This window comes from Myxine glutinosa, chromosome 7, assembly GCF_964187855.1.
Source record: "Myxine glutinosa chromosome 7, kmMyxGlut1.1, whole genome shotgun sequence".
In the NCBI taxonomy this organism is placed as follows: domain Eukaryota; kingdom Metazoa; phylum Chordata; class Myxini; order Myxiniformes; family Myxinidae; genus Myxine; species Myxine glutinosa.
The window spans coordinates 72,622,884-72,767,062 of NC_136267.1; the positions used below are offsets into that span (position 1 = coordinate 72,622,884).

A 144,179-nucleotide genomic window follows, 5' to 3' on the forward strand; every position below is an offset into this window, starting at 1 on the left:
CAGCAGTAAAAAGGGTCGAAAGGTATATTCCAACAGAATGTAATTAATAGACAAGAGGCAACTGACATTAAACAGTACGCAATTGATAGATACATAGTCACACAGCTTCATGGACCGTGTTTTTCGATTATATATCTATATATATTTATATCTATATATATATATCTATATATATATATACACACACACACACACACACACACACACACACACACACACACACACACACACACACACACACACACACACACACACACACACACACACACACATATATATATATATTTGAAGACGACGTTTTGGTCACAAATACACATACATACATACATACATACTGTTGTGGTTTTTAGAACCTTCACATGTAAATTTAGTAGTAAATTCCCTTATAAATAAACCCCTGTGTACATTTCCCCTTAATTGGCTGTTAATTGAAATAAGTGCACCTTAGTTAGTCCACATTGCAACACGTAGCAAACCATAGGACCTCTCTATAGTTATATCATTATTCTGTGTTGCAGGTAAGGCTGTGTTTCTAATAGTTGACTCTCCGTTGCATCAAATCAAATAAGATAAGATAGGATCCCTTGCGATATCCACATGGCCTCCTAAAAGCGCCAGTACGGCGGCGTTCGCCGCTACTGCTTTGGGTTGTTTTCAGCATCTGCAAAACTCCATTGCCCACGAGGTCATCTCGGAGAAGAAGGGCGTGGCCCCACCTCGTCATCAAAGGTGGAGCCAGGGAGCCCCCTAAAGACCAACCAGGAATCGGTGGGCATGGCTTGAGAGGGCGTGGACAAAAAGATCTAGCAGGTTCGTGAAGGTTCCATGGGGGTGGATATAAAACCCTGGGTGCAAGGCCCCCACCAGAGGACACATGAGGCAGAGACGCGCAGACGAGCAAGGAGAAGGTACGAGCGGATGAGCTTCAGAGGCACACGAGAAAGGAGCACTGGAGAGACGCATAAGGAGGCTGAAGACCGGGGTTTTCGTGACTGAACCAAGAACAAGTCCGTGCCCACGGGACACCAACGGCGTGCCGCGATTCACGGACTTCCCTGCCGCCCGTTCTGTGGACCGTCTGCCTTCTCATCCCTCCAGCCATTCCTGCCTGAGAACCCCCATTAGTGTACGTGAGTTTGTCCTGTTTGTCTTGTCCCTGGTTAATAAGTTAAGCCTGTTTAAGAATTGCGCTGTGTCTTCTGTAAATTACTTTCGTTTCTTTCTTCTCCTTTGGTTTCTTTGGTTGTGTAAATAGTTAATAATAAATACCTGTTCCTCCTTACTTTCGTTTCTTTCTCATCCGATCGCTTTAGTGATTTCCCGATTGAGTACCTGTGGCACGATTTTGGGCCGAACCGCTTCACAATCGGGTTTAGTCATGGTTTACGGCTCGCGCCGCAGTTCGCTTTGCTCGGCGCAATCCATCAATTACGCTGCGGCACGGGCGGCAGTATTTTCTCGCTGACAGCCGGTGGTAATACTTAGGTATTAAGACTAATTGGGCTTAGGACCCTACGTACCATCGGCCGGAAGTGATGTCATACTTCCAGGACCGGCGGAGACAGCCAGCTTAACAGGACAAGGGGATTAACCCCCCACCCCTTGCTAACGGGAGTGCCGTCCCCCGGATCCGTAACAATTGGTGTCTGGGAGTGGGATTTGGACCCGAACCAAATTTTTAAAACATCGAAAAATTTGGTCGAAATTACGAGCGGCCGAAATTTTATTTAACATTCCAAATTAAAGTCGCGCCATGGATGATCAAGGTGATCGGATGCCGGTGGGGGTAGAAGAAGAGGGTTTGGAGGTAACCCAGGACCCCAGGGAGGAATTGGAGGAGAGCGATGAGGATGTGGTAGACGAGGTTTCGGGCGCACAGGAGGGCGGCGCCTCACGCGAGGTTGCAGCAGCACCAAATGGCGCCGCGCATGTGACTGCAGCAGCCGCGCCCGCGGCGCCGATGAACTGGGACCTATTCATGGTGCAAATGCAGGCTTTCATAGTAAAAACGGAGGGAATGGAAAGCAGAATGATGGGAACAATGAGGGACAAAGCGAGGGGTACCAGTGACCAAATTGGGAAGTTAGACAGCAAATTGGAGCAATTAGACAATAAGTTTGAGGGGTTAGACAACAGGTTGGAAGGGCTAGAAGGTAAGTTGGGGGGCCAACTGGAGGACGTGGGTAATCAAATTGGGGAAATGAAGGATGGGTTAACGGGGTTGGAAAACAGAATGGCCGCCCAGGAGGACCAAATGGAAAGGGTGAAGACTGGGTTAGAGGGGTTAGAAAACAATATAGAAGGCAAATTGAGGGAAATAGGGGAGCAATCCACCCAGGAAATTAAACAAATGGGGGATCAGATAGAGGAGGTAAAAATCGGGTTAGAAACCAAATTGGACACCCACAAGGGGGATTTGGAGCATATGAGGGCGGCATCTACCAAAGAGATGGGAGAGATGGGAGAGATGGGGGAGGACATAAGGCGCGGAGTGAGCGAGGAGGTCGCGGGGGTACGCGAGGAGGTAAAGCGGGGTGAGGAGCGCATGGAGAAAGAGGTGAGGAACAGCACGGCTTGGTTACAGGGGGGAATAGAAGACCTGACGCGGGGAGTAGAGCAGCTGACAGTGGGACAAAACGAGTTGGGGGAGCAGGTGGAAAAGAACACGGCGGTGATAGGAGGGTTGAAAGCAACCCAGAAGGAAATAAAGTAAGAGCTTATAGCTACGAAGAAAGAATGTCAGATGGTACACGAGGGGTTGACAAAGAGGTTGGACGAGGTGACAGAGGCAATGGAGACAAAAGAACGGGAAGTCAGGACGCACATAGAAACGAGCAAGGTGGCCTTGGAGGAAGAAATTGAAGGGGCGCACCGGGAAATAAAAGAGGTGAAACAAAAATTAGAGGAAGTGGAGGAGGGGGTATGTGAAATTAAGAAGAGACCAATGGAGACTAAGAAGGAGATAAAGGAGGAGGTGATGGAATTGGTGCAAGGTCTGTGCTCACAGCGTGATGATGTGCTTACTGACCAAATAAAGTTTACAGGTGGTGGACGAGGAGCGGAAGAGAAGAGGTGCCGAGGTGAGTGGCGATATGCTCGGGAATATATATGGTGTGAGGGGAGATTCAGTGAGCTTGGGTGTTGGTCTCGACCCGGGCGTTCGTGAAAGGCCGTTGGTGAGGTGTGCGACTGGTGCAGAGTGGGTGGAAGGAGAATGTGTGCAAGGAGGTCCGACGATGGGGAATGCGCGGGGTATTGGTGAGCAAGGGTGTGCGGGTATGGAATGGGTAGCGGGTTGCGGAGGGGCGACCCAGGCATCGACACCGACAGGGGTAGTGTTCAGAGGGACGGGGGATGCACGAGAGCCCCCCGGGAATAGTGTACTGTGGGGGCCCGAATGGTTCGGCCCCGCGCTAACCCCACAAGGAGCGACGCACGGGGTCCGGCCCTCGGGCGCACACAAGGTCCCACTCGCGCCGTATGACGGCAAGAGTAATCTGAGGGCGTACCTGGCGCAGTTTGAATATGTATGTAGGGGCAACGGTTGGAATCCGGACGATGGTGACGTACACCTTGTGGGGGCACTGCGCGGCGCGGCAGCGGAGGTGCTGACGGCTTTACCACCGGATGCTCGCATTAGCTCTTTCACGAGCCTCGATTCAGTATACAAAAAAAAAAAAAAAAAAGAAGCCCTGCCAGCCCTCCGCGTGGCCTTAATTAATCGTTTCGGCATTGAACAACAAAGCAAGCTTGTTAAAGCTCAGCTTGCTCAGCGAAAACGCAAGCCCCAGGTGACCATCAGGGAACTTGCCCATGACATTCGCCGCGCAGTGGGAATCGCACACGTGGACATGGCAGCGAGTTCCAAGGAAAGCTTGGCGCTGGATCACTTTATCCAGGCTCTTCCGGATCTGGAGCTCCGACAACAGCTCGCCATGTGGCGCCCACAGACCATGAGCCAGGCGGCCGACGCTGCAGCCCGTTGGGAGGCAGCGAGGCCCCTGGCCCGGGGAGGCGAGCGCCACGCAATGGCGGTGTGTCAGGTAGGGCCCGTGACGGGTGGCGGCCCCCCGGGGGGCCCTGACCTGGAGAGCATGGTCCGGAGGCTGGTGGACCGGCGCCTGGCGGAATCTGGACCATGGCTGGCGGCCCCGGCGGTGGCACCCTGTGGGCCACGGCAGAGTACACCAATTCGGACATTGAGAGGGGGAAATTTGGAATACCGGAGGCAAGCACCTTACCAGGTGAGGTGCTATAATTGTGCTCGGCTGGGTCACCGTGCGTGGGAGTGTCGAGCTCCACGCCGGGACGCTCCCCGGCAGCCGATGCCCTCAACTCCGCCCCGTATAGATCGGCCTAGCCGACCTCAGAAACCCCCCCGCCAGAGCCCGGGAAACTAGAAGGTGCCGAGCATGCAGGGCAGTGTTCGGCAATAGGGGATGGAGAAGAGCCCTCATTGACGCGACAGGTCATTCATTGTGGCCAAATTGGAACAGGTAGCCTCACAATTCGATGCAAAATTGCCTGCGTGGGGGTAGACACCGTGGTGGACACAGGAGCCAGCGCCACGATCATCAGCCCTATGATCCTTAATTTGAGTGCAGACGGCTGGGATAAAATCCAGCGTCTGGAAAATCATCGTTTGCAGCTGGCTACCGGGGTAACGGCCCCGATCATAGGGCGTGGTTTTGTGACCCTCAAGTTGGGGTCGGTAAAGAGCGAGATAGAGGTTTGGGTAGCCGAGGTGTGCGACCCATGCTTAATAGGGTTGGATTTGTTGACTGCCAGCGGTTGTAAAATCGACTTGTGCCGGGGGATCCTGCAAGTGGCAGTAGAGGAGCTACCATTGGAGGGGGTGAGCACGGCTGAGAGGGTGGAGCTGGAGGCTCCTGAGGCCGTGACCATCCCTCCGGGGGCCGAGGCCGTAGTGCCGGCCCGATGGTTAGCTCGCCCAACATGGCAGGAGTCCTGCGGCCTGGTCGAACCGGTGGCAGCGCAATCCATACCTGGCTTAATCGTGGGCCGCACCCTTGTAAAAATGGACGGTCCGGTGGTGGCCGTCCGAGTAATTAATATTAGCACAGAACCACGCGCTATAGTATGGGGCACGAAGGTAGCTGGCTGCACCCCAGTTAGAGAAGTCGCGTTATTGAGGGGCGAGAACGTCCAGCCAAGCCGGCCCTAGGGGGAGCCCTCAATAAGTACTAGGAATTGGCCCGATCCCATTTGCGAGATGGTAAATCGAAGTAGCGTAGAGTTGGAAGGTAACCAGAGGTAGGCCTTGCACAAACTCATTGGATCCCATTTGGATCTCTTCTCCTTGTCCCCCGAGGATATTGGACGTACGGGCCTGGTGAAACATCAGATCCACACCGGTGAGGCCCGGCCTATTCGTCAGCCCGCCCGACGGCTCCCTTGGAGCAAGAGGGAGGAAGCTGACGAGCAGGTAGAAAAGATGCTTGATGCAGGTGTCATCGAGCCCTCGGGAAGTCCTTGGATGTCGCCCGTTGTGCTGGTTAAAAAGAAAGATGGGACCACGCGTTTCTGCGTGGACTATCGCCAGCTAAACAACGTGACACTCAAGGACTCATATCCCCTGCCAAGAATTGACGATACCCTCGATGCCGTTGCGGGCTCAAATTGGTTTTCGACTTTAGACCTCAAGAGTGGGTATTGGCAGGTGGAGATGGATAGGGCAGGGAAGGAGAAAACGGCATTTTCCACAGGTAAGGGGCTGTATCAGTTCACTGTGATGCCGTTTGGTTTGTGTAACGCCCCCGCCACCTTTGAGCGATTAATGGAACATGTACAAGGCGGCATGCCATGGCAATCATGCCTGGTATACCTGGATGACGTCCTAGTACATGCCAAGACATTCCCCCAGGCAATAGCTAATTTGGACCAGGTGTTTGGGTGCCTCAGACAGGCAGGGTTGAAGCTGAGTCCGAGTAAATGCACCTTGTTTGCAAGAGAGGTGGCCGATCTAGGTCACGTTATCGGTCGCGAGGGGGTAAAAACAGACCTAGGCAAAATTACAGCGGTAGAGGAGTGGCCCGCACCACGTACCATCAAGGAGGTGCGGGGATTTTTGGGACTCTGCTCCTACTACCGGCGTTTTGTGGCGAAATTTGCGGAGTTGGCCCGTCCCCTCCACCGGCTTACGGAGAAGGGGATGCAATTTAATTGGACAAGGGAGTGCCAAGAGGCCTTCCTAAAATTGAAGGGGTGTTTGACATCCGCACCCATTCTAGCTTACCCCACGAGTGACGGGACATTTACCCTGGACACGGATGCAAGCCAGGAAGGATTGGCGCAGTTTTGTCCCAGACACAGGAGGGCGTGGGGAGAGTGATTGCTTATTATAGTCGGGCCTTAAGTAGGCCCGAACGAAATTATTGCGTCACCCACAAGGAACTATTGGTGATGCTGGCTGCCATGAACCATTTCCACCCGTAACTGTACGGGCGGAAATTTTTGGTTCGAACTGACCATTCCTCCTTGCAATGGCTCCTTCGGTTCAAGGAACCGGAGGGCCAAATTGCAAGGTGGTTGGAAAAGTTGCAGCAGTACAATTTTAATGTGACCCATAGGGCCGGGAAGGCCCTATGGTAATGCGGACGCACTCTCTCGGCGTCCTTGTCTGGGAGAAATCTGCAAATTTTGTGCGAGACACGAGGAGAGGACCCAGTTGGGCGATTCTGCCCCGATCCTCGTCGTCCGGGCAACCCGGGTGAGGGGGCCAATTTTGCCACAAACCGCAGATGAAGAATTCGGAACTTTGGCGTGGAGCACGGCCCAGCAGGAGGATCCTGTCCTGGGACCGGTGTATGAATGGGTCAAATTGGGGCAAAGACCTAAGGGGGAAGAGGTCACCCCCCTCGGGGCACAAACGAAGACGTATTGGGCTCAGTGGCAAATCCAAGAATTGAAAAGTAACATCTTGTATCACAAGTGGGTGGAGGTTCCCTCTCAGAGAACTTCCTGGCTGGTGATAGTCCCTGACAAATTTAAGAACGTCATATTACAACAGTTGCATGGTACCCGCTCCGGCGGCCATTTGGGCAGGACAAAGACTACATCTCGGGCCCGCCGGAGGTTCTATTGGGTGAATATGGGGCGTGACATACAGGACTGGTGTCGGAGATGCGACACCTGTTCTGCCAAAAAGGGACCAGCACGGAGGACGAGGGCCCCCCTTCAATTTCACCAGGTGGGGGCCCCCCTTGAGTGGGTGGCTATGGATATTCTCGGACCGCTGCCCCGCACCCGCCAAGGTAATAAGTACATCCTCGTTGTAATGGACTATTTCACCAAGTGGCCGGAGGCCTACGCCCTCCCCAACCAAGAAGCCGGGGTGGTAGCGCAGGCCTTCGTGGAAGGATTTGTATGTCGGCATGGGATTCCACAGGAGCTGCACACTGATCAGGGACGAAATTTTGAAAGCCAATTGCTAAAAGATGTGTGCAGACTCCTGTCAATTCGGAAAACCAGGACAACGCCCTTGCGGCCACAATCTGACGGGATGGTGGAAAGATTCAACAGAACATCGATACAACAACTCATTGTTCACCACCACCCGTCAGGATGACTGGGACCAACATCTCCCATACTTGTTGATGGCCTACCGAACCAGCCAGCACGGGGCCACCGCATGCAGTCCAGCGCTGCTTATGTATGGGCGGGAGTTGCGGGCTCCCGCCGACTTGCTATGCGGTCCCGTGCCAGACACCACAGATATCCCGCCGAGGGAGGGTTACGCACGTCACCTGGAGGAAGGCATGGAGCGGGTCCATGCCTTCGCCTGCCGCCAGCTCCATCTGGCGGGGGCCAAGATGAAGCGTAGGTACGACCACCGGAGCCAGGGGAGCCAGTACGCTCCGGGGATGAAGATTTGGTTCATTAATCCCCGGAGGCTGAAGGGTAGGTGCCCAAAACTCACCTCCCCTGGCAAGGCCCGGGAGTCGTCCTGTCGCAAGTCTGTGACGTGGTCGTAAAGATCAAAATGGGGCCACGGGCCCTCCCTCGGATCGTCCATGCCGACCGTATAAAGACCTCGTGGATTGCCTCGGCTTTAGATGCCGAGGCAGGACCCAGTACCTCTTGCGAAGGGGGCTCGTAGTGTCAGAGGACTGGGGGGTGATAGTGGGAGATGCCCGATGTGGAGGAATGGCAACTCTGCCATCCCTCGCATCCCCGGGCACATGAGCTATAGTTTATGGGGTTTGGCAGTGTAAGCTCGCCGAGGGAGGGTTTGGATAATGGATTAGGGATCTAGAGAATTGACCACAGGTGCCATGAGAATTAAGTAGCGACATGTACCTGTAGAGGGGACGTAGAATAGATTAGGTGGATTATAACGACGAGGAAGCGCAATAGTATAAGGGGCGACGGGGAAACGCGAGTTTTAGAAGGGCACCAGGTAGATCAGATGATGCCGTGTGTGTGAGAATATTTGTGTTGAGCAAATGAGGCAATGCTCGTGAATGGTGCCGTGTGTGTGAAGGAGGTGATGGAGCAGCGTATTGTGAAAAGTGTGAGGCGATTGTGCATTGTATTGAATGAAGAAGCCTGGGAGGAAAGGAGGGTGCAAGAGCCACCAGGTGTGCGTGAGCACAGGTGTGCAAGTGAGTGAACAGGTGTATGGAGAATGGTTGAATGAAATAATTGGTCTGGAGTAAATGGAGTATGGAATGGATGGTGTGGAGTGAGTATGGTGGAAAACGTGGAGTGGAGTGGTTGGTGCGAAGGGAGTGGATGGGGAAGATGGACCCCCATCACGAATACCTGGGGAGGGTAGTTTAAGAGTTAGGTAGAGGGTATAGGTAAATTGTGGTGGATATTGGCATCTGTAGTGCCATATATGGCAATATGTGATTTAAATATGTTTAAACCGCAGCGGTGATCCCCCCCCCCCCCCCCCCCTCCAGGATTTCCATGTTTTAAACGTTTCCCAGTGTTTACCCTGGATAAGAATAGGTACGCCGTATCCCTGCGTGTCGTAGGAGGCGACTAAGAGGGTTGGCGTCAGGAAGGGCATCCGGCCATAAAAAACATTGCCTCAAAAAGAGAACCATGACAATTACAACTACATGTGGGCAGGGTACAGCCCGAAGTGGAGATCGGTTTCTGAGGTTTGGGACATGGAATGTAGGGACAATGACAGGGAGATCAGGAGAAGTGGTGGAAGTATTGGTCAGAAGAAGTGGACATATGTTGTGTGCAAGAGACGAGATGGAAGGGAAGTGGTGTGAGAATGGTGAAGGGTAGGCAGGGACAGAAATACAAGTTTGTGTGGCAAGGGTGCCTGGAGGGCGTGAATGGTGTTGGTGTCCTGTTTTCTGAGGAGTTGGTAGACAGTGTGGTGAGTGTGACTAGAGTGAGTGATAGGTTGATGATGGTGAAAATGATGATTGGAAAGCTCTTGGTGAACGTCATCTCGGGATATGCTCCGCAGGTTGGTCGGAGCGATGAAGAGAAGGACAAGTTCTGGTGTGCGATAGAGAAGCTGATGGAAAACGTGAAAGATGAGGAAGTTGTTGTGGTAGGAGGAGACCTAAATGGACATGTGGGAAGGAGAATGGATGGTTTTGACGGAGTTCATGGGGGTTACGGATATGGTGTGAGAAATGGAGAAGGTGAAAGGATTTTGGAGTTTGCTGATGGAGCTGATTTGTTGATTTGTAATACTCAGTTCCAGAAAGAGGATAATAAGCTTGTTACATACACGTCAGGTGGGTCGACGACAACCGTTGACTACCTGATGGTGCGTAGGCGAGATAGGGGGCACCTCCGAGACACAAAGGTAATCCCGGGGGAGGAGGCTGTTTCACAGCACCACTTGGTTGTCTGCGACGTAAGGGTGAAAGGTGCGAGGAGAGCTCGGCGGGTGAAGTACCAACCGAGAATGAAGGTGTGGAGGTTGAAAGAGGTGACAGTAAGGGAGGCATTAAAAGAGAGGCTGAGTAGGGTCGAGGATGATGTGGTTGAGCTTGAAAGTGGTTGGATGTCAATGAAAGCTAGTCTGTTGGGAGCCGTTGGTGAGGTATGTGGATGGACAAAAGGACCAGCGAGGCACTCGGAAACATGGTGGTGGGATGATGAAGTTGGAAAGAGGATTGACGAGAAGAGGAAGAAGTTCAAGGAGTGGCAGAAGGCGAAGGGTACGGGAGCAGAAACAGCAGAGCATGAAAGTTATAAGGCAGCCAGGAAGGCTGCAAAGAAAGAGGTAGCAAAGGCGCAGGAGGCATGTAGGAAAATGTTTGGAGAACGCTTGGATTCGGAAGAGGGTCAGAGAGCGGTATTCAGGATTGCAAAGCAGATAGCGAAAGAGAGGTGTGATGTGATGGGGGTGAGCTGCTTGAAGGATGAAGTGGGACAAATCGTTGTCGACCCAGATGGAATTAAAGGAAGATGGAAAAGATATATGGAAATGCTGTTGAATACAGAGAATGAATGGGATGGCAACATCGAGAGTAACCCAGTTTTAGGACCGGCAGAGAAGATAACTGAGAAGGAAGTTGAGGAAGCGATAAAAGCAATGAAGGGTAGAAAAGCGGGAGGGCCGACGGGAGTTGTGGGAGATATGTTGAAGGCAGCAGGAAGTTGGGGTGTGAAGAGAATGACAGAGATCTGTAATCTGGTGGTGAAAGAAGGCCACATTCCAGTGGATTGGGAACTGAGTACCCTCGTCCCTCTATACAAGGGGAAAGGTGACCCTCTGGAGTGTGGCTTGTACCGAGCGATAAAGTTATTGGAGCATGGAATGAAGGTATTGGAAAGGGTGTTGGAGAGGAGGATAAGGAAGAAAGTGAAGATCGACGAAATGCAGTTTGGATTTATGCCAGGAAGAGGAACGACAGACGCGCTTTTCATTGTGAGGCAGTTGCAGGAGAAGTACATGGAGAAGAGGAAGAAGTTGTTTCTTGGGTTTGTTGATCTGGAGAAAGCATTCGATCGGGTTCCACGCAAAGTATTGACATGGGCATTGAGGAAGTTAGGAGTGGAGGAATGGTTGATCAGAGTAGTGATGGCAATGTACAAAAGAGCGCGCACAGCTGTAAGGACGAAGGACGGGAACAGTGGTGAGTTTGAGGTGAAGGTGGGAGTGCATCAGGTGTCGGTACTAAGTCCACTACTATTTGTAGCTGTGATGGAGGTGCTGGCTCAGAACGTAAAGGAGGGTTTACCGTGGGAGTTGTTGTATGCAGATGATCTGGTGTTGATTGCGGAAAGTATGGATGGACTGAAGGAAAGGATGAACACGTGGAAGGAATGTATGGAGACAAAAGGTCTGAAGGTGAATATCGGAAAGACGAAGGTGATGGCAAGTGGTAAAGCATGTGGTGAGGTGGAAAGAACTGGGAAGTGGCCCTGTGCTGTGTGTAGGAAGGGTGTCGGAGTGAACTCCATTCAGTGTACAATGTGCGCTGAGTGGGTTCATCAAAAATGTAGTGGTCTGAGAGGGTCATTAACCAGTGTGGCAGCTACATTCAAATGTAAGGTGTGCACAGAGGGAGCTGCAGATGGAGGAAATGTTGAGTTGGATCTTGGAGACGGTGTGAAGCTGGAAGGTGTGAAAACATTTTGCTACCTCGGAGACATGCTGAATGGAGAAGGTGGATCAGACTCGGCAACGGTTGCTCGAGTGAGATGTGCATGGAAGAAGTTTCGGGAATTGAGTGGCGTGCTGATGATGAGGGGAGTGTCATTGAAGCTGAAGGGAAAGGTGTATGCTGCATGTGTGAGAAGTGTTATGATTTATGGGAGCGAGACATGGTGGGAGCGAGACATGGGTAATGAACGTAGAGCAGCAACGAAGGTTGGAAAGGGTGGAAATGCGAATGGTTCGACGGATGTGCGGAGTATCGTTGAGAGAGAGGAAGACAAATGATGAATTGCGAAAGATGATGGGAATAGAGCCTGCGATTGATGCTGTGAAGAGGAACAGGTTGAGATGGTTTGGTCATGTGTTGAGGAAGGATGAAAGTGGCTGGTTGAGAACAGTGATGGAAATGAATGTAGAAGGAAGTAGAAGACGGGGAAGACCGAGAAAGACTTGGCTAAAGATGGTGGAAGAAGAAATGCGGGCAAGGGGGTTAACAAGGAGAGATGCAGAAAATAGGGCAAAATGGAGAAGATTGTCATGGGGACCGCAAGGCTAACCCCCGCTCTAGCAGGGAAAATGGCCTTTAAAATGCATGTTGTGTTTGTTGTATTGGCATCTGTGGTGCGTGTGGTAGAATGGTGTTTGGATGGGTGCATTCGTGACGTGGAAATGGCTGGGCATGTGGCCTGTTAGTGTGTGTGGTTAAATGGACACCGCCACTGTGAGGATGTCGGCCAGGTGAGGCCGCAGGTGGGCTCTGGGAGCCGGTAGAGTTGTGGATGGGGCCCGAGGATCCGGAGGACGGACCGGGGAAGCCCAGTGCAAGAGAGGGCAACGAGGGGGTGAGTGCCAGGGAGGGCCTTCCCCCAGTTAGATAGGTTAGGTTAAGGAGCAGGTAAGCTAGGAGGCAACTGCAGTGGCGGAGGTGTGCAGGTGAGTAGACCTGCTGGGAGAGCCACACGACTCAGCCCAAAAATTGTGCGAAGGCACAGGGAGTTGAATCGGGGGAGTGAGACCCCAAATTGGAGAGCGCCACAGTATGTGCAATGGGAGTTTGGTTTTTAGAACCGCATAGTGTAAGACGGCCAATGGTTTGGCAGAGAAAGACCCCGGGTAGAGTAAAAGTGTTAAAGTCATTTAGAGGATAGTTAGGATTGAAATCTCCTCGCTCCATCTACATCCACTCACCTGAGGTGACGACAGTGCTCCATACCATGCCATGGGTTGTTTTGTTTTTCTGTTGCAAATGTTTTGGAAATGTGAGACGCATCATGACGTGGGTGAGACATTGTGCTGGTTGTTCCATCTCTTCCTCCTTATGAGGAATTGATGAGGAATTTGAATCGATGGCAAATTTGGTTTGAGGGATTGGTAACGAGTTGGGTATTAGGGGAGACATGGGGAGACGAGACGTCGTGACGAATTTGTGAATGTGTAAATTGTTGTGTAAATACAGGGTAAGGGGCGAGGGTAGAGGAGGTGACAGGGGGGGGTGACGTACGTTAGGGACGAGCTTTCTCCGCTCGATCTCCAGGCGCACCTCACCTCTGCATTGCCTTTATTGATGTGTACCCTTGCGCCCTTGCCCTCGCTGACTCTGCTTTGTCTTCCTCCCCCCCAGGGAGGGGAGGGGGGGAGGGGAGGAGAGGAGAGGGGGGGGGGGAAGTACCCGGCATTCCGTGTATAAACATGAGGGAGGGGGAGGGGAAAGGGGAGGGGGGAGGGGGGAGGGGGGAGGGGGGGCGGGAATGGAGGGGTGGGGGAGGGGGGAGGGGGGAGGGGGGCGGGAAGGGAGGGGTGGGGGAGGGGGAGGGGGAGGGGGGAGGGGGAGGGGAGGGGGAGGGCGCGCGAATCGTCGAATCAGCGCGCTGCTCTGCCACCGATTCAGATTCCGTGTATAATATTCCTCGCTGAAAAAAAATATGGATCTAAAGATGAAAGAAAAAAAAACCTATGTGGTGTGAATGGCAATGTTCCTCACTGAAATGTGAAAAAACGCAATCGCGCGGCAAGGAACATCACGTGATCGCTCTGAGCGATCGATTGCAACTCTGCGTCGTGTCGTGGGCGTGGCCAACGTGGCCTCATGCTCCCAGGTGATTGGCTAACTCGGGCTCGAGAGAGCCATAATGCGCTACGTTATGGCAAAAATTATGGATCTGAAGATGAAAGAAAAAAAAACCTATGTGGTGCGAATGACAATGTGCTCGCTGAAATGTGAAAAAACTGAATTACGTGCGAACGCATAACTGTGAGATTATGGCGGCAAAGTTGGAACATCACGTGATCGCTCTGAGCGAATCAGCGCGCTGCTCTGCCATTCCGGTCATAATATTCCTCGCTGAAATGCGCTGAGGTAAAAATATGGCAAAAAAATATTATGAAATAAATTTTTAGGTCAGCCATGTTCTTCCCAGGCTCAATGGCCATGTTTGTGCCAAATATCAAGTACGTGAGCCTCTCCGTTTAGGAGTCTATCGGTAACATTACACACACGCGCGCGCACACACCACACACACACACACACACACACACACACACACACACACACACACACACACACACACACACACACACACACACACACACACACACACACACACACACACACACACACACACACACACTGTTTTATATATATAGATTACACCTGCGTGTCACACTAAGTTAACGTTTTGTCGGCCCGAGCCATGCCGAGAAGATTGAGGGTGCTGTGTTGCGGTTTTTAGAACCTTCACATGTAAATTTAGTAGTAAATTCCCTTATAAATAAACCCCTGTGTACATTTCCCCTTAATTGACTGTTAATTGAAATAAGTGCACCTTAGATAGTCCACATTGCAACACGTAGTGAACCATATGACCTCTCTATAGTTATATCATTAATCTGTGTTCCAGGTAAGGCTGTGTTTCCAATAGTTGACTCTCCGTTGCATCAAATCAAATAAGATAGGATCCCTTGCGATATCCCCATGGCCTCCTAAAAGCGCCAGTACGGCGGCGTTCGCCGCTACTGCTTTGGGTTGTTTTCAGCGTCTGCAAAACTCCATTGCCCACGAGGTCATCTCGGAGAAGAAGGGCGTGGCCCGTCTCGTCATCAAAGGTGGAGCCAGGGAGCCGCCTAAAGACCAACCAGGAATTGGTGGGCATGGCTTAAGAGGGCGTGGACAAAAAGATCGAGCAGGTTCATGAAGGTTCCACGGGGGTGGATATAAAACCCTGGGCGCAAGGCCCCCACCAGAGGACACATGAGGCAGAGACGCGCAGACGAGCAAGGAGAAGGTACGAGCGGATGAGCTTCAGAGGCACACGAGAAAGGAGCACTGGAGAGACGCATAAGGAGGCTGACGACCGGGGTTTTCGCGACTGAACCAAGAACAAGTGCGTGCCCGCGGGACACCAACAGCGTGCCGCGATTCCTGGACCTCCCTGCCGCCCGTTCTGTGGACCATCTGCCTTCTCATCCCTCCAGCCATTCCTGCCTGAGAACCCCCATTAGTGTACGTGAGTTTGTCCTGTTTGTCTTGTCCCTGGGAATAAGTTAAGCCTGTTTAAGAATTGCGCTGTGTCTTCTGTAAATTACTTTCGTTTCTTTTCTTCTCCTTTGGTTTCTACGGTTGTGTAAATAGTTAATAATAAATACCTGTTCCTCCTTACTTTGGTTTCTTTCTCATCCGATCGCTTTAGTGATTTCCCGATTGAGTACCTGTGGCACGATTTTGGGCCGAACCGCTTCGCAATCGGGTTTAGTCATTGTTAACGGCTCGCGCCGCAGTTCGCTTCGCTCGGCGCAATCCATCATTACGCTGCGGCACTGGCGGGAGTATTTCCTCACTGACGGCCGATGGTAATACTTAGGTATTAAGACTAATTGGGCTTATGACCCTACGTACCATTGGCCGGAAGTGACGTCATACTTCCAGGACCGGCGGAGACGGCCAGCTTAACAGGACAAGGGGATTAACCCCCCCCCCCCTTGCTAACGGGAGTGCCGTCCCCCGGATCCGTAACAATACATACGCTCCATTATAATAAGATTGGTGCAAGACAGAATTCTCAATGAACATCACACCTGCAGCATCCTTGAACTTTACTCTAATAAAAATTCCAGACATTTCCACATTGCTAAGTTGTACATTGTGCTATATCGTATGAAATAAATCATAATGAAAAGACATATCAAAGTTAAACATTTGAAAATTAATGTTGTCTCATACTGTACTTCTTTTCACCCACAATATGGCGAAGATGTCTCATAAGACACAGTGATGCTACGTTTTCTGTATCGTTTTGGTGAATCTTGGAGAATGGCGTAAAGTCAAATCGCAAACTGCGGTGCATTATTGAAGGGACATGCATTGTGAAAATCACGTGCTTTATTCTTGTTCAGTTGGTTGGGTGAGAATAGAGGGGGTGTGGGGTGGAGGGAGGGGCACATCCTTGACTTTTATTCTTGTTCAGAGTGGGTTTGGTGGGAATAAAGGGGGAGTGGAGTGGGGGGACCCATCCTTGATTTTTATTCTTGTTCAGAGTGGGTTTCGTGGGAATAAAGGGGGTGTGGAGTGGGGGTTCACATCCTTGACTTTGTCTTGTTCAAAGTGGGTTGGGTGGGAATAAAGGGGGGTGTGGAGTGGGGGTTTACATCCTTGATTTTTATTCTTGTTCAGAGTGGGTTGGGTGGGAATAAAGGGGGCGTGGAGTGGGGGGCCCCATCCTTGACTTTTACCTCGGGCCCCATAATCACCAAGACCGCCCCTGAATGGAAGGGGATGCTTTTGACATGACCAAGTGGAGAGGGACAATCAGTCGGCAATCCCTATTAAAGTATAAGTAAAAGTATAATACGGCAAAAATTGTCGTTAAACGAGGAGTAGGTAGGAGATGGTACCTCAGGCATATTTACATTGCACTTGTCTTGTAACCTCATCTTATTTTAAATACCGGTAATGAAAACCCACAAGGGGCGCTGCTCATTCACCCCGCAAAGACACCTACGGCGGTCCCCTTGACCCCTACCTAAATGTCCCCCCCCCCCCCCCCCCCCCTGGTAAACTCAAGTCCAGCAAGCGAGCCGACGGTCTCCCAAGACACGTCAACGTGGAATTCAATAAGGATACAATTACAAGGCGGCACAGGTACAACGTCACAGCTTCATCAATACAATACGGAAACAACTCACCACAAACGATGATGAAGGTTTGCTTCACATCACAAACTCGGGGGGGGGGGGGCTCTTCCCCCTGCACTTTCAAAACAAATCCTCCAACCTAACTCGCTCTTTTCCTTACGTCGTTTGGCTTCTCAAAGATGATTTTCACTTCCTGACTTTCTTGAAATTTGCGATAGCAGGCCAAAAGCCTATTTCACATGTATTAACAAGGCCCAAATCTACTGAACATACGGAGGATAAAATCCAACCGTCTGGGAGATAATACAACTGCGAAAAACGGCCGAGACGTGAACAACAGACGTTCAACACAAAACACGTCAAACCACCCACACTCAGGGTCTCGTTTACTTACCGGTCCACAGACGACGCTTCACCCTCTGAAGGCCGCCAAAAATCTCACAAGAAGCACATATCAACACAAACCATCGAATACAATATCATTTCCTCTGACAAAAAACGATTTTTTGTTTAAAAATAAAAATAAAAATGACGTCATCCGACCTGGCTAAATCGCCTCAACCTGCTATGTTGATGTTCCGGTTCTACGTAGCGATCGCGTTGGGATTTTGAAGATCATGTTCACTTCTTTAAGTCAAGACGTTACTTTCAAACAATCTCTTTTGTTTAACTCTATTAGGTTGTTCTGTTTTTTTTAAAGGAATTATGAAGGGGTTAAAAAAAAAACGGCGTTTAGGCGGTGTATAAAAACCAGATACGTACAATAATGCAAAGCGGAAGCACAAATAATTTGTTGTGGGGATCATCAATCCATGCGTAGCGGATACACTTTGCCGACTGAGTTAAAACCAGCCTCGATTCAGAAAATTTATTTTGTAAATTTATGAAAGAAACTGGGCAAACAAACAATACAAAATCCCCAGTAATTGTTTGCTTCAGCTGAAGTGTTAAAGAAGTGGCGTATCTAGAGCCTAACGGCTCTGAAAATGGCATGAAAGGAAAAGAAGCATAGAAGAGGAAGAAGAAGTTCACGTTATGTATCACCCAAAGGAAGGAAAAAAAAAGAGTTCCTTCGGAAGTAACTTCAAAGGATGAGGATGCTGAGGACCATCAAAGCCTGCGTATTGGTTGCCAACCTATGGTTGGTTGTTCGTCCGCGCTCTATCCTTATTAAGCGGTGAAGTCGCTTCAATATTTGGCTACGTCCGTCAAATAAATGAAGAAGAACCTTTCTGCTAACCGTCTTTAATTCTAAAGGGAAATTTAACTACATTACGGCATTGCATCACCGGCAGGTACATCAAACCATTGCGCCACTGCATCAGCTCTAAAAAAAATAACAATTCTGAGTGGTAAGAACGTAAGATTGATGTAAGAAAAGCGAAAAGATGATGATGGAACGAACGAGGAAATCAAAGCTAGATCATCCTTTTCCATTCACGAAATGAGAGGGTAATGTCGTCCCTCAATGGCGCCAAACAACACGTCGTTGTACTTGCTCGTGATTAGGCCGATGGGATTGCCATAAAATTATATCGTTTGGAGTAATTTGTCCTCCGAAAGTAGGGATTAAATAGGTTTGCACAGTTGCTATCTCCAGACTCTACCGCTTTTGGCGGTAGTTTACCACTTTTTATACTTGAGCAGCTCATTGTCATGCTTATGTAATGAGCTTATGTAATTATGTCATGAGCAGCTTATGTAATAAGATTAATCCAAGTCTCAACTTAGGAGATGACAGGCTTTGACAGGCAAGTCTCAACATCATGCACATAACTCGGCCTCGTATCCCCAATCCGGCCTCCCGAGCCCCCTTCCCCGCTCACATGCCCCGCCCCTTTCTCCAGGCTCCTCCCTCAGCTCGTATATTCATAATATGACACTTGTATACCGATGTTATTGCCCAATAGCAGTGAAAAAATACCGCTTTCTCGTCGACGTTTTTGACAAATTTTCATGTTGTGACAAGGACTCTAACGGCTTTCAGGTGTAAATTCGTCAGGAAAACATGATTATTCCCCTTTAATTTGGCACAAGAGTTGTTACAGGTGTTAGCTTGTGTTTATAACACCGCCCAGTGTACTGTGCACATGTACTTCCGGAGTTACCTCCGGGCCGGGAGCGCCGGACGCGGAACATGGATTGCTTGAACTACTAACGGCTCCGTGTCCTTTTAATTTTATACGAGCGTCTGAAACAAGAGTGTCTAATTAGAATGTGCAAATAATTGAAGGTTAAAATTACAAAATTTCCCTACCATAAGAGAAAAAAATAGAGCAAGTGTACCTGTAGCTTATCTGGACCCTGGCCTAATGTAACCCAAATTTGGTAGTATTCTGAGCGGTAGGCCTGGAGAAAAAGATTGTTGAAGTAATTTACACGATTTTCAAAAGAATGGGCTAAGTCGGCCATTTTGACACACTTCTGGTCACGTGATCAGCATGTCCTCTGTAATTTAACATCCCTACCCTGGCGTAATGTTGTAAGCCAAATTTGGTAGCATTATGACTGGTGGGACTGGAGAAAGATTTTTGAAGGACTTTACTAAGTCCTGTGGCGGACACAATGCCAGCGGGTCATCATTCCGCGCACCAGTGGGTGACGCGAGCGACCGGACATGGAAGCAAAGCTCGGGCCACGCCCGGAGCAAAGGAGTCATGAGGTTCAGGGTTGAACTGTAATACATGCCCCGCCTTTCGGCCGACCGGCCACGCCCGAGGGCAAGGCGTGGCCTCAGGACATATACGGGGGCTCGAAAGTCGAGCCCACCCAGTGCTGACGTGCGAGCATTGAATAAAGTGTTTGGTTTTGTTCAACGCGTGGTGGCCTACCTTCTTGACAAACGAGTTGTGTGTGCATAGCACCACACTGGTGACCCCGACTGGTTCAGCCGTAGCTGACCCCTGAACGCGCCATGGCTACCAACGCTGTCGCCGTCAAATTCCCGGAGTTCTGGGAAGCACAGGCCGACGTTTGGTTTGTGCAGGCAGAGGCCCAATTCCAGCTCCGGGACATCACAGCGGACGACACCATGTACTTTCACGTGGTCGCCGCCCTCGGGCCCGGCACTGCCACCCGAGTCGTGTCCTTCCTTCGGCACCCGCCGGGCGCCCACAAGTACGCGTCGCTCAAACGACTTCTCCTCACCACGTTCGGGCTCACGGAGGCCGACCGCGCCGACCGCCTCCTTGACCTTCCCGCCCTCGGCGACACACGACCGTCCGTTCGGATGGACTATATGTTGTCCCTTCTTGGAGACAAACGCCCGGATTTCCTTTTCCGAGCGCTTTTCCTCCGCCAGCTACCTGCGCAGGTGCGGCTCGCGCTGGCCGGTTCGGCCATAACGGAACCCCGCGCCCTGGCCAGAGAGGCGGACAAATTTTTTGCAGCCTGCGACACGCGGCCGACATATAGCTCTGCCGTAATGGAATCCGGTGCGGAGGGTTCAGCGCCCCCTGATCCCCTCGTGGCCGCTGCTACACCCCGTCCACCACCGCTGTCACGACCGCCGCGGCAGCCACCACCGGGGCAAACCTTGTGCTATTATCATGCCAGGTTCGGCCGCAAGGCCAGGGCGTGCCGCCGCCGTGCTCTTTCGAAGGGTCGGGAAACGAGCAGGCCGCCGCTCACTTGCGGCCATGAGCATCGGCCATTCCGGCAGCCTCCTTTTCATCACAGACACCTCGTCTGGTCGTCGATTTCTGTGCGACACTGGAGCACAGGTAAGCGTCCTCCCTGCCTCCGCGTCCGACAAGCAAGCCGCGGGCCGGGGCCCCGCCTTGCTCGCCGCCAACGGAACTCCCATCCGCACATTCGGGAAGCGTTGTCTCTCACTGCGGTTCAGGGGACAGCGCTTCCAATGGTCTTTCGTCACCGCCAGCGTGCCAATGGCCCTGCTCGGTGCAGATTTCCTTTGTGCGCATGGGCTGTTGGTGGACGTTAAGCGCAGACGCCTCGTCCAGGCCGAAACCTTCAGCTCGCTCGCTTGCTCGCTGAGCGGCTCACCGAGCGGCTTACCAAGCGGCTTGCTGAGCGGTTCCGTCCCGGCGAGGTTGGTCTGTACGCTTCCGGCAGCGGACGAGTTTACCCGCCTCCTCGCCAGTTTCCCGGCACTCACGCGGCCCACCTTTTCAGCGGTGGCCGTCAAACAAGGGGTGGAACACCATATTCCCACCGTCGGACCACCGGTCTACGCCCGAGCGCGCCGCCTCGACCCAACGAAGCTCGCCATTGCGAAAGTGGAGTTCGCCACGCTGGAGCGGCTGGGCATCGTCCGGCACTCCAACAGCGCATGGGCCTCACCTCTGCACATTGTGCCCAAGCCCGGCGGCGGATGGCGGCCGTGCGGTGACTACCGCCGGCTCAATGATGCCACCACCCCCGACCGCTACCCGGTCCCGCACATTCAGGACTTTTCCGCCCGGTTGGTGAAAACGACCATTTTTTCCAAGGTGGACCTCATCCGGGGCTACCACCAGGTCCCCGTAAAGCCGGAAGACGTACCGAAGACGGCCGTTATAACACCTTTCGGCCTCTTCGAGTTCTTGCGGATGCCTATCGGGTTGAAAAATGCGGCCCAGGCGTTCCAGCGGTTCATGGACTGCGTCTTGCGCGACTTGTCCTTCGTCTACGTCTACCTGGACGACATCCTAGTCACGAGCGCGTCCCAGGAGGAGCACCTGCTCCATCTCCGCACGCTCTTCGAACGCCTGGGCCAGCATGGCCTGACAATCAACCCCACGAAGTGCCGGTTCGGCGTCACCGCCATCGACTTCCTGGGGCACCGCATCACCAGGCACGGGGCCATCCCTTTACCGGCTAGGGTGGAGGCGGTCAGGAGTTTCCCGCGCCCCCGCACGATCAAGGGGCTCCAGGAATTCCTGGGCATGGTGAATTTTTATCACCGCTTCGTGCCCCGTGTCGCCCAGCTCCTGCGCCCCCTGCACGAGGCCCTCCGGGGGAGGCCGGGTAAAGGTGATATCGCCTGGACGAAGCAGATGGACGCGGCGTTTGTGGGCGCGAAGCTGGCCTTGGCCAACGCCACCATGCTGGTGCACCCAGCGCCCGATGCACCAATCGCCCTCACCACCGACGCGTCGGACTATGCGGTTTGGCGCGGTGCACGAACAGTGGGTGAATGGTGCTTGGCAGCCGCTGGCGTTTTTTAGCCGGCAGCTCCGTCCGCACGAACGCCGGTACAGCACCTTCGACCGCGAGCTTCTCGGGCTCCACCTGGCGGTCCGACACTTCCGCCATCTTCTCGAGGGCCGCCCGTTCACGGCCTTCGTCGATCACAAGCTCCTTGTTTTCGCGATGGCCAAGGTCGCCGAGCCGTGGTCGGCCCGGCAGCAGCGTCACCTCTCTGCCGTGTCCGAATACACGACGGACATCCGACACGTCGAGGGTAAGGACAACCCGGTGGCGGATTGCCTTTCCCAGTCCGTCGCACACGCGGTCCACCTCGGGATCGACTATGCCCGGATGGCGGCGGACCAGACCGCCGACCCCGACATCCAGGCCTTTCGGACCGCCGTCACGGGCCTCCGCGTCACCGAGGTACCGTTCGACGTCGCGGGCACTGCCCTCTTGTGCGATGTCTCCCTCGGCCGGCCTCGTCCCATCGTGCCCGCTGGCTGGCAGCACCCGGTTTTTGACGCCATCCACGGCCTGTCCCACCCGGGCACGAAGGACTCCCAGAAGCTTGTCGCAGCAAAGTTCGTCTGGCATGGCCTCCGGAAGAACGTCCGCGACTGGGCCAGAACGTGCCTCGCATGCCAGCGCGCGAAGGTCCACCGCCACAACCAGGCCCCGTTGGCCCCGTTTACGGTGCCCGAACGTCGGTTCGACCATGTACACGTCGACTTGGTGGGACCTCTGCCCCCCTCGCGGGGTTTCACCCACCTCCTCACCATGGTGGACCACACCACCCGGTGGCCGGAGGCCGTGCCATTGGCGGTGACAGCTGCGGCTGACGTTGCGCAAGCTTTCATCGCCACTTGGGTTGCCCGGTTCGGCGCCCCCTCGGACATCTCGTCCAACCGCGGCCCCCAGTTCACCTCGGAGCTCTGGGGAGCGGTGGCGCAAGGCCTCGGCATCAAGCTGCACCGCACCACGGCCTACCACCCCCAGGCCAACGGCCTGTGCGAGCGCTTCCATCGCTCGATGAAGGCCGCGCTCCGGGCCAGCCTCCGCGACGGCAGCTGGGCCGACAGGCTCCCCTGGGTCCTACTGGGCCTCAGGACGGCGCCCAAGGACGACCTGCGCATGTCCTCGGCGGAGCTGGTCTTCGGACAACCGCTGCGGGTACCGGGCGAATTCATCCCCGACTCCACGGCACCTTGGTCCGCGACGCAACAGCGCTCCACCCTTCAGGAGACCGCCAGGAGATTCGCCCCGGTGCCGACGGCACACCACGGTTGCCCGTCCTCACACGTCGCCCCGGAGCTTCGCACGGCGGAGTACGTTTTTGTCCGGCACGACGCCCTCCGGGCACCGCTGCGGCCCCCGTATGACGGGCCCTTCCGCGTGCTGGAGACCGGGACAAGCCCTTCACCGTGGACATCGGCGCTACTCCAGATCGCATCTCCGTGGACCGCCTCAAGCCGGCCCACCTCGACCTGCCCCCTGCCCCCCCGCAAGCAGCTCTGCCTCCGCGTTGAGGCCGCCCCCCGGCGGGCAGACCCCCGGCACCCCCCACCCCCGCCGTTCCGCCACCCCCAGCCCTGCATGCATCGCCAGAGGGCATTTCGGCCGGGTCATCCGGCATCCCCGCAAGCTCACCCTTCAGGCGCGTGGGAATTCTGGGGGGGGGGGGGGCACGTGTGGCGGACACAATGCCAGCGGGTTATAATTTCGCGCACCAGTGGGTGACGCGAGCGACCGGACGTGGAAGCAAGGCTCGGGCCACGCCCGGAGCAAAGGAGTCATGAGGCTCAGGGTTGAACTGTAATACATGCCCCGCCTTTCGGCCGACCGGCCACGCCCGAGGGCAAGGCGTGGCCTCGGGACATATACGGGGGCTCGAAAGTCGAGCCCGCCCAGTGCTGACGTGCGAGCATTGAATAAAGTGTTTGGTTTTGTTCAACGTGTGGTGGCCTACCTTCTTGACAAACGAGTTGTGTGTGCATAGCACCACAGTCCGCCATTTTGACACACTTTTTGTCACGTGACCAGATAAGCTAAAAATGACACATATAGGTGGGGGCGGAATGACGTCACTTCTGTGGTCAGTTCAGGAATCTCCTTTAATCAAGTCGTTTATTAAAGACGATACCAAGCTCTCACAGAGCACACGGCCATCATGACGAGCCGCCATTAACCACTCCAGCCACGCCCCCTACGTCACTACGCAGTACGTAGTACCAATCACAACATCTCCCTTTCATTGAAATTATTATGTTTGTATGCAACAAAACACTACTAAACTAAATCAAAATAATAAACACAATCAGACACAACTTGAACCACACATAGATGGGATATGGGGTTACTGTTATAACTCTTAACCAAAATGTAATTACTGCTCAGTATGATTAGCTAAAACACAGAAAACACAGAATCATTCCAATCAACGCATTGTCTCTGCACCAATATTACAAGGGCTGATTTCTGGTGGTCATTATTCACTATCACGATATCTCAACGGTTTTCGAATCACACGGCCTGATCTGGTCGAGTACGGAGAGTTGTCCGGCCTTGTTGTCTCAGCACTCTCGTCATCATTGGAGCTGGAGCAGCCATTCGTTTCCATTGCTGAAGCGTCGTTGTTGAAATGTACGTGTCGAGCAGTTGGTAGACTTTGATGTGTTGGTTGGGTCGGTTCGTCCTTCCACTTGGCGCCACGATCGGGGGAATGAAGTTCACGCAAATGTGCCCTGGTTCTTCGAAGATGCGTCCCGTTAGGCGTCTGTACTATATACGAGCGGGGTTCATTACAACGGGCCACAACTTTCCCGGGGTACCATTGGTGTGTGTCCTTGTTCAGAATCCGAACCCGATGTCCAATAGCCAATTCAAGTAATTGCGGCCCAGCCGTTCTGTTGTATTGCTTCGCCATCTGGTCTCCACGTTCCTTCAATCGTTCCTGAATTTCCTGATGCCTTTGTTGTGCAGGAACCAACAGACGACTTGGTAGGTTGGTGCGTATGGACTGGTTGAACAGCATTTCGCTTGGACTTGAGAGATGGGAATCTACAGGCACCTCAGGTGTTGTAGTGCAATATCTATGTCACTCCCTGATCTAATACACTTTTTGATCATGTTCTTCACTGTTTTAACTTGTCTCTCAACCAATCCATTACTGCGTGGATACCTCAGCGATGTTGTCGTGTGTTTTACATTCCATTTGGTACACATATCACGGTACGGCTTACCCACATATTGAGGTCCATTGTCCGATATGATCTCCAGAGGTGGGCCGAACATACTGAAACACTCAGATGTGGCCTTGGCTACTGCACTGCTCGTCATGTATTCCATTCTCTTCACAACTGGGTACTTGGTGTAATAATCCGTCACCAAGAGGTAGGTCTGCCCGTGTAGCTCACATATATCACTGGCTACCTTTGTCCATGGTACCGCTGGTATCTCATGAGCTATCATAGCCTCACGCCTTTGTTCTGGTTGGTTCTCTTGACATGCCTTACATGTTCTGACAGCTCTCTCAATGTCCAGATATATACTTGGCCAGTAAACACATTCGCGTGCTAGACGTTTTGTCTTTTCGATCCCCATGTGCGCCTCATGGAGCTGGTCGAGGATATCCTTCCGTAGTTGCTCTGGAATTAGTACCTGTCGACCTTTGAAGAGAACACCGTCACAAATACCAATTTCATCATGGTATGGCCAGTACGGACGTAGGTCCACAGGCAGCTCTGTAATCCTAGCAGGCCACCCTCGATGTACAACCTGCTGCAATGCTCGAAAGGTTCTATCAGCCTTTCCACACTCTCCGAGTTGGTCCTGTTTCCTTGAGCTGAAATCAATGAGGTCAAAGCGATGATGATCATCCACATCATCAAGCTCAATACCATCTACACGTGTGTCCAACTGCAGTTCCTGATTGTTCTCTGGGTTCGGTAGCCTCGACAGCGTGTCTGATAGCATCATCTCACGGCCGGCCTTATACTCCAGATCAAAAGCGTAGCCTTGGATTTTCACAAGGAGGCGCTGAAGCCATGGAGGGGCGCTTGTAAGCGGTTTGCTGATGATCATGACCAATGGTTTGTGGTCTGTGTATACCTTGAAGCGTTTCCCAAACACATAAGTATGGAACTTCTGTATGCCAGCAACAAGGGCCAGGGTTTCTCGTTCAATGTTTGAATATGCAGACTGAGTGGGTGTCAGAGTACGTGACGCAAAAGCAACAGGCTTGTCATCCTGCAAAAGGCATGCACCCAGTCCCTTCTGTGACGCATCTACTTCCAAAACTGTCTCCTTGTCATGATGATAGTATGTTAGACAGGCGTCTGCATCAACACTCTGTTTCAGTTGCTCAAATGCAAACTGATGGTCTTCCTGCCACATGAATGGCACTCCATTCTTCAGTAAATCTCGGAGGGGTGCCACTTTATCCGCAAAGTGGGGAATATGTGGTGACAGATAGCTCATCAGTCCAATGAATCGGCTCAAGTCTTCCTTATCCTGCGGTGACGGCATCTTCCGGATGTTGCAGATCTTCCCAGGATCAGGTGAGATTCCTTGTTTGCTGTAGATCGAGCCGAAGAAGTTGATACGGTCAGTCTTGATGATACATTTCAAAGAGTTGAAAACCAGACCCTCTCTTCGTGCTACTTTCATCAGGTTCAGAAGATTACGATCATGCTCCTCTTCAGTTCGTCCTGATACTGCCACATCATCGGAGATACCAATACAGCCTGGTGCTTGCTCGAGTATGCGGTCCATGGCTTGCTGGAACAGATCCTGGCTGACACATAACCCAAAAGGCAATCTCTTGAAGCACCAGCGCCCAAAAGGTGTGCGGAATGTGGTCAAATCCTGGCTTTCCTCGTCCAGATGCACAGCCCAATAACCAGCCCGAGCATCTAATTTTGAGAATATTGTGGCGTCAGCAAATTCTGGGTTCAGCTCGTCTAATGTCGGTATTTTATGTGGACACCTCTTCAGCCAAGAGTTTAGGCGTTTCGGATCGAGACATACTCTTAAGCTCCCATCTTTCTTTACACTATTACAGATGGAAGAGCACCAATCCGTATGATAGTCCACTTTCCTGATGATACACCTGTTTTTCCATTTTCATTAGTTCCTCCTTCAACTTCCCTTTGATGTGAACACTACACTTCCTTGGTGCGTCAATCGATGCCTTTGCATCAGGCTTTAGATGAAGCCTCACTTTTCCTTTAAAATTCCCAATGCAGTCAAACCTGTCCGGGAACAGCCTTTTCAAATCATCCACGGAATTCACCTTGTAGGCCTGTTCCTCATGGCGCATTGGTTTCGGAATCCTTGATGCTGGAGGTGCAGCCTTCGGCAATGTCCTCCGTTGCCCAGCAATGCTGTTTATGGTGATGATGTTGAGCCGTTCACACGCTGGTAGTCCAAGTACTGCAGGTCCAGGTACTTCAATCACATATAACCTGTACTTGAACCAATCTGAGTCTTTATATCGACACAAAAGCTTGAGGATTCCATGACACAATCTCACTGCCATTGTAAACAGTGAGCTTGGTCCCACCAAGGGGAGTCAGTTTTGACATCCATTTGTTTCCATACATGTCCTTCACAATACGCGTTGGCAAAGTATTCCCTGACGCACCTAATATCCACTTTCAACTGCAGTTTGTATACACCTTTCATGTCAGGGCATACAATGTTCAACAATGTGTACACTTCATCCCTCGTCTCCTTCATACACAGTGCGGATACCCTGATCACGTGAAACGGCTTGGTGTGTTCATATGCCTCAGTGTCACTTTCGTAACTGTCTTCATCGCCTTCAGTACAATACCCCGACACTTCACCGAGGTCCCATTATTGTTACTTCCCCGAAGCATACCTCTCAACTTGCTTCTGCTGACTCGACGGCCTCTTCCACCCATTGCAGGACGGCGGCTCCACTCGTATCCATCAGCATATCTCGTGCTTCGTTTGGGATTTTCACAACAACGGGCCCAGTGTCCCAGTTCACCACAATACTTACAATAATCATTGTATGCTGGGCAGTTCCATGGTGGATGTGATAGTCCACACCTTTTGCACTTTTGTCGATGTGTCATGGCATTCACAGACGATGAAGGCCCTTCCATCTTCTGGATGGCCTGCTTTCCGATTAACATTGCTTCGTACTTGCGTCCCTCACTTAAAACCAGGTCCATGTCGTACCCGACCTCCTGGTCGAGCAGATGCTTTTGAAAATCATCATGTGGGGTGCTCGCAACAATCAACCCGATAATCCGTTCCGAGAGTTCTGCTTCGGATAAATTGCACAACCTTCTCTTCCGTCGGCATCGGTTGATGAAATCATCAATGGACTCTCCTTCTTGCTGCCGAAATCTCATAATTTCCAGCCGGTGAATCCGAAAGTTTACATGAATGTCCAACTGATCCTCGAATAATTTATATAATTTATCCGGATCCTTTTTATCATCCTCACTTAGAGTCGATGCATTGATCCGCCTCAGTCCTTCGTCTCCCACAGCAATCTGAATCTTGATGGCCTGCCTGGCTTTAGTATCGACGCCCTCGTCCGACAGCACCAAGTTCATTCGTTACTTGAATAACTTGAAGGTCTCCGCCAGGTCCGAGCTGGACCAGTCCATTGTCGGGAACTTCGCCATATTGAAAAAAACACGGAACGTGCCACCGTGGTAATCCGCAAAGAAAACAAGACCAAACGTCAAACTGCTTGTTGATCTTCACGATCCCGCGCTGCCACCATGTAGTAAGTTCAGGAATCTCCTTTAATCAAGTCGTTTATTAAAGACGATACCAAGCTCTCACAGAGCACATGGCCATCATGACGAGTCGCCATTGACCACTCCAGCCACACCCCCCTACGTCACTACGCAGTACGTAGTACCAATCACAACAACTTCCACTTAGTAACGGCGTCACGTGCCCTAGAGCGATGAAAACAATCACGCCGCGCGCTTGCAGTGTATGTGCTTTGTGTTTGCAGACTTGCGCAGGAAAGTGCTAGATTTTGTGTTGTTGCAACGGTTTAACTTATGACTTTCGTCACATACTACTGGCCACCTATATCAACATGTCTTACAACTATTTTGACAATCGTCCAAGCAAAGCTAAAGAGAGATACGAGACCAAATTATCGGCAATTGGCCTTGCAATTTGTCCGTACCCGTTACCGGCAAGTGCGTGGATCAACGACCCGACGGCCTGGCCGGATGTTCAGTTCGCGGATGTGTACATGTACCTCATGAGCACACCACGTATGAAAGTACATCCGGGTACTTTCACCCTCTGACACCTGACAACCGAACGGCCGATGAAAGCAAACACGCGTAGCAATGCGTGCGTACATGTTTATACATGCGCAATACACACAACAGTTACTTACTTATATTTTCAGTAGCTGTGATGTAATGAAAATACTAACTGAAGTTAAAAGTAATAGTTTATATTTAAACTTACCCAGCCATGCAAGTGCAGTGGGCAGCTTGCACTACTCCGTCACTGTTTGTGGCTAGCCATGGGTGATGTGAAGGGTCATTAGCCCACTGTGATGGACGTACATCAGCTTTCAAGATAATCAACCCTGTTGCAGACTTGACATGATGTACTGTCTGCACGAAGCCAGCAGTGAAGTACCGATGGGCCACCAGTGACTTAAAAGCCTATTGCTGTAAGCTATAAGTTGTTGCTGTATATAAGTTGTATCGCTGTTGCTATAAGCTGAGCCTCCTATTAGAGCCAAGGGTGTACTTACTTTTTCCACAGAAGGAAATGGCATCTCTGTTAATTTTTTGTTGAATAAATTATTGCAAAGTCAATTTTTCATTGTTTTTTGTTCAAATAGATCACCTTTATCTATAGATACTGTTTAAATGAAGATCAAATATTGATATGTCCACATATGTTAAAAAGATTTTAAAAAACATTTCATGGGGTGTACTTACTTTTTCCACATGCGAAATTTGCATTTACGTTTATTTAAATTATATAATGGACTACAAAATGTAAATGTTTCATGATATTTGTTATATTATATCACCTTTATCTATCAATATTGTTGAAACTAGGGCGTGCCCGCACGTACGTGCGTGCAAAAAAACATGCGTGCAAACAACAACAACAAAAAAAAACTTTGAAACCACGTGGCAGTAACGACCACAGAACCCCCCCCTCTATTTACATGAAATGGTTTGGTCCATTCGCAAAGCCAAAGCGAACGGCTTGCGAGTACGGTGACCATACCTTGGGAACCACTTGTCCGATTAATTTCAAACCTTGAAAAGGCACATCCTCGGGTCCCCAGCAATATACCTGGCAAGTTTCAAGTATATCGGACCGGTAGTTGTCGAGAAACAGCGGTCGCATACAGACAGACACACACACACACAGAGATTGCTGGAATTATATAGAGATGAAGATCAAATAGCTGTATGCTGAAATATGTTGAAAAAGTCAAAACTTTACATGGGGTGTACATACTTTTTCACGTGACTGGAGGGAAACTGTAGCTTAAGGTTGTTTATGTGTCTTCACACGAGGGGTGAAGTATTGCTAATTAGTTAGGGATTTAGGTTAGTGTTCCCCAGTATGTGATTTTCCCTCTGTAATTTTCCCTAACGTTTTACATTTATGGCCATTAAACAGCCGGCCATTAAACCCTTCGTTTAACGACAACCGCCAACAGAACCCGAGCAGAGCCGATCGGCAAGTAAGCCCTGCCGACATGAACACTTACGGCAAAAGGCCATGCCCCCAGAGTGGTACGATTGGCGTGGAAGAAAGAGCCAGCAGGCCATGCCCCTGAAGGTCATGATTGGCTGAGAGGACCATTGGGTGATTTGAAAAGAGCTTTTGCGACTGGTCGGTGTGATGTCAGAGAGAAGCTTGGAGAGCTGAGAGAGAGCTGGGAGAAGAAGCTCACCATTTTGTGCGCGCTGGGTGCTTTCAGTCTGTGTGCGAGCCTTTGGAGAGCAAGGAGCACTTGGCTGCGTTGGTGGCTGTGGAAGGAGGGTTTTGACTGCAGGGCTCTTGGGAGCTGAAGGCCACACTGTTCGGCCATTGTGACAAAGAGGTGGGGAAGCGAGAGGGCCGTCTTCATGACTCACCTCACGTTCATGGCGCCGTTGAGCGTGACGCCGACATCATCTTGTGCCGGCTTCCTGCCGGAGGGACATCGAGCTCTGAGCCTCGTCCTCAGCTGCCAACCTCACAGAGGACCTCGTGAGACCAGAGCTATGTGCTGGCACTGAAAATGAAGCATTTTATTTTTATTATCTGTCCCCTTGTCTGTTTTTGAGTCAGTCTGTGGAGGTACCTCAGATAGGAATTAGTTTACCTCAGCCTTAATTTTCATTTTTCAGTTTTTTTTTTTTTTTTTGTTTGCATACAGAATCGAGGCTCGTGAAAGAGCTAACATTTATTTCACAAACAAATCAAACAGACAAACAAAATATATAAAAAGAAGGAGCGGTAGACAAGATGGGGAGAGAAGGGGAAGCACACAAACACAACATTTGAAAGCAGGGACATCGGGAGATGTGTGGGAGGGAGAGGGCTTGGGGGGAGGAGGCGTGGGAAGGGGGGGGGGGGGGGTTGGAGAAGTATAAAACACAAGAACGCCAAGGACTTCCAGCACAGAAGTTGGTATTTCAAAAAAGTGGATTTGCGGTGAAATTAGCGGGGGTAGAAAAGATCAAGGTTTTGGTAGGGGGAAGATAAGAGATGGTGGTGAACAGCTGTTTTAAAGACCTGGAGGGAGGAGTGGGATTGAAGAGAGTGAGGGAGTTTGTTCCAGAGGCGGGAGAAAAGAGGAATGAAGGAGAGAAGGTGAGCAGAGAGTCTTGATTTTGGCAGTTTAACCATAAGAGGGTTGCAGGCAGATCTTGTGCGACCTGTAGGAATATTTGGGGGGACAGAGCCCAGAGAGAGCTGGGGGGGGGGGGGCAAGGCCGGAGAGGAGTCAGTAGAAGATGGAAAGACCACCAACCTGCCTGCAGTGAGTGAAAGGCCTTTGGAGTTAGCATCATTGCGGGAGATTCCAATGATTCTGAACGCTTTGGTTTCAACAGCGTGAAGACGAGCTCGGTGTGAGGCAGGAGCACCAGCCCAGAGGGGAGAGCAGTATTCCATTGAGCTGCGGATGAAAGCCTTGTATGTGGTGAGGAGCTCAGGTGTGCCAAGGAAGGACATCGCACGACGGAGGATGCCCAGTCGGCGACTGGCTTTGGAGGCCAGATTTGAAATGTGGTTTTCCCAGGAAAGATCATGGCAGATAGTGAGACCCAAAAGCTTGAGTGACAGAACTTCTTGGAGAGAATTATTCAGAAAGTGGATGGGAGGGTTGTCCAGTCGGTCTTTTCGGAGAGACATCGTAAGAGCGTGAGATTTGTCAGGATTGAAAGACATGTCCCACTTGTTTGCCAAGTCTGTGATTTTGTCCAGGTCTGCAGAGAGTGAGGAGGGTGCAGACTGCCGATCTGAGGGATGAGGAATGCAGCGACAGAGAGTAGAGTCATCAGCAAAGAGATAGAGAGGATTTTCAAGAGAGTCAGAGAGATCATTGTTGAAGACCAGAAAAAGCACAGGGCCCAGAACACTGCCTTGGGGAACTCCAGCCTGAACAGGAAGAGGAGATGAGAGAAACCCATACAGGGCCACACGTTGAATACGACTAGAGAGGAGGTCCGCCAGCCATGCGTGGAGATTTCCATGGATACCAAAGGAGGAGAGTTTGGTGAGCAGAGCGGGGTGCCAGACCGTATCGAAGGCACATGGTATATCAAGGGAGACAGCTCTAATTTTCTGTTTGGCATTGAGGACCTCCATTCATTGTTGAGAAAGCAGAAGCAGCATGTCCAGAGTAGAGTGACCAGGTCTGAAACCAAATTGATGATCAGAGATCAAGCCATTGGAGCAGAGGAAAGATTTCATATCTGAAGCAATGATGGATTCCATGACTTTGCTGATAATTGGGAGAAGGCTGATTGGTCTGTAGTTGCTCAGATCTGTTTTTGCACATTTTTTGTGCAAAGCGGTGATGTTGGCTGATTTCCAAGCAGATGGCAGATGACCTTGAGCAAAAGAGAGGGTGAAGAGAACAGAGAGAGGGAGTGAAAGAGCGGAAGAACAGGATTTTAGGACCCATGGGCTGATGCCGTCAGGTCAAGTTGCAGAATCAGAGTCGAGGGTTGACAGAAACTTTTCCTCCTTGTCAGGAGGAAAGGACACAGAGTCCAGGCGCAGCTGGGTCCGACTGGGTACGGTGGGTACAGAGAGGGATGGGTTTGGGACACAAGATTTAGAGGCAAACACAGCGTTGAGGCATTCAGCTTTTTCATGTGCGGAGTCAGTCGTGTAGCCATTTGAGGTGAGGGAGGGGATGGAGGGGGAACAAACACCAGAAACAGATTTGACCAGACGCCAACAGGATTTGGAAGAGGGCGACAGATAAGAGAGTTCGGTGTTGAGAACGGAGAGATATTGTTTCCTGGCTCTCCTGAGGGTGGACACACACTTGTTTCGGGCTTTGTGAAAGGAAATGAGATTTCCTTCCATTGGATTTGCTTTCCAGGAGACGAAGGCAAGTTGTTTCTGGGCAACAGCCTCACCACAAGATTCTGTGTACCATGGACGGGAGGAAGGGTATGACAACTTAAGACGAGATGGGATAAATCTGTGATGGTGATGGGGAAGAGAGAGCAATTTACATTGGAAGAATTCCCAGGATGAGTTGATATCAGAGGCGGTAGAGATGGGAGACCAGTCCAGATGATTGATGGCTGCTTGAAGACATTGCCAGTTGGCCTGAGTGAAATGCCAGACTCGTCGACGCTCAGGAGGCTCTCTGAGAATGGTCAGAGAGATGTCCACTTTAACAAGCACATGATCAGATGAGCCGATTGGAGCAGAAGAAGAGCAGCAGACATTTTCAGGGAAGTTAGTCATAACCAAGTCCAGAAGAGAAGATGCTCCATTGACTGAGATCCGGGTCGGGAAATTGACAGATTGTGTCAGTCCCAGTGAGTCGCAGAAGTCCTTTGCTGAGGAGCCATGGCTGGTGAGAGAGGTACCCATACCCAGCCAACTGGCATGGTGACAATTGAAATCACCACATATGAGGAAGAGAGAGTTGGGATGGGTAGATAGAAGTTGGTCCATATTATCAGCAGCGAGATGTCGATGGAGTCATCACTGTTTGGTGGATGGTACAACACACATATGAACAAAAGGTGGGAGCGAAGGGGAAGCCGTAGCCAAAGGTATTCCTGGGGGTGAGGTGGAGAGAGGGCAGTGCAGGGCGAGTGAGGAAGAGTTTTTTTTATAAAGATAGCAACCCCACCTCCAGGACGAGGCTCAGGTATATCATACCGGAGGAGGGAGTAATCTGAGAGAGATACCAAGGAATCAGAGACATCATGAAGGAGGAAAGTTTATGTTAAGCAGATCACGCCTGGTTTGTCAGAAGCAACCTGTATGGAGAGATCAGTCAAGTTTGAGCGAAGGCCCCGGATGTTTGAGGTCCATACCGTTAATGAAGAGGAAGCGGGAGCATCGGATACAGAACAGGGGGGGGGGGGGGGAGAGATAGGGTAAGATGTGGAAGAGGAGGAAGTGGTAGGGAGAGCTGTTGAACGTGTGTCAGAGATTTCAGAATAGCTTGGAGAAAGGGAAGAATGAGGCGGACAAAAGGTTTGATGGTGATTGGGTGAGGCACAGTGAGGTGTTATTTGAGGAGGGGGAACAGCGAGGCAGAAGGTTGGGGGAGATGAAGGTGAAAGTTGGAAGGGGGAAGAAGTGGGGAGGACGCTTTGAGGAGGGGTGAGAGGGGAGTCTGGGAGGGGAGGAGTGAGAGAGAGTCTCGGAGGGGAGGGGTGTGGGGGGGGGGTTTAGGAGGGAAGAGGCAAGGGGGGAGATTTGAAAGGGATGTGTGATGGGGAAGATTTGGAGGGGAGGGGCAAGGGGGAAGATTTGAAAAAGATGGGTGATGGGGTGATTTGGAGGGGAGGGGCAAGAGGGTAGATTTGGAGGCGAGCGGTGATGGGGAAGTTTTGGAGGGGAGGGGTGATGAGGAAGTTTTGGAGGGAAGGGGTGATGGGGAAGATTTGGAGGGGAGGGGCAAGGGGGAAGATTTGAAAGGGATGGGTGATGGGGAAGATTTGGAGGGGAGGGGCAAGGGGGAAGATTTGAAAGAGATAGGTGATGGGGAAGATTTGTAGGGGAGGGGCAAGGGGGTAGATTTGGAGGGGAGGGGTGATGGCGAAGTTTTGGAGGGGAGGGGTGATGGGGAAGATTTGGAGGGGAGGGGTGAGATTGGATTTTAGAAAGTGTACGATTAATGGGAAACGAACATTTTTTGCAAAATGAGTTTCTTGTGACCTTCAAGTCAAAATACGTTTGAGGACGCTGAAGGAGGGGTGGAGTGCAGGAGAGTTTCGGGAATGTAGAAAAGAGGAACTGTAAGAGATGGAATTTTTTTTTGGAATGAATAGATTTGGTGAGCAAGTCGAAAGCATCCTTTTATAGAAGAAGAAGAAAAAGGTGTTATAATATACGACAGAATACAGTTCTTCAGGGGAAAGTTTGAACATTTTTAAATTGAGCAGTGAAAACTATCTGGGGAAATGGAAAATGGAAATGGGGGTGAAACACGTGATCGAAGAATGAACGAACAAATAAGAACAACGAATAAACGAATAAGAACAACGAATAAGAATAGAGAAGGAAATATATATATATTTTTTTGAGTTGAGATTTTAAACAAGGAAGTATGGGGTGAAAGACTGGGACAAAAACAGAGAAAGAAAGTAATTGCAGCACAATCGACGGACCGCTGAGAAAAACAAAGCCTCAAGGTCGGACACGGTAGCCTACTAGGCCTCAAAATACGCGACACGAATTAACCGACGATTTTGTATGCATGTATGAAAAATTAACACCGAGAATCTTACTAAAGACACACTATAGGTACACACACCGAAAGATAGATACAGTTTCGACCAAAAACACAATTGTGAAAAATTACTTAACTTCGAAAGCGTGAGCGCATGGACAGCTTCGAAAAGACGTGACCTCGCCGACAAAGATCTCGCGAGATCCCAATCTATTTTTCCCAGTCTATTTTTATTAAATCATTATTCTTGAATTTTTTTTGTCGTGTTTACTTGTTTGTGGTTTCCAAATAAACCCGTGTGTTCTGTTCAGATAAATGCTTCGCATTCCTTCATTCGGCCCGTGACAAAAATACCGCCATTTTTCGGGCTGCCCCCTCAGGAGTAAAACTGTCTCGGCTATCCGTCATCCAGTGGTCTTTATCGCTGGTGACGAAACAATATAAATAGATGAACCACATGCCCAGGAGGCGGGTTTCTTCCAAGGGAAGTGTATTCAATCCAGAACCGTACTGCTTAAATTACTCCAAAGCGAGCACAGCACACAACAAACGTTCAAGCACCTCGAGGCCACCCTTCTGTCTTGTACTCGCACTCACAAATCAACCACCGGAAGTCCCTTGCAGAAGATCCGGGCATTCAAATAACTAATTATTGTGTTTACATATTATAACTAACTAATTATTGTGTTACAGCTGAATGGCGACGTGCTCTCGCGAGATTTCACACAATCCCGTTGGAGGCGAAAGGGCATACGGTAATTCACAAAACACGGACCAACACACATGGAGCTGGAACGGCATTACATTGCAAGTACGCTGTCATGATAGTTGCAAGGAGAAATTCATGGTCCTCTAAATACGGGACCTCCTCCTTCACAAAGAGCAGGAGAGTTATTGCAGGCACCTTAGCCAAATTCCTGTCCTGACTGACTGCTGGAAAGGCAATGGCAAACCACCCAGCATAACCTGTGCCAATAAATTGCTTCAGCAGCACCAACGCTCTGTAAACTATAATGGCACTCAGTAGCGAGCATACCTCTGCCTAGTTGGCCATATCACTCAATGGTGAAGAATCACTTAAAAAATTAAATAATTCTCATATCCGAATCCATATTCAGATCTTCACCAAAATCGAATCGATTCTTCCTTGTCACACACACAACCTGTCCACCAATTTCCTCCAAATCCATCCATAACCTTTTGAGATATCCTGCAATGTATCGTTTTTGGTCCTATCTCCCAATGGAGAATCACTTAAGAATTAAATAATTTTCATATCCGAATCCATATTCAGATCTTCACCAAAATAGAATCGAATCGTCCTTGTCAGACACCCAACCGGTCCACCAAGTTTAGTCCAAATCCATCCATAACTTTTTGAGATATCCTGCAATGTATCGTTTTTGGTTCTATCTCCCAATGGTAAAGAATCACTTTCGAAATTCTAGTAGCCGGATCCGAATCCGGATCTTTACCAAAATCTAATCATTTCGTCCTTGTCACATACGCTACATCTCTGCCAAATTTCGTCCGAATACGTCCACAACTTTTTGAGATATTTTGTTCACAAACGAACAGACAGAGAGAGACAGACAGACACTGGAGAGACAGACACTGGAGAGACAGACAGACAGACAGACAGAGAGAGAGAGAGAGAGAGAGAGCGAGACAGACAGACAGACAGACAGACAGGGTGAAAACATAACCTCCATCCGCCTTTGGTGGCGAAGGTAATAATATGCCATATGGTACAGATCGATATAGGTGTACAGTCATTGGTGAATACGGTACCGACGACCACCACCTGTGAGCAAAACTACAGGGTCCGTCAGGGAGGTGTGACGATTTTCAGAAAACTCGTACACAGTTATTTTTAGTCGAATTTCAATTTTTATTTTTTTTAAAGACTACATATATATAATGCCATGTAATACACTGTAACAAAGACATTTTAAAAATGTAATTCATGCTTGAAAAATGACATCTAAATGGCGGCCGTTCTTGTCCAAGCATTCTTGCAGACGCGTGGAAAAGTTGTCCATAGACCTTTCAACCATGGCAAGTGGAATAGCCCGAATTTCTCTGGTGATGGCATCTGAAAGGGTCTCAAGAGTGCGTGGTTTTTCAATGTAAACCTTAGCTTTCAGGTAACCCCATAAAAAATAGTCACAGGGTGAAAGATCGGGCGATCGAGGGCCACATCGAGGGCCACTCCACATCCCCACGGATTGAAATGAGGTGCCCTGGAAAATGTTCTCTTAATAAGGCCATTGATTCTCTTGAGGTATGGCAAGTAGCCCGTTCTTGCTGAAACCAAACTGTAGGGAGGTCAATGCGACGTCATCTCAATTCAGGCAGTAAGAACTCGCGCAACATAACGTTGTGAGTTGACTGTCACAGTGCGTCCGCCTTCCTTGAAAAAATAAGGCCCAATTATGCCGAATCGGACTATTCCGGCCCACACAGTGACTCGCTCGCAGTGCAGGGGTCTTTGATGGAGTTCTCGCGGATTTGTTGCTGACCAATATCGGGAATTTTGTACGCGTGATAATGAAGGTCCAAGTGCAAAATTCGACGAACTGATCTGTCTGACATCCGTAGAGCGCGAGCATGCCGTACCGCTGACCGACGAGGGCTGGCCTCCACAGCTTGTCGAACCCTTTCGATGTTTTCCGGGGTCCTAACGGTTCGATCACCTCCCCGAGCTGCTCCCGGCCTCACAGATCCAGTTGTCCTGAAGTTTTTTACCCACTTCAATATTGTGTTTCGAGACGGAACGGCGCCACGTCGACCAACATTGAAGTGACTGTGAGTACGAAATCTGCGCTGTGTAAGCACCACCGAACTACCCGTTTGAATAAACGTCTCAACAACAAAGACGCGATGTTCAATCGTCCACAGCTCCATGGCTACTGAAATGGCGCCTAACAACGAGTAACCAACAGCCATCACGCATGCGCTAGACCCCCCACTAGCATTGTTATACCCAATTCAAACATGAATTACATTTTTAAATGTCTTTGTTACAGTGTATTACATGGCGTTATATATGTAGTCTTTAAAAAAAATAAAAATTGAAATTCAACGAAAAATAACTGTGTACGAGTTTTCTGAAAATCGTCACACCTCCCAGCCGGACCCTGTATTTTTCCGTGGAATCACCAACCGTTAATTAGTAGTTATATGTTATTGTCCCTTGTGGAATGATAAGAGACCAGACAGAGTCGAAGCGTTAAAACCATGAAATTTGCATAGAGCGGTGCAATAGCAGGCAGTTTCGTTATCGGTTTTTTGTGAATAAAATCGGTACGACGATGGAATATAACATTACACGAAAAATATTTTTTAATGCGGGTTATTTAATAATAAATGTAGGTTACTTTAAAATTATTATGACTTGACGATTCATGATACTTGAATTAGCCAATCAGTTCAGAACAGGCGGAAAACACGTCACGATCCCTCCGTTGGCGGCAGGACAGTAGTAGGAAAGAAAAATAATTGGATAAAAACGAGGGGGTGGAACAAAACACCAATTGGCAGAATTTTAAGGGGTTATAGTCATGGTGATTTCCGTTTTTAGGGACGCTTTGCTGTTGGCGGATGAGGATGTCACCGATCGTTCATAGTTCGGCTTTATCGCTGGCGTGGCCTTCCTATTGTTCCTCCGGTTTTAGCTTCATAGGACCCTTATAATTAAATTTATAACCCTGTGGAGTAGTTTTTATTTTTTATTTTTGGAACCTCCACGTCTTTGTTCTGTTTTCCATTGTCTTAATCTTCCTGCTCTATCTCCCTTTCAAGACACCACCGCAAAGAAATGACCCTCTCCACCTTCTTCGGTTGTACCTTCATCGCTTTTGGACCTGCCCTCGCCCTTTTCTTGTTTACAGTAGCCAAGGAACCTCTGCGGGTCATCATCCTCGTGGCTGGGTGAGCGGTCTCTGGGGCTGTAAATGAACGTGACCTGCTTTGGCCTTTGCTTTGGTGTGACCTGAGTATTATTCGGTTCTTTCCAAATGGTTGTGTGCTTCACGTTTGGGCACCCTCCCTCCCCCAACCCATTGTCTTCGATGCCACAATGCGACCCTTCCCCAACCCATTGTCTTCAATGCCACAATGCGACCCCTCCCCAACCCATCGTCTTCAATGCCACAATGCGACCCCTCCCCAACCCATCGTCTTCAATGCCACAATGCGACCCCTCCCCAACCCATTGTCTTCAATGCCACAATGCGACCCTTCCCCAACCCATTGTCTTCAATGCCACTGCGACCCCTCCCCAACCCATTGTCTTCAATGCCACAATGTGACCCCTCCCCAACCCATTGTCTTCCCATGCCACAATGCGACCCCTCCCCAAACCATTGTCTCTGATGCCACAATGTGACCCGTCCCCAACCCATTGTCTTCAATGCCACAATGCGACCCCTCCCCAACCCATTGTCGTCAATGCCACAATGCGACCCCTTCCCAACCCATTTTCTTCAATGCCACAATGCACCCCTCCCCAACCCATTGTCTTCAATGCCACAATGCGACCCCTCCCCAACCCATTGTCTTTGATGCCACAATGTGACCCCCCCCCCCCCAACCCATTGTCTTCAATGCCACAATGCGACCCCTCCCCAACCTATTGTCTTCAATGCCACAATGTGACCCCTCACCAACCCATTGTATCCGATGCCACAATGTGACCCCTCCCCAACCCATTGTCTCCGATGCCACAATGCGTCCCCTCCCCAACCCATTGTCTCCGATGCCACAGTGCGCCCCTCCCCAACCCATTGTCTACTGGCCTTGTTCAATTTGCCCTGCTCCCCAATTTAATGAGGCCGCACCTCTTTTTGCATTAGTGGTGTTGACTCCTCCTCCGTTTCAACAACACCGTCCTGTAATTCCTTTGGCTGGTTATTATGTATTTACAATGGCAAAATAGAGAATGAGAGATTGTTTGTACAACCTTTGTTTGAGCGTTGTATTTCCACTGTGGAACGTGTTTTTTCCCGACTACACCCTGAAATTAACCCATTGCCTTTGTGTGTCGTGACTTTGCTTTATTTGACTTTGATGATCATGTAACAACACTTCACTATGGGTGAAGAGGAAGAAAACAAATGCCAGGATCACTTCGTTTCACCGCTTTCATATCTGAATGAATCTTTACATTGTCGAAAGGATGAAGGTCGCCTTTTGCTCTCTGAATGATGCACAGCAAGTAATTTGTTTAGTTGCTCGTACAATTGATGTCATCTTAACAATTGCCGTGGAGTTTTTGTTTTTTTCTATCTTCACCAACTCAATATAGGGGTTTCAGTACCCATGATGCAGTGCTCGGGCACCATATTTGTTGGCAAGCTAAAGAAGCGAGAAAAGGTAAACAAGACTTAACAAGGCCAAATAATTAGCGTAACCTTCCATTGTAATAAGTCAATAATGAGATAAACGTGCTCGATTGTAGAGCTACTGATAGGCCGTAATCGATTGCTTCCACAACAACAACAACATGCATTTTAAAGGCCATTTTCCCTGCTAGAGCGGGGGTTAGCCTTGCGGTCCCCATGACAATCTTCTCCATTTTTCCATATTTTCTGCATCTCTCCTTGTTAACCCCCTTGCCCGCATTTCTTCTTCCACCATCTTTAGCCAAGTCTTTCTCGGTCTTCCCCGTCCTCTACTTCCTTCTACATTCATTTCCATCACTCTTCTCAACCAGTCACTTTCATCCTTCCTCAACACATGACCAAACCATCTCAACCTGTTCCTCTTCATAGCATCAATCACAGGCTCTATTTCCATCATCTTTCGCAATTCATCATTTGTCTTCCTCTCTCTCAACGATACTCCGCACATCCGTCGAACCATTCGCATTTCCACCCTTTCCAACCTTTGTTGCTGCTCTACGTTCATTACCCATGTCTCGCTCCCATAAATCATAACACTTCTCACACATGCAGCATACACCTTTCCCTTCAGCCTCAACGACACTCCCCTCATCATCAGCACGCCACTCAGTTCCCGAAACTTCTTCCATGCACATCTCACTCGAGCAACCGTTGCCGAGTCTGATCCACCTTCTCCATTCAGCACATCTCCGAGGTAGCAAAATGTTTTCACACCTTCCAGCTTCACGCCGTCTCCAAGATCCAACTCAACATTTCCTCCATCTGAAGCTCCCTCTGTGCACACCTTACATTTGAATGTAGCTGCCACACTGGTTAATGACCCTCTCAGACCACTACATTTTTGATGAACCCACTCAGCGCACATTGTACATTGAATGGAGTTCACTCCGACACCCTTCCTACACACAGCACAGGGCCACTTCCCAGTTCTTTCCACCTCACCACATGCTTTACCACTTGCCATCACCTTCATCTTTCTGATATTCACCTTCAGACCTTTTGTCTCCATACATTCCTTCCACTTGTTCATCTTTTCCTTCAGTCCATCCATACTTTCCGCAATCAACCCCAGATCATCTGCATACAACAACTCCAACAGTAAACCCTCCTTTACGTTCTGAGCCAGCACCTCCATCACAGCTACAAATAGTAGTGGACTTAGTACCGACCCCTGATGCACTCCCACCTTCACCTCAAACTCACCACTGTTCCCCTCCTTCATCCTTACAGCTGTGCGTGCTCTTTTGTACATTGCCATCACTACTCTGATCAACCATTCCTCCACTCCTAACTTCCTCAATGCCCATGTCAATACTTTGTGTGGAACCCTATCGAATGCTTTCTCCAGATCAACAAACCCAAGAAACAACTTCTTCCTCTTCTCCATGTACTTCTCCTGCAACTGCCTCACAATAAAGAGCGCGTCTGTCGTTCCACTTCCCGGCATAAATCCAAACTGCATTTTGTCGATCTTCACCTTCTTCCTTATCCTCCTCTCCAACACCCTTTCCAATACCTTCATTCCATGATCCAATAACTTTATCGCTCGGTACGAGCCACACTCCAGAGGGTCACCTTTCCCCTTGTATAGAGGGACGAGGGTACTCGGTTCCCAATTGATGATTGCTGGAGGTAATGACAATTAAAAAAAAAAACCACCTTTCCCCGCAAGCGGGGGTTGGCCTTTTTCGGGAACTGTGGTTGTTGTTGTTTTTCGGTCCCCTTTTTGAAGCAATGTTTTACGGCCGGATGCCCTTCCTGCCGCCAACCCTTTTTGCCACCTTTAACGACAAGCAGGGAATTACCAGTGAACTGGTACTCAATTTGCCGACCTCGGAAGGATGACAGGCTGAGTCAACCCCCCTGGCGTTAATTCAGCGATCGACCGGGATTCGAACCCAGGATCCTAGGATCCTAAGCCGGCACCCTAGCCACTAGCCCAACACCAGGGATAACACCAGGGAATGACAATATCGAAAGCAAAACCATAACTGCACGTCTGGACGGCCATCTGCAATGCTGATTGACTGAGAGGGCGCAATTATATGACGTGGTGAGTGCATCACTCTGAATGTTGTGTTTGCTCGGTACATACGCCAAATTCAAACAGATCCAAAGATCAGGCTTGTGGAAAAGTTCCCGAGATGGTGTCGTTCGTGTGGAAGTTGTGTTTTGAGTTGAGAATGACCAATTTAATGCTCCACATTAATTATATTTTAAATAGTTTGCAAGTGGGTAGCGCGTGATGAATGTTTTAGATGGGATAGATTACGGCCTATGATGTTATCGTTGTCAGGGAAGTGATTACATCCAACATGGCAGCGCATACGACATTATGGGATAGTTCTGAAAACCCGATGGAGAGATTCTGGCTTTGCAGCCTGTTCGTTGTGCTTGCAGGGCTTTCTTCTGGCTCGTGTCTCTGCTGTTCTCATCTCTTGTGTGGTTCATCGCTGTGAAGGCGAGCAACGGGGACAACGATAAACTTCAGCATGGCCTGCTCATCTTTGGCGTTCTTCTGTCGGTGATTTTCCAAGAGACGTTTCGATATGGGTATTACCGGCTTCTTCGGTACGCTCAATTCCACCATCGGGATGCATGGCCTGGTGTTGGTTGTCATTTTGCATTTCTGTGTGACACTCCTTTTGTTGCTGTTCGCGTTGTGTTTTATTTTATTGATTTGCTCAAACGTAAGCGATGTGCTGTCCTTCCTTGGTCATTATTTTTGCTGGCCTTATTGCATTATAGGAAGAAATTGCAAGGTATTAAGATCCTTTCCGAAGGAATGTGTCTGCTGGATGCATAATTTCTGGGGGATGCAACTGTTGTGTACAAAATTTAGCCATTTGTATTGACAGAGGACAAAAAGGCAATTAACTGACAGTTGGGGCATTGGACCAACAGTTTGATGCAACAGGTAAGGGAATGAATTGAAAGAGAGATCGGTGGAGGAAATACTGACACCTACAAGAGGGTTGTGTTACCTAGGGTTAACGAATGATGAAAGGATCACAGATAACGATGGGGAACGACAAGAGATGGTGATGCGTCACAGGCTTGAAGCTCGGAGCTGATGCAGTGCCCATTGGATGTTAAGGCTGGAATTTTGAATTTGCTCTGGTTTTCAACATGCTCTGCTTGGTCTGATCTTCGTAAGAGCCACCGTGGCAATTTTAACATGCACATCAGCAGTGGATGTTGGCTGACCGCTTCTCCAGCCTAACGTCCATCTAACGGACTTTACACTCATGCAATGTTCTGCCTTCAAAACCTGACGTTGACAGTTAATATTTGGGTCGGGAATCAAACCCAGTCTAGACATCTCAAAGTCAGGTATATTTGAGCTTTCCTGCCATCTTGGCAGTAAGATGATTTTTTCAATATCATGAAATATGCTACTGCTGACATATGTGGAGGCATTATTTTCCTATTGGTTTTTTGGCCATTCATCTGCCTTGAAGTCAAATGTAGGAGATGAATATCTAGGTATTTGACGAAGCAAGGTTCAAAGACATTTATCTTCAGGTTGTAAGGAGATTTATTTACCTATTGCAGAGAAAACTCGTATTCAATCGACATCACAAAATACACAATACAACAGTTGAACAGTTGAGTTGAGTTCTCTGAATTTCTCTCGCAGAGTACAGCTTCTTTATCTATCTATAATTCCAGCAATCTCTGTGTGTGTGTGTGTGTGTCTGTCTGTGTGTTTGTTTGTCTGTGACCGCTGTTTCTCGACAACCACGGGTCCGATATACTTGAAACTTGCCAGGTATATTGCTGGGGACCCGAGGATGTGCCTTTTCAAGGTTTCATATTAATCGGACAATTACTTACCGAGCGATGTCCAAAAAACGATTCAACCAATCAGAGAGCAGCGAACTAGCGCGTGTGCCGAACGTGGCGGACACACTCTGCCTCGGATGGCACATTTGAGAGCGTATTCATTTATTTCACGTTTGCAAACTATGTTGGCGCTATGTTGGCGTTAAACGATGTTTTAAAACTAATAAAAACGAATTTGCGATTCATTCGCTTTCCTGCGCGTTTGTGTACGCGATGGCGATTTCTTTACCAAACTCCGGAAGCCGTTCGCTTTGGACCGAACCATTTCATGTAAATAGAGGGGGGGGTTCTGTGGTCGTTGCGAATGGACCAAACCATTCATGTAAATAGAGGGGGGGGATTGTCACTGTACTCGCAAGCCGTTCGCCGTTCGCTTTGGCGTTGCGAATGGACCAAACCATTTCATGTAAATAGAGGGGGGGGATATAATTTTAGATAGATATATAGTACGGGCATATATATAGTACGGGCATGCCCTAGTAGGAGCAAAGTCCTTTGATGCCCTGGAGGATGGGCCTAAGAGTGACAGCAAGGTCACCACAGGTCAGGTTAGCTGGTGCCTAATGAAGGCTGGTTTCCATTAAGAAGCGACAAGAATGTTTGTAGGAGTTGCTTTTGGAGGATGGAGTTCAAGAGGTCACTTGCTTCAAGCCAGAGGCAAAGCCCTCCTGGGTGAGATGTCCATCTGGCTCCAATATCAGCTTCAGGGCCCATCGATAAAGCGAGGTAGGGGCATGGAAAAGCATGTGGAACTCATCTTTTTTTTTTTCTTTTTTTTTTTTTCTTTTTTTTTTGTATACTGAATCGAGGCTCGTGAAAGAGCTAACATTTATTTCACAAACAAATCAACCAGACAAACAAAATATATAACAAGTACAAATACATTCAAAGTACACCGCCCCATGCCAAATAATTAAATATGCTGCAGCGCGGCATTGCCGGGGCGCCTCCGGCGCCCGGCAATACCGCAGTGCAGCTCATTGAGGCTGCATTGGGAGGGAGAGGTGTACACTAATTGATTGATTAATTGTATAATTAAAATCAATAAAAGATTATCACAAAATATTTTCATAATCAATTGGCTAATCGCATAACTAAACCACTAGTGCTTCATCTGAAGATGTATCTTTTAGAAATTTAATTAAATAAGTCATTAATAAAAAATTAAATAATTAATTGATTACTCAATAAATAATTCATCGATTAATCAATAAATAATTAATAGATGAAATGATTAATCAATAAATCAAAAATATCCTTGATAGCCACATCACTTGGTCACTCATGTCCAAATATTAGCTTCCCAGCTCAAAAGGTGCCTGAGATATTGGCCAAATGAGAAAGAAAATAAATAAATGATTAATAATGAAAATAAATAAATAACAAGTGAATCCTCTTGGATTGCGCTGAGGTTCGGGCTTGGAATTTCTAGGAGGAAGTATAATTTGTATGCAATGAAAGTACATGTAATATGGGATCGAGTAAGATCGAGTAAGCTTCACCAGTGCGCGTGCGCGAATTTATGTCACGTCGGCAGCGAGAAGGCGTTCCCCAACACGAACCAATCAGGAACTGCCACGCCCACTTATATGATCTCCGAATTCCTGTGACAGGAATTAGCGTTACACTGGCTGGAAGTCAATCGCTAAAGGCGCTTCCTCAGCGCCAATCACCAGTGCGCGTGCGCGAATTTACGTCACGTCGGCAGCGAGAAGGCGTTCCCCAACACGAACCAATCAGGAACTGCCACGCCCACTTATATGATCTCCGAATTCCTGTGACAGGAATTAGCGTTACACTGGCTGGAAGTCAATCGCTAAAGGCGCTTCCTCAGCGCCAATAATCATAAAAAAATTAAATTATTAATCAATTTGGTCAGAGAACACATAAACTACCACTATTTCATCAGAATCGGTAACTTAAAAAAAAAAATTTTTTTGGTCATTAATCGAATAATTAAATAATTAATCGATTAATTTATTAATTAATAAATCAAAAATAGCCTTTGCAGGCAAATCACCTGGTCATTGGCATGTCCAAATATCAGCTTCCTAACTCAAAAGGCGCCTGAGTTAATGGTCAGAAGAGAAAGGAAATTTGATTAATTAAATAAGTACTTAATTAATCGCTAATAATTAAATAACTCCTCAATTTATTGATTAATCAAAAAACAAAAAATACCGTTTTTGACAAAGGAGTTGCTCACTATTGTGCCGAAATTTCAGCTTCCTAGCTCAAAGGATATAGCTCATCTTAGATAAAGAGTTCTTGTTTTGGAGAAAAAGCTGGAATGTGCATTAGGTCATAGGTCATCACTCAAGCTCCTCTCCTAGGTCAAACAGATCAGTTAACACAAGCTCCATTCTCCATCTCGCTTCCAGCACAAAGAATACACATGTTCCATAATTTCAAATGCAGGTTCATTGGCTTCCATATTTAAAGTTTATAGCACATTAATAGCTCTAAATAATTATACAAAACAGCATCCATGTCTTTGTGACCTCCTGCTGTGCCAAAAACCTTCGAACAAGCAATTTGGGTGCAAGTCACTTTTATTCGCAGGGACATTTCTAAATACTCAATCATAGAGAAGTCCTGAAGAACTTTTCTTTTTTCTTTTTTTTTTTGTATGCAAGATCGAGGCTTGTGCAAGAGTTAACATTAACGACAAAAAAACAAACGGACACATAAGACAAAATTAAGGGAACGGGAGACAAGATTGGGAGAGAGGGAGGCACACAAGTACAACAGCAGAGAACAGGGACATCAGGAAATCGGTGGGAGGGATAGGGCTTGGGGGCAAGAGGCATGGGAAGGGGGGGGGGGGGGGGTGGGTTGGAGAGGTATAAAACAAATGGACACTGCTAGGAATTCTAGGAAAGGAGTCGGAATTTCAAGAAAATGGATCTGGCGTGAATTAACGGGGGTAGAAAAGATCAAGGTTTTTGATGGGGGAAGATAAGAGATTGTGGTGAACAGCTGTTTTAAAGACCTAGAGGGAGGAGTGGGATTGAAGAGAGTGAGGGAGTTTGTTCCAGAGGCGGGAGAAAAGAGGAATGAAAGAGTGAACATGAGCAGAGATTCTTGATTTTGGCAGTTTCACCAGAAGAGGGTTGCTGGCAGATCTTCTGCGACCTGTAGGAGTATTTGGGGGATGGCACAGACAGGGCTGGGGGGCGGGGGGCTAGGCCAGGGAAGAGTCGGTAGAAGACAGAAAGACCACCAACCTGCCTGCAGTGAGTGAGTGAAAGGCCCTCAGAGTTGGCTTCATCGCGGAGATTCCAATGATTCTGAAAGCTTTGGTTGCAACAGCGTGAAGCCGAACTAGGTGTGAGGCAGGAGCACCGGCCCAGAGGGGGGAACAGTATTCCATTGAACTGCGGATGAAAGCCTTGTATGTGTTGAGGAGCTCAGGTGTGCCAAGGAAGGACTTCGCACGACGGAGGATGCCCAGTCGGCGACTGGCATTGAAGGCCAGCTTGGAAATGTGGTTTTCCCAGGAAAGATCATGGCAGATTGTGAGACCCAAGAGATTGAGTGACAGAACTTCTTGGAGAGGATTGTTGAGAAAGCAGATGGGAGGGTTGTCCAGATGGTCTTTTCAGAGAGACATAGTAAGAGTGTGAGATTTGTCAGGATTGAAAAACATGTTCCACTTGTTTGACCAGTCTGATTTTGTCCAGGTCTGCAGAGAGTGAGGAGGCTGCAGACTTCCAATCTGAGGGATGAGGTATGGAGTGGCAGAGAGTGGAGTCATCAGCAAAGAGATAGAGAGGATTTTCCAGAGAGTCGGAGAGATCATTGTTGAAGACCAGAAAAAGCACAGGGCCCAGAACACTGCCTTGGGGAACTCCAGCTTGAACAGGAAGGGGAGATGAGAGAAATCCATTCAGGGCCACATGTTGACTACGACCAGAGAAGAAGTCCGCAAGCCACGCATGCAGATTTCCATGCATACCATAGGAGGAGAGTTTGGTGAGCAGAGCTGGGTGCCAGACCATATCGAAGGCACGTGATATGTCAAAGGATACAGCTCTAATTTCCTGCTTGACATCGAGGACGTCCATCCATTGTTGAGACAGCAGAAGCAGTATGTCCAGGGTAGAGTGACCTGGTCTGAATCCAAATTGATGATCAGAGATCACGCCATTGGAGAAGAGGAAGGATTTGATATCCAAAGCAATGATTGATTGCATGACTTTGCTGATAATTGGGAGCAGGCCGATTGGTCTGTAGTTGCAAGGATCTGTTTTTGTGCCTTTTTTGTGTAAAGCGGTAATGTTGGCTGATTTCCAAGCTGATGGCAGATGACCTTGAGCAAAAGAGAGGGTGAAGAGAACAGAGAGAGGGTGTGAAAGAGCGGCAGAGCAGGATTTTATGACACGTGGGCTGATGCCGTCTGGTCCAGTTGCAGAATCAGAGTCAAGGATTGACAGAAACTTCTCCACCTTGTCAGGAGATTCGGACACAAAGTTCAGGAGCAGCTGGGTACGGTAGGTAAAGAGAGAGACGGGCTTGGGACACAATATTTTGAGGCAAACACAGAGTTGAAGCATTTGGCTTTTTCATGTGCGGAGTCAGCTGTGGAGCCGTTTGAGGTAAGGGAGGGGATGGAGGGGGAACAAACACCAGAAACAGAGTTGCGTCACCAGGATTTGGAAGAGGGAGACAGGTTTGAGAGTTCACTCTTGAGAGAAGAGAGATATTGTTTCCTGGCTCTCCTCAGGGTAGACACACACTTGTTCCAGGCTTTGTGAAAAGAAATGAGATTGCCTTCCATTGGATTTGTCTTCCAGGAGGCGAAGGCAAGTTGTTTCAGGGCAACTGCCGCACCACAAGATTCATGTACCATGGACGGGAGGAAGGGTATGACAACTGAAGACGAGATGGGATAAATCTGTGCATGAGAGAGAGCAGCTTACTTTGGAAGAATTCCCAGTATGACTTGATGTCAGGGGCAGTGGAGATGGGAGACAAGTCCAGATGATTTATGGCTGCTTGAAGACCATGCTCGTTGGCCTGAGTGAAATGCCAGACTCGTCGACGCTGAGGAGGCTCTCTGAGAATGGCCAGAGAGATGTCCACTTTAACAAGCATATGGTCAGATGAACCGATTGGAGCAGAAAAACAGCAGACATTTGCAGGGAGGTTTGTCATAACCAAGTCTAGAAGAGAAGATGCTCCGTTGACTGAGATCTGGGTCGGGAAATTGACAGATTGTCAGTCCCAATGAGTCACATAAGTCCTTTGCTGAGGTGTCATGGCTGGTGAGAGGTACCTACACCCAGCCAGCTGGCATGATGACAGTTGAGATCACCACATATGAGGAAGAGAGAGTTGGGATGAGTCGATAGAAGTTGTTCCATGTTGTCAGACAGTGAGATGTAGATGGAGTCCGCTGTTTGGTGGATGGTACAACACACATATAAACAAAAGATGGGAGTGAATGGAAGCCGTAGCCAGAGGTACTCCTGGAGGTGAGGTGGAGAGAGGGCAGTGCAAGGAGAGTGAGGAAGAGAGTTTTTGATAAAGATAGTAACCCCACCTCCAGGACGAGGCTCAGGTCTATCATACCTGAGGAGGGATTAACCCCAGAGATATATTAAGGAATCAGAGACATCTTGAAGGAGGAAAGTTTCTGTTAATCAGATTAAGTCTGGTTTGTCAGAAGCAACCTGTATGGAGAGATCAATCAGGTTTGAGCAAAGGCCTCGGATGTTTGAGGTCCATACCGTTAAGGAAGCGGAAGGGGGAGCATTGGATACAGGACAGAGGAGGGGAGGGTAAGATGAGGAAGGGGAAGAGGAGGGGGAGGTAGGGAGAGCTGTTGATAGTGTGTCAGAGATTTCAGAAGACCTCTGAGAAAGGGAAGGAGGAGGAGGAGGAGGAGGAGGACAAAAGGTTTGATGGTGATTGGATGAGGTACAGTGAGATGTTGTTTGCGGGGGGGGGGCAGAGCGAGGAAGAAGGTTGGAGGAGATGGAGGTAAGAGTTGGAAGGGAGAGGAAGCGTGTAGGATGCTTTGAGGAGGAGGGGTGAGAGGGGAGAATTGGAGAAAAAAGGAGGGTGTGGAGATTTGAAGGGTGGGGGGGAAGGGGGGAGTTTTGAAATGGAGGGGTGAGGCGGGGACATGAGAGGGGATAGGGGGGAAGTTTCGGAAGGGAGGGGTGAAAGGGGATTTTAGGAGGGGAGGGGAAAGGGGAGAGATTTGAAAGGGATGGATGACGGGGGAGTTTGGGAGGGGAAGGATGAGTTTGGATTTTCGAAAGTGTTAGACGAATCATGGAAGACGAACATTTATTTCAAAATGAGTTTCTTGTGATTTTCAAGCCAGAGATTCATTTGAAAATGTTTGAGGAGGGGTGGAATGCATGTGAGTTTAGGGAATGTAGGAAGGAAGAACTGAAAGAGATTGAATTTTTATTTGAAATGAACAGATTTGGTGAGCAAATTGAAATCAACCTTTTAAAGAAGAAGAAGAAAAGTGTGTTATAATATACAATACTTCAGGGGAAAGTTTAAACATTTTTAAACTAAACCGTGAAAACTATCTGGGGAAATTCCCTCAATGAGGGTTTAAGCAAATGTTTTAGTATGGGAGGAGAGGCCTACTTTTTAAATTCTTTATTAATATGTTTTTTTGAAGGTTAGGTGAAAATGGATCAGAGTAAAAAGGATAAAGTTGAAGAAGTATGGTGAGAACTGGAATTTGAAAGATGTCGTCTGGAGAGGATTGAGTTATGAAGGAAGGAGAGAGGAAAAAAAACCGGGTGGGGCGAAGCACGTGGTCAAAGAACGAACGAACATGGGGCGAGAAGGGGAAAAAAAAAATTTTTTTTGTGATTAAGTCTATAAACAAACGGTAATATGTTCGGGGAAGTATGGGGTGAAAAAAAGACTGATAAAAACAGTGAGAGAACGAAAGTAAATGGACCACAAACAACTGCCGAGAGGAGACGAGCCTCGAGGCCTGGAAATCCAGGCCTGAAAAACGCGGCGGGAACCAACCGACGATTATACACAGGTATGCACGATTTACACCAAGATATAACTAGAAACACACAGTAGGCACTCACACCATAAAATGAAAATACAGTTTTGACAAAAATACAAATGAGGAAATTTCTTAACTTTCGTAGCGTGGAGAGCTTGGAAAAACACACAACCTCGCTGGCAAAACCGGAAACGGAAGTCCAAACTTATACACAAACCTACAATTGTTTGATTGTCGATTTTATTTCTGGTTTGAAGGCCTGTCTTTAAAAAATAGTTTCTATTAACTTGTTGGTTCTGTTTATTATGCCAGAGATGGCTTTGCAATGTTTCCATCATCCTTCATCCCTGATCACCATTACTAGCCTCGGTGTTGTAATGGTTTCTGTCTGTTCTGAGTGGGTTCAAACCCCGCCGAGCCATACCAAAGATTGTGAAAATGCAAAACAATGATGTTCTTCTACTGTCTCCCGTTGGCATCTTTTTCTTTTTCTCTGGCGAGCTTGTTCAAAGTTTGCAGCAAGTTCTTCTGACATCTCTTGATGATATTTTCTGCTGACACGACTGCTTTGACACAAGATATGGAGGCAAAGACAGACTTCAAACATTCTGCCTTATCGCAGGCAAGGTTTACAGAAATGTCATTGGAGGTGAGGGACGGGTTGGAGTGAGAGCATACACCAGAGATACTTGCCAGGCCCCACCATGACTTGGAACAAGGAGTCTGGTTGGAGAGTTCGGCCTTGAGATTTGTAAGATGATGTGTTCTGGCTTGCCCGTGGATGAACACATACTTGTTGTGAGCCTTATGGAATGAACAAAATAATTGTGTATGGTGAAGATGGTACTTTTGATTTGTAGCCTGAAAGTTTATATGTCAAACTCAGTTGGTGAAATGGCCAACAACTCTTGATGGTTTGGCAATTTCAGGTTGGAAAAGGGGGGTTCGGGTAGGAGTTATACAGTAATAAAGTACTGTAGCATAAACCGCTTAACTAACGTCGAGCACGTTGCGACAGGAGGTTAAAATCCTGCAATGTACCGAATGGTTTTAATTCCTGCGAAGACGTACTGAATGATGGTAATATTATGCTCACGCGCGTGAACTGAGGAGAATCACAAGGACCTTCTAGCTTTTATAACCAAACGGATTTATTCCTGAAACACAAGCAGAAAAAATGAATTTAATAACAACTAGATTGTACAATGAGGTAAAATAAATCCAATAACAACGAAGGTGCCTCTCTCCAGTCAGACTGGGAAGAGAGACGAAACCAGGCGACTTATCTCTGGAAGCCCCTATTCCCCCCCCCCCCCTCCCTTCCCCCCTCTCCCATAAACATAACAGAACTAACACTGAGATTGTCCTCTCCCTCCACCAAGTGTCACATTTTTAAAATGTATTGTTTTAACAATGTTTTCTGGTGTTTTGCTTGCAGCAAAGCACAAGAGGGTCTGGTTTCATTGAGTGAAGATGGCTGCTCTCCAGTTTCCATGAAGCAAATGGCATATGGTAAGGTTGCATGGATGTCTACTAAAGCATTTAGTTCTTACTACTATTTTATGCATCCATGAATGATCTTGCATTTTATTTTTATTTTCTTTATAAGATCAAGGCTCATGGAGGTATGAGATAATCGAGGGTATGAACTCATGGTGGGGCAACGTTGGACACAATAAGCAAGGGAATGAATGAACAGGAAAATAGGAGACAAAGACAGACACAGACAGAGGGAGGGGGTGGGGGTAAAGGATGTGGGGGAACAGCATGCTGTGTAGGTAAGATGGTTGGGAACAGCAGGATTAATGGGGATAAAAAAGATTGTGGATAATGAATGGGGATGACATGCAATGACAGTGTACCGTTTGCTTGAAGCTCTGGAGTGAAGAGTGCAATTGAACCTTCTCTGGAGAACATTTACATAAATAGCGGTGGGGAGTGCGTTGGCAGTTCCATCTTCTGGGAGTATAATTTTTAACTCAACTGGACGGTTCATCACATACTGAACCCTCCGTCGTCGTCGTCTGTCTTCCGTTAACTTTTCGATGTTAACACTCCAGCGTCCACAAATATCAACCGATTCTGATCAAACTTGACATGCAGCATCCTTACCCCAAGGACCAGGTTGGTATTACATTTCAGCCTGATCCGTTGAAAAATGGCGGACTTAGGCGACAATTTTGTTTTTGGTCATGAAAACGACGTTAACACTCTCGCGTCCACAAATATTAACAGATTTTGATCAAACTTAGAATGTTTAACCCATGCCACACAAAGTAGGTTGCTATTGCATTCCAACCCGATCCGTCACAAAATGGCCGCCATAGGCCGCCATATTGTTTTCAGCTCCGAAACGACGTTAAGACGTTTCCTTTTATCTACGCAACTATATTTCTGCAACATTGTTGCAAAGTGTAACATTGTATCAATTGTAAAACAAGGACAAGTATAAGGATACAAGGACCTTACAATTATTGCACAAGGTTGTTGGCTTTTCATTCAAATCAAATCTAGTACAGACAACTGACCTACTTTAAAGTTGTGCAGTCAGTTCAGTTGAGTTCTGCTTCCCTGGAAGCTCCAGTTTTTGACAAATCATGCCAGACATCTTGGCTGTGATGTGTTCTATTTGGTGGCATAAAGTTAATATTCAAACGTGTTGATGTGACGATTCCAAATTCTGCAAGTATGTTTTTATGTGACGATTCCAAATTCTGCTGCAAGTATGCCATAGACGGAAACATGTTTTTTTTTTTTACCTCCGCCGCCAAAGGTGGATTAAGGTTATGTTTTCACCCCTGTCTGTCTGTCTATGAACAAGATATCTCAAAAGTTGTGGACGGATTCGAACAAAAAGGACAAAATGATTAGATTTTGGTGAAGATCCGGATTCGGATCTGGCTAGTAGATTTTTTAAGTGATTCTTCACCATTGTGAGATGGGGCCAAAACCGACATATAGCAGGATATCTCAAAAAGTTGTGGACGGATTTGGATGAAACTTGGTGGACAGGTTGGGTGTGTGACAAGGACAAATCTATCTTATTTTGGTGAATATCCAGATACGAGAATTTTGTAAACTATTGTTCTATCGTAAATAGAATCAGTGGATACAAAACGTAAACTGTTCAGCCTGGGGGAGGTATGCTCTCCACCTAATGCCGTTCTAGTTTTTCTTGTAACATTTAATTGGGATGGAATACCCAATAGTGGGTTGACATCCAACTAGGGTGAGGCATATCCATTGATGCACTCATGTCAAATTCTATTTTCTAGTCTTGATGCATGCACATCGCCTTGCACATGTATTTGATTGGTAGTTTTGCAGCACTTGACATTTATCAACTGTCTAAAGTTGCAGTCTTTGTTGCTAAAACTCCAGTATTAATAACCCTTTGCATTCATGTATTTTGTTCTTCTATTGCAACTTGCTCTTGACTTGGCATGTTAATCTTAAATACCATTTAAATAACAAATATCGACACGTACAATGCTTAGCTTTCAGGATGAGCCAAATATTTTAGAAGCTTTGTGCTCAAGAACTTGCTCTTGCATTTTACGTTGTGTTCACAGTGGCGGGCCTGGGATTTGGTATAATGAGTGGAGCATTTTCTGTAGTCAACATCCTGGCGGAGTCTATAGGACCCGGGACTATTGGAATTCATGGTGATTCGCCGTACTTCTTTCTGACATCAGGTAAATGGTCATGAATTTAGTATAATGCCTCCATCCCAGTTTTGCTTGAATGAAGTAAATTGTTGCAATAATTTTAACCCATTAGGTGTTTCAAAACGTTTTTACCTCCAACCATGATACAGTCGGCATAGTTTTTAGGCCTTTTCTCTGTATTTTCCAGGCAGTAATGTATTCTTCCCAGCTTCCTTCGGTGAATTTCATAATCTCATTGGAATTTAATCTGGGGTATTGTGTGTGTATGTTTGTATGTATGTATGTTTGTTTGTATTGTGTGTATGTATATATATATGACTCTCCTATATGACTATGTATTGTGTGTATGTATATATATATATGTATATATATATGTACAGTATACTGTACGTACGCGCAACCGCTGATTCGCATTCAAAACAGAGGCGACGTACAGTATTCCTTTACTGTGTCTGTGTTAGCCATGGGTCCGAAGAAGGATAATGCTAGTGTTTCCAAGCGTAATGTGGTTACGATGGACGATAAGGTAAATCTGATTAAAAGGTATGGAAAAGGTGGAAAAGTGTCGGTGATAGCGCATAGACCTTATCACGAATCGGAACCGCAATGCGTCATGGGATCGGAAAGGGGCAATCGCGCCGCCACAAACTACACCATGGAATTGCAGCTGGCCCGGTTTTTTAAACCATTGATATTAAAATAAAAAGTAGCCGATAACCACCGGAATTTTATGCTGATTCCGAATGTGTCTAAAACTTTTCTCCGATGTGTAGTTCTTGAGTTATAAGCGGACATCCAGACAGACACACTCCTCCTATATATATACATATATATATATATATATATATATATATATATATATATATATATATCTATATATATATATCTATATATATATATATATATATATATATATATATATATATATATATATATATATATATATATATATATATATATATATATATATATATATATATATATATATATATATACTAGCTGAGGTACCCGGCTTCGCCCGGGTTGAATAAGAATAAGACAAATATATGATGAAAAGAACATGTATATTTTAGAGTAATATCTCAGTACATGACGTTTTGTCAATTTTCAATTTCTCAAAACCTCTTGGTATACTTGGTAACCAAACCTCTTGGTAACCGAAAACTTTCGGTTTTGATAACCAGAGATAAGGTTACCGTGTGGCAGGCGGTGCTTATTACTCCCAGCAAGGTGCAGCAGCAGCTGTATGGGACACCTTGCTGGCGGTTCTCCACTGATGATATGAAGGTCGCATAGTGACTGATATAAAAACCGAAAGGTTCACAGAGTTACAAGTGTATGGAAGCCTCACTGCGTTGCCCTGATGAAGTCCCAACAAGGGCGAAACCAGGTCGGTAACTGTGAGTTTTGCATGCACTTGTGACAGTATCTGAATTTATAATCCGTAGTGACGCACTGCTAGATGGTTCCTCTGGAGCTTTGCAGGCAATGCGGACATGCATGGCGATGACGTCATGTTGTCTGCTCATTAGGTTGGAGAACCAGATTACAGATACCATTATTAGTAACTCCCAACCACAACCAGGTCGACTCCATATGATGAGTGGATACCAGAGATAACGTTACCGTGTGGCAGGCGGTGCTTATCGCTCCCAGCAAGGTGCAGCAGCAGCTGTATGGGACACCTTGCTGGCGGTCCTCCACTGATGATATGAAGGTCGCATAGTGACTGATATATATATATATATATATATATATATATATATATATATATATATATATATATAATATATATATATATGTGTGTATGTATATAGAGACTTGGCATTTAATATGGAATATTTTTTTTGTGGGGGTGAACTTACTTTTCAAGATGTCTTAGAACCAAAAGTTCATTGGAATTATGTTGAAATTATTCTAGATTTTGTTAATGTGACCTTTAAAAGAAACAAAAACCACATTTGACATTTCGAAACAAATAAATTGATCCTTGAAAGTGATGTAAACTGATATTGAACTCAATTCATGGACAGTACTGTGTTAAACTTCTGTACGTTTTCCAGAAGTATCTCTTTATTTTGCACATTGGCCAAAATTTTTTTTTACCAAAAACAAAAGTTAAATTACAACTGGGATTACGGACAGTAAAATTACAGTTCAGTACTTCGTGTAACCCCCACGAGCATTCAGGAGAGCACGTACACGTCGAGGCATGCTGTTCACGAGATTTGCCAAGGTTTGGACAGGAATCGCTTGCCATGCAGTGACAATAGCCTGCTGCAATTCACGCACAGAGGTCGGCTGCTGGTCCAAGCGGTCGATTTGATGCGTTAATTCTGCCCACAAGTTCTCGATCGGATTCATATCCGGGGACATGGCAGGCCATTCCATATGCTCTACACCACGGTCAGCAAGAAAGTGTTGGATCATGCGAGCACGATGAGGCCGTGCATTGTCATCTTGGAAGACAAAGTTTCCTCGAAAGGCTGCACGAGCAAATGGAAGCAATGTTTCTTCCAGAATGGCCCTGTACTTGAACTGGTTCAGGTTTCCATTCAGAACAACCAGGTCAGTTTTGCCCCCTGCATGACAAGCAGCCCAAACTGTCACCCCACCACCTCCAGCTTGGACTCTTGGCACTATACAATCTTTGTTGTAGGCTTCATGCACTTGTCTGCGCACTCGGACGCGGCCATCTTGACGATAGACCAGAAATCTAGACTCGTCACTGAAGATCACATGATTCCAGTGTCCTGGCTGCCATTGACGGTGCTCTCTGGCCCACTGCAATCGGCGCTGGCGGTGTTGTCTGGTCAGGCGTGGCTCTCTCATGGGACGCCTGGCACGATAGCCTGCTTGAACCAGTCGTTGGTTGACTAGCCTTCTGGATACAGGCACATTTGTCAGTTGCTGCCACTCAGCCCTAAGCCAATTAGCTGACTTGGTACGGCCATTGCGGACTAACCGGTGCAGTTGGCGATCATCCCTCCTTGTGGTTCTGCGGGGACGTCCTGGCCTCGGTATTTGAGTAGGGACACCCCTCTGAGCATTTCGTTTCAGGATCTTTGACACCTGACCTTGAGTGATGCCATACTGCCGAGCAATAGCACGCTGTTTCATGCTGTAATTTCGTAAAGCCACCACTCCATGACAAACAGCATTGTCGAGTTGACGGACCATCTCCAGAGGAAGCGGCAATAACTTTTGGAGATGTGCAGCAGTTGTTTTCCACTAATACAGAACGCAACAACCCTTGTATACCCGACTGTGAAGCCAATCATCAAATGCACCTGTCCGCACATTTTGCCACGCCACCTGTGATATAATCGTGTTGTTGACTTCTTGCTGCGACAGACAATCAGTGACATGGTTCTTTTAACAAATAAATCACCAAAGTGTAAAAGAAACTCACCAGATTGATATACTGAGTTAAGAAAGTAAACCCAAGTCAAGAAAAAAAAATATTCCATATTAAATGGCAAGTCTGTATATTCCACACGTTATCAAACAAAAATAAGTTTTGTTTGCATAATGACATTGGGTAAGTCGAGTGAGTTATGGAAGGAAAAGATGGAAAGCCGCAACGCTTGTCCTCACATGAGCCCAAGAACCGAACAAAGGTGCGAGTTGTACCACCCCCAGTGAAAAACGCCCAAACGGCCATTTCAAAGAGAATTCCGTAGGTTGGAATAAGGCTGCCTTCATAGTGAGGGTTCGCGAAGGTCTAAAAACAGAAACAGAACAACAACAGAAACAGAACAACTACTACGTAAAAGAAACTGACCAGATTGATATACTGAGTTAAGAAAGTAAACCCAAGTCAAGAGAAAAAAATAATCCATATTAAATGCCAAGTCTGTATATATATATATATATATATATATGTGTGTGTATGTATATATATATATATATATGTGTGTGTTGGTCGCCACTTCACAGGAAGGTTCACTTCATAGGAAAGAAGAGGCAAGTTTGAAGCAACAGTGGTTTAATGAAAATCAATCAAACACAATTGTGGAGTGTGTCCGAAAATGCAGAGCTTTAACACGTAGAGGAGTGCAAGTCCGAGGCACACTGAAAACTGCTCTGAAACATGGTCCTTTATATAGCAGGACAAAGTAAAAAAAACTTCGCCAAAGTAAAGAAAAAAGACATCCTTTCATATGAAGGAGCTAAGTTGAGTAACAACAGCTGCGAGAGTAACATTTCTAGGCTATTATTAGTGCTGAGGAAGCGCCTCTAGCGAATGACTTCCAGCCAGTGTAACGCGAATTCCTGTCACAGGAATTCTGAGATCATATAAGTGTGACGTGGCAGTTCCTGATTGGTTCGTGTTGGGGAACCCCTTCTCGCTGCCGACGTGACGTAAATTCGCGCACGCGCACTGGTGAAGCGCGAGATTCGGCCCAAGGTTCTTATTATTATTATTTTTGTATACAAGATCGAGGCTCGAACCATGATCGAGGCTCGAAATTCCATGCCCGAACCTCAGCGCAATCCAAGAGGATTCACTTGTTTCAAGCCGGCCTGCTCCAAGGCAGGAATGTATGCCACATGGGAGTGTACAGTTTCCCAGGCTTGTTATAGTTGGCAGTAAAATAAACTCAAACAATTATTATACATGGTCCGTCAGGGAGGTGTGATGATTTTCAGAAAACTCGTACACAGTTATTTTTAGTCGAATTTCAATTTTTTTTTTTTTAAAGACTACATATATAATGCCATGTAATACACTGTAACAAAGACATTTAAAAAATGTAATTCATGTTTGAAAAATGACATCATCTAAATGGCGGCCGTTCTTGTCCAAGCATTCTTGCAGACGCGCGGAAAAGTTCCAGCATTTCTCAGCACAGCAGCATCCCTCAGCAGTTCCAGCATTCTTTTTGCGAACGTAAACCGCCGTACGAAATCGTTCTGCTGCAGTTCTTGAACCACCATGATTTTGTACGCGTGATAATGAAGGTCCAAGTGCAAAATTCGACGAACTGATCTGTCTGACATCCGTAGAGCGCGAGCGTGCCGTACCGCTGACCGACGAGGGCTGGCCTCCACAGCTTGTCGAACCCTTTCGATGTTTTCCGGGGTCCTAACGGTTCGATCACCTCCCCGAGCTGCTCCCGGCCTCACAGATCCGGTTGTCCTGAAGTTTTTTACCTACTTCAATATTGTGTTTCGAGACGGAACGGCGCCACGTCGATCAACATTGAAGTGAGTACGAAATCTGCTCTGTGTAAGCACCACCGAACTACCCGTTTGAATAAACCTCTCAACAACGAAGACGCAGTGTTCAATCGTCCACAGCTCCATGGCTACTGAAATGGCGCCTAACAACGAGTAACCAACAGCCATCACGCATGCTCTAGACCCCCCACTTGCATTGTAATACCCAATTCAAACATGAATTACATTTTTTAATGTCTTTCTTAGTGTATTAAATGGCATTATATATGTAGTCTTTAAAAATAATAAAAATTGAAATTCGACTAAAAATAACTGTGTACGAGTTTTCTGAAAATCGTCACACCTCCCAGCTGGTTCAGCCTCCCTGTATAAGCATGCAAGTTTTTAAAGAATACATAATGAATCATGGTTCCTACCAACCTGCTCAAGGTTTAACTTAAAGAATACAACAACCTTTCCACTTTATTTAATATCCACAGCAGTCAATGTATCTTATAACATTCTTTGAGTCCCCTTGGCAGCTGTTTGGGGCAGGGATTGTGAAGTTTATTTCCAGGAGCAGCTTTTGACCGACCCATAACTTATCTCCCCTTGGCAGCTGTTTGGGGGCAGGATTGTGAACGTTTATTTCCAGGAGCAGCTTTGACTGACGATGAATTTTACAAATGCATTCATTAGCAATTTCTAAAGCAAAGGGGCATAAGTAGCAAGCATTAATCTGGTTACACTCTTTGTCACAGTTGGACAGCAAAATACATTGTAACTATGTGAAAAGTGGCCATAGAAAGCTTAATCCTATTTATTTTATAAAGCAAACATTAATTGAATGCAAACAATTATTAGATAAAGCACAACTAGATGCATGATCTTCACATTACCTACATATCAGGTGACCTGTGGTGTATGGGATATTAAACCCCCTATGCCTGACATATGTATATATATATATATATATATATATATATATATATATATATATATATATATATATATATATATATATATATATATATATATATATATATATATATATATATATATATATATGTGTATGTATATATATATATATGTGCATGTATATATTGTTACGGATCTCGGCCGTCGGCGCTCCCCTTATGAAGGGGGGGGGGGGGGGTTAATCCCCTTGTCTTATCTGGCCGACCCGAGTCCTGGGGATTATAACGTCCTTCCCGGCGTGGCGTTAGATAGGGTTTGTTAGGCCTAGGGGTTCACTACTACCTAAGTACCAACGCCGGCCGGAAACGAGGGAATATCTCCCGCTCGAACCACGGATATGTTGGAAAAGGCCGAGCGGATAGCAATTCGCGATCCGAGCTATTAACAAAGCGACTAGACCCGATTATAGCGGTTTCAATCGTGCCACGTTTACCCAATGATAGAAAGGACGGATGCGATCGGATGGAGAGGAAACCATAAGGTAGGAAGAACAAAGATGGGTTTATTAACAAATATACAAGAGAAGAGGAAACGAAAGGATGTACAGGACAGGAAGAGGAAGAACTAGCACACAGGGCAGTCTTAAAACAGTCTTACTCTAATACCCCAGACAAACATATACACTCACATGGGGATTGTAGCTGGTAGATGGTCAGGTAGAGGGTCCAGGCTCCAGTCGACTCCAGTCCAGGCTCCGGTCCAGCGGCGAAACCCGGCAGGCAGCCCCTCGCGTAGTTGAATGCGACCGGACCTTATATATAGCAGGGGGGAGGCTGGTGTCCTGCGTACGTAATATTTGTACGGTCGTGCTAAACGCACCCTCTCCAATGTTCTCTAATACAAGCATGCTCTTCTTCAACAAGTCTCGTACAAGTTCTTTGAAATGCGCTCTCTCCCATCCGAGTCCTCTCACAAAGGTGCGCTCCGTATCAGACCCGTTACGACCAGCGCTCTCATCAAAAGTCCAAGTTCGTGTGCGCAGTCCTTTTTACCGCCAACCTTCCACTCGAGTGCTTCGCAAGAGTCCTTCTTTCATGAGCGCCGCTGAATAAGTCCTATCAAAGGGCTTTGCGTTCGCGCTTATATAACGCGAGCAAAGATCGCTCCGCGCGCCTCAAAACCACGCCCGTCGGCGATCTCACCTCAGCCCTGGTTGGCTGGTGAGGGCTTACCGGCCATGCCTTTGACGGCTGGATGACGTGGCCACACCTTCTTGCCCTTCCGCCCCCTTTTCTCGGGCCTAACCGCGTGTCTTATGGCGACGTTTGAGCGAGCTATGAGGCACCGACTGTAGGGGCGCGTAATGGCGTCGCTTGGAGAGGGAGGTCGCAAAATGAACGGAATTGGGACCTACTCTTATTTGATCGACGCAACGCAGATTCAACTATTGGAAACACGGCCTTATCTAAAACACATAATAATGAAATAACAGGAATTCTATGGTGTCCTACGTGTTGCTTGTGGCCTATCTCAGGGTGCTACCTTTAACCTTTAATGATGAGAATTTATATACAAGAGTTATTTACAAGTGAGGGTTCTAAAACCACAACACTGCACCCCCCCCTTTTTTCAGGCTCGTCCCGAGCCGAAACAAAAGGGACTATCTTTTAAATTAGTGTGACACTTAGGTGTGGTTACCCTCTACTTTTAACCTCACCCTGAGTGCGACAGTTTTAACACTAGATATGTCCCACCTGCTGCGTTGCATCCGACCTAACTGAATCACACCCACAATTAACCGAATGACGAAATGGTCTTCAAACTAAACATTTAGCAGGTGGGGAGCATTATTTACAAGACACTAATTATTGACACTATAACACAGGACCTGTCTTTTGTGGGAAAAGAAGAACTTTTGAAAAGAGGAAAATGCCATTGCCATGCACTGCACCGATACACCATACTATATGTACCCATAAAATGAATGCACCATAATAAAGAAATGCACCACAATGAAAATGCATGAAAAGCACCAAAAATGAAAAGGCACAAAAACACTTTCAAATAATAAGTGGTGTCTTCTTTTTCTCCGCTGGGCCGATGCACCTTGGCTTGATTGATGGATATTCTTGCTTGATGTTGTTTTAATTAAAAGGGCACACACCGCGTCTGCTTTTTATTAACGCACAGGTTGTAAACCTGGTGCGTTATAGCGTTTGCCTGGGAATTTCGGGCGCTCAAAAGTGAAGCTAGTTTCTGTCACCCATTTCTGTCGCTCATTTCTGTCGCTCATTTCTGTCGCTCAGATGTGTAAACATGACGTCATCAAATCTATATTTATAGGATAGGTTATAGGAGATATATATGTTATAGGATAGGAATATAGGACCCAAATGACCCAGAGGACCCAAATGACCCAGAGGACCCAAATGACCCAGAGGACCCAAATGACCCAGAGGACCTAAATGACCCAAATGACCCAGAGGACCCAAATGACCCAGAGGACCCAAATGACCCAGAGGACCCAAATGACCCAGAGGACCCAAATGACCCAGAGGACCCAAATGACCCAGAGGACCCAAATGACCCAGAGGACCCAAATGACCCAGAGGACCCAAATGACCCAGAGGACCCAAATGACCCAAATGACCCAGAGGACCCAAATGACCCAGAGGACCCAAATGACCCAGAGGACCCAAATGACCCAGAGGACCCAAATGACCCAAATGACCCAGAGGACCCAAATGACCCAGAGGACCCAAATGACCCAGAGGACCCAAATGACCCAGAGGACCCAAATGACCCAGAGGACCCAAATGACCCAGAGGACCCAAATGACCCAGAGGACCCAAATGACCCAGAGGACCCAGAGGACCCAAATGACCCAGAGGACCCAAATGACCCAGAGGACCCAAATGACCCAGAGGACCCAAATGACCCAGAGGACCCAAATGACCCAAATGACCCAGAGGACCCAAATGACCCAGAGGACCCAAATGACCCAGAGGACCCAAATGACCCAGATGACCCAGAGGACCCAAATGACCCAGAGGACCCAAATGACCCAGAGGACCCAAAGGACCCAAATGACCCAGAGGACCCAAATGACCCAGAGGACCCAGAGGACCCAAATGACCCAGAGGACCCAAATGACCCAGAGGACCCAAATGACCCAGAGGACCCAAATGACCCAGAGGACCCAAATGACCCAGAGGACCCAAATGACCCAGAGGACCCAAATGACCCAGAGGACCCAAATGACCCAGAGGACCCAAATGACCCAGAGGACCCAAATGACCCAAATGACCCAGAGGACCCAAATGACCCAGAGGACCCAAATGACCCAGAGGACCCAGAGGACCCAAATGACCCAGAGGACCCAAATGACCCAGAGGACCCAAATGACCCAGAGGACCCAAATGACCCAGAGGACCCAAATGACCCAGAGGACCCAAATGACCCTCTGGGTCAATAAAAGTTGAAACTGGGCAAATGTCAATGAAAATTTGCCAGACCCAGACCAGAAAATGACCCAGAGGACCCAAATGCCCAGAGGACCCAGAGGACCCTGTGAATGTGAATGAATGTGAACATAATGTGAATACTAGTAGCAATTTTACAAAAACCATGGCATAATTTCAAATCTTGACCCGAGATGATAATTATGCTACATCATAATTTCCATGTGCCAACCTGGGCGGAATCCAAGTGGATTCACTTGACTTGTTCTTTGTATGGCCAGCAGGGCCAACTCAGGTGGTCCACCTGCATGGCATAGATGCCACTTTAAAACAGTTGTCCACAAGCCAGATACCGCTGGCAACAATGGTCGGTCCCAGCAGAGGTGCCAGGCCACAGAACGTGTGGTCCATAAGTTGTGCAAGGCCACAGAACGTGTGGTCCATATGGTGCATCAGTGCAGGCAGATGGCAGCAAGGGTGCGGGCGCACAATCCGTGGCACCCGCACACTCCCCTCGGGCACAAAAGAACATGGTCCATGAGTGGGGAAGGAAGACAAAGCAGGTTAGCGGGGGGCAAGGGCGCAAGGGTACACATAAAAACAAGGCATTGCAAGATGAGGGACGCGGGAGAGCGAGCCGAGAAAGCTCGTCCCTAACGTTCGTCACCCCCCATGTCACCTACCCTACCCTTGCCCTTCCCCGTATTTACACAATCTACAACTTTTCAAATTTGTCGCTAATGTCTTGTCCTTCCCATATTTCCCCTAATGCCAAATCCGTCATCACTCCCTCCTAAGGAGGAAGAGATGGAATTACAAATAATGTGTCCCCTACGTCCTGATGCGTCTTACATTCCAAACATTTGCAAAAACTGGTGTGGAGTTTTATCACCATAGGGAGTGGATGCGGATGGTGCGAAGAGACTTTCGTCCCATCTATCTTCTAAATGACATTAACTCTTTACTCTACCCGGTGTCTTGCCCTGCCAATCCATTGGCCATCATTAAACTATGTGGTTCTAAAAACCAATTCCCATTGACCATACTGTGGCGCGCTCCCAATTTGGGGTCTCACTCCCCCGGTTTTTCTCCCTGTGCCCTCTCACAATTTCGGGGCTGGGTCATGTGGCTCACCAGCAGGTCCGCTCACCTGCACACCTCCGCCACTGTAGATGCCACCCGAGCTTACCTAGCTCCTCACCCTAACCTGGGGAAGGCCTTCTGGCTCCCTTACCCCACTAATGCCCCCTCTGGTATCGGGCTACCCGGGTCCTCTCTCGGGATCCACGGGCCCCACTGAACTCTACTACCTGGCTCCCAGAGCCTACCTGTGGCCTCACCTGGCCGACAGACTACCAGTGGCGGAGTGCCCATTTAACCATTCTCACGAACAGCCCACACGCGCAGCCATTTCACTTTACTCATGCACCAAACCAAGCAATACCTTGCTACTTTCAGCACCACAGATGTCAATATCCAACCACATTTTCCTACTCCCTCTACCTACTTTGAAACTACCCTCCCCGGGTATTCGTGAAGGTGTCCATCCTTCCCCCTTCCACTCCTTCGCACCATACACTCCACTCCACGTATTCCACACTACTCACTCCACACCATTCATTCCACACACCTGTACTTCACTTGCACATCATGCAGGTCAATCACTCAACACACACACACATCCCTCTCGAGCATTGCCTCATTTCATCACCCTCACCACAAAGATTCTCATGCACACAGCATCATCTGGCTATCTATCTCCGCTAATATTAGTGCTCTCCCTGTCATCCCTTATACTATGTACATCCCCCGTCATTATCAACCAACTACTCTACTCTACGTCCCCACTACAGGTACAATGTCACTACTTAAATCTCGGTCACCTATGGTCATTTCTAGATCCTAACATTATCCTAACCCTCCCTGGCTAGTTTGCACCGCCAAAAACCCCATAATCTATTGCTCTTCTGCCCGAAAAAGGATGTGAGGGATGGTAGAGCTACCACTCCTCTACATCACTATCGCCATTACTACTACTATTACCAATCGTCCACTACTCTGAGCCTCTCGGTGCGAATACATTTTCATCACAGCTCGGCTTTGAAAAGCCGAGCCATGTATACGGGTGGTCTGTCTCCTGCAGGTTGGGTCCGTCCGGCATTCGGATTCAGGGGAGGAGGTTTTGTCGGGCCAAGGCTCCAGGCACCATCTCTGCACAGGGCCTTTTGCTCCCACGCGCGGTGGCCCGACCTTTCCCGGCCGGAGCGCCGCCACCGCAAGGGGGCGCCGCTCCGAACCCTCCTACCTCCCCTCGAACCGGGCCGGTCGCCTTGCCTGGCAAAACGCGGCACCGATCGTGCAGGGCGGGGCCCGGATCGTGCATGGCGCTCCTTGCGAGATCGCCGCGGCAACGATCCCCGCCGGCCCCCGCAGCACACAAAGAACACCGCGCCCTGAGAGCTCGTGTCGCCTACCCGTCAGCCTAACCGCTTCCCAGGTCAGTGTCGATGCTCCAGTCGCATTCTCACATTCACACGCGACTCTTCCCATACTCACACATCCAGGTGTCTCCATACACTCCGCACATTTCGTCACCGCACGCTCTCGTGCACACTCTTTCGTTCCACACTCTCGCGCACATTCCAGCGCACACATTCCATTCGCACACTCCATCACCCCACACACCTCCGTTACGCACTCCGTAACACTCCCGGGTGTGCACTCTGTTGCACACCCACTCAGCGCACACCTACCCACGGGTGTGCAATCCCCTATCGCACACCCAATCACGTGCTCTAATGTGCATTCCCGCACACTCTCCACAACCAACTCAGGTGTGCATCCTCGCACACGCTCCTCATCCATCTCACTCTCCGTATCACACTCACCCTCACACATACACTCCGATGTGCATTCATTCTCACTCTCTGTAATACACTCGCGCTCTGGCGCCATTCGCACACGCGCGCCATTTCCACTCACACAGCGCACCACGGACCTTCTACGAGCGCCCGGGTTACGCCGGGATCCCGAGCACGCGAAAAATCTTTTTGGGCCAAATCTTTTCGCACAATATACAACCCGGCTCACCTTTGGGATCCTTTTCTCCACACGCACCAGCTGCAAACTTTCATTTTGGTTAAGCACGGCATCACGATGCGAATACAGACTTTGTATGCATCCCATCTCCATCTCCGATAATGCCTCTATGCCTGCCGTCTCTCCAATCCCAATTTCCATTATAATTAATTCCTTTTCCTTATTCAGCTCGACGACCGCTGGCGCAAATAAAATCAAATTTTCTAATTCTGCGGTCGTCGGCTTTCCCATACCCCGGGTCGCGATATCTACCCCGGTCCACGTAACTGCGCCTTGCTCAGCCTCGCTTTCCCCACGCTTCTCAAGCCACGTTACCTCGTCGCGTACCAATGTGACCTCCTCGCTCAACCTGCGGTCAATGTCCTCCTCCATTTTTCTTATTTGGCCACACATTTCTTTCATTTCATTACTTTGCACCACGAAGCACGCTTTGATTTGCGCCATGAAGGTGCCCATATCCATTGGTGCTGCGGGCTCGGCTCTCACTGCCATGTGTGAGGCGCCGCCATTTTGTGCGCCTGCAACCCCCACTACCGCACCTTCTTCAATTCCCTCCTCCATTACTCCCAATTGTTCTTCTTCCTCCCAGGGGTCCTGGGTTAACTCTAACCATTCCTCTACCCCCTCATTTTCCCCCACCGGCATCCGATCGCCTTGGTTATCCATGGCACGATTCAAATTGAGATGTTAATGAAAATTTCGGCCGCTCGTAATTTTGACCAAATTTATCCAAAATATAACAAATTTGGTTCGGGTCCAAATCCCGCTCCCAGACACCAATTGTTACGGATCTCGGCCGTCGGCGCTCCCCTTATCAAGGGGGGGGAGGGGGTTAATCCCCTTGTCTTCTTATCTGGCCGACCCGAGTCCTGGGGGTTATAATGTCCTTCCCGGCGCAGCGTTAGATAGGGTTTGTTAGCCCAAGGGGTTCACTACTACCTAAGTACCAACGCCGGCCGGAAACGAGGGAATATCTCCCGCTCGAACCACGGATATGTTGGAAAAGGCCGAGCGGATAGCAATCCGCGATCCGAGCTATTAACAAAGCGACTAGACCCGATTATAGCCGTTTCAATCGTGCCACGTTTACCCAATGATAGAAAGGACAGATGCGATCGGATGGAGAGGAAACCAGAAGGTAGGAAGAACAAAGATGGGTTTATTAACAAACGTACAAGAGAAGAGGAAACGAAAGGATGTACAGGAAAGAAAGAGGAAGAAGCAGCACACAGGGCACGCTAAAAAACAGTCTTACTCTAATATCCCAGACAAACATACACACTCACACGGGGATTGTAGCTGGTAGATGGTCAGGTAGAGGGTCCAGGCTCCAGTCGACTCCAGTCCAGGCTCCGGTCCAGCGGCGAAACCCGGCAGGCAGCTCCGCGCGTAGTTGAACGCGACCGGACCCTCCCAAAGGTGCGCTCCGTATCAGAACCGTTACGACCAGCGCTCTCATCAAAAGTCCAAGTTAGTGTGCGCAGTCCTTTTTTTACCGCCAACCTTCCACTCGAGTGCTTCGTGAGAGTCCTTCTTTCATGAGCGCCGCTGAATAAGTCCTATGAAAGGGCTTTGCATTTGCGCTTATATAACGCGAGCAAAGATCGCTCCGCGCGCCTCAAAACCACGCCCGTCGGCGATCTCATCGCAGCCCTGGTTGGCTGGTGAGGGCTTACCGGCCACGCCTTTGACGGCTGGATGACGTAGCCACACCTTCTTCTTGCCGTTCCGCCCCCTTTTCTCGGGCCTAACCGCGTGTCTTATGGCGGCGTTTGAGCGAGCTATGAGGCACCGACTGCAGGGGCGCGTAATGGCGTCGCTTGGAGAGGGAGGTCGCAAAATGAACGGAATTGGGACCTACTCTTATTTGATCGACGCAACGCAGATTCAACTATTGGAAACACGGCCTTATCTAAAACACATAATAATGAAATAACTGGAATTCTATGGTGTCCTATGTGTTGCTTTTGGCCTATCTAGGGGTGCTACCTTTAACCTTTAATGATGAGAATTTATATACAAGAGTTATTTACAAGTGAGGGTTCTAAAACCGCAACAATATATATATGTATATATATATATGTATATACAGACTTGGCATTTAATATGGAATATTTTTTTTGTGGGGGTGAATTTACTTTTCAAGATGACTTAGAACCAAAAGTTCATTGGAATTATGTTGAAATTATTCTAGATTTTGTTAGTGACCTTTAAAAGAAACAAAAATCACATTTGACATTTCGAAGCAAATAAATTGATCCTTGAAAGTGATGTAAACTGATATCGAACTCGATTCACGGACAGTACTGTGTTAAATTTCTGTACGTTTTCCAGAAGTATCTCTTTATTTTGCACATTAGCCAAAAAAAATTTCAACAAAAACAAAAGCTAATTTATGACTGGGATTACGGACAGTAAAATTACAGTTCAGTACTTCGTGTATCCCCCACGAGCATTCAGGAGAGCACGTACACGTCGAGGCATGCTGTTCACAAGATTTGCCAAGGTTTGGACAGGAATCGCTTGCCATGCAGTGACAATAGTCTGCTGCAATTCACGCACAGAGGTCAGCTGCTGGTCCAAGTGGTCGATTTGACGCGTTAATTCTGCCCACAAGTTCTCTATCGGATTCATATCCGGGGACATGGCAGGCCACTCCATATGCTCTACACCACGGTCAGCAAGAAAGTGTTGGATCATGCGAGCACGATGAGGCCATGCATTGTCATCTTGGAAGACAAAGTTTCCTCGAAAGGCTGCACGAGCAAATGGAAGCAATGTTTCTTCCAGAATGGCCCTGTACTTGAACTGGTTCAGGTTTCCATTCAGAACAACCAGGTCAGTTTTGCCCCCTGCATGAAAAGCAGCCCAAACGGTCACCCCACCACCTCCAGCTTGGACTCTTGGCACTATACAATCTTTGTTGTAGGCTTCATGCACTTGTCTGCGCACTCAGACGCGGCCATCTTGAAGATAGACCAGAAATCTAGACTCGTCACTGAAGGTCATGTCTGCCATTGACGGTGCTCTCTGGCCCACTGCAATCGGCGCTGGCTGTGTTGTCTGGTGAGGTGTGGCTTTCTCAGGGGACGCCTGGCACGATAGCCTGCTTGAACCAGTCGTTGGTTGACTAGCCTTCTGGATACAGGCACATTTGTCAGTTGCTGCCACTCAGCCCTAAGCCGATTAGCTGACTTGGTACGGCCATTGCAGACTAACCGGTGCAGCTGGCGATCCTCTCTCCTTGTGGTTCTGCGTGGACGTCCTGGCCTCGGTATTGGAGTAGGGACACCCCTCTGAGCATTTCGTTTCAGGATCTATGACACCTGACCTTGAGTGATGCCATACTGCCGAGCAATAGCACGCTGTTTCATGCCGTAATTTCGTAAAGCCACCACTCCATGACAACAGCATTGTCAAGTTGACGGACCATCTCCAAAGGAAGCGGCAATAACTTTTGTAGACGTGCAGCAGTTGTTTTCCACTAATACAGAACGCAACAACCCTTATATACCCGATTGTGAAGCCAATCGTCAAATGTACCTGTCCTTACATTTTGTCACGCCACCTGTGATATAATCCTGTTATTGACTTCTTGCTGCGAAAGACAATCAGTGACATGGTTCTTTCAACAAAGACATCACCGAAGGGTAAAAGAAACTCACCAGATTGATATACTGAGTTCAGAAAGTAAACCCAAGTCAAGAAAGAAAAAAAATTCCATATTAAATGCCAAATCTGTATATATATATATATATATATATATATATATATATATATATATATATATATATATATATATATATATATATACAGACTTGGCATTTAATATGGAATATTTTTTTTTTCTTGACGTGGGTTTACTTACTTAACTCAGTATATCAACCTAGTGAGTTTCCTTTACACTTTGGTGATTTATTTGTTAAAAGAACCATGTCACTGATTGTCTGTCGCAGCAAGAAGTCAACACCAGGATTATATCACAGGTGGCGTGGCAAAATGTACGGACAGGTGCATTTGATGATTGGCTTCACAGTCGGGTATACAAGGGTTGTTGCGTTCTGTATTAGTGGAAATCAACTGCTGCACGTCTCCAAAAGTTATTGCCGCTTCCTCTGGAGATGGTCCGTCAACTCGACAATGCTGTTTGTCATGGAGTGGTGGCTTTACGAAATTACGGCATGAAACAGCGCGCTATTGCTCGGCAGTATGGCATCACTCAAGGTCAGGTGTCAAAGATCCTGAAACGAAATGCTCAGAGGGGTGTCCCTACTCCAATACCGAGGCTAGGACGTCCACACAGAACCACAAGGAGTGATGATCGCCAGCTGCACCGGTTAGTCTGCAATGGCCGTACCAAGTCAGCTAATCGGCTTAGGGCTGAGTGGCAGCAACTGACAAATGTGCCTGTATCCAGAAGGCTAGTCAACCAACGACTGGTTCAAGCAGGCTATCGTGGCAGGCGTCCCCTGAGAAAGCCACGCCTGACCAGACAACACCGCCAGCGCCGATTGCAGTGGGCCAGAGAGCACCGTCAATGGCAGCCAGGACACTGGAATCACGTGATCTTCAGTGACGAGTCTAGATTTCTGGTCTATCGTCAAGATGGTCGCGTCCGAGTGTGCAGACAAGTGCATGAAGCCTACAACAAAGATTGTATAGTGCCAAGAGTCCAAGCTGGAGTTGGTGGGGTGACCGTTTGGGCTGCTTTTCATGCAGGGGGCAAAACTGACCTGGTTGTTCTGAATGGAAACCTGAACCAGTTCAAGCACAGGGCCATCCTGGAAGAAACATTGCTTCCATTTGCTCGTGCAGCCTTTCGAGGAAACTTTGTCTTCCAAGATCACAATGCACGGCCTCATCGTGCTCGCATGATCCAACACTTTCTTGCTGACCGTGGTGTAGAGCATATGGAGTGGCCTGCCATGTCCCCGGATATGAATCCGATAGAGAACTTGTGGGCAGAATTAACGCGTCAAATCGACCGCTTGGACCAGCAGCCGACCTCTGTGTGTGAATTGCAGCAGGCTATTGTCACTGCATGGCAAGCGATTCCTGTCCAAACCTTGGCAAATCTCGTGAACAGCATGCCTCAACGTGTACGTGCTCTCCTGAATGCTCGTGGGGGTTACACGAAGTACTGAACTGTAATTTTACTGTCCGTAATCCCAGTCGTAATTTAACTTTTGTTTTTGTTTAAAAAATTTTTGGCTAATGTGCAAAATAAAGAGATACTTCTGGAAAACGTACAGAAGTTTAACACAGTACTGTCCATGAATTGAGTTCGATATCAGTTTACATCACTTTGAAGGATCAATTTATTTGTTTCGAAATGTCAAATGTGGTTTTTGTTTCTTTTAAAGGTCACATTAACAAAATCTAGAATAATTTCAACATGATTCCAATGAACTTTTGGTTCTAAGACATCTTGAAAAGAAAGTTCACCCCCACCAAAAAAATATTCCATATTAAATGCCAAGTCTGTATATACACACTACCGGTCAAAAGTTTTAGGACACCTGTTTTTTCCAGTTTTTATTGAAATTTACGCAGTTTCATGTCTCAATGTACTCTGAAATTAACCATAAAACAAATAAACAATTGTAGATAAAAAAAGAAATCATGGAACCATTTTGTTTAACAAAATTTAATTTATATTTTGACTCGGCAAAGTAGCCACCTTTTGCAGGTATAACCGCCGAACACACTCGTGGCATTCTTTCTCCAATGGAAATCAAATATTGTTTGGGAAGTTCTTCCCAACACTGTTGCAGAAGTTCCCACAAATGTGTTGCACTTTTAGGTTGCTTTGCTTTCACCCTTCTGTCCAGTTCATCCCAAACCAGCTCGATGGGGTTTAAGTCTGTCGACCAGTGCTGGCCATTCCATGATTTGAAGCCTACCGTCTTGTTCTTTTCCTCGAAGGTAGTTTTGACATAGCCTGGAGGTGTGTTTAGGGTCATTATCTTGCTGTAGGATGAACCCCTGACCAACTAGGCGTATACCAGCTCGGGTATTGCATGGCGTTGCAAAATGCTGTAGTTGCCCTTTTGGTTCAGGGTGCCAGTCACTCTGTGCAAGTCGCCGACTCTGGAACGAGCAAAAGAGCCCCAGACCATCACGCTTCCTCCTCCATGTTTGACAGTTGGTGTCACACACTGAGGAACCATCCTTTCACCTACTCGACGGCGTACAAAAACCCTGTGTGATGAACCAAAGATTTCAAATTTTGATTCATCGGTTCATAAGACCTTCTTCCAGTCTTCAGTCATCCAGTGGCGGTGCTTCATGGCCCAGCAAGCCTCTTTTTCTTATTTTGCCATCTTAGAAATGCCACTCGACCTGTGTCCGTCTGTCTGTTCAAAGGTACCGTAAAAACTGCTGAACCGATCGCAAAGATATTTTGGGTGGGTAATCCTGGGACCCCTGGGAGTAAAATAGGCTATTTATTTTTCCCAATTTCAGCTTTGGTCTCCAGCATTCTCAGGTTTTGACTCCCGCATAACATTCGCGTTCGCATATCGTTCATTGTGACGATCTTACTATAATTCACCAAATGTCTGTCTGTCTGTATGCTTGAAGGTACCGTAAAAACTGCTGAACCGATCGCAAAGATATTTTGGGTGGGTAATCCTGGGATCTCCAGGAGTAAAATAGGCTATTTAGTTTTCCCAATTTCAGCTTTGGTCTCCAGCATTCTCAGGTTTGGACTCCCGCATAACATTCACGTTCGCATAACGTTCATTGTGACGATGTTCTCATTGTGACGATGTTGTGATGATGTCTGTGTTCACGGTAGTGTTTGACGTGACGGTGTGAACGTAATTTCGTAATGTTTTTCGTTTCGTAATCCTTTAATGAACGTTTAATGTTTAATGTTTAATGAACGTTTAATGCCCTTCGATGTCCGGGGCCGCACGTTCGCTTCACTGGACGGGCCAGCGTGTACCTTGCCCTTCGCCGTCAGGCTCGGGTAAACCGTTGAGCCCCATCCGTCATGGGTACTGGGGCTTGAGACAGTGTCCCACGAACGAGGAATTCCCAGTAAGCGCGAGTCATCAGCTCGCGTTGATTAAGTCCCTGCCCTTTGTACACACCGCCCATCGCTACTACCGATCGGACGGTTTGATGAGATCCTCGGATCAGCCCCTGCACGGGGCGTTCTCGGCTCGTGCCGGTGCACCGAAAAGATGAGCGAACTTGACTGTCTAGAGGAAGTAAAAGTCGTAACAAGGTTTCCGTCATTGAACCTGCGGAAGGATCATTATCGGGACAACATGAGAGCGAGTGAGACGCGAGACGTACGTGGTACGTGATCGTCCATGTACTGTTTAGATTTTGATGATTTGCGTGTGATATGATTTAACGGATGTTTATATGAATCGTTTAATATTTTTAAAAGCCTTCAATTTTTGATATTTTTCCTTTTCGTTTGGGCTTCCCAATTGAAGCCCCGCCCATAGGGCGGGTACCGTTGCTAGTATATTTAATTTGTGCTTATACTCTTGCAATTGAACAAGTAAATCTCAGGTCTTATTGTGCTGTAATCAACAGATTGTATAATAGACTAGAACAACACTCTTCATCGTCATGATGTCGACTGATATGCCTCCGCCCATATTATTACATCATTATAATACTTGTACCAAGTTTGATTTAAATTCAATCAGCTTTTCTCAAGTTACCACATTTTTACTTGACATGACCTTTGACCTTTTGACCCCAAAATTTTATCAGTTCATGCTTACATCATTATACATACCTGTACCAAGTGTGAATTTGATCGCTTCAGCCGTTCTCAAGTTATAGACCTATTACAGACTTTGACCTTTCACCCCAAAATTGAATCGGTTAATCTTAACATCATTATACATACCTGTACCAAGTTTGAATTGGATCACTTCAGCTGTTCTCAAGTTATAGATCTATTACAGACTTGGACCTTTGACCTCTTGACCCAAAATCGAATCAGTTCATCTTACGTCATTCTACGTAATTGTACCAAATTTGGTCAGAATCGCATCATTGGTTCACAAGTTATTGCGTTAACAGAATTTTTACCTAACATGACCTCTGACCTTTGGCCTTTGACCTCGTGCCCCCCAAAATTGAATCAGTTCATCTTTACCTCATTATACATACCTGCACCAAGTTTGACTAAGATCCCTTCAGCCGTTCTCAAGTTATCGTGGTAACAAAAACCTATCACGGACGGACGGATGGACAGCCGGACAGACGACCTGAAAACATAATGCTTCCATCAACGACAGTCCCTATTGATCCTTTCCCTAAACAGCCTTTTGATTTCCATATTTGATTGTGCAGTAGATTAGAATTTACCATGTTCATTTATGCCTATTGAAATATATATAGTGGATCACTTCATCTATCTATAATTCCAGTAATCTCTGTACGTTTGTACGTTTGTCTGTCTGTGACCGCTGTTTCTCGACAACCACGGGTCCGATATACTTTTAACTTGCCAGGTATATTGCTGGGGACCCGAGGATGTGCCTTTTCAAGGTTTCATATTAATCGGACAATTACTTACCGAGCTATGTACAAAAAACGATTCAACCAATCAGAGAGCAGCGAACGATCGCGTGTGCCGGCGTTGCGAATGGACCAAACCATTCCATGTAAATAGAGGGGGGGGTTCTGTGGTCGTTGCGAATGGACGAAACCATTTCATGTAAATAGAGGGGGGGGGATTGTCACTGTACTCGCAAGCCGTTCGCCGTTCGCTTTGGCGTTGCGAATGGACCAAACCATTTCATGTAAATAGAGGGGGGGGATATAATTTTAGATAGATATATAGTACGGGCATATATATAGTACGGGCATGCCCTAGTATTAAATAATTCCATTAGTGGCACCAGGCTATCTGGCCTTAACTGGGTTTGTTTAGAAATTCTGGGGCTGGGAACTCAGGAATCTGTGAGACATCATTGTTTTGCTATCAATGGAATGTGTATGTGCAACTGTCTTTCCTTCACCCTTGCCTTACTCCTGGTCAATAAAGATGTTTTGGAGGTTGGAGCTCTCCTGATTGTTTGACCTCTCTGTGACCATTGCAAAAGGCCTTGAGTGTCCACCCTCCCCTTTCTTCCAAAGCTGGCCACAAAGCAGTTTCTTATCTAATGTCTGTCAAAACCCTTTGATTAATTATTACCAGATGTCTTGCCACTTCACCCTACCCATTCATGTTTTTCCTATAAAAACTCTCTGGTCCTAGCATAAGATCAGAAAGAGGAACACGTGCCTTGAGGATATGTTTTATTTACTCCTTTCATACTAGCATTTCGTCTATCTATCTATATCTATATTTCGTCTATTTCGTCTATGTAGGAATTACAACTTGAGTTTCCCGCATAAAAGTCACTTTCCTTTCCCACCTTAAACAAAACCGACCCTCTTGCGGTTTCTGGATATTAAAATATGGGGGCTTACTATGGAAATCATTGGGTGAGATATAGCTTCCAGAGAAGTCAGTAGATGTGATTTCATCTGATATGTTTAGTTCATGATTATGGTTCCATAAACCCCCCCTTATAATCACTGTCATTAAACGGGTTCACAAAAGCATTATTCCACTTTGGGCTGAGTGAAGAATATAGGTACAAACCCAACAGCTACTTTTATTCATGTTCCTGGCATGTAGTGGAGAGATGGCTAAGTATGTATTGATCCCATGTAAGCCCTCTGGATGTGAATACGTTTCTTGTTAACAGGTAGCTGTCTCTTATATCTGCATTTATGTGACAGGTGAGTGTTAATGACAACTTTGTGTAAGCGGGGGTGTTGGTGCACATGTGCTATAGGTGCATGTGTATGGTTGCGTGTATGAGTGGGATAAATACTAACTGATGCTAAGAAGTGGGTGCAAGTGTCCTACGTGTTGGGGTGTTGTTTTGTTCAGCATCACTCTTTTTTTTTTAAATAAAAATGCAGACATCTGCACTTTAAAGCTTTGTACTTGTACTATTTAAATCTATAAATCTTTGTACTATAGCACTTTTCCCACCAGTCAAGCTCAAGATTACAAGAAAGAGCAATCGGAGATCGCAGACCCTCGCCAGGACATGTTTTAGTTGTTTTTAAGACTTTTGTGTTAAAACAAATATGGCGGCCGAACCACGTGACCGATGACGTCACCATTATTATTTTTTCCCACCAATTTATCTATAGGTGATGCTCAATAAATTTCATGTTGATCGGATGAAGTTTTGTACTTGTTGAATTATGACGTCATAATAGAGGAACCTATGGCATCATCATTAACATGTTATTTCCCATGGAGAGTTCTTTACAATGAGCCATGTCTCAATTTTTTCGATGCAGCACTTTCAGAGATATAGAGGTGCAAAGTTTTCGGTTTTTCCAAGATGGCGCCTGAGTAGGAGAATGGGGGTTCTAGAACACATAAAATTTAACATTGAAGTCAATGGGGAAAATTAAGGAAACGTATTGACTAGCACTCTCGCTCACCAAAAATTGCACCCCCTTTCCTCCCTCCCCCATTTTTCATCATACTCGTACAGAGACCCAACGAATACTTGTTTCATTTTTAGGTAATAGTTTAAATTTCTTAAAAGCACAACCACCATCTAAATTTCTAAAATATTGATAAATATTGCATTAGAATTTAACTCTCGGTTTAGGTATCGCTGTTGAGCCAATATGAAATGATAAACTTCTCTTAATTATCTCATCTGACTCCCTCCCGAACCACATATCATTTTGAGATCATCGTAAATTATTTTCCCGTTGATTTCTTGATAATCACTTTTTTTTTGCCTAATAAATACAATGTTTCAAAACACAAAAGACAAATTTCTTTCAATTTCCACAATTAAAAAGGATACTGAAATATATTGTACTGATGTAAAATTGAATAAGGATGATTAAAATAACTTTTGGATTGAACCTATTATGAAAGAAAATATGAGTTCCTCCATCCCCTTTAAAGGGCATTTTCTATCTTTGGAAAACCATCAATTAAAGTAGTTGTAACGAAAGTTTCACCACTATTTATGGAGATCTATAGCAAACTAGAGGAGGTAATGAAAGATGTAAAAGTATTTTTAAAAAACAACTTTTTACTGAAGTTATCGAAAAGGAGGATAAAACTATTAGCTCTAAACACGGTGAAATTTCTATATTATTTAATAACCATAAAGATGTTAATCTTGATGAAATGAAAGATGTTAATATAACAGGAGAAATGTCATTTCACTCAATAGTAGTTAGGAACCATTTTAAAATTACATTTAACGTTCAAAATATAGTAGTTGAATCTGTTAATGAAAAAAGGTATGTGGACATAGACGGTAATGTTTTTTCTTCTAATTAAATATGTCATTATTCAAGTGAATATTTTGTTGATTTTAAAAGTGATGATAGTGGAAGTGAGACTTTGTCTTCGCAAGACAGTTATGATACTGAGAGTTTGTGTTCTAACGATAGCTATGAAAGTAGTTTTATAGATGATGATGATTATGAAAGCACCGATTATAGTGAAGATGATTTTTAGTTTAAGTAATCTTTTACTATATAACAATAATAATAATAATACATTTATTTTATATAGCGCTTTTCAAGAAGCCCAAAGACGCTTTGACAGAGTACAAAAAAAACAAGTGCAAAAAGACAAAAATCAACAGGTAAATAATCAAAGCAAAAGGAAGGAGAAGGAGAAGGAGACGAGATAGTCAGGAGTTAAATGCTGTGGGTTAAATGTTGAATGCAGTGTTGAACAGGTGGGTCTTGAGTGATGTTTTGAATGTGGTGAGTGAGGAGGAGTCTCTGATGGCGTGAGGTAGTGAGTTCCAGAGCGTGGGAGCAGCGATGGAGAAGGCCCTGTCCCCCCAGGATCTGAATTTGGTCCGCATGGGGGGGGGGGGGGGGTTCAGGAGGTTGGTACCAGCAGAGCGGAGGTTGCGGGTGGGAGTGTGTCTGAAGAGGAGGTCAGTCAGGTAGGATGGGGCCAGGTTATGGAGGGCTTTGTAGGTCAAGAGGAGGATTTTGTACTGGATTCTCTGGGGGATGGGGAGCCAGTGAAGCTTGTAAAGGATGGGGGTGATGTGGTCACGGGTCCGGGAATGGGTGAGTAGACGGGCAGCGGAGTTCTGAATGTATTGGAGTTTATTGATGATTACTGAGGGTGAACCAAAGAGGAGGCTGTTGCAGTAGTCCAGACGGGAGGTGATGAAGGCGTGGATGAGGGTTTCTGCAGCCGTGGAGGAGAGGGATGGACGGAGACGGGCGATGTTTTTCAGGTGAAAGAAGGCTGTCTTTGTGATCTGTTTAGTGTATTTGTCGAAGGAGAGGGTTTGGTCAAAGATGATGCCAAGATTCCGGATGTGAGGGGAGGTGGATACTGGGAAACCGTCGATGTTGAGGGCAAAGTTATGGGTGGATTTGGTGAGCGTTTTTGGGCCAATGATGATTATTTCAGATTTATCATAGTTAAGTTTGAGGAAGTTGATTTGAAGCCGGGATTTTATTTCAGTGATGCAGTTTGTCAGGATAGAGTGGGTGGCGGTGGAGATGGACTTGGTGGAGATGAAAAGCTGGATGTCATCGGTGAAGCAGTGGAATTGGAGACCATGACGGCGGATTAAGTGACCAAGGGGGGACAGGTACAGGATGAAGAGGAGGGGGCCAAGAACTGAACCTTGGGGGACACCTTGGGGGAGGGGAGCAGTGGGGGATTTGCAGTTATTGATGGAGATGAACTGGCGTCTGTCGGAGAGGTATGAGTTGATCCAAGAGAGGGCAGTGCCGGTAATGTTAAAGGTGGTTTCAAGTCGGGTGAGGAGGATGGTGTGATTGATGGTGTCAAAGGCGGCGCTGAGGTCGAGGAGGATGAGAATGTTGAGGTTGCCAGCGTCAGAGGAGAGGAGAAGGTCGTTGGTGATTTTGAGGAGAGCAGTTTCAGTACTGTGGTTGGAGCGGAATCCGGATTGGAATGTTTCATACAGGTTATTGGCAGAGAGGTGATGTTTAAGTTGAGTGGCTACAGCGCGTTCCAAAACTTTTGACAGAAAGGGTAGGTTGGAGATGGGTCTGAAGTTGTTTAGTGTGTCAGGGTTGAGTCCAGGTTTTTTTCAGAATGGGGGTAACAGCAGCAATTTTGAGGGATGGTGGGACAATGCCTGTAGACAGGGGGGAGTTTATTGTTGCAGTGATAAGTGGAGAGAGAGCAGGAAGGGAGGCCTTGACAAAGCTGGAGGGGATGGGGTCAAGAGTGCAGGTGGCAGTTTTCATTCCTAAGGAGTTCAGAGAGGTCAGTAGGGGAGACTGGGGAGAACTGAGACAGGGGTTGGCAGGATAAGGGGGGGCAGGTGGTTTGAGGGGGAGCAGGTGTGGTGGTGGTTAAGCTGCTGTAGATGTTGTCAATTTTGCTTTGGAAGAATGAAAGGAAGGAGATGCAGTTGTCTACTGTGAATGACTGGGTGGTGGTGTCCAGGGGGCTGAGGAGTTTGTTTATTGTAGAGAAGAGTGCTTTTGGGTTTCCAGAGCCAGAGTGGATAATTTGAGAGTAGTAGGCGGAGCGGGCGTGGGAGAGGGCATCTTTGTAGTGTTGTAGGTGATCCTTGTAGGCTTGGGAGTGAATTGTGAGACCTGTTTTATTGCGGAGTCTTTCAAGTTGGCGAGCACGAGTTTTCATCAGGCGGAGTTCAGGGGTAAACCAGGGAGCAGAATGGGTGAAAGAAACTGTTTTGGTTTTCACGGGCGCAAGCTGGTCAAGGCAGGAGGAGAGAGTGTGGTTGTAGTAGTCAGTGAGGTCAGAAGGGGTGTGGAGGTCAACGAAGGGAGAAGTGGACATTTTTTCAGAGAGGGTGGATGAGAATGAGGTAGGTGAAAGAGCGTTTAGCTTACGGAAATTGATAGTGCGATAATGCCTTGGTGCTGGGGTGGGGATGTTGATGGTCATAGTGATGGCTAAGTGGTCAGAGAGGGTGAGGTCGGAGCCAGAGAGATTGTGCAAAATTAATCCAGTAGAGCATACAAGGTCTAGAATGTGCCCATGGTTATGGGTAGGAAAGTTGACATGTTGAGTGAGGTTAAAGCAGGTGAGTAAATCGGTGAAGTCAGTGGTTATTGTGGAGTCAGTGGAGTCCATGTGGATATTGAAATCACCGAGGAGGAGGATTGAGGGGGAGAGGGAACAGAGCTGGGTCAGAAAGTAGGAGAAGTCACACAGGAATGATGGGTGTGGTTTGGGAGGGCGGTAGACGACAGCCATGACTGACTGTGTGTGACCAGAGAGTTTAAAAGCCAGGTGTTCAAATGATGATATTTTTGAACCAGGTGTTCATATATAAATATGATGAATCTAAATGACATACCAGATGTTGGGCCTCTTGAATTCCCCAATACTCCATATGATAAATTAGAGAATTGTCCGGCTTGTGATAGAGTGGGATAAAACAGAGTCAAAAGCCCATAAACAATGTTTATTCTGTGATTATCTTTTAATTAATGATGATAAAAAATATAAAAAGAAACATAACTTTTAAAATTACACCAAAAATGAGTTACTTTACAACATTAATAAGAGAAATGAACTTTAAGTATGAGGGTGGTAATACGCCTTTCCTTACAAAGGAAGAGATTGATAAAATTAGGATGATGTTTCAAGGATTGATGTTATTTGCTATTCGCAATTGTCATTTTCAGGGAAATATCAACACAAGATATTATATAAATAAAATAATGGATTACATTGAAATTAAACCAGAACTCAGGATAAAATATAGAGTTTCTCAAAAAGCCTGTAAAAAATTGGATGACTTGTTTTCCAATATATAAATGAATGATTTTTTTTTTACCCATTTGGGAAAACAAGATAAAATTTAACAACCATAACAATCTTCCAAATTCATTAAGATGTCTAATAGTTGGTTCAAGTGGATGTGGAAAAACCTGTTGGCTTTTAAAGATGCTCCTTACTCCCAACTTTTTTGATTAGGATAATTTAATAATTTTCACACAAAGTCAAGTTTTCAACCTGAGTATCAACTACTATCACAAGGTTTTAATGTGGGTCTTCAAAAAAAAGATATAATCGGTTCATATAAACTTCAAAGCAAACTAAATGATTATAACATTGAAGATGTAATACAACTATTTTGTGATATAAAAAAGAAATCAAAACATAAACCCATAACTTGTATTTTCAGTGATAATACGGATGATATACCTTCACCCAAAGATTTAGATAAATGAAAAAAGAACCTCGTTATCTTTTATGATTGTGTTAATGAGAGAAACCAAACGGTTATGGATAGCTACTACACAAGAGGGAGACCTTCTTCTTGTAATTGTATTTACCTCAGTCAATCATACTTTCAACTCCCTCGTCGCTCAATAAGAAACAATGCCAATACTTTTATTTTATTCAAGTTAAATTCAAAAGATGTAAATAATTTTTGGAGAGTCAATTGGTCTACATTATGTAGTAAAAAGGAATTTGAGGATTATATGAAACACACGACTGGAAAATATAAATATATATTGTTGTGAAACAAGATGAGATACAAAATGATAATTTTTTTTATTTATAAATAATTACATACATAAATGACAACTATTATTATTAACTAGTGGGGTCAGGGTCACCCATGGGATTCCCACGGGCATGGATGCGTGTGACATTTCGACATATTGAGTTAGATGCTGCACCTGCATAATGCATATTCAGTTTCACAAAATGGTTACTGCCAATTTATCAGATGCACAAATAATGTAATCTACACAATGTATTTACTTCTGATAACATGTGAATGCATGTGCGTGCACATGGGAAATACTGTTTGAAATGTGTGATTACATCTCATGTAAAATGTGACTTTAAGAGCTCAAATCCTCTCCCTCCCCACCACCATCCCTCCCACATCATGCACACTGCACCAGGGAGTGGATCACCCACAGGGGAGTGGGTCACACACACACACACACACACACACACACACACGGGAGTGGGTCTCACACACACACACACACACACACACACACGGGGGAGTGGGTCACACACACACACACACGGGGGAGTGGGTCACACACACACACACACACACACACACACGGGGGAGTGGGTCACACACACACACACACACACACGGGGGAGTGGGTCACACACACACACACACACACACGGGGGAGTGGGTCACACACACACACACACAAGGGGGAGTGGGTGTCACACACACACACACACACACACACACACACACACACACACATGCAAATATATACACCTTTATAGAAAGCCTGGTGTTGGCTTAGCGGTTATGGTGCCGGCTTGGGATCCTAGGATCATGGGTTCGAATCCCGGTCGATCGCTAAATTAACACCAGGGGGGCTGACTCAGCCTGTCATCCTTCCGAGGTCGGCAAATTGAGTACCAGCTTGCTGGGATGAATGATCCCGGTGTGTACCCCGGTTTAGAATAGGTACACCGTATCCCTGCGCATCGTAAGAGGCGACTAAGGGTTGGCGCTTGGAAGGGCATCCGACCATAAAAACATTGCCTCAAACAGGGAACCATGATTGTCATGGGGCCCGCAAGGCTAACCCCTGTGATAGAATGGGTAAGGGAGCTGTTGAAGGTTTTATACCTGATATATATGTCAACGGGAACAATCACAGACCCTGGTTAAATATAGTCAAAGAAAGTCGATCTATAACGATGAAGCAAAAGCAGTCAATAGTTTTACCGTAGCAGTTCCCCTTAAGGGCATATTTGGATTTTGTGATTATGATAAAGTTTTGTATGGACTTAAAATTCGATTTCAACTACAAAGGAATGATAATGTAAATAGATTGCTTTTTGGTGTTGCTAATCCTTCCGCGGCTCAGAATAAATTTGTTATTGATGAAATGTGTTGGCATATTAGTGAATATACTCCTAGTCTTAAAACGGAAGAGATGTTGAATAGAAGACTTAACTCAAATAAACCGTGAAATGTATCATACCTGAAAAGAAGATGCCAACACGTTAAACTGAATCAAACTACTTACACTTGGAATTTGGGTGTTCTTCAAGGAAAGCCACGATACCGATGGCTCATTTTTAAGAAACCAGATGGAGATGAAGGTACTAATAAGAATAATGCGCTGAGTGAGAATGCTAAGGTGAAACAACTTCGGGTTTCTCTGGATGGTACATTTTACCTGCGAGATAGATTGGAAATTGATTGGGAAAAAAATGATTATGCGGAAGCCTACAAGTCTTACCAAAAGGTGTGCGAAAGCAACAGAAATAAAGACCCCATTTTGGATATGGTTGCATTTCAAAAACTTTATACAATCTACGCAATTGACCTGAGTTCTCAAAAGGAAACTATGAAATCTAATAGAGTGCATACTTCTCTATACATTGAAAGAGGGGAGAGTGAAGAGGTTGATACAATGATACATATTGTTTGCTTTTGGAAGAAACAGAATTACAGATTAATACAGATAATGGTGTTATGATTAATATCACATAGATTTTTCTAATAAATAAATGAGTGGTGAAGTATCAACTGATGTATATGTTAATAAAATCAATCTTGATAAACTATTGTCTTGTATTCAAAATCAAACGCCTTGTACGATTAGCGTTCATACAATTCAAAGAAAAGAAGCAGTAAGAATTGATGTTTTGCTCACAAGAGAGCAGGTGAAAACACTAAATGATACTGGCTCACTTAAATTTAAAATATCAAACCGACAGTGCATTCAGGAAGTATTCAGACCCCTTCACTTTTTTCACATTTTGTTATGCTGCAGCCTTATGCTGAAATCGTTTAAATTCATTTTTTCCTTCATCAATCTACACTCAATACCCCATAATGACAATGAGAAAACAGGATTTTAGAAAGTTTTGCAAATTTATTAAAAAGAAAAAACTGAAATATCACATTGACATAAGTATTCAGACCCTTTGCTATGACACTTGAAATTTAACTCAGGTGCCTCCCATTTCTCTTGATCATATTTGAGACGTTTCTACTCCTTGATTGGAGTCCACCTGTGGTAAATTCAATTGATTGGACATGATTTGGAAAGGCATACACCTATCTATACAAGGTCTCACAGCAGACAATGCATATCAGAGCAAAAACCAAGCCATGAGGTCGAAGGAACTGCCTGCAGAGCTCAGACACAGGATTGTGTCGAGGCACAGATTTGGGGAAGCCTACAAAAAAAAATTCTGCTGCATTGAAGGTTCCCAAGAGCACAGTGGCCTCCATAATTCTTAAATGGAAGAAGTTTGGAACAACCAGGACTCTTCCTAGAGCTGGCCGCCCGGCCAAACTGAGCAATCGGGGGAGAAGGGCCTTGGTAAGAGAGGTGACCACGAACCCGATGGTCACTGGCTGAGCTCCAGAGATCCTGTGTGGAGATGGGAGAAACTTCCAGAAGGACAACCATCACAGAAACACTCCACCGATCTGGGCTTTATGGCAGAGTGGCCAGACGGAAGCCTCTCCTCAGTGAAAGACACATGAAAGCCCGCTTGGAGTTTGCAAAAAAGCACCTAAAGGACTCTCAGACTGTGAGAAACAAGATTCTGTGGGCTTTCATGTGTCTTGATCTTGTAACTGTTATTGATTTGAGGAGTAGATATGCTTGGATAGGTACTGTATCTTGTATCACAATTAAATTACTTCACGCATGCAATATGGGAGATAACTATCACTATAATTAACGATGCAAAGTTAATCCCTATAAGTCGTTCCCACAAAAGTGTGAGTTGTTGGTTGTTATCTCCACATGCGGGTTTGAGAAGTTGCAATTGAGCCCTCCCAGGTCTCAAAGTATCGACCTCTGTGTGTGCGTGCACGTTGCTGTTGTCTATCTCCCCATGTGCGTGGGCTTCAGGGGGTGGAATGGAGACCTACTATGTGTCAAATTGTGTGTGTCCGTGTCCATGTCCATCCGTCCGTCCAACATATAATAGGAGACCAATACAGAAAGGAAAAATGCTGTGAGCGTTGTGTTGTAAGGGAGGTGGGGTGGTGGGTGTTTGAAGAATTAGAGTGGGATGTCCTTAAAATTATTTATTTTGATGCCTTGACTGTGGTATGTGTCACCAGGTTATTTGAGTGAAAGGATGCTCACAGGATGAGATAATGTTCAACCCTCTCCTCCACAGCATTCATGACATTGGCAGTGATATTGTTGCACTTGTGCTGGGGAGTGATCTACTTTGACTCGTGTGACAAAGGCTGCTGGTTCTTTGTACTACTTATCGTTATCTCGCATCTCATTGTATCCTGCTTGGTAAGACCCTCTTAAACTTTGGGAATACAGTCCCCCATTTTTTTTGCTGTGAATTGTATGATGTGGTATGGCTTACTAGTGGTATACTACTTGTGGAGTATTATGACGAGCAGGAACACTCATAAAGCATTGCAGTATATTTTGCAACATGTGTGCCATATCAGCCAACTTTTAGAGGTGAAAACAAAATTTGTGTGATGTCACTAGCATTCACCCCCTCCTACCCCCCCTCCCCCTCATCCACCTCTAACTCCCATCTATTTAACATTGCTGGTGTGGAAGAATTCACAATACAGTTCGAATAATAAATTTATTAATACAGAGTTGATACACTAAAGCATGCATGCATGGAGAAGCCGTAACCCACTGGAAAGCATGAAACTCTTCTGCCTGGGTGCCTTGGTCCTTGGCTTTATATACACAAGTGGATGTAGGTGGGGGGCATTGATGAGAAACAGGTGTGGAGCTTGCTCGGGCCTCAGTAAACAATGCTTAGACAGCCAGGGAGATTAACTGCGAACTCCTTGTGTAGGAGAGATGGGTAATACAGGGTTCAGATAGCAGAGAACAAATACTAGTCAAGGTGGAATGTCAAAACACAATAAACTAGAACGGCACTCGGTAGAGCGTATACCTCCGCCAGGCTGAACACATTGTTTTGTATCCCAATGACAGGCCGGATCTGGATTCGGACTTAAAGCAAAATCTAATCGGCTTGTCCTTGTCACTTAACCAACTCATCCACCTAGTTTAGTCATAACTCGCCCATAACTTTTTAAAATATCATGTTACATATCGCATTTCACCCGATCTCTCAATGGTGAAGAATCACTTTAAAATGAAATAATTCTCATATCGAAATCCATATTCAGATCTTCACCAAAATCGTATTGATTCGTCCTTGTCACACACCCAACCTGTCCACCAAGTTTCACCCAAATCAGTCCATACCTTTTTGAGATATCATGCTATATATCGTTTCTGGCCCTATCTCCCAATGGTGAAGAATCACTTAAGCAATTCTACTGGCCGGATCCGAATCCGGATCTTCACCAAAATCTAATCATTTCATCCTTGTCACATACACTACCTCTCTGCCAAATTTCGTCCAAATCCGTCCTCAACTTTTTGAGATATCTTATTCACAGACAGACAGACAGACAGATGTAAAATCGGTCAGAGACCGAGGACTTGCCGGAATGTACTTTCTTATCATCCATTTTGGACAAATATGGCAGCCGAACCACGTGACCGATGACCTCATCATTATTTGTTTTCTAAACTAATTTATTCCTTGATGATGCTCAATAAATGGCGTCTTGATCGGATGAAGTTTTGTACTTGTCAAATTATGACGTCATAATGGAGGCACCAACATCATTAACATATTTTATTCCCCATGTGGAGTTCTTCACAATGAGCCATGTCTCAATTTTTTCTATTCAGCACTTTCGGAGATATAGAGGTGCAAAGTTTTTCGGTTTTTCCAAGATGGCGGCCGACCACGTGATTGATGACGTCATCATTAACATATATTATTCCCCATGGAGAGTTCTTTACAATGAGCCATGTCAATTTTTTCCATTCAGCACTTTCAGAGATATAGAGGTGCAAAAATTTTCGGTTTTTCCAAGATGGCGGCGGAACCACGTGACCAATGACGTCATCATTAACATATTTTATTCCCCATGGAGAGTTCTTTGCAATGAGCCATGTCTCAATTTTTTCTGTTCAGCACTTTCTGAGATATAGAGGTGCAAGGTTTTTCCGAGATGGTGGCCGAACCACGTGACCGATGACGTCATCAATTGGGCACAGTCTATTCCCGGGCAAGACCAATATGTGTGCAAAGTTTGGCGATTCTACGTGCAACGGTGTAGACGTAGTGCTGCAAACAGACAAATGAAAAATCGGTCAGAGACAGAGGACTTGCCGGAATGTACTTTTTTATCGGCCATTTAGAACAAATATGGCGGCCGAACCACGTGACCTATGACGTCATCATTAACATATTTTATTCCCCATGGAGAGTTCTTTACAATGAGCCATGTCTCAATTTTGTCTATTCAGGACTTTTGGAGATATGGAGGTGCAAAGTTTTTGGGTTTTTCCAAGATGGCGGCCGAATCATGTGACTTATGACGTCATCATTAACATATTTTATTCCCCATGGAGAGTTCTTTACAATGAGCCATGTCTCAATTTTTTCTATTCAGGACTTTCGGAGATATGGAGGTGCAAGGTTTTTCGGTTTTTCCAAGATGGCGGCCGAGCCACGTGACTGATGACGTCATCATTAACATATTTTATTCCCCATGGAGAGTTTTTACAATGAGCCATGTTTCAATTTTTTCTGTTCAGCACTTTCGGAGATATGGAGGTGCAAATTTTTTCGGTTTTTCCAAGATGGCGGCCGAACCACGTGACCGATGACGTCATCAATTGGGCACAGTCTATGCCAGGGCAAGACAAATACGTGTGCAAAGTTTGGCGATTCTACGTGCAACGGTGTAGACGTAGTGCTGCAAACAGACAAACAGACAGATGAAAAATCGGTCAGAGACCGAGGACTTGCCGGAATTTACTTTATCGGCCATTTAGGACAAATATGGCGGCCGAACCACATGGCTGATGACGTCATCATTAACATATTTTATTCCCCATGGAGAGTTCTTTACAATGAGCCATGTCTCAATTTTTTCTGTTCAGCACTTTCGGAGATATCGAGGTGCAAAGTTTTTCCAAGATGGCAGCCGAACCACGTGACCGATGACGTCATCATTAACATATTTTATTCCCCATGGAGAGTTCTTTCCAATGAGCCATGTCTCAATTTTTTCTATTCAGCACTTTCGGAGATATGGAGGTGCAAAGATTTTCGGATTTTCCAAGATGGCGGCAGAACCACGTGACTGATGACGTCATCATTAACATATTTTATTCCCCCTGGAGAGTTCTTTCCAATGAGCCATGTCTCAATTCTTTCTATTCAGCACTTTCGGAGATATGGAGGTGCAAAATTTTTCCGTCTTTCCAAGATGGCGGCCGCACCACGTGACCGATGACGTCATCATTAACATGTTTTATTCCCCATGGAGAGTTCTTTACAATGAGCCATGTCTCAATTTTTTCTGTTCAGCACTTTTGGAGATATAGTGGAGCAAAGTTTTGCCGTTTTTCCAAGATGGCGGCCGACCACGTGACATATGACGTCATCATTAACATATTTTATTCCCCATGGAGAGTTCTTTACAATGAGCCATGTCTCAATTTTTTCAATTCAGCACTTTCGGAGATGTTGAGGTGCAAAGTTTTCGGTTTTTCCAAGATGGCGGCCGAACCACGTGACCGATGACGTCATCATTAACATATTTTATTCCCCATCGAGAGTTCTTTACAATGAGCCATGTCGCAATTTTTTCCGTTGTGTACTTTCGGAGGTGCAGAGGTGCAAAGTTTTTCGGTTTTTCCAAGATGGCGGCCGAACTACGTGTCCGATGACGTCATCATTAACATATTTTATTCCCCATGGAGAGTTCTTTACAATGAGCCATGTCAATTTTTTCTGTTGAGTACTTTCGGAGATATCGTGGTGCAAATTTTTGCCGTTTTTCCAAGATGGCGGCCGAACCACGTGACCGATGACGTTATCATTAACATATTTTATTCCCCATGGAGAGTTCTTTACAATGAGCCATGTCAATTTTTTCTGTTGTGTACTTTCGGAGGTTTCAAGGTGCAAAGTTTTTCGGTTTTTCCAAGATGGCGGCCGAACCACGTGACCGATGACGTCATCAATTGGGCACAGTCTATTCCAGGGCAAGACCAATATGTGTGCAAAGTTTGGCGATTCTACGTGCAACGGTGTAGACGCAGTGCTGCAAACAGACAGACAAACAGACAAGAAAACAATCGGTCAGAGACCGAGGACTTGCCGGAATGTACTTTTTTATCGGCCATTTAGAACAAATATGGCGGCTGAACCACGTGATAGATGACGTCATCATTAACATATTTTATTCCCCATGGAGAGTTCTTTACAATGAGCCATGTCTCAATTTTTTCCATTCTGCACTTTTGGAGATATCGTGGTGCAAAGTTTTCCCGTTTTTCCAAGATGGCGGCCGAACCACGTGACCGATGGCATCATCATTAACATATTTTATTCCCCATGGAGAGTTCTTTACAATGAGCCATGTCTCAATTTTTTCTATTCAGCACTTTCTGAGATATGGAGGTGCAAAGTTTTTCGGTTTTTCCAAGATGGCGGCCGAACCACGTGACCTATGATGTCATCATTAACATATTTTATTCCGCATGGAGAGTTCTTTACAATGAGCCATGTATCAATTTTTTCTATTCAGCACTTTTGGAGATATGGAGGTGCAAAATTTTGCCGTTTTTCCAAGATGGCGGCCGACCACTTGACTGATGACGTCATCATTAACATATTTTATTCCCCATGGAGAGTTCTTTACAATGAGCCATGTCTCAATTTTTTCTATTCAGCACTTTTGGAGATATGGAGCTGCTAAGTTTTTCGGTTTTTCCAAGATGGCGGCCGAACCACATGACCGATGACGTCATCATTAACATTTTATTCCACATGGAGAGTTCTTTACAATGAGCCATGTCTCAATTTTTTCTATTCAGCACTTTCGGAGATATGGAGGTGCAAAGTTTTTGCTTTTTCCAAGATGGCGGCCGAACCACGTGACCGATGACGTCATCAATTGGGTACAGTCTATTCCAGGGCAAGTCAAATACGTGTGCAAGGTTTGGCGATTCTACGTGCAACGGTGTAGACGTAGTGCTGCAAACAGACAGACAAACAGATGAAAAATCGGTCAGAGACCGAGGACTTGCCGGAATTTACTTTATCGGCCATTTAGGACAAACATGGCGGCCGAACCACATGGCCGATGACGTCATCATTAACATATTTTATTCCCCATAGAGAGTTCTTTACAATGAGCCATGTCTCAATTGTTTCTGTTCAGTACTTTCGGAGATATAGCGGTGCAAATTATTTCGGTTTTTCCAAGATGGCCGCTGAAACACGTGACCGATGACGTCATAAATTGGGCACAGTCTATTCCAGGGCAAGACGAATATGTGTGCAAGGTTTGGCGATTCTCCGTGCAACGGTGTAGACGCAGTGCTGCAAAGAGACAGACAGACAGACAGACAGACAGACAAACAGACAGACAGACAGACAAACGAACAGATCAACATACTTGCCGGAAAAAAATTTCCGGCAAGTAATAAACAGACAAACGAACAGATCAACATACTTGCCGGAATCTGTTCCGGCAAGTAACAAACAGACAAACGAACAGATCAACATACTTGCCGGAATCTTTTCCGGCAAGTAACAAACAGACAAACAGACAAACGAACAGATCAACATACTTGCCGGAATCTTTTCCGGCAAGTAACAAACGAACAGATCAACATACTTGCCGGAATCTTTTCCGGCAAGTAACAAACAGGGGTGAAAACATAACCTCCATCCACCTTCGATGGCGGATGTAAATATAGATGAAGAGGGGAAACAGATGTAGGTAATTCCGCAGCCTGAACATGCATTTTGGCCTATAGCACAATTAACCCAGTGATTGAGTATCTGAGAAAGTTTGGTGAAGCAAGGTTTTACAGCCAAGTTGTTGATACAGGTGGCTAGCTGTCAAGCAAAGGGAGGAGTCAACGACAGGCACACACATTCCTCTGTAGCCAACAAGATAACTCAGAGGCAGAGTTTTAAAGCAAGATATTAAAATACATGCATTTAGTCATGTAGCCTCACAAACACAAATGGAACCAATAGTAATTATGTTTCCTCTCCATACAATGTAGAGGAATACCTATTAAAACTCCTATTGTTTTTCTTCTTATTCTTCCGCCTACTTTTTCCAGGTCCGAAAACTTTAAAAGTCTCAAAATATTCTCTGCAATAACGTTCTCTGCAACGGTTTGTCCGATTGGCATGAACTTTTCAGCAGTGACTGGCTAGACTTGTTTAAATTTTTTTTACTGATAATTGTGACATCATAGGTCACGTGGTATGGGTGCTATCTTGGAAAAACTGAAAAACGTTGCACCCCTATATCTCAAAAAGTGCTGCACATAAACAATTGAGACATGGCTCATTATAAAGAACTCTCCATGGAGAACAACATATGTGAATGAGGATGTCATAGGTGCCTCCATTATGACGTCATAATTCGACAAGTTAAAAACTGCATCCGATCAGGATGAAATTTCTTGAGCATCATCTAGGTATAAATTGATGCAGGAAAATAAATAATAATGATGTCATAGGTCAGGTTGTTGTGGAAAACCAATCAGGTCCACACAACTTAGTCCAACTGGTGGTTTAATTCCATTTTAGATCATGACATCATTCTGTAATACAGGAAATGCAATAGGAATAAGATGTGGCATCACATGGGACCATTCATCTATCTATAATTCCAGTAATCTCTGTGTGTATGTGTGTGTGTCTGTGTGTGTGTGTGTGTCTGTGTGTGTGTGTGTGTGTTTGTCTGTGACCGCTGTTTCTCGACAACTACCGGTCCGATATACTTTAAACTTGCCAGGTATATTGCTGGGGACCCGAGGATGTGCCTTTTCAAGGTTTGAAATTAATCGGACATGTACTTACCGAGCTATGGCGATTTAGCCGTTCGCCGTTCGCTTTGGCGTTGCGAATGGACCAAACCATTGCATGTAAATAGAGGGGGGGGTTCTGTGGTCGTTGCGAATGGACCAAACCATTCATGTAAATAGAGGGGGGGGGTTCTGTGGTCGTTACTGCCACGTGGTTTCAAAGTTTTTTTTTGTTGTTGTTGTTTGCACGCATGTTTTTTTGCACCCACGTACGGGCACGCCCTAGGATGTTTACACACACACACACCCCTACACAAATTTTTTTTTTTTTTTTTTTTTTTTTTTGGCAAGGAACGGGCACCCACGTACGGGCACGTCCTAGCTTATATATAGTACGGGCATGCCCTAGTAACATTCAATGCAAGCAAGCTTAATATTCTATGCTGGCGTACCGTTAGCGAGTCTACCAGATGTAACTTGTCACAGGAGAAGTCTCGGAGCACCGTCCGCAGCAGCGGGTCTTATAGTCGCGCCCCTAGCGGTGTCAACGAGCAGCGAGCATCACCCCGGGTTCAGTACGAATACGATTTCACTACATTCTCCCCCCTGTTAGAATTATACGGCAGAGCGGCTAGAAGCGAGCGAGCGTCAGCACGAACAGGGTGCGGAACAGGGTATCAGTCGACCCAACCGTACCGGTCCGGAGGGCGAATTTCTCTGCCAGCACGTGTCCGAAATTCCCCAGGTACGGCATCACGTATCCCAGTGTCCCCGGCGTCGGAGGCGCCACCAGGGTCGGGTGACGAAGGGGGTAACGCCAAGTCGTCGGTCCCGGGTAGACGCGGTGAGGAGGGTCGGTAGACTTTCGGCGATGGGAGCGTCGGGAGAGTCCATAGTCTCATAGATGGGTTCGATCGGTTCGTCCGATTCCCTACTCGGGTCGGCGACCCCGCATGGGGCAAGATGACGTACGGAGACAGTAGTCTCACGGCCATCAGCCGTCATCACACGAGCATGCTCAGGATTAGCCTGGAGAATCTGCACTTTGTCCACTAGGGGGTCGTACTTGCTCACGCGAACCGCCCGTTTAAGGTAGGCCGGCCCGGGCTCAGCGAGCCAACTGGGTAAAGACCGTATACACCCCGTGCTCCTGGGGTTGTGGAAAAGTCGCTCGTGGGGAGTTTGGTTGGTTGCCGTACGCAGGAGAGCCCTGATCGAGTTCAACGCCGCAGGTAGCGACCAAGCCCATTTATCGAGGCCCCGGCCGAGGGTCCGGAGGTTGAGCATGACGGCCCTCCAGATAATCCCGTTGAAGCGTTCGATCTGCCCATTGGCCTGGGGTCTGTACGGCGTGGTGTAACTAGAAGCAATGTTATTTTGGAGCAGATAGCCGCGCACCTCCTGAGACAAGAAGACCGCACCCCGGTCGGTATGGACATAGGCCGGGTACCCGAACATTGAGAACAAGTTCTGTAAGCACGCATCACCGTGGCAGCAGTCATGTCCACGCACGTATAAGCAAAGGGGAATCGCGAGTACTCATCGACGATAGTGAGCAAATAGCGAGAGCTGCTCGACACCGGCAATGGGCCCTTGAAATCCATCGCCAAGCGTTCCCGCGGCCTCGTAGCCTTAACCAGAGTCCCCATGGGTGGGTTATAGAAACGCGGTTTGATTTCCGCGCATATAGCGCAGTCGCGACAGATACGGCGGATATCGTCAATCGAGTATGGGAGATTGCCACGCCGCACAAAATGAGCGAAACGCGTTACGCCCGGATGGCCCGCAGTGGCATGCAGCACATGTAGGCCCTCCAAAGAGGTGATACCCGCGCATGTAGCCGGTCTTGATAAGGCATCGGCGGCCCGGTTATCCTTCCCCGGGCGGTATTTGATGGTGTAACAGAAGTCGGCGAGTTCGATACGCCAGCGAGTGATTTTCTCATTCTTAATGCGCTGGGTGTGTAAGGTGTCGTACATGAACGCAACGCTTTGCTGGTCCGTGATGATTTGGAAGCACCGCCCGAGTAAGTACGGGCGCCATCGCCGAATAGACTCGACGATCGCATACGCTTCCTTTTCGACGGACGAGTGTCTCCGCTCAGCGGTGGTAAGAGTCCGTGAAAAGAAAGCCACCGGACGCCCTCATCCGAGGCATCACTTTCGAGGACGAAAGATCCGCTCTCGTCGATTGTCGCCACGGCGGCACGGGCGATGTCGGCCTTAAGGCCTTCAAAGGCCGCCAATGCGGCCGGACTCAGTGGGAAGGTGTCGCAGGCCACGAGGGGGCGAAGTTTCGCGGAGAAATTTTGTACCCATTTGGAGTAATGGGCGAATAGCCCGAGGGCGTGCTTCAGGGACGCCCGATCGCAGGGAGGTGCCATGTCGAGCAAAGGTCGCAGACGCTCCTTATCCGGAGCGACAGAGCCATGGGTCACGGTGTACCCCAGAAGATCTATCTTGCGTAGGGAGTATTGGCACTTATCCTCGTTCATAGTTAAGTGATACCTCTGCGCGACCTCGAGGAAGCGCTTCAGATTAGCATCATGGTGCCCTTGGTCATATCCACAAACCGTAAGATTGTCCAGGTAGATGAAAACATCGGTTAAGTGCTCCCTCGCAATGAGGTCATCCATGGCCCTCTGGAAACAGGCGACCCCGTTCGTTACCCCAAAAGGCAATCGAGTAAATTGGTACAACCGCTGCCCCGACTCAAAAGCGGTATAGATACGATCCGCCCTAGAGATAGGGATCTGATGGTCCGCACTACGGAGATCGAGAGTGCTATAGACCGAATACTGGGACACCTGTTGCACCAGCGCGTCCATCCCCGGAAGGGGGTAGGCATCCAGCTGTGTAAAGCGGTTAATCGTTTGGGAATAGTCGATTACCATGCGTCTGCGGTGGGCCTCGCTTCGCACCACCAAGACCTGGGCTCGCCACGGCGACCGGCTCGGTTCTATGATACCGTCTTTCAAGAGCTGAGCCGTTTCGTCCGCAATGAATTGCATGTCTGCGCGAGAGTAGCGCCATGATTTTACCGCGACAGGGGTACAGTCGGAGGTTAGATTGGGGAACAGCGAAAGCGGCTGGATGTCCATTTTCGCTAGGGCGCACACAGCAAGCGCGTCCGCCCCCACAACAAGCGTGTCAGGCCCACCAAACTCCATTACCAGACGTCCATGCAGCTTAAGAAAATCGTGTCCTAACAGAATATCAGCAAATAAAGCAGGTAAAACCATAAGGTGTACATCAGGAAAAACCCGTCCCTGTAGCACGAGTTTCAATCGGCATTCCCCCTTCGTGCTGAGTCGAAGCCCCTGGGAAGCCATGAAGATCCGTCTCGTAGACCTCCAGACCCGCCATCCATGCCTGAGCACTAGTCGCTGGTCGATAAAACTATCCGTAGACCCTGTATCCACCAAGGCCCGAACACAATGGCCTTCGACCATGAGGGGAATAAGGGCTTGAGCCAGGCCGGACGAGCCTGCTGGGAGTGGGACTGAACCCCCCAAATGGGTCGGACGAGCCTCGCGGGTGGATCCTATGCCAGCAGCAGTTTTGCGGTCGTGGCCGGAGTATTCGTTGTTCATGGGGAATCCATTAACGCCATCAGAGGGCTTTCCCATGCATTCCGGTGTTTCGCGATTCAAAATCTGACAATTTTGACGGGAAAAAGCCTCCGTAGTATTTGAAAACACCTTTTGACACTTTTGGCAGGAAAAGGCCTCCGTAGTATTCGAAATCGCCTTTTCCGGGGTGAGGGCCACCGTTGTCTCAGGAGCGACACGAGGAGAACGTACCGCTGGGGCTTGGCGAGGCTCCAAAGCCCCTCGCGTGGCCAGGAGTCTGGTCAAGGACGCGTACGCCGTGCCCGATTGAGGATGAGACTGTGGTGGCTGTCCGGTGACGCCCGCCAAGGTCGTCTGAGCGCCCAGGGGCCCGCAGAGAGGGGCCCTGCCCTTCGAAGCCGGGTAAGGCGCCGGGTTTCGGGCTCGGCTCGTAGGCTCCGCAATGAGCCCATTCAAGGTCGCGCGCGGCCGCGAGCCGCGTGCGGTTTTCCGGCACACTTTCGCGTAATGTCCCTTTTGCGAGCACAAATGGCATATTGCGTCCCGAGCCGGACACACGGGCCGGGGATGACGTTGCCCCCCACAGAAATAGCAGGTGGCCCCACGTAAGGCCTTGGGTCTGGCCGTAGCGGCAGCCGTCAGGACTGGGTCTTCCTCCGGAGCATCCCGGAGTTCCGCGAGCAGGTCTGCGTCCTCGGCGGTAGCACTCTCCGGCCGTGCGTGTAGCGTAGTTCCCGCCAAGAGGCGCGTGCGATCATAGGTGTTCGATTGCAACCGCGCTTCGGTGTATACTTTTCCTTGCTCGAGTGCCGTAGCGAAGGTCAGGTCGGTCTTCTCCAGGAGCTTGAGCCTTAGTTCCTGGGAGGAGACCCCAGCAATATAGGCGTCTAAAAGAAGATCATCCTGAGACTGCGCGGGAGTCCGTGGCTCCCTGGTGCTGTCCAGCAAGAGCTGCCGGAGCTCCTGGGCGTAGTGGTCCATCGGCTCGTTGGGTTGCTGACGTCGCATTAGCAGCAAATATCGTTCATACACCGGGCTCTTTTCCTTTATGTACAGCCGTTTGAGCTCCGCGATCGAGAGGTCGTACGTCGCGAATTGAGCGATGGAATTGTACACCTTGTAGTCGATTTTTGAATGAAGCGTTGCTAGCTTCGCGGTAGCCGTTGGCTCGGTCTCAGGCTCCGCGAAATGATGCTCCAACGTTCTGAGCCAGTGCTTCAGTTGCAATCCACCATCCGGGGCTTGCGGGTCGGCGCAGAATATGGCAACCGCCAGCGTCTTGTTGCCCGCCATGTCGGTAGATATAAAATGGAATTAAGTTTTGTGGAAAATCAATCAGGTCCACACAACTTAGTCCAACTGGTGGTTTAATTCCATTTTAGATCATGACATCATTCTGTAATACAGGAAATGCAATAGGAATAAGATGTGGCATCACATGGGACCATTCATAACATTCAATGCAAGCAAGCTTAATATTCTATGCTGGCGTACCGTTAGCGAGTCTACCAGATGTAACTTGTCACAGGAGAAGTCTCGGAGCACCGTCCGCAGCAGCGGGTCTTATAGTCACGCCCCTAGCGGTGTCAACGAGCAGCGAGCATCACCCCGGGTTCAGTACGAATACGATTTCACTACACAGGTGGTTCGGCCGCCATATTGTTTTAAGGGAAAAAAAACCTTTAAAACCACGAAAAACCCTTTTTCTCCGAAACGGCTGAACAGATTGAGGCCAAACTTTACATGCATGACCGCGTACCCATGACGAACAAAATGGTTAACGACCATGACGTCACATGGTTTAGGACATGGGTTCCCAAGGATTTGGAAACTGGTGCAGAAAATTCAGGAGAACATCTCTAATTAAAGTAGCTTTAGGTTAAACTGGTTTGAGGTTTTTTTCAATTGGCAGATACTGCAATGTATTGTGTTACAGCCCACAAGCAAAGCACCCCAGAGATGAGTTTTCAAATATTTTTTAATTTTCCTGGTTATTATTACCATGAAGCGAAAGGCAGGGTTAAGCATTCGGGTACATACGTACGTCATACGTACAGTCACGTGAAAAAGTAAGTACACCCCATGTAAAGTTTTGACTTTTTCAACATATTTCAACATACAGCTATTTGATCTTCATTTCAACAATATTGATAGATAAAGGTGATATAATATAACAAATATCATGAAACATTTACATTTTGAAGTCCATTGTATAATTTAAATAAACATAAATGAAAATTTCGCATCTGGAAAAAGTAAGTACACCCTTGGCTCTAATAGGTGGTATTGCCCCCTTTGGCAGAAACAACCTCAAGTAGGCGTTTCTTATAACTGTCTACCAGTCTCTGACATCGACTGGGAGAAATTTATGCCCACTCCTCCATGCAGAATTCTTTCAGCTGTGCGATGTTTGAGGGGTTTCTTGCATGCACAGCTCGTTTCAAATCCCCCCACAACATCTCGATGGGATTTAGATCCGGGCTTTGACTTGGCCATTCCAGAACCCTCCATTTCTTTCTTTTCAGCCATTCCTTGGTGGATTTACTGGTATGTTTCGGGTCATTGTCATGTTGCAAGGTTCACCTTCGGTTGAGCTTCAACTTTCCGACAAATGGCCTCACATTATCCTCAAGCACCCTCTGGTACAATGAAGAATTCATAGTGGATTCTATGATGGTGAGCTGCCCAGGCCCTGATGCAGCAAAGCTGCCCCAAACCATAATATTTCCACCACCATGCTTTACAGTTGGTATCAGGTTCTTGTGGTCAAATGCTGTCTGGTTTTCGCCAAACATGTCTTCTGGTACTGTGGCCAAATAGCTCTACCTTTGACTCATCTGTCCAGAGCACATTGTTCCAGAAATGCTGGTCTTTGCCTATGTGTTCATTGGCAAACTTTAGTCTTGCCCTGATGTTCTTTCTGGACAGCAAAGGTTTCCTCCTGGCACACCTCCCATGTAGATCAAATTTGTGCAGCCTCTTTCTAATGGTAGACTCGTGAACTTTGACATCAACAGTGGCAAGAGCTACCTGGAGATCCCTTGATGACATTCTGGGGTTCTTAGAGACTTCTTTCAGCATCTTGCGGTCTGCTCTCGGGCTGAACTTGCTGGGGCGGCCTGGCCTGAACAAGTTGGCAGTTGTTTGGAATCTTCTCCACTTGTAGATGATCTTCCGGACAGTCGAATGATTGATTTCAAATTGTTTGGAGAGCTTTTTAAATCTCTTCCCAGACTCGTAGGCATCTATAACCTTCTTTCTGAAGATCTCAGATAGCTCTTTTGATCTAGGCATAGTGACGCCGCACACTTCAACAACAAAGAGCAAACTAAACTAAATGTCTGAGGTTTAAATAAGATAGGTTCCTTCAAGATCCTCTAACGATGTTCTAATCATTTGCACCTGAGCTGGTGCACCTGATTCTAATTTTAGGTATTTGAAGTAGTGATAAATGTAGGGGTGTACTTACTTTTTCCACATGCGAAATTTGCATTTATGTTTATTTAAATTATACAATGGACTACAAAATGTAAATGTTTCATGATATTTGTTACATTATATCACCTTTATCTATCAATATTGTTGAAATGAAGATCGAATCGCTGTATGTTGAAATATGTTGAAAAAGTCAAAACTTTACATGGAGTGTACTTACTTTTTCACATGACTGTACGTACGTACGTGCGTGTCTGCATTTTAAAACTTCATTTTCTCGGCAACAGTTGGTCCGATTGACATGAAATTTTCACCATAGGAGGGCCTCCTCCTGTAGAATATTTTAGTGAATATTATGATGTCACAGGTCATGTTGTATGGGCGCCATCTTGGAATACCAAAAAACTTTGCACCTCTATATCTCAAAAACCGCTGCACAGAAATAATTAAGATGGGTCTCATTGCAAAGAACTCTCCATTCGGAATAACATATGTGAATGATGACGTCATAGGTGCCACCGTTATGACGTCATAATTTGACAAGTAAAAAACTTTATCCGATCAGGATGAAATTTCTTAAGCATCTTCTCGGTATAAATTGATGCAGAAATAAAATTATAATGACGTCGTAGGTCACGTGATTCGGACGCCATATTGTTTTGAGTGGAAAGCCTGAAAAACCACTAAAATCAAATTTTCTCCAAAACGACTGAACAAATCGAGGCCAAACTTTGCAGGCAGAATCGCATACCCATGACGAACAAAAAAGTCAACGAGCATGATGTCATGCGTCACATGGTTTCGGAGTTATGACGTTTTTAAGCATAAACTTTTAAAACCTAGCTCCTCCCTCATTTTTGATCCTATCGAGGGGAAACTTCACAGATGTGTTCAGCATATCAGTCTGCTAAAATGACCTTTTGGAATTTGCGATAGGTGACGTGATTTGGCAGATATAAATAATTAAACAACAATATTTAAATATTTATAACTCTTGAACCGCTTCATTTATCGACGTGAAGCTTTATATTATAGTAGAGGTCATGAAGTGTAACACGTGTGCACAATTTTAAGATGATTGGATGTACGGTCTAGAAGCTAGAAGTTGTTATTGCACGAAGAAGAAGAGTTCTGGACTGGGCATGGAATTAATTATCACACTGCTTATGACAAGCAAATAAAAGTCATTTAGTCAAATAAAATAAAAATAGTCAGCAATTGACCTCAAATAAAATTCTGATTTCAGATTTGTCAATCGCTGAGGTATATTAACACAGGACCAAAACAGATTTGGCGAAATTCCTACGATTTTTGACAAAAATATAACATTTGTGTCTGCATTTCAGTAAAGTAAAGTGTGTGCCGTGTCAGCATTTTAAAAATTGAAACGTGGCTCATTGTAAAGAACTTCATATGGGGAATAGGTGTTGTTAACGATGACGTCATTGGTGCCATAATTATGATGTCATAATTCGACAGGGACAACGCTTAGTCTGATCAGTTTGAAATTTATTGAGCATGATCTCTGCAACAATTATTTAGAGATATAAATTTATGATGTCATCACTCACGTGGTCTGGCAGCCATATTGGATCAAAAAAAAGGAAACGTTCAAAAATAGAGGAGTTGGCTTACACCAAGTTGACTGCGCAGGGTAAGTATTCTATGAATACCATCTCGTTGCAATGTGTTAATAGAGTTTCATTTCTTAATTTAAAATAAATATTTGTTTTTTTATGGAAAAGCCTTGAAGTCGAAGTGTTCATTTGCCTTTTCAATTGATTTTCTTGTTCTGTTCTAAAAATTTCTCGCAAAACCCTTTGTCACAAATAAATTTGCTTTACTTCACTCGCATTAATTAATTTCACAAAGAAATTGTTCAAATGAGAAATATTGTTTCATTAAATACTCTGAAAGTCTAAATTGAATTAAGTTGTGGTTCTTATTGACATTTCTTTGGTTTCAAAAAATTGCTATGATCCCCACTGGGCCATGACATGTCAGGTCAAAAGCCAGTTGGGCCACATAGCGAAAAAAGTTGGGAAACACTGGTTTAGGAGCTATAATTTTTGAAGCATAAACCTTTAAAATCTACATTCTCTCTCATTTTTTATCATATTGAGTGGAAACTTCACACATGTGTGTTCCACATGTCTGAGTACTAAAATGACTTTTTGGAATTTGCGATAGGTCACATTGTTTGGAGGCGATCGATAATTGAACGATAATCTTCAAATCCTTGCATCTCTTGAACTGCTTCATTGATCGATGTGAAACTTTAAAGTCATGTGGAAGACATCAAGTGGAATAAGTGCATAACATTTCAACATGAATGGTTGTTCGGTTTGGCAGCCATAAATAAATTGAAGGGGAAAAAATTTTTTTTAAATTATTTTGAGCCACTTTAATAATCAACATAAAACTTTAACCTAATGAAGATGTCTTCAAGTGGAACAAGTGTTTACAATTTCAACATGATTGGTTGTATGGTTTGGGAAGGTTATTTTGTGATTGTATCATTATGTTATAATGTGAAGAAGAACAAACTCGTCATTTTATCTTTTGCTTTGTTGTTTTTCTTTTAATACCTTGCTTTGCTACCAATTTATTTTTAAATGCTCTCTGAAATCATCATTAGTTGTGCACCGTTGAGCAAATTATTGATACGGATAATGTTTTTTGTTTTTCTTGCATGAAGTGAAAGAAGTGAAAATGTAGTTGTTCTGTTTCTGTTTTTAGACCTTCGCGAACCCTCACTATGAAGGCAGCCTTATTCCAACCTACGGAATTCTCTTTGGAATGGCCGTTTGGGCGTTTTTCACTGGGGGTGGTACAACTCGCACCTTTGTTCGGTTCTTGGGCTCATGTGAGGACAAGCGTTGCGGCTTTCCATCTTTTCCTTCCATAACTCACTCGACTTACCCAATGTCATTATGCAAACAAAACTTATTTTTGTTTGATAACATGTGGAATATACCGACTTGGCATTTAATATGGAATTTTTTTTTTTCTTGACTTGGGTTTACTTTCTTAACTCAGTATATCAATCTGGTGAGTTTCTTTTACACTTTGGTGATTTATTTGTTAAAAGAACCATGTCACTGATTGTCTGTCGCAGCAAGAAGTCAACAACACGATTATATCACAGGTGGCGTGGCAAAATGTGCGGACAGGTGCATTTGATGATTGGCTTCACAGTCGGGTATACAAGGGTTGTTGCGTTCTGTATTAGTGGAAAACAAATGCTGCACGTCTCCAAAAGTTATTGCCGCTTCCTCTGGAGATGGTCCATCAACTCGACAATGCTGTTTGTCATGGAGTGGTGGCTTTACGAAATTACGGCATGAAACGGCATGCTATTGCTCGGCAGTATGGCATCACTCAAGGTCAGGTGTCAAAGATCCTGAAACGAAATGCTTAGAGGGGTGTCCCTACTCCAATACCGAGGCCAGGACGTCCCCGCAGAACCACAAGGAGGGATGATCGCCAGCTGCACCGGTTAGTCCGCAATGGCCGTACCAAGTCAGCTAATTGGCTTAGGGCTGAGTGGCAGCAACTGACAAATGTGCCTGTATCCAGAAGGCTAGTCAACCAACGACTGGTTCAAGCAGGCTATCATGCCAGGCGTCCCCTGAGAAAGCCACGCCTGACCAGACAACACTGCCAGCGCTGATTGCAGTGGGCCAGAGAGCACCGTCAATGGCAGCCAGGACACTGGAATCACGTGATCTTCAGTGACGAGTCTAGATTTCTGGTCTATCGTCAAGATGGCCGCGTCCGAGTCTACAGACCGCATGAAGCCTACAACAAAGATTGTATAGTGCCAAGAGTCCAAGCTGGAGGTGGTGGGGTGACCGTTTGGGCTGCTTTTCATGCAGGGGGCAAAACTGACCTGGTTGTTCTGAATGGAAACCTGAACCAGTTCAAGTGCAGGGCCATTCTGGAAGAAACATTGCTTCCATTTGCCCGTGCAGCCTTTCGAGGAAACTTTGTCTTCCAAGATGACAATGCACGGCCTCATCGTGCTCGCACGATCCAACACTTTCTTGCCGACCGTGGTGTAGAGCATATGGAGTGGCCTGCCATGTCCCCGGATATGAATCCGAAAGAGAACTTGTGGGCAGAATTAACGCGTCAAATCGACAACTTGGACCAGCAGCCGACCTCTGTACGTGAATTGCAGCAGGCTATTGTCACTGCATTGCAAGCGATTCCTGTCCAAACCTTGGAAAATCTCGTGAACAGCATGCCTCAACGTGTACGTGCTCTCCTGAATGCTCGTGGGGGTTACACTAAGTACTGAACTGTAATTTTACTGTCCGTAATCCCAGTCGTAATTTATTTTTTATTTTTTTTTATTTTTTTTGTATACAAGATCGAGGCTCGTGAAAGAGCGAACATTAATCACACAGAAAGACAAACAGACACACAAAACAAATAACATCGGGAGCGGTCGACAAGATGGGGAGAGAGGGGGAAGGACACAAACACAACATTTGAGAGCAGGGACCGAGAGACATGGAGACATCGAGAGAACTGTGGGAGGGAGAGGGCTTTTGGGGGAGGCATGGGAAGGGGGGGGGGGTGGGAGAGGTATAAAACATATGGACACTGCCAAGACTTCCAGGAAAGAAGTTGGAATTTCAAACAAGGTGGATCTGGGGTGAATTAGTGGGGGTAGAAAAGATCAAGGTTTTGGATGGGGGAAGATAAGAGATGGTGGTGAACAGCTGTTTTGAATACCTGGAGGGAGGAGTGTGATTGAAGTGAGTGTGGGAGTTTGTTCCAGAGGCGGGAGAAAAGAGGAATGAAAGAGTGAAGGTGAGCAGAGAGCCGAGATTTCGGCAGTTTAACCATCAGAGGGTGGCTGGCAGATCTTGTGCGACCTGTAGGAATATTTGGGGGACAGAGCACAGAGAGAGCTGGGGGAGCAAGGCCGGAGAGGAGTCGGTAGAAGACAGAAAGACCACCTACCTGCCTGCGGTGAGTGAGTGAAAGGCCCTCAGAGATAGCTTCATCGCGGGAGATTCCAATGATTCTGAAAGCTTTGCTTCAATTCAACAGCGTGAAGCCGAGCCAGGTGTGAGGCAGGAGCACCAGCCCATAGGGGAGAACAGTATTCCATTGAGCTGCGGATGAAAGCCTTGTATGTGGTGAGCTCAGGTGTGCCTAGGAAGGACTTCGCACGACGGAGGATGCCCAGTCGGCGACTTTTGTTTTTTGTTTTTTTGTTTTTTGTTTTTTGTTTGTAACTTTTGTTTTTGTTAAAAAAAATTTGGCCTAATGTGCAAAATAAAGAGATACTTCTGGAAAACGTACAGAAGTTTAACACAGTACTGTCCATGAATTGAGTTCGATATCAGTTTCCATCACTTTCAAGGATCAATTTATTTGTTTCGAAATGTCAAATGTGGTTTTTGTTTCTTTTAAAGGTCAACAACAACAACAACATGCATTTTAAGGCCATTTTCCCTGCTAGAGCGGGGGTTAGCCTTGCGGTCCCCATGACAATCTTCTCCATTTTGCCCTATTTTCTGCATCTCTCCTTGTTAACCCCCTTGCCCGCATTTCTTCTTCCACCATCTTTAGCCAAGTCTTTCTCGGTCTTCCCCGTCCTCTACTTCCTTCTACAGTAATTTCCATCACTCTTCTCAACCAGTCACTTTCATCCTTCCTCAACAGATGACCAAACCATCTCAACCTGTTCCTCTTCACAGCATCAATCACAGGCAATATTCCCAGCATCTTTCGCAATTCATCATTTGTCTTCCTCTCTCTCAACGATACTCTGCACATCCATCGAACCATTCGCATTTCCAGCCTTCGTGGCTGCTCTACGTTCATTACCCTTTTTTTCTTCTTTTTTTTTTGTGTTCTTTCTTTCTTTTTTTTCTTGTTCTTTTTTTTTTTTTCTTTTAAAGGTCACATTAACAAAATCTAGAATAATTTCAACATAATTCCAATGAACTTTTGGTTCTAAGACATCTTGAAAAGTAAGTTCACCCCCACAAAAAAAAAATCCATGTTAAATGCCAAGTCTGTATATATATATATATATGTTCAACAGGTATATATATATAAGAAAGTTCAAGTATATATATGTATGAGGGGCAGTCAATAAGTAACCTTAAAATATTTTTCACAACTTGTTTATTGCATGTACGACTTTGTACGTGTGTAACAAATATATTATTTTTCAACATAATCTCCATTGCGTTCAATGCCTTTTTTTCCAGCGATTTACTCAGGCCTAGATTCCTTGAGAAAAAAAATAATATTTTTTGGCTGCTTGTTTCTAACATTTCTAACAATCTAATTGTTTCTAACAACTTCTGAAAGGTGCTTATAATATTGTCCGGGCCATTTTAGGATTTCTGTGTATAATAAGCTAATATTTAGTAATTTTTTCAGCTTTTTTTTGTTTTGATCCACTGCAAAACAAAGAAATACATGTGTGGATACCAAAATATTTTTATTTTCAACAATTTTCTGGAAGAAATGGTGCATTATTTGAAAAAAGTGCTAGAGTGCCAATATTTTGTATGTATATACATGAAAGCCTGCTTGGAGTGAGCAAAAAAGCACCAAAAGGACTCGCAGACTGTGAGAAACAAGATTCTGTGGGCTTTCATGTGTCTTTCACTGAGGAGAGGCTTCCGTCTGGCCACTGCAATGAAGCCCAGATCGGTAGAGTGTTGCTGTGATGGTTGTCCTTCTGGAAGTTTTTCCCATCTCCACACAGGATCTCTGGAGCTCAGCCAGAGTGACCCTCGGGTTCTTGGTCACCTCTCTTACCAAGGCCCTTCTCCCCCGATTGCTCAGTTTGGCTGGGCGGCCAGCTCTAGGAACAGTCCTGGTTGTTCCAAACTTCTTCCATTTAAGAATTATGGAGGCCACTGTGCCCTTGGGAACCTTCAATGCAGCAGAAATTTTTTTGTAGGCTTCCCCAGATCTGTGCCTCGACACAATCTTGTCTCTGAGCTCTGCAGGCAGTTCCTTCGACCTCATGGCTTTGTTTTTGCTCTGATATGCATTGTCAGCTGTGAGACCTTATATAGACAGGTGTGTGCCTTTCCCAATGTCCAATCAATTGAATTTACCACAGGTGGACTCCAATCAAGATGTAAAAACATCTCAAAGATGATCAAGAGAAATGGGAGGCACCTGAGCTAAATTTCAAGTGTCATAGCAAAGGGTCTGAATACTTATGTCAATGTGATCTTTCAGTTTTTTCGTTTTAATAAATTTGCAAAACTTTCTAAAATCCTGTTTTCTCATTGTCATTATGGGGTATTGAGTGTAGATTGATGAGGGAAAAAATGAATTGAAACGATTTCAGCATAAGGCTGCAACAACAAAATGTCAAAAAAGTGAAAGGGTCTGAATACTTTCTGAATGCACTGTGTATATATATATATATATATATATATATATATATATATATATATATATATATATATATAGATATATATATATATATGTATATATGTATGTGTATATGTTTGTATATGTATATGTTTGTTTATGTATGTGTATATATATGTGTGTGTATATATACAGTGGAACCTTGACTTACGAGTTTAATTCGTTCTGTGACCGAGCTCGTAACTCAATTTGCTCGTTTCTCAAATTAAATTTCCCCATTAAAATGCATTGAAATGCTATTAATCCGTTCCAGCCCGCCAAAAACCACACCAATTTTTTTTTAAATATACAGTATATATAAAAATATCTCGCGCTTTATATTTCACCTGTATGCAACATACAAGTTGGCAGGATGGCCTGGACTGGAGGTACGCACACTTGACTCTAAACTGTCCAGCCTGGGTTTGAATCCCGACCCAGCTATAACCTGTCACGGGTGAATCACAGGCAGGGTGATTCATCAATGTGTGTACCGCTAAACTGGGCACCCCGTTTGCGTCCCATTAGTTGTTGGATGTTAAGGATCTCACCGTGTCTTCCACAAAGAGAAGGCGAGCTATCGCCGGCACTCTGAACAAGTTGTGGCCTGGCATGCTCTTCTCCTCTGCCGTTATATACGTCCTCCTCGGCATCTTTTTCCAGAAGAGCCCTGTCTCGTCACAGTTGAAGATTTGCTGGGGGATGTATCGTTCGGCTTCTATCAGTTCGGCAAAAGTTAAAATAAAATCTTCAGCTGCCTTCACATCCGCCTCACCAAGTCGACAACACGCACACCTCGCTCATGTTTTTCGACGATTGCGTGTTTTATATCCAAGCACATCATCCTCTTCTTCTTCTGTTATAATAAAATCTTCAGCTGCCTTCACATCCGCCTCACCAAGTCGACAACACGCACACCTCGCTCATGTTTTTCGACGATTGCGTGTTTTATATCCAAGCACATCATCCTCTCTTCCCTTGGCACTCAATTTCTTAGGACCCATGGTTAAAACTAAGAAATTTTCCAAAATAACCAACATGCGAAAACAAAAATGCAGCGATATACGGCAGAGATACTGTACTTGCACGGCAAGATAACCACGTGACCGGAACCCACCTGGTGGCGGCTGGCGTAAACTCAAAATAACCAACATGCGAAAACAAAAATGCAGTGATATACGGCAGAGATACTGTACTTGCACGGCAAGATAACCACGTGACCGGAACCCACCTGGTGGTGGGTGGCGAAAGCTCGTAACTCAGATCTCGGCTCGCATCTCAAAGCAATAAACCGCCCGAGCGACGGCTCGTATCTCGAAAAACTCGTAAGTTGGTGCACTCGTAAGTCAAGGTTCCACTGTATATATGTATGTATGTGTATATGTTAGGGTGCATCAAACGCCCAACTATTTTTAAAAAGATGTTGGATTGATCTGTCCCAAATTTTATTTTGTTCCAATCATAAAATAAAGTTGCTATGCAAAATTTGGTAAGGTTTGGACATCATCTTCTGGGTCCACCTCACCATTTCATATTTTGAGTCGGTGGTATCAGAGTTGGAAATTTGACACGCAGCTGTTTTGAGGCCCATAAATAAAAATGAAAGGATTGACTGATTGCTACATATAATAACTCTTTGTAAAGGTATTATTGTACTCTGTAGCAATATATCATCATCATAGGGATAGGGATACAATTCATTTATATACAAATAGTCAAAATGATTTTTTTCAAAATATGGATATAAAGCTAAATGAAGAGTATTTTTAAAATATAATATATAAATTAAAGAATATCCTGAATGTTGTAGTCATCTTGTCTTTACAGAGATCTTTTAACTAGACAAGATGATTAAAACAATTATTAGGCTATACTCTAATAAAATTGGATAATTGATTTATTTGTTGTACATAATTATGAAATGACATTATTGTTACTAATACTACCTTTTTCTTTCAGATAAAACAATGGATGGCACAGTAAAGAAAGCATCTGTTGCAACAAGAGAGTCCACCAAGGTGTTTGGTCTTGGAAGTGCCATAACTGAACAAGATTCCCAGATCAATGGTACCAGACTTCCAACTTGTTTACAAGTACTACGTTGTTTCATGTGGCACACGGAAGATGGCAAACTTGAACGACGCTCTCGGTGGGAATCAGCAAAGCTTGTACTGCAGAAAGTGACACCATTTTATGGCAAGGCTAATATTCCTATCATGTCTGAACGCAAGGCTATTGAGAAAATTATCAAACTTGCAGATGATAATTCCAAGCTTAGATCAATCCCTATCAACCGAAGAACAACTCCAGCAAGCATCACAAAGGTGAATCAAATGGAGATGAAATTTATGGAGACATTTCCCTTGTGGCCCAATGATGCTAGTTCTCACATCAAGAATCCTGAAGACTTAGCATTCCTGGAATCTATGAAGACAGATCGCTGTGCAACATTTGGCTGCCAAGATAAACTGTTGGCAGATAAGATGCAGCGTAAAGTGAACCACGAGGAAAAAGAATCAGAGAGGCGAGCAAGTATGGAGCTGGAGTTCAACATAAATACTACAACCACTGTGTATAATATTAGTGACAGTGATGAAGAAGTAACTCTTGGACCTTCAACAAGCACACCAACAACCTCAAGAAGTCATCATCGTTTAGTTAGACCTGGCACATCAGTTTTCATTCCACATGACATCCTGAAGAGGCCCAGTCTTGTTTCACTGGCAACAAGGATGAAGATGACACCAACCCAACAGGCTGCTTTCACAGAAGCTCTTATTGAAGAAACAGGAGGGGATGTAGCGAAGGTGTCAACATCATATGCTACAGCAGATAAATCAAGACGCAAAATTGGACAGCATATTGCTACTACCTGTAAGGACAAATGGATACCTACGAAGCTTGCTACGTTGCACTGGGACTCAAAGCTGCTTCCATGCTTAACTAACCAAAACACTTTTGAAGAACGCCTGGCTGTGCTTTTGGGTTCTCAAACTGATATGAAGCTGCTGGGTGTTCCATCCTACAAGCCTGGAACAGACCATAAATCTGGAGATATAATTGCTCAGCTGACTAATAACCTACTTGAATCATGGAACTGCCAAGAGAATGTTGTCAACTTGGCATTTGACACAACTGCATCTAACACCGGCCACATCAGTGCAGCTTGTGTAACAATTCAACAACGGCTTAACAAAGCTCTTCTGTGGTCAGGCTGCAGACACCACATTGGTGAAGTCATTCTTACGCACATTTTTACTGATCTTAAAGTTGAAGCATCTAAGTCACCAGATATCTTCCTCTTCTCAAGGTTTCGCAAGAACTTTGAAATGTTTCCACACACATTCAATGAACCACTTTCACGATTTGATCCATCTCAACTAAATGAAGCAGCAACAAGTTTGACAAGTGACTGGCAAAATAATGTTCTCAGACTCTGTCACACCGAGCAATCTCTAAGACGTGATGATTATTTGGAATTTGTTGATCTGTGTACTGTATTCCTTGATGGTGAAGTAGCTGAACATCAAATAACCTTCAAGCGTCCTGGTGCACTGCATAAAGCCAGATGGATGGCGAAGCTCCTCTACTCAATCAAATTATGTCTCTTCGAAAAACAAATCGCTGATCTTCCAGCAGGTACAATTACCACAGAAAAACAAGTGCCAAAGATCAGAGAATTTGTCACGTTTGTCACTCTAGTATACAGCTCCTGGTGGATGACATGTACCTCTGTCACCGATGCCCCATGGAATGACCTGCAGCTCATCTCCAAACTGAAACAGTATGAAGCTGTCAATGCTGGAATCTCAAGAAGTGCCCTGAAAGCCTTCAAACGACATCTCTGGTACCTCACAGAAGAGATGGTTCCACTTGCCCTCTTCAGCTGTTGTTCCTCATGACCATCGCCGTGCTCTGGCAGACAGACTTCTGGAGGTTCAGCCAGATTTTCCAGTAACCAACCCACAAGGACGGTTTGGTACTGGGTTTGGAAAGCCCAGATTTCCTGATGACTTGACTGAGAAGACCACTCTGGCTGATTTTGTTGGACCAGATTCATGGTACCTATTTCATCATCTGAAGCTTGACTGGGCATTTCTAGTTACCGATGTTCAGGAATGGACTAACTCTGCAGCCTACCAGACATCATGGACTAATGTTGAAGCCTTGAATGTGGTGAATGACTCTGCAGAAAGGGGAGTTAAGCTTAGCTCTGACTTCCTTTCAGCAGCCAGAAGTGAAGACCACTACCAAAATGTGCTACAAGTTGTTGAGCACAACCGCAAGGAGAAACCGAATCTTCGAAAGCGAGCAGCTCAAGACTAAACTGTCAGAAATATCCATGAAAACTACAGTATCTTTGTTTTGTTTCTATTTTCATGTTCATCCATAGTCAGATGTACTCGTATTAAGATGATAAATGCTAAGATTGTGTATATATGATTCTACTGTAATAAAAATTATATCATTCTGGTATCTATAATACATATGATTATACCAATAAAATCATGATTTTGACTATTTGTGTATAAGTGAATTATATCCCTATCCCTATGATGATTATATATTGCTGCAGAGTACAATAATACCTTTCCAAAGAGCTATTGTAGGTAGCAATCGGTCAATCCTTTCATTTTTATTTATGGGCCTCAAAACAGCTGCGTGTCAAATTTCTGACTCTGATACTACCGACTCAAAATCTAATTTGCTGAGGTGGACCCAGAAGATGATATCAAAACCTTACCAAATTTTGCATAGGAACTTTATTTTATGACTGGAACAAAATAAAATTGGGGACATTGTTTTCTTGACATAGGGGCGTTTGATGCACCCTAGTATATGTTTGTATGTGTATATATATATATGTATGTGTATACACACTGTATATACATGTTTGTGAGGAGCAGAAATTTCATAACGAGGTGTGTGTTGGTTGCATTTTTGTTCTTCAGAGTACATCAGAGTACTCTCTCTGTCAGAGTGTCAGAGTATCAGAGTACATCTTCTTAACACATCTCATTTGATAGAATGAAGCTTCTTTTTCTGCTGTGAATTATTGTTTGTTTTTCTTTTCTTTACAATCGATATAATTTGCTTTTCCATATCAAAAGTAGGGGAAGTTGGAAGTTAGTCTTATCAGCATTTTGTCTGTGTGCATGTGTTTATTTTCCATTTCTTTGTGTTTCGTTTATCCTTTCAGGTTTCACGAAAGCACAATCTCCAAGTAACCACTCTGAAAACTGAGGCAACCCTACTGCATCACATCGAAGGATCCTTCCTCATTAACAACCTTATCAAAGGCCATGTCATAATGTGTGAACTGCATTTAAAATGTGCTCTTGAAAGTATAACTTTTTGATAGCCTTAAGGAACAAATTGATACTCATTGGATATATGCAAATGCTGTTGGATTCAGATAAGCTGATACTTGTGTTGAGCAAGCCTTTTGGTATGAGTGTTCAAGATGTGGATTCCACTCTGTGCATCATGTTTCCAATTTTTTTTATTTGGTATTGTATCTGGTGTTTTGGTACAAGATACACAATATAAGCTGTAATATATATTTTTTTCTATGCAACTTCTATGATTTAATTTAGAGGTTGTTATTGTGTTACGTATTACTTTGTCAGGGTAAATGCCCTTTTATTTAGCCAAGCTCAGTGTGATTGCTGGGAAAACATAATTCTCCAGCTTCACTTGTCAACCAAACGAATTTTAATTGGAAGAACAGTGTGATATTTAACAGGAATAAAAGCACAACCCCCACCCCAAAAAAATATCCAAAAGGTGAACATACATTACTTGGTCAAACTAATAACTTTCAGTGATGGTATTTTGTTTTTCCTGATGTTTACATGAAACTACAATAATGATTGTGTGTGTATTTGTTCATAGTTTTAAAATTGTTTTGATTGAAATCGAACATATTTTACTTGTAATTGTATTTGTTTTATATTGAGATCATCTGTATCATTTCCTTTTGTCTATTGTGGAACAAAATGTGTTCACATTAATTTTGAATTAAGGAATAGCATTACCACACACACATTAATGCCTGTATGCGTACATAATTTGAAACTATTCATTTTGGAGTCATATTGGAAGTCATACTGAATATGGTACTGCTACACCATTTTAACATTGAATTTTTTTTTTGTAGAGCATTTTTGTTTTGTGGTTGCGAACTGGTAAGTGCAAATTATTGAGAATCTTTGTAACATTTCTTTATTACTTCCAGCTTGAACAATTTGCTCACCTCTATCGTTTAGGTACCATTTTTGAAAAGATATCATTTAAACCTCTTTTTTCAAGGATGTACATGCTTTAAAAATATATAAAACCCACATACCACTTAACTCTCAACTATTACATCTTTTTCATCCCAAATCTTTTTTTAAATTTTTTTTAACAACCTTAGTTGAATTGCCTGAGTGTAGCGAGTAAAAATTATTGTGTGTAATGGCACCAATGATACATTTGTTGCCCATTTTTGGTTAAATTGTACTGGCTGGTTTAAATGTTTTGCAATTTGTGTATACATTCAATTGATGAGTGTTTTTATTTTCATGCATTCATTTGATGCATGACTTATTTTGCTGGATATGTAATTTTTGTAAATTTTTACCTTTTTTGAGTAATAAATTTTTGTATTATTAAATTGCCAGCAAGTTTGTTCTTTGTGTGGAATTAGTGGTTTGAATTTTAGGAAATAATGCATTGAAATTTACTAAAGTGGAATCACACATTGCAATCACACTTGTGTATTTTGTAGTCTGTGATCAATTTTTGTTATCAAATATATATTACCCTGGCATTCGCAAAGTTAAAATAAATTTGCCCCGAAAAAATAAACCAGGAAAATATCCGGTGACAAACTTCAATTAAAAAACAAAAACAAGTACAGATGCATTCAAAGTACACCGCCCCCAGGCCAAATAAATAAATAAATAACATCCTCCACCGCGCAGCATTGCCGTGGCGGCTTTGGTGCCTGGCGATACCGCAATGCAGCACATAGAGACTGTATTGGGAGGGAGAGGTGTACAATAATTGATTGATTAATTGCATAATTAAAATCAATAAATAATAATCATAACATAATTTCTTAATCAATTGGCTAATAACATACCTCAACCACCAGTGTTTCATCTGTAGCTGTAACTTTTTGAAAATTATTTAAAAATAAATTGATTAATGAATAAATAATTAATTGATTAATCAAATCACAAATATCCTTTCCAGCCACATAACTTGGTCATTGTCCTGTCCAAATATCAGCTTCCTCGCTCAAAAGGTGCCTGAGATATTGCCCAGATGTGAAAGAAAAGAAGTGATTAATAATGAAAATAAATAAATAGTAATATTGTAAAATAATTAAATTATTAATCAATTGGCTGCTAGAATACCTAAACCACCACCGTTTCATCCAAATCTGTAACTTACATTTTTTGTCATTAATTTAATAATTAAATAATTAATTATTCAATTAATCTTTTTTTTCCTCTTTTTTTTGTATACAAGATCGAGGCTCGTGAAAGAGCTAACATTAATCACACAAAAAGTCAAACCGACACACAAAACACAAAATAAGGGGTGCGGTAGACAAGATGGGGAGAGAGGGGGAAGGACACAAACAACATTTGAGAGCAAGGACATCGAGAGAACTGTGGGAGGGAGAGGGCTTGGGGGAGGGGGAGGGAGAGATATAAAACATGGACACTGCAAGGACTTCCAGGAAAGAAGTTGGAATTTCAAAAAAGTGTATCTGGGGTAAAAATTAGCGGGGGTCGAAAAGATCAAGGTTTTGGATGGGGGAAGATAAGAGATGGTGAACAGCCGTTTTAAAGACCTGGAGGGAGGAGTGGGATTGAAGGGAGTGAGGGAGTTTGTTCCAGAGGCAGGAGAAAAGGGGAATGAAAGAGTGAAGGTGAGCAGAGCCTAGATTTATGGTTAAACTGCAGAGAGCAGTTTAACCATAAGAGGGTTGCTGGCAGATCTTGTGCGACTTGTGGGAATATTTGGGGGACAAAGCACAGAGAGCTGGGGGTGCAAGGCCGGAGAGGAGTCCGTAGAAGACAAAGACCACCCACCTGCCTGCGGTGAGTGAGTGAAAGGCCCTCTGAGTTAGCTTCATCGCGGGAGATTCCAATGATTCTGAAAGCTTTGGTTTCAACAGCGTGAAGCTGAGCAAGGTGTGAAGCAGGATCTTAATCAAAAAACAAAAAATACCCCTTTGCCAAAGCACTTGCTCACTATTGTGCCCAATTTTCAGCTTCCTAGCGCCCCGACAAACAAGCAAGCAGGAAAACAAGCCGGAGTGAAAACTGAGTACTCCCTTTCAGTGCACGTCATCGCCAGGCCCCCTTCCGTGCCCGGCGATGACATCATGCAGTGTCTGGCGATGGAATAGGAAAGGAGTGGTGCACAAAACCCCGTTTTAAAATGTAAATTTCACATGTGCAAATGAATTACGTCAATCTCTAACTGGTATCCCACTTGCAGGATGAGAGACTCCATTGGCTTAATTTGTGTCATTTTTCAGGAGAGACTTTATTGGCTGCATTTCAGAAATAAGCAGATCTTTCATTGGCCTTGATTTCTCAAGAAACTCATCATTGACTGGTCTAAATTTGGTATGTATAAACGAGGGTATTTCCTCGATACTGTAATGTATCCCTTAAAATGTTTTTTTTATGGCATTCCAGTGAGGCAAAGCCGTCCAGAACAGTGTTTGTCCGTATGTATATCCCTCACAAACGTACAACAATCAGAACTGAAAATCTGGTCATAAGACGAGGGTGATGTGATGTGATTCGGTCTATGACGTCATTACGGCGTACGAAGGTTGACTCAATACACCGCCATTTTGATTTCTATGCCATTTAGGCCGAACATATAATTGAACCTGGCATATATCACAATTGCCATGCTCTACTTTTACACACAAACAAACCGATTGTTAAAATGATAATCAAATATCAAAAGCATAAGCGTTACGGGTACGTTACTTCCAATAGGCTATGAGCCAGACCCCCCAAATTGACCGGTCGGTACCATACAGATGGAGTAAGGCTCATTGTGATTTTTAGCAAGATATATGTCCCTAGATATGAAAAAAAAGTGATAGCAGTGTATAACTCTCGGCCATCTCTGTGTTATCACCCGAAATATTATTATAGGCTATGAGCCAGACCCCCCAAATTGACCGGTCGTTACCATACAGATGGAGTAAGGCTCATTGTGATTTTTAGCAAGATATATGTCCCTAGATATGAAAAAAAAGTGATAGCAGTGTATAACTCTCGGCCATCTCTGTGTTATCACCCGAAATATTATTATACGCCCGCTTCGCTTTGCCAAAAAATGTGATATTTGCTAAAATTGGAATAAATATGTTTTTAAGGACCACAGAGTGCCAATAATTTGCATACTGGATGCCAACTAATATAGTAATAGAAATATAGAACATTTGTGGGGGTTATTTATCAAACTTTTGATATAATGACAAAAAATATGTTAAATTTAGTGAAAAAGTGGTCGAAATCGCTTCGAGTTCAGAATTCACATTGTACATTTTTGTCAATATTTCAAAAATGAAAACTCCCAGAGTAACATTTGACCCCTCAAAATCCTCGCAAGGAACCACTGCATTGGAATATATCATTACTTTGTAATATGGTGGTTGTTTGGGGCACATATTTTGGTAAAGTTCAAAATATGTTCAACCATACCCCCTAATTTTGATATTATAGGTGCTAAAGGGTTAAACATTATTGTATTTGCATCTGTATTACCCAACTAAATTGTTATTTCCTTTTGTCATTCCAGGTAATGTGGTGGTGGTGGTGGTGTAAGTTTTCATTTTTGAAATATTGACAAAAATGTACAATGTGAATTCTGAACTCGAAGCGATTTCGACCACTTTTTCACTAAATTTAACATATTTTTTGTCATTATATCAATATTTTGATAAATAACCCCCACAAATGTTCTATTTTCTATTACTATATTAGTTGGCATTCAGTATGCAAATTATTGGCACTCTGTGGTCCTTAAAAACATATATTTATTCCAATTTTAGCAAATATCACATTTTTTGGCGAAGCGAAGCGGGCGTATAATAATATTTCGGGTGATAACACAGAGATGGCCGAGAGTTATACACTGCTATCACTTTTTTTCATATCTAGGGACATATATCTTGCTAAAAATCACAATGAGCCTTACTCCATCTGTATGGTACCGACCAACCCCCTTGGCTCATAGCCTACAACAAAACAGTACGTATAGGCCTCAGGCTTCATGCCTTCATGCCTCACCTTCAAGTCGCTTTAGACAAATTAGCCCAGGTTTCTTAATACAATAGTATCATTTGCGGAATAATAATAATAATATAGTAAATATAAATGTAACACTGCAATCTCTTTTTCGTGACTGCAGAGTTGCTGGATTGAAGCAGTGAATGTATGGTTCATGACTCAATTGGAAGCAGTATTCTGATAACTGCTAACATGTATAACTAATTCACTGGGGTTTGAGGTGGCGATTGGTGCGGGGTGGGGTGGGAGGAAGTTGGGGGGGGGGGGGGGGAGGGTTGAGGTAGATTTGGAGGTTGGTGTTGTCAACCCTACATGAAAAACTGGGTTTTGTGGAGGGCGAATTGCCAATGCCTGAAACGAACATGTTATTAATCTTAAACAAGAAAATAGAGCAATGCGACTGTCGCCAATATGCGTCTGCGTCGTCCCTGCCCATGACAATGGGTAGATGACCTCGTTGACTGTCCTAAAAATAAACAAGTTTGGTTTAAATCCCTTCAACTGTTTTCAAGTATCACATTTTTACCAGACATGACAGGTTTCACATTGATCGGTGAAGCGTTTCCGGAGAAGGGATTTTTTTTAATATTGCCTTTCAAGCTAACATGGCTGCCAAACCACGCCAAATATGACATCAAAAATGGACACTCTGTATATGTAAGGGTAGGGGATCACGTTTGTGAAGTTTCGTGTTGATCGGATAAGGTTTGTTTTTCTATCCAAGATGGCTGCCATACCACGTGACCGATGACGTCATCATTTTCAAACTATATGCAACAATAGTGTTGGATGACATTTGTAAAATTTTGCATCGATAGCATAAGCTGTTTCAGGTTATTATTTAATATTTTCCTTCAATCCAATATGGCTGCCAAACCATGTGACCTAAGATGCCACAAATGTAATATTTCAATACATTTAGGTCAGAGATCAAGTGCATGCAATTTCTGATTTTTAGGAGAAGGCATTGGGTATGGGGTTCTCTGACAGGCTTCGCTTGGCTTTCCTGGCAGAAATTCTGCCATGCTCATTGCCTTCAGAAACACCAATTTGCACCACTTTAACCTTTTTATATGCAAAAGAAAATGTGCAGCATGTGAAAGTCCTGATTTGCATGTCTGAGGCCCTCCATCCAATGCTGGGAGAGTAGAAGCACCATGTCAAAGCAAGTGACCAGGTCTGAATCCGAATTGATGATCTGAGATGAGCCTGTTGGAGAAGAGGAATGATTTTATATCAACTGTGATGATGGATTCCATGACCTTGCTGATTATTGTAAGTAAGCTAATTGGTCTGTAGTTAAGGTGATTCGTTTTTGCACATTTTTATGTGTAATGCTGTGATTTTGGCTGATTTCCAAGCAGATTAAGATGACCGAGGCTAAGTGACAGGGTGAAAAAGACAGAGAGAGGAATTGCAAGAGCAGCAGAACAAATTTTTAGGGCACGTGAGCTGATTCTGTCTGGTCCAGTTGCAGAGTCAGAGTCGAGGGCTGCCAGAAATGTTTCTACCTTCTCAGGTGCAAAAGTCACAGAATTCTGGAGCAGTTGGGTCGGACTGCGAAGGGTGGGTACAGCGAGAGAAGGGTTAGGGACAAGGAAACAGAATTGAGGCATTCGGTCTTCTCACGAGTGGAGTTGGCTGTGGTTCCATTTGAAGTGAGAGAAGGGATGGAAGGGAAGGGATGGAATACACCAGAGACGGACTTTACAAGACACCACCAGGTTTTAGAGGGAGACAAGCTTGGAAGCTCATTCTCAACATTGGACAGATGTTGTTTTCTGTTTCTCCCGAGCAGACAGTTTTTGTGGAATGATCTGAGGTTGCCTTCAGTTGTATTTGTCTTCCAGGAGAAGAATGCAAGTTGTTTTAAAGCAACTGTTTCACCACATGATTCAGAGTACCAAGACCGTGAGGATTGGTAAGACAACTGAAGACGAAATGGGATGAACCTGTGCAGAAGAGAGAGCAGGTTTCTGTGGAAGAATTCCGAGACTGAATTAATATCAGGGGAGGTAGATGTAGGAGACATGTCCTGAAGTGCAATGGCTGCTTGTATTCTCTGCCAGTTTGCCTGAGTGAACTGCCAGACTCTCTGGCGCTGAGGCTATCCTCTGAGAATGGCCTGAGGGATGGTGACCTTCACATGCACATGATCGGATTAGTCATTAGACAATTGGGGTACAGGATGAGAAGATGTTAGCGGGGAAGTTGGTCATCACCAAATCCAGAAGGAAAGATTTTCCATTGGGAGAAATCCGGTTGGGAAAATTTCACGGATTGAGTCAGTCCCATGGAGTCACAGAAGTCCTTTGCAGAAGTGCCATTCTTTCCAGTTCAGCCAAGCTAAGTTCACCCGAACAGACGTTGTTTTATTGTTTTACTGACGGGATACCCGAAATGCAGGTGGGAGGTCAAATATGAACAGGCAATGCTGAAACAGCGAATGATAAGCCATGAACCAATAAATTCCACATTCCTTTGATATATTCAGTCCAACATGAGGCATGGACAACTGCTTTGTGAAGGAATTGAGCAAAACAACATTCTATGGCTGACCCCAATAGAAGTAAGTTGGGTGATACTGTATTTCTATGACTAGTACACCCATTTCTTATGGGAGTGGCAGGAAGGATCATTGCTCTCTGGGGTATATCGATTACAGTAGATCTAGGGTCGGGCCTAAAGACCATCAGGGGTGTGTTCATTTACGAAGTTTCTAAAACAGCACTCGCCAAGAGGCTTAAGCATTCGAGCAAGCACTCCATTCCAATTTGTTGAAAATTAGGAATGGCAGGCTTGGCAAGCACTAGCTAGCTGCTTAGTAACTAAACACACCCTGGGTTTTCTCCCTTTCAGTTTAGTGTTAAACAGCAGTAGCAACTGTTTCAAAAGGTAATCAAACATGTTTGTGGTTTATAATAGTTTTACTTCTGGTAGGAGTGGTCCATGAAATGGCACGATAAACTGTTTATACATGTTAACACGCTGTTTGTTCAAGGAGGAAAATCCCCTTGGGGAGATGGGATATTATTCGTATTAATATTCTTTTGTAATAACATAAATATTATGGCATTATATTTATAGCTTTGGAAAAACTTCACAGTGAAGCTATCTTAACACGGATATACACCTCAACACGCAACCTTCTTTGCGGAGAAAACCCCCTTAGTGAGGGGGGCAAATGAATTCGCTACAACGCAAAACCTCCAACCAATTCGCTACGACCCTTAGTCCTCCTGTCAAGTTTGGTTGAGATTGGATAAGTAACGACCGAATGTATCGCGGTCAAAAATCGTCAGACGGACAGACACCAAATTGCCTATTTCAGTATGTGTCAATGGCGACACTTCAAATGCCGAATCCACGACTGTTGGGTGGAAACCCTCACATCATTTCCTCATTCTGCTTTAAACTCAGTATCTCTATATTTTCATTCCAAACAGCATAATCCCAATCACAAATTAATACTATAGCATTAATATAACAAAATACAATGATACAAACACCCGTGAGGTAAAGCAATATAAATGCCCTTCTAACGTGATAACCAATACAGACGAGTCTGCAGGCGAGAAAGGGCAGATAATTCTTACAAATCGAAAATAAAAATCATAATTGTATAGACATTAACTAAACCTCTCACCCACCATCAGATGGATAAAAGTGGCGTCGCTCAGGTGGAAACTCAAAATAACAATTGTATTGAGATTGAGATCAAACCAGCGAATGTTTCAGTGAAACCGCTGATAATAATAATAATAATTCATTTATTTTGTATAGCGCTTTTCATGAAGCCCAAAGGCGCTTTGACAGAGTGCAAAACATAATGCATAACAAAACATGAAAACAACAATTGCAAAAAGACAAGAATCAACAGGGAAATATTTAAAGCAAAAGGAGGGAGAAGGAGAAGTGATAGTCAGGGGTTAAATGCTGTGGGTTGAATGTTGAATGCAGTGCTGAACAGGTGGGTCTTGAGTGATGTTTTGAATGTGGTGAGTGAGGAGGAGTCTCTGATGGTGTGAGGTAGTGTGTTCCAGAGGGTGGGAGCAGCGATGGAGAAGGCCCTTTCCCCCAGGATCTGAATTTGGTCCGGATGGGGGGGGGGGGTCAGGAGGTTGGTACCAGCAGAGCGGAGGTTGCGGGTGGGAGTGTGTCTGGAGAGGAGGTCAGCCAGGTAGGATGGGGCCAGGTTATGGAGGGCTTTGTAGGTCAAGAGGAGGATTTTGTACTGGATTCTCTGGGAGATGGGGAGCCAGTGAAGCTTGTAAAGGACGGGGGTGATGTGGTCATGGGTCCGGGAATGGGTGAGTAGATGGGCAGCGGAGTTCTGAATGTATTGGAGTTTATTGGTGATTGTTGAGGGTGAACCATAGAGGAGGCTATTGCAGTAGTCCAGACGGGAGGTGATGAAGGCGTGGATGAGGGTTTCTGCAGCCGTGGAGGAGAGGGATGAGCGGAGACGGGCGATGTTTTTCAGGTGAAAGAAGGCTGTCTTTGTGATCTGTTTAGTGTATTTGTCGAAGGAGAGGGTTTGGTCAAAGATGACGCCAAGATTCCGGATGAGAGGGGAGGTGGATACTGGGATACCGTCGATGTTGAGGGCAAAGTTATGGGTGGATTTTGTGAGCGTTTTTGGGCCAATGATGATTATTTCAGATTTATCACAGTTAAGTTTGAGGAAGTTGATTTGAAGCCAGGATTTTATTTCAGAGATGCAGTTTGTCAGGATAGAGTGGGTGTCGGTGGAGAAGGACTTGGTGGAGATGAAAAGCTGGATGTCATCGGCGAAGCAGTGGAATTGGAGACCATGACGGCGGATTAAGTGACCGAGGGGGGACAGGTAAAGGATGAAGAGGAGGGGGCCAAGAACTGAACCTTGGGGGACACCTTGGGGGAGGGGAGCAGTGGGGGATTTGCAGTTATTGATGGAGATGAACTCGCGTCTGTCAGAGAGGTATGATTTAATCCAAGAGAGGGCAGTGCCGGTACCGTTAAAGGTGGATTCAAGTCAGGTGAGGAGGATGGTGTGATCGATGGTGTCAAAGGCAGCACTGAGATCGAGGAGGACGAGAATGTTGAGGTTTCCAGCGTCAGAGGAGAGGAGAAGGTCCTTGGTGATTTTGAGGAGAGCAGTTTCAGTACTGTGGTTGGAGCGGAATCCGGATTGGAATGTTTCATACAGGTTATTGGCAGAGAGGTGATGTTTGAGTTGAGCGGCTACAGCGCGTTCCAAAACTTTTGACAGAAAGGGTAGGTTGTAGATGGGTCTGAAGTTATTTAGGGTGTCAGCGTTTAGACCAGGTTTTTTTAGAATGGGGGTAACAGCAGCAATTTTGAGGGATGGTGGGACGATGCCTGTAGACAGGGAGGAGTTTATTGTTGCAATGATAAGTGGAGAGAGAGCAGGGAGGGAGGCCTTGACAAAGCTGGAGGGGATGGGGTCAAGAGTGCAGGTGGCAGTTTTCATTCCTATGAGGAGTTCAGAGAGGTCAGTAGGGGAGACCGGGGAGAATTGAGACAGGGGAAGGCAGGATAAGGGGGGGCAGGTGGTTGGAGGGGGAGCGGGTGCGGCGGTGGTCAAGCTGTTGTAGATGTTGTCAATTTTGCGTTGGAAGAAAGAAAGGAAGGAGATGCAGTTGTCTACTGTGAATGGCTGGGTGGTGGTGTCCAGGGGGCGGAGGAGTTTGTTTATTGTCGAGAAGAGTGCTTTTGGGTTTCCGGAGCCAGAGTGGATAATTTGAGAGTAGTAGGCGGAGCGGGTGCGGGAGAGGGCATCTTTGTAGTGTTGTAGGTGGTCCTTGTAGGCTTGGGAGTGAACTGTGAGACCTGTTTTATTGCGGAGTCTTTCAAGTTGGCGAGCACGAGTTTTCATCAGGCGGAGTTCAGGGGTAAACCAGGGAGCAGAATGGGTGAAAGAAACTGTTTTGGTTTTTACAGGCGCAAGCTGATCAAGGCAGGAGGAGAGAGTGTAGTTGTAGTAGTCAGTGAGGTCGGAAGGGGTGTGGAGGTCAATGAAGGGAGAAGTGGACATTTTTTCAGAGAGGGTGGATGAGAATGAGGTAGGTGAAAGAGCGTTTAGCTTACGGAAGTTGATAGTGCGATAATTTCTTGGTGTTGGGGTGGGGATGTTGATGGTCATAGTGATGGCTAAGTGGTCAGAGAGGGTGAGGTCGGAGCCAGAGAGATGGTGCAAAATTAATCCAGTGGAGCTGACAAGGTCCAAAATGTGACCACGGATATGCGTAGGAAAGTTGACATGTTGAGTGAGGTTAAAGCAGGTGAGTAAATCAGTGAAGTCAGTGGTTATTGTGGAGTCATTGGAGTCCATGTGGATATTTAAATCACCAAGGAGGAGGATTGAGGGGGAGAGGGACCATAGCTGGGTCAGAAAGTAGGAGAAGTCAGACAGGAATGATGGGTATGGTTTGGGAGGGCGGCAGACGACAGCCATGACTGACTGCGTGCGACCGGAGAGTTTAAAAGCCAGGTGTTCAAAGGATGAGGATGAGGCGATGGGGATGAGGCTGGTCTTGATGTCTTGACTGTGGATAACGGCAATTCCACCACCTCGGCCCTCCGAGCGTGGTTTATTGACGTAAGAATATCCATTGGGTGTGGTGAGGTTGAGCGTGTAGTAGTCCAGTGGTTGTTGCCAGGTTTCGGTGAGACAGAGAAAGTCCAGTTTGTTATCCAGGATGTAGTCGTTGAGGATGAGGCATTTGTTGTTGAGGGACCGGGTGGTGAACAGGGTGAGCTTGATGTTGTTTTGAACAGCGGGGATGAATTCAGGTGATTTAGCCAGGGTTCGCAGGCAGGAGGTGCGATTTTGTGCGTTGCCATGACTCGGTGCGCTGGGACGATCAGTGGGAGTGCGCTGAGCCGACCAGAGGACGGGGATGGAGTGAACTGATTGTACATATACAAACTTACGACCGGAGCCACGGTGAATGTACCTGGGTCGTCGGAGGAGTCCATTTGATTTGATGGCAGAGATGCATGATGGGGTGGAGCGGGTATTGAGCAGAAGGAGCCTTGCGGCGAAGTACCGCAGAGCCATGCCAGGCAGGAGCGGAGAGGCGAGCACGAGGCCAAGGTTGAGGAGGTGAAACAATGGTCCCAACCCACGGGAGCAGGCCCAAGGAAACGAAGGAGCCAGGTAGGTGAAGCCAGGAGCAGAGTCGGGACCAAGCAGAGGGCAGACAGGAGCAAAGAGACGATCACAAGGCCAAGGTTGATCACGGCAAAGCGGGAAATGCAGCGGCAATCAACCGCCGCCGCTACAAATCAAGATCACGGCGGGAAAACGGCCGCCACACCGCTGCGAAGGACACAACCCACGAGAGCGTGTCCGAGGAAACAGCGAGCAGGCGAAGGAGCCGGGTAGGCGAAGCAGGGAGCAGAGCCGGGGCTATGCGGAGGGCAGACTCAATGGCCAAAAAATCCGTACGACCACCAAAAAAGCAAGCCACAGACAGTGGCCCAGTCGAAGAAGCGGCGAGCATGTGACGCCTGCGTCCTCTTCAGACCGGACCGGAAGCGGAAAGAGCTGATGGTGTTTACCTCCAAATCTGGGCAGTTTCGTGCAGAATGAAAGTCAAAATTGTAATTGTATTGAGGAATTTATGAACCCCCTCCCCTACCCCCCACATAACATAACTTAGAACCCTAACAACTGAACACGCTCCTATTATGACCTATTGCTATAATGGCCCATATACCCATATGATCCATTGATCCATGCACCCTATTAATGTCATTATCAGTAAATTTATTGATTGATTGTTCGGATATTTAACAAGCACTATTATGGGTAAATTGTGTCAACGAGGGTGAATATAAACAAGACCAAAAGTCTAACAGCGGCGTAGCCGGGCTTGTAAAATATTATAAACCACAAACACATATGATTAGCTTTTTAAACAGTCGCTAATGCTGTTTATAACATTAAACAAAGAAATTTGGAGGAATCCCGACATCCATGAGGTACGTTTTACTTACAGAACTGAGGGAAGATATACTGTAATCTATATACCCCACAAGGTTTGGAGGTGTGCTCATTTACCAAGCAGCTGGCTAGCGCTTGCCAAGCCAGCCGTTCCTTAAGGGTTTTGAATGGCGTGCTTGCTCGAATGCTAAAACCACTTGGCGATCTCTCCACAAGAAACTTGGTAAATGAACACACCCCCAATGTTATTGAGACCTGACCATAGAGAGACTGTAATCTATATACCCCAAAGAGGAATGACCCTTCCTGCAGCTCTCGAAGTGAGCAAGTGTTTACGTCGTAATGACATCATATACGTAATGACGTAGCATGATGGCTGGACACAAAACTGCCGCTATTTTAATATAGGCCTATATAAATATATTTAACCTCCAGTAACGTTGAAGTCACTACAAAGGGATTAGTGTTACGATTAGATTTACTATAATAATAACTTTATGTTATTATTACAAAAATTATATTATTTTTTAAAAACCGAGGTTAATTCCTTACTTCCGCTTTTACACCGCTTCAATCCATCAACTTTCCATTCACGACATTGGGATTAAAGTGTTATGGTTATATTTACAATAATATTATTATTACTACGAAAACGATACTACTGAACGATACCACTGTATTAAGAAACCTAGGCTTAATTTGTCTGAAGTGGAAGGTGAGTCATAGCACCTCAGGCCTATACGTACCGTATTGTTGGAAGAGACGTAACGCCGATGCTTTCGATATTTGATCATTTTTTTTGATATTTGGTCATTTTAACAATCGGTTTGTATGTCTTTCACACTGAATGAAAAACGTAAGGGTAGAGCATGGCGATTGTGATATATGACAGGTTTCACGATATGTCCAGCATGAACGACATATAAATCAACATGGCGGTGTGTGGAGAGTCAGCCGCTGCACCGCCATAATGACATCAGACGTAATCACATCACTCTGTCATGTGGCCAGATTCTCAGCTGTCATTGGTGTACGTTTGAGGAGACATACATACACACAGATGGACTGACAAACACTGTTCGAGACTGCTCTGCCCGATGGGCTACGCCATAAAAAATTTCAAACTATATTTCCCATGGCTAGTCGATCATATGTATCAAGTTTTTTTCTCTTTGTATAGAAAGTCGAGGCTCGTGTAAGAGCTAACACATATAACATATAATAAAGGGAGTGAAAGACAAGAGGGGGAGAGAGAGTGAAGCACAACAACAGTAGAGAAAAGTGACATTGGGAGATCTGTGGAAGGGAGAGGGCTTGGGTGGGGTACACAGGATAAACAAGATGGACACTACAGGGGATTTTAGGAAAGAAAACAGAGAATTTGACAAAGGTGGATTTGGATTGGATTAACGGGGGTAGAAAAGATCAAGGTTTTGGATGGGGGAAGATAAAAGATGGTTTTGAACAGCTGTTTTTAAGACCTGGAGGGAGGAGTGGGATTGAAGAGAGTGAGGGAGTTTGTTCCTGAGGCGGGAAAAAAGAGGAATGAAAGAGTGAAGGTGAGACAGAGAGTCTTGATTTTTTCAGATTCACTGGAAGAGGGATGCTGGCAGATCTTGTGCGACCTGAAGGAATATTTCGGCGACAGAGCACAAAGAGAGCAGGGGATGCAAGGCTGGTGAGTTCCAGAAGTGGAAATATCCTGCCTGCTGTCGATAGAAGACAGAAAGACCGCTATCATGCCTGCTGTGAGAGAATGAAAGGCCTGTCGAATCAGTTTCATCATGGGAGAGTCCAATGATTCTGAAAGCTTTGGTTTCAACAGCGTGAAGAAGAGCTAGGTGTGAGGCAGGAGCACCAGCCCAGAGGGGGGAACAGTATTCCATTGAGCTGCGGATGAAAGCCTTGTATGTGGTGAGGAGCTCAGGTGTGCCAAGGAAGGACTTCGCACGACGGAGGATGCCCAGTCAGCGACTGGCTTTGGAGGCCAGCTTGGAAATGTGGTTTCCCAAGAAAGATCATGGCAGATTGTGAGACCCAAAAGCTTGAGCGACAGAACTTCTTCGAGAGGTTATTGAGAAAGTAGATGGGAGGGTTTTCCAGATGGTCTTTTCAGAGAGACAAAGTCAGAGTGTGAGATTTGTCAGGATTGAAAGACATGTTCCACTTGTTTGAACAGTCTGTGATTTTGTCCAGGTCTGCAGAGAGTGAGGAGGCTGCAGACTGCCGATCTGAGGGATGAGGAATGGAGCGGCAGAAAGTGGAGTCATCAGCAAAGAGATAGAGAGGATTTTCCAGAGAGTCGGAGAGATCATTGATAAAGCCCAAAAATAGCACAGGGCCCAGAACACTACCTTGAGGAACTCCAGCTTGGGCAGGAGGAGGAGACAAGAGAATTCCATTTCGAGTCACAGGTTGACTATGACAGGAGAGGAAGTCCATGACCAATGCGTCGAGATTTCCATGGATACCATAGGAAGAGAGTTTGGTGAGCAGAGCGGGGTGCCATACCGTATTGAAGGCATGTGATATGTCAAGGGAGACAGCTCTAATTTCCTGTTTGACGTTGGGGACCTCCATCCATTGTTGAGACAGCAGAAGCAGCATGTCCAGAGTAGAATGACCTGGTGTCAATCCAAATTGATGATCAGAGATCAAGCCATTGGTGAAGAGGAAGGATTTGATGTCAGAAGCGATGATTGATTCCATGACCGTGCTGATGAATGGAAGCAGGCTGATTGGTCTGTAGTTGCAAGGATCTGTTTTTGCACATTTTTGTGTAAAGCGGTAATGTTTGCTGATTTCCAAGTAGTTGGTAGATGACCTTGAGCAAAAGAGAGGGTGAAGAGAACAGAGAGAGCGTGAGATAGAGCGGCAGAGCAGGATTTTTGGAATCGTGGGCTGATGCCGTCTGGTCCAGTTGCAGAATCAGAGTCGAGGTTTGACAGAAACTTCTCCACTTTGTTGGGTGGAGAAGTAATTTGGGTACAGCGAGCAATGGTTTTGGGACACTGTTTTGGACCCCAAAGATTTTGAAGCAAACAGAGTTGAGGCATTCAGCTTTTTCACGTGCAGTGTCAGCTGTGTAGCCGTTTGAGGAAAGGGATGGGATGGAACAAACACCAGAAAGTGTCTTCTACCGACTCCACCCCGGCCTTGCTCCCCCAGCTCTGTCTGTGCTCTGCCCCCCAAATACTCCTACAGGATACACAAGATCTGCCAGAAACCCTCTTCTGGTGAAACTGCCAAAATCAACACTCTCTGCTCACCTTCACTCTTTCATTCCTCTTTTATCCCGCCTCTGGAACAAACCCCCACACTCTCTTTAATCCCACTCCTCCCTCCAGGTCTTTAACACAGCTGTTCACCACCATCTGTTGTTTTCCCCAATTCAAAACCTTGATCTTTTCTACCCCCGTTAAAACACCCCAAATCCGCCTTTCAATCCCCAACTTCTTTCCTGAAATTCCTTGTAGTGTTCGTTTGCTTTATACCGTGTACCCCTCCACCTCCCCAACCCTCCCCCTTCCACAGATCTACCGACGTCCTTGTTCTCTACTGTTGTTGTGCTTGTCTGCTTCCCTCTCTCTCTCCTCCTCTTATCTTCCGCTCCCTTTATTGTATGTTTTATGTGTCTGTGCATGTTTTCATGTTCAATGTGTTAGCTCTTACACGAGCCTCGATTCTGTATACAAAAAAACAAAACAAAACAAAACAAGTACAGATACATTCAAAGTACACCGCCCCATGCCAAATAATTAAATATCCTACAGCGCGGCATTGCCGGGGCGCCCCCGGCACCCGGCAATACCGCAGTGCAGCTCATAGAGGCTGCATTGGGAGGGAGAGGTGTACACTAATTGATTGTTTAATTGTATAATTAAAATCAATAAAAGACTATCACAAAATATTTTCTTAATCAATTGGCTAACAGCATAACTAAACCACTCGTGCTTCATCCGAAGATGTATCTTTTAGAAATTTAATTAAATAAGTCATTAATAAAAAATTAAATAATTAATTGATTAATCAATAAATTAATTAATCGATTAAATGATTAATCAATAAATCAAAAATATGCTTGATAGCCACATTTCTTGGTCACTCATTTCCAAATATTAGCTTCCAAGCTCAAAAGGTGCCTGAGATATTGGCCAAATGAGAAAGAAAATAAATAAATGATTAATAATGAAAATAAATAAATAATAATCATAAAAAATTAAATTATTAATCAATTCGGTCAGAGAACACATAAACCACCATCATTTCATCAGAATCTGTAACTTTAAAAAAAAAAAATTTTTAGTCATTAATCAAATAATTAAATAATTAATCGATTAATTGATTAATTGATTAATTCATAAATCAAAAATAGCCTATGCAGCCAAATCACCTGGTCATTGGCATGTCCAAATATCAGCTTCCTAACTCAAAAGGTGCCTGAGTTAATGGTCAGAAGAGAAAGGAAATTTGATTAATTAAATAAGTACTTAATTAATCGCTAATAATTAAATAACTCCTCAATTAATTGATTAATCAAAAAACAAAAAATATCGTTTTTGACAAAGGACTTGCTCACTATTGTGCCGAAATTTCAGCTTCCTAGCTCAAAGGATGGCTGAGATATCGTCTGGAAAAAACAAACAAACAAGCAAGAAAACAAACAAACAAACAAACAAGAAAACAACCAGAGTGAAAACTGAGTACTCGCTTTCAGCGTGCGTCACTGCCGAGCCCCCTTCGGTGCCCGGCAATGAGGTTTTGCATTGCCTGGAGATGGCATAGGAAAGGAGCGGTGTACAACAACCAGAGTGAAAACTGAGTACTCCCTTTCAGCGTGCGTCACTGCCGAGCCTCCTTCGGTGCCCGGCAATGACGATTTGCAATGCCTGGAGATGGCATAGGAAAGGTGCGGTGTACAAAAACAGATTTGACAAGATTCCACCAGGATTTGGGGGAAGGAGACAGGTTTGAGAGTTCTGCGGTCTCCTTTCGTCCCGCGGCACGCCTCGCTCCAAGCTCCAATCCTCTCGCCGCCCACGAGGTTCGTACACCAAGCACCACGCGTCCAACGCAGGCCCGCGAGCTCCACACAAGGTCGACCCTCGACTCGAGCACGAACACAGAACGACGAAGAACGGCAAAGGGGGGAAGAGAGTGCGAGTCCATTGCACGCCAAGTGCCGCTTCGAGCCAAGTTCCAGCCAACAAAGCAACTCTCACAATTTTCTCCCTGTCCGAAATCCACTGCTGGCCAACTCTTCTGCTTGCCAACTCACTCACTCCACTGCATCTCAAGACTCACTGCCAGAATCATCTCTCTCAAGACTCACTCGGCGCAAGACCCACTGCCAGACTCAACTGCTCTGAACCAACTGCCGCGCAACTGCCCTGAACCAACTCACTCTCAAAAGTCCTGCTGCCCCTCTTATCACTCGGCGGCGGTGACGTCTGCCCTGGCGCGCCACCCAATCAGTGGCCTCCACCGAATCACAGGCCTGTGATGTGGTCATACCACGTGGCACTCGAGGTGGATAGGCCTGTCGGAGGTGTAAATGGCGGCGGCCATTATCGGCGGTGTGCCGGCCTGGTTTCCTTTTGCCGGTTCTCTTTCACAGTCACGTCAGGGAAGGGCGTTACTTAGTGTTGTGCTAAGGACCTGTCGGAATGTCTATGTGGTTGCGGTGCCAAAAGGGACAAAGTTTTGGTGACCAGGTGAGACATACAAGTGCGCTACTCTTTAATCCCTAACTCTACTTAACACACGAACCTCCTGGTAGGTTCACAAGTATACTCCTTACCGACAAAACGCCGACACATTGAACTTATTACAGGGTAGATTCCTTACCGCGACAGATGAAGCATGGTTCCTATTCAGATCTATCTGCTCTACATATCATTACCACATCGACATAACACAGACCCCCCCCCCCCCCCCCCCTGGAACCATAGCTCATGCAAGGTTCACTGCAGGCGCTACCATCCCAGTCTTAACACTTACTGTCACACACTTAACTAACCTATGAGATAAATCAGGAGGGCTGTGGGAAGTGAGTGGGACTACTTACCTACACTTCCTTAACATTCTAAACCCCTTAACAATCATGCATTCATGTATTTACATTTTCCTCTTTGTTCCTACGGAGGGAGGAAACAAACAACTCTCAAAAATCTACCTCAACCACAAAACTTAACCTTAACCAGAAATTCAAAACTTCCAAAACTCCACAGACCGCGTCCCCCGGTGGATGCCACAACACACAACCTTACCTGCGGGGCCATCCCAATGCGCCCCTAAATTTCCGCAGGCCCTGTCCAGAAGTTACAGGTGAGTGACATGGCTCGGTGGATTTCGCCCACATTCATACAACACAAACCCCTTATCCACCCATACTCATTCCAAAACTCATCACACTACAAAATCATTTCAAGCACGTATTTCAACCCCCTGCAGGACCATGGCATTGAGGTCATATACATGTGTGCATTCCTCAACTAGGCAGCGGGGAGGTACCGCACAACAAGATGGTGGGGGCGCTTCAGGCTGTGAGGCCCGCAGTCCCAAAAACAAGTCAACCGACTCAAAAGTTCATTGCCCCCCCCCCCTTTATCTCTTGGCCCCGTGACAGCCCCAACAGCCCCTTTCCGCCGTTATCTCGCCGGTGAGGGTCTCCACACACACCAGGCTCCATTGTCTCCTGCTGCCGCACAGCTCCACGGGCCGCCGGTGGTCTCCTTTACCCCAGGGCGCCCAACCAGACCCTCCACCGACGAGCTCCAATTTCCAGATACCACCGGCTGCCAGGGGTAATTGCCGCAGAGGGGGGCTGCAGGCATCGCTCCTCAGAGCTTGATCCGTACCTGCGGACACACACACCTTCCCCACCCACAAGATCCCAAAACACATTTCCTCCCCCACTGCCATTCAATTCTCAACAAAACTCATCACAATTCAGAGAAGATGGTACCTAAAGGTGTTACAAAAAGTTGCCATGGCCTGCTACATGTGAAATCCCATTCACAGTTAACCAATACAATTCCATTTTCAACACAATACTCATCACTCATTTTCTCCAACCTCACGACCACATAGAAACACATAACCACTACACAAAAACATACGCCACCCACAAGACACTGTGTGGCCCCCATTCCATCCCCCGAACCGGCCATGTCATCACTTTCACCCGCCCCCAACTCCAAACTACATGTCCCCAATTTAAATAGCAAGTCCTGGAGCCTGGCACAGTACACATCAAGGCCTTACCTCTACCTTGATGCACAGGTAACTTCCGGTTGGTCAGGTCCAAAGTTCCATCCACCCACACAATCCCAAAATTTATTATTGGGCCTATCAAATTGTCATCAAATTTCTCTTTTCTCCCCACTATACTGGCAGGTACGTAGATCTGCATCCAACGGTGATCATCACTACACAACTACCTGTGGCCACGACAGCTCTGCACCTCGACCGTGCAAGGGTCATCGGTACAAGGTGAGCAGTCAAAACGCCAACATGGACCATGAGTGTCCATAAGGATGCGACCCACCATCCATCCTTCGGCCCCCCTGCGAAGAACACGGCTGCACCAGCCCCAGCTGGCCAATGTGGTGAGCACCTGCTGCCACAACACACACTACCACACACAGAACCTCGGCCCTGGGGGAGACGGTCGCAGTGCGTGGCATTCCCCTCACGTCACCTACGCCGGCCTCTCGTCCCCCAGTCCGCAGAACCGCAGCCCCCCAGTGCTCACCCACACTTGACCACACCAAGGTCCAGTCGAAAGCCGTGCTCCACCAGGAGATCCACCCAGAAGACATGGTCCACACACCTTGGACACGCACAGCACCACTTTGACCCTCAGGCTACACAACTACATCCCCATGATCCCATGTCCCAAATATCGGCACAGTCGCCCCCGCAACCAGGTGAAGGCTGTGGCTTGCTAATCTATCAATTTTATCACAGCCTCCAACACTTTGGTCGACACACCTGGATCAATAATGGTGTCACTGTGCAGCGACCACCATGACATTTCAAAATCCACCCTTAAATTTGCATCTAACCCACAGATTACCCATGCCAAACATTTTTCACATTTCACTAATCTCAACCAAAGAAAGATGCTTTGCCATACACATGCCAGCCGAGCATGGCCCATATGCTCGGCTCGTTACACATCGCCCGATTCACATCCCCATGGCTCTCTTCCCAAACCGAGAGTCCATAAATCATAACGGAACATCTGTGGAAGGTCACTCTCACACCATCACGTTCCACAGATGCCCCAATGGTTGTCCGGCAGGCTGTCTAATTCCTGTCTATGCGGTTCGACCCGTGTCCATAGCCCAGCACAGCATGTCAGGTTACCACATGCTGGCTGTCCCAGAGTCTCAGGAGGAGGGTGTCAGGCCGCATGCCCGGGTGGTCACTACATCAGGCCCAAGTTGGCCGTCCGCATTGCCACCACCAAAGCGTGACCCACAACGCCCCCCCCCCCCCCCAGTGGTCCTCAATATATGCCATCCCAGGCTTGAGAAACCACCTCGGACCCCCTGGAGGTCTTAACCCCCACCAGGGTCCTGTGACCCTGCCGGCCCGAGCCACCCGCTCGGACGGCGCCCCGCCAAACAAGGGACGCCACACTCCACCAGACCCCCCGTGGGGCCCAGGTCGTACCATGCCACCCATGGCTGGACCCCACGTCCAAATCTCGCCAGCACAGCCCCCCAACTGGCTGGCATCACCAAATTTTGAAAGGGGCAAATTTTCACTGAGGCCATCACCATTGACCTCTCCTGGTCCAAACTCCGCAGCCCGGGGACCAACTCCAACCAAGGCTGCTCCAAAACAATTTCCCATTTAAAGGTAATTTTCTTTTTTCTTTTAAAATTTCTCACCACCTGTGCCAAAACACAGCTGCAGGTAACAACTGCCTCAGGTTGTTATGCCCCTCCCTGCAGCTGTTCCACATTCCCTACAGGGACCAAATCTTCGGAGACTCTATCTCCCGATCCTTCAAGGTCCAAATCCAGCCCGGAGCCAACACTCCCCCAACTGGTTCTGTAATTTTAGAGCCACTTGCACCCAATTTGTGTTCGTGGTGAGGGTCCCCTTGGTCACCTCAACCACCTCCTCGGACCAACTCACATCATCACCCAGGCTCCAATCCTCTCGCCGCCCACGAGGTCCGTGCACAAAGCACCACGCGTCCAACGCAGGCCCACGAGCTCCACACAAGGTCGACCCTCGATTCGAGCACGAACACAGAACGACGAAGAATGGCAAAGGGGGGAAGAGAGCCTTGTCACATACCCAACCTCTCCACCAAATTTTGTCCAAATCCGTCAACAAAGTTTTGAGATATTTTGTTCACAAACGGACAGACAGACAGACAAACCGACAAACACACAGACAGGGGTGAAAACATAACCTCCATACACCTTTGGTGGCGGAGGTAATAACCAATCCCCCACAAGTAGTGTAGAAATGTTGGTTTTGAGGTAAGACTTTGAGCAGGTAAGTGAGCGAAAAGGAGCAAAACAAGCCGAAAGGAGCCTCTGACATAAATTCTTCCTGGGAATTCTTCCAAAGCAAACTGCTCTCTCTCATGCACAGATTTATCCCATCTCATCTTCTGTTGTCATACCCTTCCTCCCATCCATGGTACACGGAATCTTGTGGTGAGGCTGTTGCCCAGAAACAACTTGCTTTCGTCTCCTGGAAAGCAAATCCAACGGAAGGAAATCTCATTTCCTTTCACAAAGCCCGAAACAAGTGTGTGTCAGCCCTCAGGAGAGCCAGGAAACAATATCTCTCCGTTCTCAAGACCGAACTCTCTTATCTGTCTCCCTCTTCCAAATTCTGGTGGCGTCTGGTCAAATCTGTTTCTGGTGTTTGTTCCCCCTCCATCCCCTCCCTCACCTCAAATGGCCACACGGCTGACTCCGCACGGGAAAAAGCTGAATGCCTCAACTCTGTGTTTGCCTCTAAATCTTGTGTCCCAAACCCATCCCTCTCTGTACCCACCGTACCCAGTCGTACCCAGCTGCTCCTGGACTCTGTGTCCTTTTCTCCTGACAAGGTGGAAAGGTTTCTGTCAACCCTCGACTCGGATTCTGCAACTGGAACTGACGGCATCAGCCCACGGGTCCTAAAATCCTGTTCTTCCGCTCTTTCACTCTCTCTCTCTGTTCTCTTCACCCTCTCTTTTGCTCAAGGTCATCTTCCATCTGCTTGGAAATCTGCCAACATCACCGCTTTGCACAAAAAATGTGTAAAAACAGATCCCAGCAAATACAGACCAATCAGCCTTCTCCCAATTATCAGCAAAGTCATGGAATCCATCATTGCTTCAGATATGAAATCTTTCCTCTTCTCCAATGGCTTGATCTCTGATCATCAATTTGGTTTCAGACCTGGACACTCTACTCTGGACATGCTGCTTCTGCTTTCTCAACAATGGATGGAGGTCCTCAATGCCAAACAGGAAATTAGAGCAGTCTCCCTTGACATATCACGTGCCTTCGATACGGTCTGGCACCCCGCTCTGCTCACCAAACTCTCCTCTTTTGGTATCCATGGAAATCTCCACGCATGGCTGGCGGACTTCCTCTCTAGTCATAGTCAGCGTGTGGCCCTGAATGGGTTTCTCTCATCTCCTCTTCCTGTTCAGGCTGGAGTTCCACAAGGCAGTGTTCTGGGCCCTGTGCTTTTTCTGGTCTTCATCAATGATCTCTCTGACTCTCTTGAAAATCCTCTGTATCTCTTTGCTGATGACTCTACTCTCTGTCGCTCCATTCTTCATCCCTCAGATCGGCAGTCTGCAGCCTCCTCACTCTCTGCAGAACTGGACAAAATCACAGACTGGGCAAACAAGTGGAACATGTCTTTCAATCCTGACAGATCTCACACTCTTACGATGTCTCTCCGAAAAGACCGACTGGACAACCCTCCCATCCACTTTCTGAATAATCCTCTCCAAGAAGATCTGTCACGCAAGCTTTTGGGTCTCACTATCTGCCATGATCTTTCCTGGGAAAACCCCATTTCAAATCTGGCCTCCAAAGCCAGTCGCCGACTGGGCATCCTCTGTCGTGCAAAGTCCTTCCTTGGCACACCTGAGCTCCTCACCACATACAAGGCTTTCATCCGCAGCTCAAAGGAATACTGCTCTCCCCTCTGGGCTGGTGCTCCTGCCTCAAACCTAGCTCGTCTTCACGCTGTTGAAACCAAAGCATTCAGAATCATTGGAATCTCCCGTGATGAAGCTAACTCCAAGGGCCTCTCACTCACTCACCGCAGGCAGGTTGGTGGTCTTTCCGTCTTCTACCGACTCCTCTCTGGCCTTGCCCCCCCAGCTCTCTCTGGGCTCTGTCCCGCAAATATTCCTACAGGTCGCACAAGATCTGCCTGCAACCCTCTTATGGTCAAACTGCCAAAATCAAGACTCTCTGCTCACCTTCACTCCTTCATTCCTCTTTTCTCCCGCCTCTGGAACAAACTCCCTCACTCTCTTCAATCCCACTCCACCCTCCAGGTCTTTAAAACAGCTGTTCACCACCATCTCTTATCTTCCCCCATCCAAAACCTTGATCTTTTCTACCCCTGCTAATTTCACCCCAAATCCACTTTTTTGAAATACCAACTTCTGTCCTGGAAGTCCTTGGTGTCCTTGTGTTTTATACTTCTCCCTCCCCCCCCCCCTTTCCGACGCCCCCCGCCCCCAAGCCCTCTCCCTTCCACACATCTCCCTGCTCTCAAATGTTGTGTTTGTGTGCTTCCCCTTCTCTCCCCATCTTGTTTTCCGCTCCCTCTTTCTTTATATTTTGTTTGTCTGGTTGATTTGTTTGTGAAGTAAATGTTAGCTCTTTCACGAGCCTCGATTCAGTATACAGACCAATCAGCCTTCAGCCTGATCTTAAGAGATGGTGGTGAACAGCTGTTTTAAAGACCTGGAGGGAGGAGTGGGATTGAAGAGAGTGAGGGAGTTTATTCCAGAGGCGGGAGAAAAGAGGAATGAAGGAGTGAAGGTGAGCAGAGAGTCTTGATATTGGCAGTTTCACCATAAGAGGGTTGCAGGCAGATCCAGTGCGACCTGTACGAATATTTGGGGGACAGAGCCCAGAGAGAGCTGGGGGGGGGGGGGGAGGCAAGGCCGGAGAGGAGTCGGTAGAAGACGGAAAGACCACCAACCTGCCTGCGGTGAGTGAGTGAAAGGCCCTCGGAGTTAGCTTCATCGCAGGAGATTCCAAAGATTCTGAACGCTTTGGTTTCAGCAGCGTGAAGACGAGCTAGGTGTGAGGCAGGCGCCCGAGCCCAGAGGGGAGAGCAGTATTCCATTGAGCTGCGGATGAAGGACTTGTATGTGGTGAGGAGCTCAGGTGTGCCAAGGAAGGACTTCACACGACGGAGGATGCCCAGTCGGCGACTGGCTTTGGAGGCCAGATTTGAAATGTGGACAAATGATGAATTGCAAAAGATGATGGGAATAGAGCCTGTGATTGATGCTGTGAAGAGAAACAGGTTGAGATGGTTTGGTCATGTGTTGAGGAAGGATGAAAGTGACTGGTTGAGAAGAGTTATGGAAATTAATGTAGAAGGAAGTAGAGGACAGGGAAGACCGAGAAAGACTTGGCTAAAGATGGTGGAAGAAGAAATGCGGGCAAGGGGGTTAACAAGGAGAGATGCAGAAAATAGGGCAAAATGAAGAAGATTGTCATGGGGACCGCAAGGCTAACCCCCGCTCTTGCAGGGAAAATGGCCTTAAAATGCATGTTGTTGTTGTTGTTGTTGTTGTTATAGAGAGTTCTTTACAATGAGCCATGTCTCAATTTTTTCTTTTCAGTGCTTTCGGAGATATCGAGGTGCAGTTTTTAGATTTTTCCAAGATGGCGGCCGAACCACGTGACCGATGACATCATCATTAACATATTTTATTCCCCATGGAGAGTTCTTTGCAATGAGACATGTCTCAATTTTTTCTATTCAGCACTTTCGGAGATATAGAGGTGCAAATTTTTTTCGGTTTTTCCAAGATTGCGTCCGAACCACGTGACCGATGCCGTCATCAATTGGGCACAGTCATTTCCAGGGCAAGACAAATATTTGTGTAAAGTTTGGCGATTCTATGTGCAACGGTGTAGACGACAGACAGACAGACAGACAAACCAACCGATCAGCATACTTGCCGGAATCTTTTCCGGCAAGTAACAAACGGACTCCAATGTAATACCCTCTCCTCTAGCGAGGGTAATAAGCTGTGCAAGTTTCAGTCTGATATCTTGAAAAACTCCTGAGGTTTGGCAATAATAAAATCACAAAAATATCCCATTTGATTATAATGGGGTCACATTGTTGTCATGGACACCATTTCTCTATGCCACGTGGGACTTTGCCACTAACCAAGATGAGCAGAACCCGAAGAGAAAGAAAGGAAAAAAATAATTAATTCTATTATATATTGCACCATCTTAACTTGGTACTGAGGTGGTTTACCAATGGGGAGGCCTTTTGATTATGACTGGTAACTCTCAAATGTTGTTGCAGCAGGTCCTCAGAGAGAAGGTTTAATGGGCCTATAGAGTGTTAGGGGACTAAGGGTTTGAATGGGATATATAGGGTCTATGGTGTCTTAGGGTTGTAATGGGTCTAAGGGGTGATAGGGGTCTCAATGGTCTTAGGGTTATGAAAGGTTTTATGGGTCTGAAAGGGTCTTCAGCATCTACATGGTCTTAGGGTTATAAAGGGTCTCAAGGATCTTGGGGTCTTAAGAGTATTCGAGGTTTTATGCGTCTTTTGGGTTTTAGGGGTCTAAATAATCTTACGGTTATATGGGGTCTTAGGGTTCTGAAAGAGTCTTAGGGTTTTAAAGGTTGCTGGGGGTCTGAGAGGTCTTAGGGGTCTTAAAGGGTCTAAACCTCTAAGGGGTCTTAAATGCATGTCTGAAGGGTGTTAGGGGTAGAAAAGGTATTAAGGGTCTGTGGGGTCTTAGGGATCTAAAGAGTTGAGAGGGGCTCATGGGTCTCAAATGGTCTTAGGGGGTCATAAGATTATTTGGGGTGTTAAAGGGTATTGGGGGGTCTTAAGGGTCTTAAATGGTCTGGGGGGGGGGGGTCTTCAGGGATGTTTGGTATCTAGAGGGTCTTAGGAATCTATGGGATCTTAGGGTCATAGAGGGCCTAAGAGGTCATCGGGTATGAAGGCTCCTTTTATAGGCTCCTTTTATAGTATAGATCGATATCAGGTGAATCAGTTTAAGAATGACGATTTACGTGACCTTGATCTTTGACCCATTGACCTCAAAAACAATAGCCTTCCAGCTTGTCACTACCTCTACCAGGCGCTGAGGTTCTGTGAAGATCGCAGTAAAATGTGACCTGTAGGCGATTGACAAATCTGTAGGATTGTCCTGCAGTCAATCCCAATGCCGGGATGATAATTAAATTCTCAATTTTATAGACCTGTCAACCCCAGGAGAGGGAATATCCATACCCATGGACGCGTGTTTCGTGCTGGTTAAAGCAGAAGTAAAATGGTCAAAAGCAGCGTGGAGGAAAAGCTCCTCCCTGGGGTGAATGACATTCTCAATTTTTATATAGACCAGTTTTTTGTTTTTTTTCTCACTTGGAAAGTAGTTCCAGGGAGCCTACGTGATGGTGTGCCTCCCTGGGGTGAATTACATTCTCAATTTTTATATAGACCAGTTTTTGTTTTTTTTTCTCACCTGGAAAGTAGTTCCAGGGAGCCTCTGTGATGGCGTGCCTCCCTGGGGTGAATTACATTCTCAATTTTATAGACCAGTTTTTTTTATCTCACCTGGAAAGTAGTTCCAGGGAGCCTCTGTGATGGCGTGCCTCCCTGGGGTGAATTACATTCTCAATTTTATAGACCAGTTTTTTTTATCTCACCTGGAAAGTAGTTCCAGGGAGCCTCTGTGATGGCGTGCCTCCCTGGGGTGAATTACATTCTCAATTTTATAGACCAGTTTTTTTTTCTCACCTGGAAAGTAGTTCCAGGGAGCCTCTGTGATGGCGTGCCTCCCTGGGGTGAATTACATTCTCAATTTTATAGACCAGTTTTTTTTATCTCACCTGGAAAGTAGTTCCGGTGAGTTTATGTGATGGTGTGTCATCTGTCCGAGTGTCCGTCAGTCCGTCAGGTCAATCCGCAAACAATTGCAACTTCTTCTCTGAAACCGCTGATGGGATTGTGACCAAACTTGGCACAAATTATATTTGGTGCTGCAACTCAAGTTTGTTCACAGATTGGGGTTTAAGGGTCTACCGGAGGTCAAAGTGGGTCCAGGTTTGACCCCCCAAAATAGGAATTCGCTTTTACCTCTGAAACTACACACACCATTTCGATGAAACCTGACCACAACCTTCATCACCCGTGCTCTACCGAAGTTTGTTGATGGCATAAAAAAAAATCAGCCCCTGTTGAGGGTCTACGGGGGACGGGAGGGGGTTGTCCCCCAAAATAGGTATTTGCCTTTTTCTCAGAAAGTACACATACAATTCCGATGGAACTTGACGACAACGTTGTGTTCATCACCTGTGATGTACTAAAGTTTGTTCACGGCATTAAAAAAAATCTGGTCCTGAGGGGGGTCTACTGGGGAGGAGGGGGGGAGGAGGGTTCCCCCCTCCGTCTCCCAAAATAGGTATTTGCTCTCTTCGCAGAAACTACATACACAGTTTTGGTGAAACTTTCTCTAATGATCACGGCATTAGTGAAATAGGGATCTAAGAGGGTCTGCAGGGGGTGTGGGGGGGCGGGGCGGGATAAGGTTGCCCCCCAAAATAGTTTTTTTTTATTTTTTAGTCTTTTCACTACCGCAGTATGATTGTACATGCTGCCGTCTTCGAGCACCCATTGGAATTGGTTTAAAATACCGTGATACGGTTTAAAATACACTGGACAGAGGTCATACCGTACCTATGGGCTATGTATGGTCTTGCTTGGTACGGGAGCTGCTCCAAGAACGACCGTGGATGCTCCAATGAAGTACCAGTGTAGGGTGCACCACTTCGTGCACCCCTTAGTGCACCACTTCGTGCACCACTTCGTCTCCCAGGAGAATTATTCTCAGCATCCAATGAGACCTTTCCCACCGCCACCAACGATGTCATCCGACCTTTTCGATGATACAGGTAGGGCCTCCAGACAACACTGACACCTTCGTCACGCCCGATTTTTATTCTCCAGGTATTTTCTACGTGCACAAACGTATTCATGCAGCTTGATGATGTCCGGAAACCCCTTGCAGCAAACGTATGACGGACCTTACAAAGTTTTACAACGCTCCGATAAGACCCTCGTACTGGATATTAGTGGTGATCGTCATACTCCGAAAAGACCCTCACACTGGATATTAGTGGTGGTCGTCATACTCCGAAAAGACCCTCACACTTGATATTAGTGGTGGTCGTCATACTCCGAAAAGACCCTCACACTGGATATTAGTGGTGGTCGTCATACTCCGATAAGACCCTCGTACTGGATATTAGTGGTGGTCGTCATACTCCGATAAGACCCTCGTACTGGATATTATTGGTGGTCGTCATACAGTCTCCATAGATTGATTGAAGCATCTTTTTTATGCAGCACCAGGGTGGACCTTCCCACTGCCCAAAGGGTCAACCCCGACTACAGCAATACCCTTACCACCCAATGGGTCAACACCGACTACAACAATACCCTTACCACCCAACGGGGCAACACCTACTACAACAATACCCTTACCACCCAACGGGTCAACACCCACTACAACAATACCCTTACCACCCAACGGGTCAACACCCACTACAACAATACCCTTACCACCCAACGGGTCAACACCCACTACAACAATACCCTTACCACCAAACGGGTCAACACCTACTACAAGAATACCCTCACCACCCAACGGGTCAACACCTACGACAACAATACCCTTACCACCCAATGGGTCAACACCTACTACAGCAATACCCTTACCACCCAACCGGTCAACACCTAACACAACAATACCCTTACCACCCAATGGGTCAACACCTACTACAAGAATACCCTTACCACCCAACGGGTCAACACCTACTTCAGCAAACCCTTACCACCCAACCGGTCCACACCTACCACAACAATACTCTTACCACCCAACCCGTCAACACCTACCACAACAATACCCTTACCACCCAATGGGTCAACACCTACTACAGCAATACCCTTACCATCCAACGGGTCAACACCTACTACAGCAATACCCTTACAACCCAACGGGTCAACACCTACTACAGCAATA

The 144,179-nt window shown here is 46.0% G+C and overlaps 2 protein-coding genes across 6 annotated transcripts in view; one reads left to right on the forward strand and one right to left on the reverse strand.

Annotated features, from left to right (window-relative positions):
• The window catches only part of TENT2 (terminal nucleotidyltransferase 2), a 128,248-nt gene extending 110,946 nt beyond the window's left edge, over nucleotides 1-17,302 (reverse strand). For 2 of the 3 annotated variants that reach the window (XM_068122546.2, XM_068122549.2), the window contains exon 1: nucleotides 16,784-17,124. The gene's annotated coding sequence lies outside the window, so the exon portion shown is untranslated. The other variant, XM_068122547.2, reaches the window with a different exon arrangement.
• Nucleotides 17,303-39,200: 21,898 nt separating this feature from the next.
• Nucleotides 39,201-115,286, forward strand: LOC137431319 (gamma-secretase subunit Aph-1b). Of its 3 annotated transcripts, none has more exons than XM_068122529.2 (7): nucleotides 39,201-39,704; nucleotides 43,577-43,747; nucleotides 53,455-53,528; nucleotides 55,589-55,711; nucleotides 87,476-87,603; nucleotides 103,958-104,084; nucleotides 113,823-115,286. In XM_068122529.2, the coding sequence occupies exons 1-7, from the start codon at nucleotides 39,592-39,594 to the stop codon at nucleotides 113,864-113,866; spliced, it is 780 nt and encodes a 259-aa protein (XP_067978630.1). In that variant the 5' UTR covers nucleotides 39,201-39,591; the 3' UTR covers nucleotides 113,867-115,286. The 3 variants fall into 3 exon arrangements, with proteins under 3 accessions (XP_067978630.1, XP_067978632.2, XP_067978633.1); XM_068122532.2 differs by lacking the exon at nucleotides 39,201-39,704 and adding an exon at nucleotides 43,116-43,229; XM_068122531.2 differs by lacking the exon at nucleotides 103,958-104,084.
• Nucleotides 115,287-144,179: the final 28,893 nt, after the last annotated feature.

Coding starts and splice junctions, on each gene's coding strand:
- LOC137431319 (XM_068122529.2), top strand. CDS start 39,592: ATGACCCTCTCCACCTTCTTCGGTTGTACCTTCATCGCTTTTGGACCT. Junction 43,748..53,454: donor GGGTATTACCGGCTTCTTCG/GTACGCTCAATT, acceptor TTTTGCTTGCAG/CAAAGCACAAGAGGGTCTGG. Junction 55,712..87,475: donor GTACTTCTTTCTGACATCAG/GTAAATGGTCAT, acceptor TCTCCTCCACAG/CATTCATGACATTGGCAGTG.